Source organism: Pinus tabuliformis, chromosome 7 (genome assembly GCF_031772625.1).
Source record: "Pinus tabuliformis cultivar Carrire ecotype Pingquan chromosome 7, CPIR1, whole genome shotgun sequence".
Classification (NCBI taxonomy): domain Eukaryota; kingdom Viridiplantae; phylum Streptophyta; class Pinopsida; order Pinales; family Pinaceae; genus Pinus; species Pinus tabuliformis.
In genome coordinates, this window is record NC_142293.1 from 1,863,000,693 (window position 1) to 1,863,144,871 (window position 144,179).

Below are 144,179 nucleotides of genomic sequence, written 5' to 3' on the forward strand. Positions count from 1 at the left end.
ATTCTAATCTTAGGCATTCTAGAAACCATCCTCCTTACATGAGGTAAGGCTTTGTAGTGTTGTGAGAAAATATTATGTGCCATAGTTCACACTAAAGATCAGTATCATGGACCAGTGCATGAATGGGCTTACCTTTGAATTTGTAAAACCCTTCACATATTGACCCAAGAGTGAAGGCTTCTCTCATACTTGATTTCAAAGGCCAGGTTAGAACCTTTCCATTAATAAAAGAAACTTTCATGTCTTTATCTTCTAGAGCAGATATGGATATAAGATTCATTTTTAAACTAGGTACATACATAACTTTTTGTAGAAAAATAGGTTTTCCATCATCTAACTGAAATTAAACTGAACCATAACCTTTAACTTGGTGAGTAGAATTATCTCCAAGGATAATATTTAAATTATTCTCCCTCTCAACTAAATTAGAGAGTGTTTCTTTGTAACCAATAAAATGTTTGGAAGCACCACTATCAACAAAAAAACTATCAAATGAATCTTATGAAGAAGAACTTGAAAGAGCATAAACAAGAAATATTCTGATTGAATTTCTACTACATTATTTCTATATCTTAGATTTCTTGTTTTCTTAGGATGCTATTTACTTTGATTTTCAGAAGAGACTTTTCTATAATAAACTTTGTTTTTGAATCTAGGTGCTCTTCTTATTTCTTTACAGTCATGAGCAAAGTGACCATGCTTTTGACAGTTAAAACAAATAACTTTTGACATGTCTAGATTCCCTTTATTGATTTGAAAACATTTTTTTTATTACCTTTATTTCTCTTGTCATAGGTTGTAAAAGCATTAGGGTCTCCTTTATGATGTGAAATTCTCCCTCTGGAGATCGTTCTAGCCTCCTCTTGGATACACTTTCCCAAGAGCTCATCAAATGTGGGAATAATGTTGATGTTGTTGATGGTGGCGATAAAAGTCTCCCAAATAGGAGAAAGGAATCCAAGTGAAATAAACACCATTTGTTTGTCGGGTAAAACTTCACCAACTATTGACAGTTGATTTCTGATTTTAGTTATTCTCAGGAAGTATGCTTGAATAGTCTCTCCTGTATTCATCTTGATGTCCTTCAACTGATTCTTCAAGGCAATAATCTGGTTCAAGTTACTAATTGCAAACATGCCAATTAGTTTGTCATACATTTATTTAGTTTTCTTCAAACCAAAAACATAAGTAATGAGATGATCGCTAAGAGAATCAAGGATAATTTTCCTAGCTTTATTTTCACCCTTTTTATGTTTTGATTTGACAACAACATTTGAATTCTCTGGTGGATCAATTACTGTTCCTTCAACATAGTCCAAAACTTTGTGTTATTCAAAAGTGATATTTAACCTTGCTTTCCATGGACCAAAGTTTGAAGCACCTTTCAACTTCCCCTCTACCTTGAACGAAGTCATCTTGACCAAAAGAAAATTTTGTAGCAAGTGGGGCATCTTTAAGTGATCTTTGGTCTCCTTGGACTTGTCTTCATCAAGGATCTGATACCATGTTAAAATATGAAAGTTCTATGCAGAAATTTAAAAATTCCTTACAGAAACTTGAAAGTTCTATGTAGAAAACTAAATGTACTTGTGGAAAATTGAATGTACTTTGCAGAAAACTGAATGGAACTGAATGTACTTAGCATAAAGATGAATGTAGTTGGCAGAAAGTTGAATAAAATTTACAAAAAAATGAATGTACTTTTCACAAAACTAAATGTGCTTTGCATAAAATTGAATGTTCTATGTTGTTACAATTACTTAGAATGCATATTTTTTTCACAACTTTCAAATTAGCAATTGTAGATAGAACATAAACTTAAGGATCATATGAAGACAAAAAAATATAAATATGAGAGACACTGAGAGTTAGGTCGAATGATCAGGTTAAAACCCACAAGTGGAAAACCCAAAAGATTCTTCTTCTATTAGATTTCTTCAATTGTTCAGCAGAGTACACAAAGAGAGAGAGAGAATGAGAATGAGAATGAATAAAGTCACCAATGTTTGATCAACTTGCAGCTGAAATTCTCTTTCTCTTTGCTTGAATATCTACTTCTTTTCTTGATCAGATCTTGTCCTTCACACTTGGTCAACTCTTCCCTTGCTCTTAATCTTCACTTTCTCTCACATTTCTCTTTCACACACTCAAAACTAACTCTCCTTCACAATGAACATACTACATCAACTCTCACTTTCTCTTGCTTAAAAAGACGAGAAAGAAGAGGAGTTACAAAATCAATGTGCGCCTTAAACCAATAATAGGGGAATCAAATTCCATGAGGGATGAGTTACTTGAGGAAAAATGTAACTAATCCCAAGAATAGAGAGAGAGGCACACATGTCTTGAGGAGTTACAATTCAAATTAAGGAGAGAGATTTACACTTAGACATGAGAGAATATTTGGTGAGAGTTACAAATCAAATTGAAGAAGAGAGTTACAATTGCATTTATTAAGGAGCTACACTTTTTCCATACATTGAATTAGTAAGGCAGGGTTATGTTCTCTTAAGTGTGGAGTTGCTATTTTATTCCAAGAGAGAGGTTCAATTTTCCATGTAAGAGATTCTCAATTTAATTTACTTATTTCATGAGATAATTCAATTTTATTAATCCATTAAAGGTGAATGACTTTAGATTATTTTATAAATAATAGTATAATAATAATAATAATACTAGTAAGGATAAATATATTAGGTATTTACTTGTATAATCATGGTTGATTTGATTTTAAAATGGATTCGATATTGTTGGCTTTGCGGGCCCTAACCCAGGTTTAGTGTTAGTCAACCAAACAAATCCCTACATTACTGGCCCTTTCGGCACCAGCCCGTGGAGCACGGATTGAAGTCTCACTCGAAGAAGTATGGGGGGATGCTAGAACCAAGTTTCCACACCTTGAGATGGTCATGATGTCAATTTATACCCCCTACTCCTGCCTTCACGCAGATCGCTAAGCCTTAGGGCTTATCAATCTACCTTCTATCCCGCCCTTCAGTACCTTCGCGAAGGTGTACGATTGACCTTCACGCAGCCCTAACCAGTGGTTCAGGTATGTTTGCACTCCTATGACGATGTATTGTATACATTCCCAAGTTATCCCAAGTATTTTACTTATTATATCAATCAATTACAGTTATCGTCGCGTAAACTGATATTCTTACTTGTATTCAATTAACAAATATAATCACATACATTCGCGCATCAAATAAACATTGTAATATAAACCTAGATCATAATGCAATATAATCAGATGCATTAACAGAGATTGAATACATAGTAATTGTAGAATATTTCTCTTTATTGATATCTCCAGTTTAATTCAAACTCTATCCACCTTGTGCACACAGCTGCAGGGGTTTGTACACTCAGCTGCAGACTTCTACCCTAGGCCTCTACGCACTCAGCTATAGAGCCTCTACCTACGCTAAGAACTGAAAACACTTAGACTTTTCCACTCTTCTTCGCTACTAACTTAACTACTTAGAGCTTACTTACTTAGCTCCTTTTTATACAATCCCATGGTCCGCAGACCATGGGTAGATCTTTACAACTGACTTGACACTTTACAAAATAAGGGTGGATAACCCTTTATGACTCTTGACACCTTCACACTCCGTGACCATAAAATGCAGAGAATTTACAACTTTATTACAAAATTGTCCCAAAACATGGGCTTTTAGCCCCAAAACTGCTCTTGGGGGAACCCGTTCCCAACAGGTCCCCAACACAAACATGGTGACTCGCCCTCGAGTCACTCTGTGGGTGTGAAGATCTTGGCGCAAAGACCTACCAGCTCGACCTGTATGACTGCCACCTCGGCGATGCACTGTGCAGTCGCCCACTTCACTTCTTTGACCAATTGCTCTATTGCTAGTCCTAAATGGTCATCTTGAAGCTTCTGCTGGGTCACCTGCAAACTAGAAAGCTTAGCTTCAATGGAGGCCGTGACCAAATAGGCCTCGTCCAACCAAGGCTTCAAGCATGCCTTCAACATTGCCTCTTTGTGCTAAGCTACATCTACCTATTCCTTCAGTGTTTTGGCCCCTTGTAGCTTCGCAAGTCATTGTGTGAGGGTGACAGTGTGTGTTGTTCCTTTCACCTCGTCGTAGCACTTTTGCAGTTCTCGTGCCTCTATCTCCAGCCTTTGTACATTAGGATATTCTTGTAGATGGGTCAATACTTCGAACGACTATTCAAACAACCTTGTGTAGTCTGCTACTGTACTATCTACTGCCGCTATCACCTGTATGATAGTGGTTGCACGCTGCTCCTTTACTTCTGATGGAGTTGAAGGCTAGGCCCAACTGCAACTCTGCAATCTGGAGGTTCAACTACAGCTGAACCTTGGCCAACTCTATGTGAGTGTCACGCATCCCCGTAGCAAGTTTGTGGACCTATTCATCTATCTCTGCATCCTCTCGAATGGCCAATTCGGGGATCATTCGGTAGGCTTCCCTCACAGCCTTAATCATGTGTTGATTTGTGTTAGTAAGTTTCATCATGGAAGTGAGGGTGATGTCTCACTGTAGGGCCATCTGCACATTATTGACCTTCTGCTCACTGATCACCTATAAAGCGCGCTATTCACGGGCCCTCAGCTCCGTGATCACCCCATCCTATAGTAGGTGGAGCACCTCACCAGGAAGCATTGCCAAGTTCAACCCTACTCCCTTGAGGGTGCTGACAATGAGCCTGTCAGCTTCGATCTCTGTGGTCAGTGCTCCCTCCCGCAACATTATCGCTCGAGAGTCCTTCATGCACAGCATCCCGTCGCCTTCTGAAGTACCGATGGTGAGGCTGGTGGACACCGCATTGGTTTGTGATGCACAAATTTGTAGCTCATGCAGACCCGTCTGGATGGCCCCCAATACTTGTTGCTGCTGCTGCTCGAACTGCTGTAGTACCTCCATAGTGACATCCTGCACTATATCTCCAATATCATTCAAATCTCCCTCTGTTAAGGTGATTGGGTCCAGCGACATCTTAGTGGCCTTGGATTTCTTCTGCATTTTCATCATCAAATCATGAAAACTGACTTTAACGGTCACTTTCTGGCTAACCTACGCGGTTTTTTCCTGGGTAGTGCAGCTCTTTCTGTACTGTTGTGAACCCTGTGATGTCTCCTCGTTCCACGCAATCCCCCAATCACACAGTTTCCCACCTCAAGCAGTGTAGTTTACAGTCCCACACCTCCTTTCATCTACCTGGAGCACTAAGACTATGTTATCTTCATATAGTCACCTAGCTTGATCACTGGTGTATGGCTTCAGTCGGCTGCCATTCACCTTTCCTGGGAAGGGATCTCCATTCAATTTAACCAATTGAACTGCTCCACCATCAGTAATCTTCTTAATGACATAGGGCCTTAGCTAGTGCATCCTGAATTTATCTAGAAATTTATCAAACCTGCTATCATATAACAAAATTAGATCATTTAGCTTAAAGGTGCACAATTTAATGTGTCGATCATGGCATGCCTTTTCGCACTGTTTTTACACCTGTTGGTGGAATCCAGCCAGAAACCTTTCTTCCTCAAGCTCGGCAAGATGCACGAGCCTCTCTTCCAGGGCTTCGCAATCTATCATACTTGTGAATGCCGCTATGCGCAGACTATGCACAATGTATTCCATTGGCATCACCACTTTAACACCATATACAAGCCTAAAGGGTGTCTGTCCAGTCAACTCTTTTCACGTCGTTCGATAAGCCCATAGTACTGCGGGTATGCGAAAGTTCCAATCATTTCACTGAGCATTGAAAACCTTGGTCAGCGCGTTCTCCAGTACCTTATTGAATGCTTCCACTGTCCCATTAGCCTGCGGGTGATAAGGTGTACTTTTCTGGTGATATACCTAAAATTCCTCCATCAATGCGCTGATCATTTCATTCAGAAAGTGTGTACCATGATCACTCACCAAAATATTTGGACACCCAAATCGCGTCAATACATACTCAACGAGAAACTTCACAGTGGTCGCACCTGTGCAGTCCTTCACAGGCTGTGCCTCTGCCCGTTGAGTCAAATACTCAATCATGGTGATAATGTACCACACACCTGTATTCTTTCGTTGATGCTGAATGGGTCCCACAAAATATATTACTCGTTCCTCGAAAGGTTGTGACATCATCTGTGGGTTCATAGTCAGCTCATCTCTCCGCGATGGCCTGTTGGTCCTTCGACACATGTCGCACGCCCTGTAGTAGGCTTTTGAATCCTTATGGTGGGTTGGCCACCACAACCCTGCACGTAGAATCTTCTACGCGGTCACCCTTCATGTGTAATGCCTTCCCGCAGCACCCCATGAGCATCCACGAGGATACTACTTCTTTCAAACTTCGGTACATATCGTTGCAATACTTCATTAGACCCCATTTTGTACAGATGTCTGGTAATGACAGAAAAGTCTGTCGCGCGCACCACTAACTCCTTTTTCTACTGGGTGGTGTAGCCTTTCGGGGCAGTTCCTGTCATTAGGAAGTGTATGATGTCTTCAAAGTGACCACCGCGATGCACACTGCAAAGAGCTACGCATTAGGCAATCCTTCCTCCAAATTAGTGGGCTCTTCTCCTGTTTTGATGTGCGACAGATGGTCTGGTTCTGGGTTCAATCGTCCAGGCTTCACAGTAACCTAAAAATCATACTCTTGGAACAATATCAACCACCTGTAGATTCTCCCCCCCAACACAGGCTTATTGACCAGGTATTTCAACGCAGAATGATCCTTATACATCTTAAAATGTCCACTCAGCAAATAGTGTCTAAACTTTTGGAGCTGTATACCATGGAAAGTCCTTCGTGCTCGGTGGTAAAACAGTTCTTCTCAGCCTTGGATAACTTCCTGCTTGTGAGTGCTATAGGATGGTCCAATTCTCCTTCGCTAGCCTGTGTCAGTACTGCTCCAAGTGCTATACATGACGCATCTACATGTACATGAAACTCCTTCTCCTAATCCTGGAAGACTAAAATCGGCGCGGTGACCATTTTTCCTTTCGGCACATCCAAGATTTTCTGACAGTCATCATTCCAACAGAACATGACAACCTTTTTCAACAACTTCTCCATAGGCGTGGTGATTTGGGCATAGCCCTTGATAAACTTCCTATAATACCTAGTATGTCCCAAAGTTGCGCGCAGTTGTTTCACACTCCTTGGCACCTCCAGGTTAATCACTGCGATCTTCGTGAGATCTACCATCAATCCATGTTTGCATACCACATGACCCAACAAAGTCCCAAAAGGAACACAAAACAAACATTTCTTTAGATTGAGCGCAATTTGGTACCTTCGACAAGTATCTAGCATTAAGTGAAAACTTGTCACATGGAATTTTACCAAACCAAATAGAGTCCAGTCATCAAAGTACACCTCCACAAACTTATGAATGAAGTCTTTGAATGCAGCAATAATGATGCGTGAAAAAATTGCAGGTGCATTCTTTAATCCGAAAGGCATTATGATGTACTGCAAACATCCACATTCAGTCGCGAAGGTCATCTTTCTTCTATATTCAGGCGCGATTTTGATCTGATGGTACCTAGAGAACCCATAAGTGAAGGAGTACGCTTCCTGGCCACCTACATTATCCAATACCTCATCAGTGAACAAAGTCGAGAAAGGATCATGCACGCAAGCATCATTCAACTTCCTGAGATCTACGCATATTCTTATTTTATCCTTCTCCTTCTTTTCCTGTACCACCATTGGGCTCACCCAATCAAATTCTTCTACGGGCTCAATGATGTTTGCCGCAAGCATCTTATCTAACTCTAAGTGAACCTTCTCCTTATACTTCGGATTGAGACGATAAGATCTTTGCTTAAACGGCTTCGCATCAGGTTTTAACGTGATCTTCATAATGCCCAGGTCTCCTATTATCTTCTTTAACTCCGTAAACTTGGTAGGGAAAAGATCCTGGATTCGCATAGCAACTCAATGATCTTATCTACTGTCGCATCATCCCAGTGATCTCCAATATTCATGAATTTGGGCTCTGCCTCTGTGCCAATATTTATTTGTTTAGTTTTTAGCGGCATGGTTATATCAGGATTCTCGATCTGTGGTCCCTTGACCTTGCGGTGACCCTCAATTTCAGGGATATTAATCTTTCGGGGGTCATCATCTTCTTCTTCAATAGTCACATTATAGCATTCCAACGCATGGCTCAGCTGAGTAGTCCAATCGGGTTGAATCAGATCCAAAGGATCCCGCGGTATCCTAAAGATCACTGCTTTAACTTCTTGTAGCGCTTTGTTAATACAGTCAAACCCATCTTCAAAGTTGAACATAATTATGAACCCTTCGCACAAAATATCCCATTCTTCTGTTGTCTCCAAGTACCAGTTCATCAGGATGACATCTAGGCTGTGACAGAACAAGTGCACCCTTTCAGGTTGGGGCTCTGCTCCATAGGCCTTAGCCCATTTGGCCAAGTGTTCGTGTAAATCATCCTTTCCTTCATACTTGTCCTTCACTCATACATTTGGCTTCCCAAAGCATGTTGTCATCATCCTCCTATACTCGCGTCAGTCATCAAAAATACCCTTGTGCGTACCCCACCATCTCGTGGGTGTAGCGCACAGTGCCTAGAACAAATGATGGAAGCGCTGCTTCTCTAGTACTTCCCTCTCATATGCATCAAAAAACACATCCACATCATTCAAGCCATCATAAGTGGGCAGATTTCTTACCTCTGACGACACACAGCGCAATGAATGGGTCATCATGTTACAGCTCAGTGTAGTTACTTCAAGTAGCTGATTTTGTCAACGCTCTAATTATTCGTTCGAGTTTGAGGTGCAGGAACTCTCGTGATCCCACGTAATTCGTCCATCCACTGTCAGATTCACCCAATCTTGGTCTCACGCTATTATCTTATATATGCAGTCCAAATCATCACTTTCGTAATCGCGACTGGTTCAGTATAGCATGATCCCTTTGCAGGATATAGGGGTACTATTATGCGAAGTGATTTCTTTTCAAATATCATCTTTCACTTCTTTAGGTTGATTACCCCATTCATGTCAGTAGCCCAATCAATGCCAAGGAGCGCAGGGTAGGGGTTGTTGTCATCCACAATTTCTATTACTTCAAAATCAGCCAATGTGCTCGTGCCTTCAATATCTACAGTTACTCCCTGCAACCATCCCATGGGGATGATCTTCTGTTGATTTTCCATCCTTAACTGAATCAGAGACCACTGCAACACGGGTCTCCCCATCCACTCCCAAGTCTGCTTTGGAAAAATGTTTGCATCTGACCCCAGATCCAGAATAACTTGATCCATTTCATATTCTCCTATCTGCACAGTGATTGTCATCTCACATCCTGTCCTTGCCTTATGCTTACCAATATTCCGTACCACGCGCGGTTCACTTGGAGTGTTTCCAGCGCATCTATTTATAAGTTCCTGTAACCCCTTCACTGCCTTGATATCGTGTAACAACTTCATGTAGGTCTCTAAAAAGGTCGTAAGCATAGAAGGGTTCATATCCTGAACAAGTTTATCTCGGCTCCTTGAGGTAGAGGCCTCAGCGAAGCTCTTCTTTGCTTCCATGAACGTTTTGTGTGCATGCTCCAAATCAAATTCAGAATTCTCTAAAGCTTTGCGAACCCATGCGCTGTCTTCAGGTTGTTCCCCTTATTGTCACCAGTTGCAATTCCACTTCGGAGCACTATATTCACATTTGAATCTTCTTCACGAGGCCCAGCGCTCATCATCTACAGGTTATGTGTCGGCTGCGAAGGTAGCATCCCTTTTTTCGCGTATCCTTGCTATCAGTGTAGGACAGTCCTCAGCCTCATGATTAAATTGAGTACAATATTTGCACGATGGGTGCGTTGGGTTAGTGCATTCGCGGGCATAGTGTCTTGGTCCTCCACAATTGTAACAGATCAGCTATCCCCAACCTCTGCCAAGTCCTCCTCTGCCTCGGCCTCGTCTGTACCCCTGAAAGCCTATTTGCATAATCCCAGTGCCATGGTCAGGAGGCCGTGTCTCTACCTGAACTCTATAGGCAGGTGTTCTATCCATCATCAATTCATAACTTCGGCAAGTGCACTCATCATGCCCTACCGACCTGCAGAAGTTGTAGAACAGTTGTTGCGGTGTTTGTACAAATTTTTGCAACAAATGAAAATTATCAGTCGTATGTTTCCCTACTACCTGACATATAGCACACCACAACGTAGGCCCCACGCTCGGCCCTGCTTGGGCTTCCGGCCTCAAAGGCATCAGTCCTCCTCCTGCAATATAGTTCGCAAAGACTGGGCAGTGGTCTTTGTCATGCCCCTGACCTTTACATTTTAGGCACCATATCTCTTCACGTGCCTCTGGTTGAACTGTTTTGTCCTGCTTCAGACTTTGCATTTCGAGGCAAATATTTTGCAACTGTGCATGGATCTGCTAAACCCCCAGACTCGGATCTTGCATCAGTGTTTCATGTAGTCTTATTGCAATCTCCAAGGCCTCTGCCTGAGTCGTAATCTTTTGTTGTGACAATGCAACCCTTAGGTGAGGCAGGAGTGAAGCCACGAACCATTCGTGGTGCTGCCCATCCGTTAAATTCATGTTAGCTTCGCAGATTGTACACTTTAACCTTTGATCCAACTCCCAAGGTGTCTCACCTGGTTTCATCATGATTTCCTTGAACCCCACAATTGAATGTGCCTCAGATTTAGGCCTACTGAACTCTTTATTCAGTGTGGTCTGGATCTCTACCAATGCAACATTTGGGTTATCATTAGAGTACTTGATGTACGAAGTTAGTGAGCGATCCTGCAAAGCACTAACTAATGTTGCCTTCTTCATGTGATCGTCTGTGATGCCTCGAGCTTCCCATGCAACTTTTATGATGAACCAGAACTGGTCCAGGTCCTCATTTCCCAAGACCTTAAACAATGGCAGCTTCACTGAATTCGTTTTATTGATTTGTGGTCGAGGTGGTGGAATGAGTGGACTGGGCGAAGTCACAGGTGACGGTGGTGAAGGTGGAGGTGGTAGTTGCGTGAACCTTGTTTTATCAACTGAACTGCACTTCGCGGATACGCCTGCGCTACTCCCTCGTCGTCACTCAAAGGAGGTGAAATTAGTGGGCTATATTCAAGATCCTTTCTTCCTTTGTTCTTGTAAGTCTTTCCACTTCACGTAGCTCCGAACATCAAGGTAGCTACATAACCTGCTTTTCACATAATAACATCTTAATCCAAGTATTTAAAGACTTCAAGTACTTACCTCGCAGACCTTTGAAAAAGCGCCACTCTGCCTCACTGTAACTGACTAAGGTATTGACCGTGAATTCAGTCACAAACCCTCCTATGATACGATTGATCCAACGATTGACAACGCGGGTGATCTTATCCTCAGAGGCTTCTAGTTTTTGCACTAACTCCAGGGTCCAGACAATAGGACTGTCAGGCCTCCACCTTCCTTGGCTATCTACTAGCTTTGTGATCCATTCGTATAACTCAACTGGAAAGGAAGAAAAAATATCTCGTGGATTTTTGTATACAAGTACCTGTCTAGCCACTGTTCCTTCGTCAGCCGCGGATTTCTGTTCTCCTACGCTGCAAATTCATGGATCTTCCTATCCAACTAGCCTTCGATCTCTTTCTTAGTTGGATTCCAGTGATACGACATCACACATCTCTCATGCAGATTCTGGTCCTAGAAACAGAACCATTTGTTGGCTTTGTGGGCCCTGACCCAAGTTCAACGTTAGTCAGCCGAACAAATCCCTAGACTATTGGCCCTTTCGGCATTAGCCTGCAGAGCGCGGACTGAAGTCTCACCCCAAACAGTATGGGGGGGATGCTAGAACCAACTTTCTATACCCTGAGATGGTCGTGATGTCGGTTTATACCCCCTACTCCTGCCTTCGCGTAGGTCGCTAAGCCTTAGGGATTATCAATCTACCTTCTATCCCGCCCTTTAGTACCTTCGAGAAGATATACAATTGACCTTCGCGCAGCCCTAACCAGTGGTTTAGGTACTTTCACATTCCTATGACGATGTATTGTATAGGTTCCCAAGTTATCCCAAGTATTTTACTTATTCTATCAATCAATTACAGTTATCGTCATGTAAACTGATATTCTTACTTGCGTTCAATTAACAAATATAATCACATACATTCATGCATCAAATAAACATTGTAATATAAACCCATATTGTAACGTAATATAATCAGATGCATTAACAGGGACTCAAATACACAATAATTACATAATATTTCTCTTTATTGATATCTCCAGTTTAATACAGACTCTATCCACCCTGTGCACACAACTGCAGGGGTCCGCATACTAAGCTACAAACTTCTACCTTAGGCCTCTACACACTCAGCTACAAAGCCTCTACCTACACTAAGAACCGAAAAAACTTATACTTTTCCACTCTTCTTTGCTACTAACTTAACTACTTAGATCTTACTTACTTAGCTCCTTTTTATACAATCCCATGGTCCGCGGACCATGGGTAGATCTTTACAGCTGACTTGACACTACAAAATAAGGGTGGACAATCCTTTATGACTCTTGACACCTTCTTGCTCCGTGACCACAAAATCCAGAGACTTTACAACTTTATTACAAAATTGTCCCAAAACATGGGCTTTTAGCCCCAAAACTGCGCTTGTGGGAACCCATTCCCAACACATATATCAAGATCATCCTTGATCATTTAGACACGACTTTCTATTTTTGGAAATTCACTTCCAAATTGAGATGTGATATACTATTTTTGGAAATTCATATTAGAATTGTTAGAAATCAAATTTTATTATAGGTGGTTCAAACAAAGCTGAACAATATGATTTCTTCTAGGAGAAATTTAGGGAGAAATTCATCCCTGATCTTCTGATCAATTCATCAAAAGTTGACAGAACATTGTTATTGTTAATAGTAGTAATGAATACTTCCCAAGCTGCAAGAAGTCCATCAAGGGTTGTGTGTACCAATTCCCTATTAGATAAGGGCTCGTTAGCAGAAAAAATTTGGTCCTTGAGTTCAATAATCCTTATAAAATAAGATTGAATAGATTCTCCTTTATTCAATTTTATATCTTTGATCTGTTTCTTCAGGTCAAGGACGTGATTCAAATTTTGGACTTCAAACATGCCATCAATATTTTCATACATTTCCTTAGATGTCTTCAGTTTTGAGATACAGGTAAGAAGATAGTGTTTCAAAGAATCAAGTATAATTTTGTGGGCTTTGATATGACATTTCTTTTATCTTGCTTTAACAATAGTAGGGGAATTTTCAAGAGGCTGGGGTACACCTCCTCGGACATACACTAGAACATCTTCTTCATCCAAGCTGGTGTCCAGTCTGAGTTTCCAAGCAACATAATTTGAAGCCCCTGTCAATTTCTTGTTGTCCTTGAAGAAGGATGTGGTCATTTGAATTGATCTACTATTGTATTTTGAGCAGAAAATAAGTTATTTCAATAGATAATTGCCTTAATCTTACAACTCTTGAGCTTATCTTCACCACAACCCTGATACCATGTCAAATTTTGCAGATTTAAAAATTAATTTTTGAGATCATAAACCATAGAAGATAGTTAATGAATAGAAAGACACATGATTTAGTCCAAGACCAGGGAAAAAACTCACTATGGGGGAAAACCCTTTTTAAAATGATCTTCTATTAGATCATATTCAAATGTTTAGCACAGATACATAATCAGAGTACAAAACCCATTTTACAAATAACATTTGTAACATCCCTTTTTAATATGATAGCTTCAAAATACCACCACAAGCCTCCAAAGGTTTCCAAAATAAGAGCGGTAGACACAAGTGCGTGAAAAATTTCACAAGTACAAGAGCTAAATACTGAGAGAAATGTTCTCCAAATGCAAGATCATAATTATACTGAAGTGAGGGAAATATACTAACAATCAAACCCTAGTGCGAAAGCAATATCAAGAATAGAATATCTCTGAGCCAGATCAATATAAGAGCTAAATATTTTTGGTGTGAGAGAAATAACAACTGTAATAATACTTCTCTGGAGCGAGAGCATTAATAACAACAAATAACAAAAGAAAAAACCACTAGTGCGGGAGTTGAATGAGATTTATGCGATCTGTGAATAGATCTGCCAAATAATAGGTCTGCTAGATAATAGATTTCCCAAACAATAGATCCTCCAATGAAGATAAGAGATATGCAAATCTACAATAGATCTGCTACTAGTAATAAGAGATCTGCTACTGATAATAAGAGATATGCTACTGATAATAAGAGATCTAACAATGATGATAATAAATCTGGTACTAATAATAAGAGAGATAAATTACTGATGCGATGGCTTGATCATGGATGCGAGAGCTAGATCACTAAAGCGAGAGATAGAGAACTCGATGTGTTGCAAATGAAGGCTTCTCTTCAATATATAGAAATCTTTGAGGTAAAATCCCTTCCCCGAATTAAGTGTTTTGGAAGCTCCTAGAGTGATCCATTCAAATTAGACGACTTAAGTGATTTTATTTTGCAGATGTCTAATTGCTTTATAAAATATTTTTGAAATAAGTTTTTCTCTTATGAAAAATCATTTTCTCTTGAGAAATAATTTGCTTCAAGTGTGAAAGGGGTTAACCACATAAAGTTATTTCTGGGGAAATGTTTCCTTAGTTTCTCAAAATTCAACAAGCTCCACTTGAGTTGGAGAAGAGCCAACTAAAAGAGAGGAAAAGTTATTGGGGTGATAGATGGTAACCTATTAATTTGTTAGCTCAGGAATAAATTCCCTCCTTTGGAAATCCTTCCTCATCAAGAAATACCCATCCTATCCCTTTGAGGAATTTAATTTGGTTAAGGAAAAATATATTTTTAATATGAAAACCCACATGTGCACACAAGGAAAGGTTGACCCTAAAGAGAAATTGGAGATGGCTATAAATACAAGTCAAGTGATCCTCATCTGGACATCATCATCAAGCATATTATTCATCTCTCTTCTTTGGTTTGGCTCACATAGGTCTGAAGTAGTTTGTCCGAAATTGCAGGGTCTGAGCTTGCACATGTGGATTAGGATTTTGGTTTGTAGCCACAATGTTGGAACAAGAAAATTTTGGTTGTAGCCGCTTGCATACAAATTTCTTCGTGCGGTTGGAATGCTTCAATTGCCGACAAGATCTCTCACTTTGTGCAGTTGGGAACTAGGGTTTATATTGACAATTGACCGCAAGCTTGGAACATTAACTCTAATTAGTATTGTCGTTTGGATCATCTCTTGGATATCGTTTGGTTGGTTTTGCTGGATAGTTTTGTAATTGAAGAATTGGAATATTGTATTCTCTCTTTGTTGAATATTTTATGAAAATCTAATAAGAAGTAGAATTTGAAAGAGTTCCCCCCCTTGTGGGGTTTTTCCCTGGTCTTTGACCAAACATGGTGTCTCTTATTTGTATCTTATTGTTCATTACATTTACTATTCTATCTACAATTTCTATTGATCATTGGAAGATTAAATTGTTTTGAAAGATTGTTAATTAAAGAAAAGAATTAGGCTAAAGTGATTGTAACAAATAGAAAAATGGTAAAATTAACATGTTGTCAAAGGTAAGGTGAAGATAAGCCCAAGGAGACAAGGAACAAGAACAATCATTATTGAAATAAGTTGAGGAAGCCTATTTGGCTTGGTCAAGATGTCTACCTCCTACTTCAAGGATACTTATAAGCTTGGTGATTCATCTAACTTTATTGCCTGAAAAATAAGGTTGGAAATCATATTGGATGATAATGATGTTTTGGAATATGTACAAGTAAAGGTACCTAAGCCTCCAATGGATGCTTCTATTGTTATCAAGTCTATGTACTAGAAAGGTGATCTCAAAGATAAGAAGATTATTATTGATGGTTTACAAGATCATTTGCTTGTTTATGTTGGTAACTTAAAGGCATCTAAGGATATGTATGAAAAACTGGTCGGGATGTATGAGGTCAACAACTTGAATCACATCCTCTCTTTGAAGGATCAACTCAAAGAGATAAATATGAACAAAGGAGAATTTGTGCAATCCTATATCATGAGGGTATCCCATTTAAGGGATCAATTGCAAGATGTAGGTGAGTAGGTATATGATAGGGAGTTGGTATTGGTCACTCTTCGAGGTCTTCCTCCTTTTTGGGAAACATTCATTACTACTCTAAGGAACAATAATGTATTCCCGTCATTTGATGAGCTCGTTGGTAAGTGCACTCAAGAGGAGATCAGGATGATTGACAAAGGGAAAATTCAAAAGAATGAAGGAGAACCCTCGACATTTGTTATTCAATATAAGAAAAATAAAGGTAAAGGGATACCATCCAATCAAAGAAAGTCTTCTCCCAAATCGAGGGCCTCAAAGAGAAGATTGAGAAAAGATAGACCTCAAATTGAATGCTACAATTTCCATAAGTATGGTCACTATGCCTGAGACTGTCTGAGAAAGAGAGATGCTCCAAGATCCAACCGAGGCTACTATAATAACAGGTACGATGATAGAAGAATAAATGATGATAAAAGAAGAAGAGACACACCTCATGATCTAGAAGGAAGTTGTAGTCCTCAATAGAGAGCAAGAAATTCTAGGTATGAAAATAATGGAGCTGTTAGTCAATATAAATATATTCTTATTTCCACTCTCTCTAGTTCTTCTCCTCCAAATTCACATGATAGTTGGTTAGTAGATAGTGCGGCTTCTACACACTTCTGTAGATACAAGGTAGTCCTCTCCAATGTGGATGAGAGGGAGACAATTTTAAAGATATTCTTGGGGATAAATCTACATTTCAAGTTAAAGGTTTTGGTTATGTTAAATTTGACTTTTATTTTGGGGAATACATTCTTCTTCATGATGTGATGTATGTTTCAGAACTAAAGAAGAATTCAGTATCCATTTCTACCTTGGAAGAAAAAGGGATGAGAGTAGCTTTCATAAAAGGTAAAGTCCTCACATGGCTTTGTGGAATCTCATATGAGAATTGTATTCACATTGGGATCTAGAGTTGAAGGGCTCTATATAGTTAATGGGAGACCTCTGCTAGAAACGGTCCACGACACCAATCACCAGAGTGAGCTATGGCATTGCAGGTTGTGACATCTACACTATGAAGCCCTACCAAAGTTGAAGAAGCTAGCCTATGGGATACCTAATGTTCAAGAAAGGCATGGTGGAGTATGTCTTGGATGCACCAGTGGAAAGAAAATAAGGGGACCATCCCCCTCTAACAGGAATAAGACATATGATATTCTTCAACTCATTCATTTTGACCTTTGTGGACCTATGCCTATGCATTCTCTTGGTGGCCATATTTATTATATCATATTCATTGATGACTTCTCTAGGAAGACATGGATATAATATTTGAAGCACAAGGACAAGGACTTTGATATGTTTAAGGACTTTAAGGTGCAAATAGAGAATCAACCAGGGTATAAAATCAAGGTCTTTAGGTCTGATAATGACGGTGAGTACATTTCAAATGAATTTATTGACTTTTGCAAGAAGGAAGGTATTAAGAAGGAAACTATTGTACCCTACAATCTCGAGCAAAATGGAGTGGTTGAAAGAAAGAATAGGTCTATTGTGGAGGCTGCCAGAGCTATGCTACATGATCAAAAGTTACCAAAGTTCCTTTGGGGAGAAGCAACAAATACAACGGTCTATGTAAAAAATAGGGTTCCTCATCAAGCCTTGGACAAAAAGACTCCCGAAGAAATGTTCATTGATATGAATCTTGATATTGGTCATCTCAGGATATTTGGTTTCCTTGTATACTTTCATGTGCCGAAGGATAAGAGGAAGCTGGAAGTCACCAGAAAGAAGGGTATGTTTGTTGGGTATTGTGAAAATTATAAAGCATTTAGAATATATATTTTTGGACAAATGAAGATCAAGTTTAGAAGGGATGTGACCTTAGATGTTGATGTTTCCCTTAGGAAATCTAGAGACCTTCCTTCTCCTCCTCCTCCTCAGAAAGATGATGGACATATTAGAAGGTCCTTCTATGCCAGAATCTAAGAAGGATATTTTTTATGATCCCATGGAGCCTATGGACCCCTTGGACCCTCCTCCAAGTGATCCTCCTACCAAGAAAAGACCATTATGGCTTCATGATACTTTACAGGATGCTGAGAGTATGTTCCTTCCAAGAGGACCTTTAGAGAAAGTAAGAAGCCATGCAGGTACCAAGGGTACATTGTAGCTATGAGCACTATGATCCAAGCTGAGCCTTCTACCTTTGAATAAGAAGAGAAAGAACAAGTTTGGAAGGATTCTATGGATGAATAATATGAACCCATTATGAAAAATGTTGTATGGGATATTGTTCTGAGACTGAAAGGAAAGATTGTTGAAACCATGAAATGTTTTTACAGGACTAGACATGGAGCTGATGGAAGCATTGAAAAGTACAAGGCAAGGTTCATTACTAGAGGATTCTCCTAGAAATAGGGAGGATATTATGATGACTTATTTGTGCCATTTTCCTACTATACCACCATTAGATTGATTGTTTCCCTTGCTGCAAATCAAGGATGGACCCTTCACTAGAAGAATGTAAAGATGACATTTATTCATGTGATGTTACATGAAGAAGTATATATTGAGAAACCTTAGGAATTTGAAGCAAAGGACAAGAAAACTCATGTTTTTGGGTTGAAGAAAGCATTATAAGGTTTGAAGAAATCTCCTCGAGCCTGGTATGCCCACATTGACAGTTACCTAGTGAAGCTTGGATTCCCAAGAAGTAGTGCTGACTCCAACCTCTACTTCAAGGTGGTTCAAGGTATTCCTTTGATTTTGGTTTTATATGTTGATGATCTATTCTTGATAGGTAGTGAGCCTTTGATGATCGAGTGTAAGAGGGAGTTGGCCTCTGAGTTCGAAATGAAGGATCTTGACATGATGCATTACTTTTTGGGATTAGAAGTTTGGAAGAGACATGAAGAGATTTTCCTTTCTCAAGGAAAATATGTTGTAAATTTATTGGAGATATTTTGAATGATAGAATGTGAATCCTTGGCAACCTCGATGGAGATGAATTTCAAGAAGTTATGCAGAGATGCTGGACCCGACTTCACTAACCCTTCAGAGTATCATCAATTGTTTGGAGCATTAATGTTTTTTGTGAAAGGACGAACAAACATATGTTTTGCAGTGAAAACCTTGAGTCAATTCATGATTGAGCCACTTCATGCACATTGGGTTGTTGCCAAGCACATTTTGAGATATTTGCATGGGATGATCAATCTTGGTCTAAGATATACTATAGGTGATGTAAAACTACATGGATACACTCATGCTGACTGGGCTAGAAATGTTATTAATAGGAAATGAACATTTGGGTGTTGTTTTAGCTTGGGGTTTGCCATGATATCTTGGATGATCAAGGAACATAAGTCAATGGCTTTGAGTATGGCAGAGGCAGAGTATATTGTTGCTATCACGACTAGCTGTGAAGAAATTTGGTTGAGGCAGCTCTTTGGAGAGCTGTTTGAGCAGATCTTGGATAAGATAGTGATATATTGAAACAACAAGATTGGGATCTATTTGGCAGAAAATCTCGTGTTTCATGACATGTCCAAGCATATTGAGATCATATCTCATTACATATGTGACATGCTGCGGATAGGAGCCATGGGACACTGTCATATCTCGAATGATGTGTAGATTGCTTTGTTGAAAGGGAAGTTATTGGTCTTCAAAGATAAGCTTGGACTGATGGATGTGATCCTCCCAGGTAAGGGTCCCCGCTAAATGAGGACACTGAACTATTCACTTCCACCTTGTCAAAGCTCCTAGGTTGAGGAATTGATCCGAAGAGCTCATGGGGTTAAGGGAACTCATGGAAAATAGGTGTGTCTAATCCTTACCTCACAAAAATTGTGTATCTCCCCTATTCTCATCTTAGGGCGTGTCTAGTCCTTACCTCACGATAAGTGTGTATCTACCCTTACCGAGTATACCCCAATATGCATCCTCCCCACAAGATGGGCTTGTTGGGATTGTTCCTCCCCATCTGGCCAATGTGTTGAGATGATGACTTGTGCATGCCTGATCCTTACTACTATCACCCCAAGAAACTCACCTAGGTTGTATATCAGTGATGCTTGGGAACATTACAAACTCAACAAAATGTTGGAAAAATAGGTGGATGAATGAAAGAAATGCTGCATATTCAAGCCAGATAACCACTTCTACTATGATTGACCCCAGACATGGGTGAACACCCCCAGGCTACAAGGCTTTTAACCACCAATTACTCACAGTTTTAGAGACAATGTGATGATGGAGAACACTGATCACACCAGCAGATGCACAGGACCTTGTGATGGCCAGCTGCAACCAGTTAAAAGGTCTGTAAATCTGTTTCTAATACACAGACAGGATGACAACTCTCTGGCATTAAAACAATAGAAACCTGCAAGAAAATTCAATGATACATGCTAAATCCTAACACAAAGGTGGGATGACAGCCCCTCTAATGCTAAATATTAACAGCACATGAAATAATGCAGAACAGGAACAACCTGGAATAAGGAGAAGTAGTGGAGAGTGAGCAATCAACAACAAAAGAAGCTTGTATTAGCTAGAAATGCAGACTAGAAGTTGCAGGTTACAAAGTAGTTACAATCTCCAGAAGTTGAAGCTTGCAACAGAATGACATTCATCAACCTGATTACATTGTGTTTCTGGGTATATATAGAATCTGTTCACAAAAATCTCTGCTATGCTGTGTGTGAAGGTGTCTTAATGGACCACCAACCGTATTTACAAACTATTATGGGCCTCTGATACATTATGACTGTTCTAATTAACAAATTTGACATTCTCTGGTACTTTGGTGTACTCCTTGAACAGGTGGAATGTTTCCTGCATAAATGTCCATAACTGCTGAATGAATTCAACTGTTGAAGGTGGTACTTTCTCGTCCTTGACCATGCTGTTACTTATCTGTGGTAGCTGAGGACTTCATGCACTGAAGACCGGATCCTCTCTTGTTTTTTTGCCCATACAAATGGGCCAAAACACACAGCAAAATACAGAAAAAATGGACGAAGAGCTGAGGATGAACACTAGCCGTTGGATGGTTCAGGCGGACGGCCGAGATCTAATAGCAGGAGGCGATGGAAGACATGCAGTGCAATGGGGATCAATAGCAGTTGTTGGATTAAACAAACGAGCGGCGAAGATTAACGTATGGAGGCTACCGAGAGACATATGTATGAGAAGAACATGGACCGTCGAATCATGGTTGGGCCGATCCGACGGTTGACAGGGAGCGAAGATGCGAGAAAGTTAGTGGGCAGGGACCGTACTGGATGGCGGTAAATGGTTTCCCTGCACCGATCTTCGAGCAAAGGTGGTATACGTACAAGGCAGCGTGATGCAATAAGATTAAGGCACATGGCAGATGTGATGGCGGGGAAAACCACTTTCCCCGCGAGCTAACAGGTGTGCAAGTTACGGGAGCGGGGGCTGCGTATATCGTCAGATCCTCCGCAAGACGATCAGACGGTCAACAGGTTAATGCTCATGTTTTTTAGCCGATGCGACAGGTACGGGCGGGCCCAGGCTATGGATTATATTATATGTGTGGTGTTATAAGGGTTAAAGCTATAATGCCGGGGTAAAAACAAATAATAAGTTTATATATGGGTTTTAATAGAAATAAAACAAAAACGCCCAAAAGCTGTGAGAAATAGGTTAATGCAGGGCTTTTGTAATGTTTAAAACAAAATGCACGGGCACTTTGGGAAAAGGGTTTAAAGGGGTTTAAACGGGTTTTGTGAAGAGATTAAGGGGTAATGAAGGAGAATAAGGAGGATGAAAGGGAAGAAGAAATCCACTGCTGTGAACCTCTTGAAAGCATAACCAGCACTGCCAAACCTGCTTTTAACCCTTAAACACTGAATCTGTAGCAGAGCTAACACTGGCTCCTTCTGGGGATGAGATCCTCCCTGTGAGGTCTCAAGAACCTGCACATCAATGCCTTTCCAGCTGAAAACAAATTAGCCAAAATTCCTAGTGTTCCATTGGGCATGGAGTCTACTGTGCCTACACAAAACTGATAAAAGCAAAATATTTATAGCCTTTGAGGCCAACAGAGCTTAAACAACATAAACTTTCAAAAACTTCCCATTAACTGGGCCATCAAAAACTGTCTCTCCTCCCATACTTTTCAGTATGAAGGTGTTGTTCCTTTGAACCTGTGAAGGTGTTGTTTCTTTTCCTTTAGTGCATCCCATTTCAAAACCAAGTCACCAACCTGAAAATTATTTGATTTTGCCTTCCTGTCAAAGGCTTCTTTGACCTTTCTCTGATGTGCTGCAGCCTTTTCAACCAGCTGTTCTCTAATTTGATGTACCTCTGCTAGATCAATGATTCTCTTTGCCATGTCTTCTTCCTCATCCTACTCTTTTTTAAGGAATTTTGCCACAGGGAGAGATAGCTGAATTGGAAATACAGAATTAGTGCCATATACCAATTTGAAAGGAGAATACCCTGTGGATTTTTTCATGGTCACTCTGTCAGCCCACAGTGCGTACTTGAGCTTTGAATCCCAATTCTTTTTATTGTCCTCTAACATTTTTTTAATTATCCTGATTAGAATTTTATTAGAGGATTTTGCTAGACCATTTCCCTGAGGATAATATGAGGTGGAATGAACAAGTTTAATGCCCATTGAATCACACATTTCCACCAGCTCTTTTGCCCTGAAGGCTGCTGCATTATCTGTTACTAGTTTGTGTGGACAACCAAGTCCGCTGAAGATACTTTCTATCAAAAACTTGATGACCACATTATGATTAGCGTTCCTTGTAGGGACTGCTTCAATCCACTTAGTGAAATAATCAGTGGCTACTAATATCCACCTGTGCTGGCCACTTTAATGTGGATTAATTTCTCCAATAAAATCCAAGGCCCAATGCTGAAAAGGTCCTTTTGCCTGAATTGGTTTTAGGGGCCAGGATTTCAACTGCTGTCTTCCTTCAAATATTTGGCACCTGTCACAAGATCTAACAAAAGCAAACACATCAGAAAATAAGGTGGGCCAATAGTACCTAGCTCTGAGAACTTTATGGGCTGTAGTTTTCCAATAATGGTGCCATCCACATATGCTGTTATGAAACTGCTGCATAACTTCTTTTGACTGATATTTGTCCAGACACCTTAAAAGCACACCAGATGGATCCCTCCAGTAGAGCAGATTTTCCATAATGCAAAATTTTTCTACTCTAAGCTTTAAAGTTCTAGATTGACTTGGAGTAAATTCTGAAGGGATCTCTAGCTTCAACAAGAAATTAATTATTTCAGCATACCAGTTACACGAAGCTAGATTTTCGGTCACTGACTGTTTACTCTCGGTTTCAGTTGCCTCTTCCTTTTCTTCATTTGTTTGACCATTTTCTGCATTTGCATATAAGAACTCAATGTCTAATGATCTACAATTTTCCTCAGCCAATAGCTTGGCAAGCCCCTGACCTCTGACCAACTTGGTGGGCTTCAGTTCTATATTAAATTCAAGCATTTTAGCAATCCATTTTGCCCTTCTTCCATCAGCATCAGGTTGTGTTAGGACATCTTTTATTGCAGCAGAGGGCACATATGCAATTATTTTTGAATGCAAGATATAGACTCTGAAAGCCTTTAAGGATTTAATAAGAGCATATGCCTATTTTTCTATAATATCATACCTCAGTTCAACATCCCTCAAGTTCTTGCTGAAAAATGCTACTGGATGCTCTGAACCTTCTTCATCTTGCGGCAATAAAAGCGCTGCAATGGTGTCTTCAGAGGCAAAAGAAAATATATGGAACTCCTTGTTGTAATTTGGGCTGCTTAGTGTGGGAGCTTCCATAATAGCCTTTTTGATGGAATCAAATGATTTTCTTGCTGTTTCAGTCCATCTTACCTTTGATCCTTTTTCAACATGGAGGTCACATGCTTAACCAACTCTGCAAGATTTGGAATAAACCTCCTGACAAAATTAATTTTGCCCAAAAAATACTGAATATCCTTCTTTGATCTAGGGATAGTGAAAGACTGTATGGCTTTGACTCTTTCTGGGTCAATCTGAACACTTGCAGCAGATACAATATGTCCTAACAACTTGCCTTCTTCTAAAACAAGTGATTTTTTGGGATTGACTGATATTCCAAACCTCCTGCACTTCAGAAACACCTTTTTCAAATGCTGCAAATGATTTTGATGGTTGCTGGAGTAAACTATTATATCAACAAGGTAGATAAGCACAAATTTGTCCTTCTCTCCCACAAATGCTATGTCCATAGCTCTCTGAAAGGTGGCTCTAGCATTCATCAATCTAAATGGCATTTTGGCATACATAAAAGTGCCCCAAGGAGTGGTAAATGCAGTCTTTTCTTGATCATATGGGTGCACAACAATCTGATTAAAGCCTGAAAATCCATCCAAAAATGACATCACTTTGGCTCCTGAGACCTTTTGCAACAAGTGCTCCATCTTTGGCAGGGGATAGTTGTCTTTCTTGGAGCATTTGTTCAAATTTATGAAATCAACACACAGTCTAATTTCTCCACTCTTCTTCCTCACCACCACTAGATTGGCTACCCATTTTGAATACCTGAGAGGAACTATGATCTTGGCAGCCAACAATTTTTTAATTTATTTTTCAATTAGAGGAAGAAGCATAGGATTTATTGGTCTCAGCTTCTGCTTGCAAGGAACATTGTCTTTCTCCAGAGGGATTTTATGCTGAATTATATTCTTGTCATAAGTTTTTAGATCACTATACTCCCAGGAAAACACATCAGCAAATTGCCTCATTAAATCGCAGTATTCAACACTTTGATCAGCAGACAAATGAGTGGACAAATTTACATATTTAGGCTGACCTGGAATTCCTATATCATGCTTACAGACTGCAGATTGGCTTTCTTTTTGGGCAGCTTTGTAAGGCACATCATTCTGGTCAAACAATCTTTCTAGAGGAATTAGACCCTTTGGAATATGGTTACTAGGAAGTTGGACAATGCTGTCTTTACCAATTTTATTTATAAGCTGGGATTTGGGATTTTCTAACAAGACATCATTTTCTTGGTCAATTTGCATCTCAGAAAATTCACCAATGACTTGAAGGAATCTATTCAACTCATCATCATCTTCAAAAACTTTCCAATGGTGGACATTATCAGGGAAGGAAGGTCTATATTTCATTTGAACTTCATACACTAGTCTGGGAGGCATGGGAGGTATAAACAGACTAGCAGACACAACAAGGGAATCAACAAGTTGATTTTGGGCTCTAGGAATGTATGAAATACAAAAAAAAATCAAAAGAATCTCTAACTCTCCATACCTCATCTCTGTACACTTTCAGCCTTGGGTGCTTTGCCTGAAATGTTTTATTTATTTGCTGAATTATCGGATCAGCATCTCCAAACACCTTCAGATTCTTGATTCCTCTATATTTTGCTACATTAAGGCCTAACAGCAAAGCTTCATATTATTCTATGTTATTTGTGACTTGAAAAACCAGCTTGAAAGACAGCTGAATGCTTTCTTTTTATGGAGAAACTAGCACCACCCCTGCTCCTGCAGTCTCCTTGGAACACGCTCCATCAAAGAATAACTCCCAAATCTGACTTCCTTGCTCTTTCTTGGCCTGAACAATTGGTTTCTTGATCTACATTACGGCCTTATGAGATTCTTCCATTTGGAGAATGCATGCTCCAAAATCAGTGTCCACTGCATATATAGGATGATTTGTAGGGTTCTTCTCATCACTAATGATATATGCCAACTGTGCTTCTCTATATAACCTCTTTCTTTCTCCTCCAAACACTGGGACAGTGGCATACGATAAATCATTCTATAAGGTCCCACCTAATCTCTTAATCCACCCTCTGGACAGCAGCATGCCAAAATTAGGAGGGACATCTGCTACCATAATATCCATCATGATACTCTTCATGGGCAGCTGAGTTAAGGTAATGGCCAAATCTTTAACCAATCCAAGACATTTCACCTTCCTTGAATCAAAAGTGAATAAATCATGATAGGGTCTAGTGATATCAAGGTCTAACTCTTCCATGAAAACTTTAGGCATTAGATTGTGGCTGGCCCTTATGTCTAGTAGGTAGTTGTGGAGGATTTTGTCATGAATGGTCAATGAAACATAAAAAGATGGACAATTATTATCAGCAGGTTCAACCATAGGACTGAGCACAATAGCAGGTTTATCATCTTGCAAATTGATAAAGTCAATGGAGGTTTGTTTGGTTTGTAGCTCAAGGGCTTCAAGAATAGGCTTCCTAAATACTTCACTCTTCACCAACTCAACCAGAGGCACAAATATTTTCAATTTTTGAACCTCTGACTCAAAGCTGAAAGAAGAATGTGACTTATCAGAACATTTTACCTCTTGAACAGGAGCTTTGAGGATGACTGGATCAGCTGCTGGTCTTCTCTGCTTGCTATTCTGTGGTTCTGTTTGGACATCAGTTCTTTGGGAAAAAATTTATTTGACATTCTTTGCATTCGGCCTCAAATTATATCTCTGCTGCTTCTCACCAGTTTGTAGATCAACTCCTCTTTCCCACTCTTGACTATTTTGTTCTTGCAGCAATGACTGTTCATACTCAGCCAATGTCAAAAATGCAGCGCTGCCTTTATCTTCCATACAGTGAATTTGATCCTCATCTTCTTCAAATTGTTCCTCCTCCATGACTACATTTTGGAAAGGAGCTTTAACTTTCTGATCTTCTTTTGAATCTTCACCCCTCTGCATAATTTGTAAGTATTCATTTTCTCTTCTAAATGGAATAGGATTTCTTTGAGCAAATGTGTTCTACTGCCTTGTTCTCCCTGAATTTTGCTCAACCTTTAGCTTAGAAATTTCAGCAGCCAATGACTCTATCATCTTAGTCATTTTGTCTAATTTAGGCTCTAAAGATGATGCAGAAGAAGTAGATGCTTTGTTTCTCTGTTTCCTTCTATCAGCTTGGCTTTTAAGCTTCTCTGCAGCCATTATATTATATTCTACTTCTAAGGCTGCATCCCGCATGTCTGCCAGTCTGGCACATCTCCTTTCTCTCAATAACAGGCAGAAATCAGAGTCAAAAGCATTGGCATAAGTGAGTTTGGCAGAAGTGGGAGTAGGTTTCACCTCAGATGGTATCTTACTATACATTCAATTAAATCTTTTGTTAAAGTCAGGTATTGACTCCCCATTTTCCCTCTTCAGATTACCAAACTCAGTATGATAATACAACAAGTCCTTCTTATCTTCCCATTGTTTCAAAAATGCATCATCTAATGCTTCTATATCTGTTATAGATCTCTGGGGCAATTCTCTAAACCACTTCCTAGCCTCTCCATCAAGGCTCTGGACAAAAACTCTCATCCACACATCATTTTCACTTATATCTAAATGATCAGCATAACTGTAAAAAGCTTCAAGGTGTTATTCTACTGTTACTCCCTCTGTGCCAGTGAATTTAGGCATATATTTCTGATATTCTCCCACAGGCATAGGATTTAAAGGGACAGGCAATACCAACGGTCCATATCTGGCAGCTACAATTCTTTCTATCCTCATAGGTGCTTGCTTTCCAACCATGATTGAAATATTGGGAAGAATACTAGCAGATAGAGTAATAGCGGGTAATGTGATGGATGGTAGAGATAAAGGGATATTTTGGACTGAATAAGATGCTTTCTTTGGACTGAGATTCAAAGGGGAACTAACTGTACAAGGGGCTGAACTAATCTCTGAATATTTTTCCCTATTAGCAGTGCTGTGCTCTAAATCCTCAAACTGTAAATCTTCAACAATAACTTTATCATTTAGAGATGAATGAGACTTCTTAGGCTTACCTAATCCTGATGCCCCTTTCTGTGAAGCTTTCTTCGACTTAACAATCTTCTCAGGCTCAGGCACTGGTTCAGCTGGTAGTTTCTGAGGATTTCTTCGAGTATTTCTCACAAACTGAGCCAGAACTTCAATGTGGAGTCGCCAAAGGTTGGTCTTCCTGCAATGGAGTCGCCAGACAGATGATTACAACCAGAAACTGTGTTCAAACCTTGTCTGTCATCAAAGCTTGAAGCTGTGTCGTTCTCCCAGGGAAGCTGAGCTTCGATTCTTCTTTCCCTGGCAACGGTGCCAATTAATGTTATCACCCCAAGAAACTCACCTAGGTTGTATATCAGTGATGCTCGGGAACATTACAAACTCAACAAAATGTTGGAAAAATAGGTGGATGAATGAAAGAAATGCTGCATATTCAAGCCAGATAACCACTTCTACTATGATTGACCCTAGACATGGGTGAACACCCTCAGGCTACAAGGCTTTTAACCACCAATTACTCACAGTTTTAGAGACAATGTGATGATGGAGAACACTGATCACACCAGCAGATGCACAGGACCCTGTGATGGCCAACTGTAACTAGTTAAAAGGTCTGTAAATCTGTTTCTAATACACAGACAAGATGACAGCTCTCTGGCATTAAAACAATAGAAACATGCAAGCAAATTCAATGATACATGCTAAATCCTAACATAGAGGTCGGATGGCAGCCCCTCTAATGCTAAATATTAACAGCACATGAAATAATGCAGAACAAACACAACCTGGAACAAGGAGAAGTAGTGGAGAGTAAGCAATCAACAACAAAAGAAGCTTGTATTAGTTGGAAACGCAGACCAGAAGCTGTAGGTTACAAAGTAGTTTTAGTCTCCAGAAGTTGAAGCTTGCAACAGAATGACATTCATTAACCTGATTACATTGTGTTTCTGGGTATATATAGAATTTGTTCACAAAATCTCTGCCATGTTGTGCGTGAAGGTGTCTTAATGGACCACCAACTGCATTTACAAACTATTATGGGCCTCTAATACATTCTGACTATTCTAATTAACAAATTTGACATTCTTTGGTACTTTGGTGTACTTCTTGAACAGGTGGAATGTTTCCTACATAAATGTCCATAACTGTTGAATGAATTCAACTGCTGAAGGTGGTAATTTCTCATCTTTGACCGTGCTGTTACTCAATTGTGGTCGCTGAGGAATTCATGCACTGAAGACCAGGTCCTCTCTTGTTTTTTTGCACGCACAAACGGGCCAAAAACACAGCAAAATACATCAAAAATGGACAAAGAGCCGAGGATGAATGCTGGCCGTTGGATGGCTCAAGCGGACGACCAAGATCTAATAACGGGAGGCGATGGAAGACATGCAGCACAATGGGGATCAATAACAGCCGTTGGATTAAACAAACGAGTAGTGGAGATTAACGTATGGAGGCTACCGGGAGACATATGTATGAGAAGAATGTGGACCGTCAGATCATGGTTGGGCCGATCCGATGGTTGACAGGGAGCAGAGATGCGAGAAAGTTAGCGGGCGAGGACCGTATTGGATGGCGGTAAACAGTTTCCCTACACCACTCTTTGGGAAAAGGTGGTATACGTACAAGGAAGCACGATGCAATAAGATTAAGGCATGTGGCAGATGTGATGGAGGGGAAAACCACTTTCCCCGCAAGCTAACGGGTGTGCAAGGTACGGGAGCGGGGGCTGTGTATATCGTTGGATCCTCCAAGGGACGATCGGATGGTCAACAGATTAATGCTCATGTTTGTTAGCCGATGCGACAGGTATGGGCGGGCCCGGGCTATGGATTATATTATATGCGCGGTGTTATAAGGGTTAAAGCTATAATGCCGGGGTAAAACAAATAATAAGTTTATATATGGGTTTTAATAGAAATAAAACAAAAATACCCAAAAGCCGTGAGAAATTAGTTAATGCAGGGATTTTGTAATGTTTAAAACAAAATACACGGGCTGGTGGTTTCTAGTATTGTAGCAATAATGCTGCAACTCCTGGGACTCCCTTCTTCACTTTTATCAACCCGGTAGTTCGTAACAAACTTGGAAGCGACGATGCTATATGCACAAGTACTAGCTCTTGCCGTAGCTGTCACTGGATTAGCTAGCACAAGTTTGCTAGGAGCTTAAGCCAACTTCTATGAGCTCTCATAAGAAGCTTTTAACGGTGATGGATGAAAGCTAACTCAACCAGAGGCTAATCTACTTGCAGAAAGAGGTTGAAAGCTAGAAAGGAACGCAAACCCTAACAAACCCTAGTTTTACTGACTAACCCTACTGGTGCAAGTAAAAGGATGAAGCTACAAGAATGGATGCCATTGAATTTTAGAAAGGTAAAATGCATGTGACTAAGCTACTTCTGAAGAGAAATATGAAGAAAACATCTTTTTTCATTTTTGAGTACTTCGTCAAGATTATTTTGCATATGCTTTAACTGTTTTTGACTGTGCAGAGGTTAACTGGCGAAAGGAAATGGAGTAGGTTCTTGCAAGAGGTTGGGAAGGTTAGAAGAGGGCCTAAGGGGCCCCTAACACCCTTCCAGAGAGTTTCACAGTGATCAGATTCCAAGAAACCACTTTCGTGAGCTTCTACAGGAAGTCTGTAGGGGTTCTACAAGATGTTCTGTGGCTTCTACAAGATGTTCCGAAAGGAGATTTTTGAAGGTTTGATGGTGGAAAAGAGGTGAAGAAGTGGGTATGGAGGTTGATGATGATGTGGAAGGGTCTAGGACCTGGCGAATGAAGCAGGTGAGTGACAAGGACGGTTGGATTTGTTCATGGAGGGGTAGAGCAATGTTGCACAAAAATATGGAAATTAGGTCAAAGTGAGGGTACGTAGCAAATGTGAGGCAAGAATCAGAGTTGGAGGGTGGAGCAGGTGGTATTGATGGAGTAGGGGTAGGCAAAGAGGTTTTATAGGTGCTTTGCAAGTTATTTTCCAAACTATTCAAACAAAGACTCGAAAAACCAAAGACCTAGCTACTTTAACCTAATCTGACCTGAATATCAGCAAAGCAAATGAGAAGAAGTTTATTGCAACGAAATCATGTGAAATAGCTATGCAAACTAAGAAATCATGAACCTAAACATGTAACCTCAAATGGTATCAACTTCTGCAGATGAGAATCTACACTAACAATTGCATGATGAAGCAAAGACAGTGTTTTTGGTAGCGACAAGGACACCTTGGTCTCAGCTCATGGTCCCACAGAGGAAGAGGTGAGATCAAGGGTGCTTGATGGCCTTTTTCTGAAGATCTTCTCTGTTATTAACCTATCAAAACAATCTGAACCTGAAAATCCTTTTTAATCATCAACAATGACCTATATAATCAAGCAAAATTGTAATCTACTTAACAGAAATTATTTGATAAAGACATTCAAAACATATAACAGTATAAGAAGGAGGCCTTGGCACTTGGGTTGGGCCCAACCCCAAGAGCTACAAGCTCCTAATAAAAAGCTCAGGACTAATGCCAAAGGAAACTGCTTTCCATTTTTCAAAAATAACCATGTCACAAGAAAGTTGCACAGCAGAAACTACAAAAATGAGCTTAGAAACTAGCAGCACTATAGTGCAAAATACAATTGCTCAAAAAGTAAACTACAAAGGCTAGAAGCCTTCCTATTTATGCACTACGAGGGTTTCCAACAACCCTCCTTAACTCGAGGGGCTCGGCTGCTCAAACTGCCAGTGATCAGTCACTTTACACAAAACTGCTCAGCTGCCATTGAGAATCCTTTTCGGTGGCCTGCTGAACTCCGAGCTAAGGGTGGAGATTTCGAGGAAGGGGCCATTTAGTGTAGGAGACACCCTTCCCACGAATCCTCACCCTTGTTCCTTCATGCTTGGCTGTCATATGGCTCATAAATGCTTTGCTTTGGTCCAAAATTTGTCCAAAAATTTGCAATAACCATGTGTTAGCCTTCTTGGTCAAGTGACTATCCTCTTTCGTTCAACTAACATAAATATACTCAAAAAAACATGCATAAACTATGAAAAATGGTGGATTGATGAAGAACAGTAGGCAAAATGAGCCCAATAAGTTACCAATTTTTGGGGCTCATCATCACCCCCTTGCTAAATGGGTTGCTCATCCTCTGAGAAACTAATCTCATCATCCTTGATAGCTTTGACTGCCTCTCTCATGTTCTAGGCCTATGCGGTGATGTCTTCTTCCACTTCCTCCCACTGCCTATTTTCCTCTTCTTCCTTAACTCCTTCTAGAAATCCGAAAAGCAAGGGAGCACTGAATTTCATGCCGATCCAATTGGCCTGCAGATTTTGCATTGACTGTTTATAGAGGGGTACCCTTGCCAAGGCCTCCCTCATCCTGGTTGGAGAGTGGTATTCCCTTATCTTCAAATTGTGGGGCAGTGTGTTCCACCTCCTTGTGCAAGCATGGAGGCAGTTATCCCCCAACAGTCTCTCCATGTCCTCAAAGTGGGCAATAGCTTGAGCCTGTCGCTCAATGTGATCTGGTAAATCCTGAGGGCTGTTGGCCAAGTGCTGGTGGGTGCTTATCAATGCTGAGGGATCCTCCAGCTCTACTCTGATCATTAGTGGCTCACTGAGTTCCTTGCTCATAATATTTCGGACCTTTGCTGCTCTTTTTTCTTCAGAATTCATCCAAGAGGCCATGGCCATAAGTTGGACATCTCCTACCACAGTGTTGGGATCCCACGAATTCATATTTGGAAGGGCTAAGTTGTGCAAATAAAACTCTGATAATTTAGCCTTGTCCTCTGATGAGCTACTGTCACATAAAGCCACAAATTGATGATAGTTTTGAAATGGAGTAGTGCCCCTTTGGGCCAAGGTGTTAATCTGGAACTGCAACCATTGATCTTTAAGGTACAAAGCGTATGACTTGGCAGGCTGCCTACATTGTATGGCCTCTATTGCCCAACTGGCCATGCAGGCTAGTTGGGCTTCCTTCTCATGTACCTGTTGCCTTAGAGACTGTATCTCCTCTGCTGCCTGCAACTCCTTCTCCTGTAACTGTTTTGTTAGTGCCTCGATCTCAGCCTGCAACCCATCCTTTCTTTGTTGTTCATCCAAGGTTTCTTTGTCTGTTGGAGGCTTTTCCCATTGCTGCTGTTCTCCTAGAATGGAGGGCCTGTCTTCCTTATGGATTCCCTGTAGCTGTAGCTGCTGTTTCAGCAGCTTGTTCTCTTCCTGTAGTTTGGCACTCTAACAGCTTTCCACATGCTTCACCATAGCCAATTCTTTCCTTGAATCCTTGAGTTGTTCCTCTAGGGGGCCTATGTCTACCATACCCTTGGACTTGGCCATCCTCATCCAAGTATGAGTCCTAATCCTTTCTTCCTCTAGTGCAAAAAATAGTGGCACTGCAAATTTTTGGGGAATTATTTTCCCACCTTCTAACAAGTTATAGTATGTGCCCAAACTGGGCTGAGGACTTGGTTCCAATATTTCCTCTGTCCTTTCTTCTTCCTGTGGTTGTTTGGCCACCTTTTCCTCCAACTTCTTAGTCTCCTTTATGTTAGGATATTCCGACACATAGGAAATAGTTAAGTACAACATGGTCTAGTATAGAGTTAGGTAAAGTGTGTTTCTTTACCTTGTACATTTTGTAACTTACAATCCGACGGTCACGATATGTAGTGATCCGACGGTTCATTCTCTCCTCGGTATTACCGACACTTGATCCGTGGCTTGACACCCGATTGGTCCATGATTTCTATTTAAAGCGCATGGAGGGTCATTTGTAGTGTAATCCGTCTATGAGAGAAGCTTATGTAAATTTTCATTCTTTTATTAATAAATTGCCTGAAGTGGCTGCGTTGGCTCAGGCCGTGGACTGTTTCCCTCTTTGAGGGTTTTAACCACGTCAAAAATACTGGTGTATTGATCTGCGATCTGGTTGTGAGCGGTGTCCTTTGGTGTTCTGTCTGAGGAACTTACCCTGTAAATTCCTACATGGTATCAGAGCTATTTGAGGGCCGCGTCCGTTGGTGATCCAAATCTGAAGCCGGTAGAACTGCATCCGACTTCCGTTTCCTAGATCTACTATTTCTGACTGCTTTCGGGCCGAGAGGACTGCTCTGTTGTGTTGGGAGCATTTGTTCCAGTGAGGAACCCCTTTCGTTTCACGCGAAAAGGTTTCCGGTAGCCCTAGTTGCGTCATTTTTAAGATCTGGAGGTATATAGTGTTTATTTGCAGTTTACAGTTATTTTCTCTTTGTTTATTTCGGTTTCGGTTTTTTTTTAGCCTTTTTTTTATTACCGGATCTATACCCTTCATTTCTGCGTATGCTCTTTGCCCTGCGACTCTGTGCGATCTGGGCAAATCAGAAACAAAAAGGAAGGATTTTTCTCATGCGTATGTTCTTTTCCGTGCGCCTTAGTGTGATCTCGGAAAATCAGAAACATTGAGGAAAATATTTAGTTTCCGGCTAAAGCTAACTTTGAGCCGCAAGGTTCATTTTTGAAAATATTTAGTTTTTCGGCTAAAGCTAACTTCGAGCGGTAAGGTTTGTTTTCTTTGCATGTTCGTGTTGGGTTTTGTGTTTTTTGTTTTGTAGGGAAAAAGAGCTTTCTCAAAGCAAGCACACAACCCAAAACATCACCCCCCTTCTCTCTCTCTCTCTCTCAAATTTTTTGTATAGCTCAATTGGTTCAAAGCTATTTTAAGAGAGTAGAGGTCTTGGGTTCAAATCTCTATTTTTTGGGGGCGGATTTTTTCATTTCCGCACATTCCCGCACTTCGTTGGCGACTTCAACACCTTTTTTTCAAAAAGCCATAACTTCTTCATCCGGAAGCCGTTTTCAGAGCCGTTTTTTTTAAACTAGCCTAATTTTTTGAGATCTATCCATTGGAACACTTAGTTTCAACATCTTTAGCTTTAGTTTCTGTTGAAATGGAAAGTCAATACCAAGTTACCCTTGACAGCACCAACTACTTCCAATGGTTGTCCTACATTGAGGATTTACTTAGAAGTAAAGGTCTCTATAGAATAGCCTTAGGCCAAGAAAAGAAATCGAAAGATGAAGATAAGGCTGCTAAATGGGAAAATAGGCAAGATCAAGCACATGGATTGATAGGGATGTTTATTTCTCCAGATCTTAGATTCCATATTGCAGAACTTGATACTCCTGATGAAGCAATGAAACAAATCAATAAAGTTTTTGGGATTAAAAATGAACTTAGAGCCCATCAACTTGAAAATGAGTTGCTTACATTGGACCCTAATAATTTTTCTTGCATTGAATATTTCTTGTCCAAGTTCAAGACCCTTAGATATCTCTTGGAAGGTGTTAAGGTTAAGAAAGAAGATAGTAACCTTATCTATTCCATTCTTATTAAGTTGGGACCAGCCTACTCTGTGTTTGTTTCCACCTTCCATTCTATAAGAGAAGCCTTCATTTATCAAGGAACAGACTACAAGTCCCCTTCCTTTGACTCTTTTTGTGATTCTTTAATAAGAGAACAAGAAAAACTCTTACACCTTGGTCTTCTTAATCTTGGAAACTCTTCCAAGAAAGCGTTAGCCGCCCAGCAGCAACCAAATTCAAAGAATCCTAAGAAGTCATATCCTAAAAAGAATGGTCCTAAACCAAACAAGGGTCCTAAGCAATCTCAGCCTCAAAATGAAAAATCATTTCAACAAAATGATAAGACAAATAAAAACAAATGGAAGAAGACTGATAGACATTGCAACTTTTGTAATCGAGATGGCCACTTAGAATCCAAATGCTTTAAGAAGATGGAAGCCTTGGAAGCAACGATGAAGAAACATAACATGCATTTGGAGCAATATTCAACTTCAACTTCATCTTCAGGAATGGTACTTTCTGCATGTGGTTGTCAAGCATCTCGGACTGGCTATGCACTAAATGTATCTTCTTCTTCTCATTCTCATGAGTGGCTCATTGATTCTGGAGCTTCTTATCACATGGCCAAAAACAAAGCCATGTTTTCTTCTTTAAATGATTGTAACACCAAAAATATATATGTTGGTGATGATAGATCTCTTAGTGTTGTAGGGACTGGAACTGTTCATCTAGACAATGGTCAATTTAATGATGTATTATGTGTTCCAACCTTATCCTGCAACCTTCTATCTGTATATCAGATAACTCATTCAGGTGAAGGTAAAATCGTTGAATTTTCACCTCATGATGTTGTAATCAAGGACCTAAGAGATCCTAAAAAGATTTTAGCTACTGGCATTGCTGATGATTCTACAAGGTTGTATAAGTTTCACAACTTTGGGTCATCAAATCTTCCCTTAGTATTTGTTGCTCATAACGATGAAGTGAGCAAACTTTGGCATGAGCGATTTGGTCACTTAAACTATCGCTCCCTTCAGCATCTATGTAAAGAAAATATGGTGACAGGTCTTCCTATGGTATCTTGCAGAGATGGTGTTTGTTCTGGATGTGTACTCGGAAAACATCATCGGGACAGTTTTGAAAAACGTGCCTCTTGGCACGCCTCAGCCCCTCAGCCCCTTTACAACTTGTGCATAGTGATTTATGTGGTCCACTTCCTGTTGTTTCATTCTCTGGCTGCAAGTATTTCTTAACTTTCATTTATGATTTCTCCAGACGCACTTGGGTATACTTTTTAAAACTCAAGAGTGAAGTATTTAACACATTTTTGGCCTTCAAGGCCTTTGTTGAAAAACAATCTAGACATCAAATTCTTAAGCTAACATCTGATAATGGCGGAGAATATGTTAAAAACACATTCATCAACTTTTGCACTGAGAATGGAATTCAAATGCAACATACTGTTCCATATACTCCACAACAAAATGGTGTCGCTGAAAGGAAGAATCGCACCTTAAAGGAAATGGCTAATTGTATGCTACAATCTAAAGGGCTTGGTCTTAGTTTTTGGGCAGAAGCAATTAACTGTGCAAATTACATAATAAATCGCACTCCTACTAAGGCTTTAAAGAATATCACTCCAAAAGAAGCATGGAGCTCAATCAAACCAGATGTAAGTCACTTTCGTGTTTTTGGAAGTGAAGCGTGGGCCCATATTCCAGATGAAAAGCATAAAGCTTTAGAACCTAAGAGTGAAAAATGTACTTTTGTTGGATATTCTGAAGATGTCAAAGGCTATAGACTTATTCCATTTAAGTCCAAAAATGTTATCATTAGAAGAGATGTAAAATTTGATGAAAATATATCGGCCTGCAAGCCTAGTCCGACGGATGTGCCACCTCTCCCTATCTCTTATACTTTTGAAAACATTTCTTCTTCAGATGATGAAAGTGAGGATGACAATCCTCCCCCACCATCTCAGGATCCTCCTTCAGCTCCTCAGCTTCCAAAATGGGTTCGTGCTACTCGAGATGCAGCAGGTGATCTTGTCGGTGATCCTACAGATCAGCGACGCACACGTTCTCAGTTTGACAGAGCCTCTTCTTTACTGGCTCAAGCTCCAGTAAATTATGATCCTGACACCTTTGCAGAAGCTTCAGGCCATCCAGATTGGGAAGCAGCTATGAATGAAGAATATCATTCATTATTGGCAAATGATACATGGGATCTTATTCCTCTACCAAAGGGACGAAAACTTGTTAGATGCAAATGGGTTTACAGAACCAAGTATGGACCAGATGGGAAAGTTGATAAACATAAAGCTCGTCTCGTTGCTAAAGGTTTTTCACAGGTTGAAGGCATTGACTACACTGAAACCTTCTTCCCTGTTGCCAAAATGAATTCTATCCGCCTTGTTCTTTCCCTTGCTGCCTCGTTCAAATGGGAAGTCCATCAGATGGATGTTAAATCTGCCTTCTTACATGGGGACTTGCATGAAGAAATCTACATGGAACAACCCATTGGCTTCATAAAAACAGACTCCAGCCTTGTATGTCAACTTAAGAAATCCCTTTATGGTCTCAAGCAAGCTCCTCGAGCTTGGTATGCCAAAATGGATAGCTTTCTTTTAGAATCTGGCTTTTCTAGGTGTCATTCTGACAATATTGTCTACACCAAGAAAGTGGGCAAGTCTCTTATCATTCTTGTTCTTTATGTTGATGATCTTATCCTTACCGGTAGTGATCCCAACCTTATAAACCATGTGAAGTCCAGCCTTAAAAAGAAATTTGAAATGACAGACTTAGGACACTTACATTATTTTCTCGGTCTTCAAGTCTTGCAATCCAAGGAGGGTATTTCCCTTTCCCAGTCCAAGTATTCCTGTGATATTCTACGCCATTTTCACATGGAAGACTGTAAGCCAGCCCCTTCTCCCTTCCAGTCTAGAGTCAAACTTTCAGTCACTTGTACTTCTCCTGAAGTTGATGCTACCTTATACCGTCAACTTGTAGGAAAACTTCTGTATCTAACCCATACTCGACCTGACCTTTCCTTTGCCGTTGGCCTTGTTGCTCTTTTTATGCAAAAACCACGTGAAAGTCATTGGAAAGCAGCTAAAAGAATACTTCGTTATGTTCGAGGTACAGTTCAGTTTGGGATTCATTACAGTGCCAAAGCATTTCCTCTATTGGTTGGTTTCACTGATTCTGATTGCGCTGGTGACCCTGATGATCGGAAGTCTATTGCCGGTTATGTGTTCACTCTTGGTTCAGGACCTATTACATGGGCTTGCAAGAAACAAGGCACCATTTCTCTTTCATCAGCAGAAGCAGAGTATCGTGGTGCCGTAGAAGCTAGTAAGGAAGCCTTGTGGCTTCGTCAATCCTGTCAGAGTTTGGATTTCAGAAGCAGCATCTGACTACACTTTGGTGTGATAATCAAAGTGCCATTCAACTATGCAAAGATCCAGTCCAACATCAGCGCAACAAACACATTGAACTGCACATACACTTCATCAGAAAGCTCATTCACAACCATGTTCTTGAAGTGCAATATTGTTCAACAGATGATCAAGTTGCAGACATCTTCACAAAGGCTCTCACAGAGGCGAAGTTCACTAAACTTCGATTTATGGTTGGAGTTCAAGAAGTTGTCACTAAGGGGGGATAGGCTCTAGTGCCTCCTTCCTTTTGCTATTGTGTCATATTTGTAAATCCTTCAATCCTATCCCATGTTGTTCTTAAGGGGGATGTTAGGATATTCCGACACATAGGAAATAGTTAAGTACAACTTGGTCTAGTATAGAGTTAGGTAAAGTGTGTTTCTTTACCTTGTAAATTTTGTAACTTACAATCCGATGGTCACGATATGTAGTGATCCGACAGTTCATTCTCTCCTCAGTATTATCGACACTTGATCCGTGGCTTGACACCCGATTGGTCCATGATTTCTATTTAAAGCGCATGGAGGGTCATTTGTAGTGTAATCCGTCTATGAGAGAAGCTTATGTAAATTTTCATTCTTTTATTAATAAATTGCCTGAAGTGGCCGCGTTGGCTTAGGTCGTGGACTGTTTCCCTCTTTGAGGGTTTTAACCATGTCAAAAATACTGGTGTATTGATCTGTGATCTGGTTGTGAGCGGTGTCCTTTGGTGTTCTGTCTGAGGAACTTACCCTGTAAATTCCTACACTTTAGCTTAGCCCGAGTTTCCTGTAGAGATTTCTCAACTTCATGTAGAATAGTCTTTGTGTCCATTGTCTTCAGTCTTTCTCTCCAGGTGGAAGTTTTTGGGCTTCCTCACTCATAGGTGACGGAAATCTTTGAGGGAGACCCTTCCTTTGGTTTAGGGGTTGTGTCCTCAATAATAATTGGCTCCTTTGACTGCGGCTGGGGTCTACCAACTTTGATCCGTGTGCTCCTTCTTGCTTTAAAGTACATGGAGGTCTGCCTCTTCCGCTTCCCTTTTTGTTTTGGAGGTGTTTTTAAGGCGGCCAGCACAGCTGCTGCCTCTCTTGCCAATATTTCTGGCGATTTTCCTCTTTGCTGTTCTGTTTCCATGCTTCCTGTAGAAGCCTCTGTGTCAACTGTTTCTGCCTGAATTGTGGACATTTTAGGATCTGTTTTTACTTTTTGTTTTGGTGTGACTTCTGTGGCTGTGCCAGCCTTTACTTGGGATGTTTCTGCCTTCTCTGCTCTCCTCTGCAGTCTCTTTTCCCTTGGTGTTTGTGCTGCTGTTCCTTGCTCTATTTTAGACTCAGTAATTTGGCCCTCCCCCTCTTTCTCTTTTTGTCCTACTTGTGCTTGTTTATCCTGTGTTTCTTTACCACTGGTTTTCTCTCCTGCTTCAGTGTGTTCCCCTTCTTCACTACTGGATGAGGTGAGCTCCTTGGCTAGAATTCTAATATCATCATCTTTGGTCATGTTTCGGAAAATTTCCCAAGAGAGGGGGATAGTGTAGGTGTGGAGGGCATCTTCTACTAAAAGTTTGATGAGCCCATGATGGGCTAACTGATCCGGTGTCCCTTCTTTCAATTTTGTGCCACATTCACTTAATGACTGCAAAAGAAAATAGGGGATGCTCAACTTTTGTTCTGGAGGTAAATCCATTCCATGTCTTAGTTCATTTAGCAACCTGAAGTGATAGCCGTAGACAATGCTGAATCTCCCTTCACAGGTAATGTATTTCATGATTTGGAAGCTGACTTCGCTCCAAAGAGGAGGTAAGCTGGCTCTCCGGACCCCATTTTTGTCTTCTACAGGATGTTCTTCAGGCAGGAAGAATGCTTTCTTGGCTGCCTGGCCCAATGACCTTTCTTCTTTGCTCCATGGGAGTCCTAATGGGAGGCCAATAACACGACTGATGAGCTTAGGGGTAACTTCTAGGGTCAAACCCCTAAAATTCACTGTGGCCTGTGTCTTTGATTCAGGTTTTAGGGACATTAAGAATTCCTCCGTTATTTCATCGTCATGACCCTGAATTTTGTCACAAAAGGACATCCAATTGGCACAGGTGAAGAGGTCTACCACCTCTGGATGCTCACGCAGCTTGCTAGGGTCTAAATGTTCTCTCCTGATAAACCCTCCTGGCATGGTGAGAGTGCCCTGCTTTATGCTCTATCAGAAAAGGGAACGCTGTCTATGGGTTTTTCCCTGGACTCAAGGAAGAATTCTTCGGTTGTTTAATATTAATGAGCAACAATTCTCTGGTTTCAAGCCTGCTGTGACTCAGCTCTCAGTTATCTGGTTATGAAAGGAAGAGTTTTTGCTTCTACAGACAGAGGGCAGAGACCAAGTTTTCTTCTCGGGACACATTCAGATATGCAAATTTTAAAATTTTCATCCACAGGCTGGCTCTCACAGCTGCATATGCTTTCCTTATAAGAGAATTTTAGCAACAGGAAACGTGGAGAAGAATTTCGACGCAGAAAAACTGAGGAATATCATTCAACACACAGGAAAACTGCTATTTCCAACTCACAGGCTGATTTTTCTCGGACTCCCCAATTTAAAACAGTTCAATTCACCACCTTTTCGAAACATACCATGCATGGAAGAGTGTTTTCGAGCCTACCTCTCTCGGAACTCCAAATTCGACGAAGAAAAATCCAGGCTTTCTGCTCCGGAAAGCTGTGCCAGACTTCCTGTAGAGCGGCTTCCTGTAGAACTCTTGCCGGCTTCTGCAGGATGTCACTGCGCTTCTGAACGAGCCCGGTACGCGGGAGATTTTTTTGAACAGGCTGAAAAACTCGGTGGAGGACGACGGGTTAACAGATTTCAGAGGTAGAGGATGGGTACTTTGGTCGAGGACGTTGCAAGTGCAAATGAACAGCGGGTGGTGAGAGTCTTCAGCCAAATATCTTTTAACTACGGCGCAATTCGTGGCGAGGGAATGAGGTGGCCAGACCGAACCGTTGATCCAACGTCACGGCCATCATTTTTCTGTGTGTCTTTGACTGCCATCACCTCCCCTCTGCCATTAACCGCCACCACCACTACCAGTCCCACTGATTTTCCCCAACTGGACACTCCACATGTGTCGGCTGCACGTCTCGGTGGAAAATTTGAATGTAACTAAGCGTGTTCAGATCCAACGAGTCTTTGGAACTGGCTGAGGGTGGCCAGTTTGACTGGCCACCGATCCCGTTCAATCCAAACCATTTTCACAGCCATGCAGTTTTTGAAATATAGTTTATGCAATTGACGAATGAGGTTAGACACTTACCTATGTGGCCGTGGACACGTTATGCAGACCTTGGGTCTTGGAACCACTGCTTCGCTTGCTACTGCCTCGTGCACGGGTGTTAGAACCCATTCCTCCATTCGTTGATGTTGTATGTACGAGTTTTGGAACCCGATCCTTTGGTTGTCATCGCTGCATGCATAGGTTCGGCTTCGTTTCGGCTGTCGAGGATGTTCCCACGTTCAAGAGGAGCCTTCTGCATGTTCCCTTTGTTGATTTCGGCTGTCCCTGTCTTCAGAGTATGTCTTTCCAGAGGGATCAGCTGCTACAGGATTCCTGTAGGATATCCTGTAGCTGCTTCTCCTCCTGGAATGCAGGCTAAACGAGCAGGGCTATATTACGGACGAGGGATTTGTTGATGAAGAGTCCAGACGGAGATTGACAGGTAGGGTGAGCTAGACATCATTGCTTAATTTGTCGCTGAAAAATTCTTGCTGGCAATCTGAGGAAATGGGGTTTCTAGTATGACTGTGCAGGAACATATAACCAAGTGGGTGACGGAGGTGTACAGAGATGGAACAGGGTGCCATATGGTGATGGGTGGAAACAGGGGTGGCTGCAGGCCTAACAAATAGATTCCCACCATCAGATTCCCCTCCAAAATCAATTTTGGCTTGCCCGAAGGTTCTACAGGATGTTTCCTGTAGAAGACATAAACTTCCTGTAGAAGAGGCAGAGCTTCCTGTAGAAGGTGGAATCTGAACCCGAATGCGATCAAATCCTAGGAAAGGCGAGTGGTCAGGGAGGAAGTGTCTGTGAGGGTGTCCTATAGCCTGGTGTGGACCCCTATCCTTGTTTTGTGTGACCTTCTTAACCTACAATATATTCCTTGCAACCTGCAATTATTCCATAGAGATTAGGCTTGTTTTTTCTCTTTTTTTTTTTTTGAGAGACAGCTGGGGTGCCTCCATGAGGTTTTCACCCTCACTGTCTACCCCGCGCGCTTCTAAGAATTTTTCACCTAGGGATCTTTTTATTTCATTTCTTTGTTTTTTTTTTTTTTGATGATCAAGGTGTGGGTGGAGTAGAGACAGGGCTCTGCTCCATTACCAGTACTGATTTGTCCAAAGTTTCAATGAACTCCTACCTCGAAAGGGGTTTCCTGTAGATTTTCAATCGATGCCCATTGACGAGCATGGGGATGGCTTCTTCATCAATGGTCCTGATGAGGATTGAACCATTGTCGTTGCATTTCTCCACTGTATATGGTCATAATCACCTTGTCCTCAGTTTCCCTTTGAAATCCTTGTATCTTGAGTCATACAACAACGCCCAATCTCCTGGCTGGAATTTCTTTTCATTAACGTGCCGGTCATGCCATATCTTCCTCTGGAGTTGAACTACTTCTGAGTGGATGAGGGCCTGCATTTTCTGTTCATCTAATCCATTTAGCTACAATAATCTTTCTCGTTGTGCATGGCTGAGATCTAGGTCCAGCTGAGCTGCCACCCTTAATGTGTTGTACTCGAATTCTATGGACAGTAGAGCGTTCTTCCTGTAGACCAGCTCGTAAGGTGTGAAACCTGCTGTAGTTTTCCAAGTGGTGTTGTAGGCCTAGGTGGCCTCAACCAAGCGATCTGCCCAATCCTTCCTACTGCTGCTCACCACTTTAGTCAAAATCTCTTCCAACGATCTATTAGTAACTTCCACCTACCCATTAACTTTTGGATGATAAGGAGTGGAAGTTCTATGCTTGATCTTGTGATGAGAAAGAAGGTCTTAATCAGGTTAGAGGTGAACTGACTTCCTTGATTGGTGACCAACTCTCTTGGGTAGCCAAATTTGTAGAAGATATTTTCCCTTAAAAACTCAGCCACTTTTTCTTCTGTCACTGCCTTGATTGCCTTGGTTTCTGCCCACTTTGTCAGGTAGTCTATGCACACAATGATGTAAGACCTTTGCTTTGGAGGAGGGTTGATAGGACCCACAAAATCCATGCCCCACTTCTCAAATGGCTTGAAGGTCACTTGAGGTTGGAGGGGCATTTCATCCCTTGGAGTCGGTTTCCCCATCCTTTGACATCGGTCACATTGGTTGATGTATGTTCTGATATCTTGATGAAGAGTGGGCCAATAGTAGCCTGCCTATAGAATTTTGAAGGCAGTTATTTTCACTACAAAGTGACCTCCACAGGGCCCATCGTGACAGGTCAGGGGGATGTCAAAAACGTCCTCCTCCCTAACACAACACCTCAAGATCTAATCTGGGCCAAGTTTAAATAGGTTTCCCCCGATCCAAGTGAATGGGGCACTTTTCCTCACAATTTTGCTCTTCTCTCTTGAGGATAGGTGTGGAGGGAACTGTGTTGAGACCAAGTAATTTGCTATATCAGCAAATCATGGGGAGAGTATTGAAATAGCAAACAGGTGTTCGTCTAGCATTTGGTCATCCACTGTCCCTTCTTCACCTATAGGCAAATCCAATCTAGATAGAAAGTCAGCAACAACATTTTCCTTACCTGGCTTATCCACAATGGTCAAATCAAATTGCTGCAACAAGAGTAACCATCTAATGATACGAGCATTCACATCAGGCTTATTCGTTAAATATCTAATCGCAACATGATTAGTGTGTACGAATGTTTGATAACCAGTGATGTAGTGTCTGAACTTGTTTAGTGAGTGTACTACAACCAGGAACTCTTTTTTAGTTACGGTATTGTTCATCTCTGCCTTGGATAGGTTTTCGCTAACAAAGTATATGGCATATGGGAGTTTCTCCTCAACTTGTCCTAAGGCTACCCCTATGGCTTTGTTCGAGGCATCGGTGTGGATGTGGAAAGGTAGGGCCCAGTTTGGACCTCTCAAGATCGGGGCGGACAACAACTTATCTTTCAACTCATCTAGAGCCCCTTGACAGTTGTTAGTCCACTTAAACTCAACATCTTTCCCTAAGATGCCAAACAATGGCGAGGCTAGCTTACTGAAATCTTTAATGAATCTTTTGTAATATCCTGCTAAGCCTAGAAAACTCCGAACATCTCTTACCTTTTGAGGAGGTGGAACCTTTTGGATGATAGCAATTTTGTTAAGATCCACCTGTAATCCTTGCTGAGAAATGGTATGACCTAACACGGTCCCTTCAGTCATCAGGAATTCACATTTTTCAGGACTGAGGGACAGGTTCATCTCAATACATTTGTTTAAAACTTTTCCCAGGTTAGACAATGCTTCTTGGAAGTTAGACCCATAAGGAGTAAAGTCATCCATATAAATTTCCACTGAATCATGAACCAGCTCAGAAAATATGCTCAACACTACTCTCTGGAAAGTGGCAGGAGCGTTGCATAGCCCAAAGGGAAGGACCCAGTAGGCAAAGGTTCCCCAGGGACAAGTGAAGGTGGTCTTATCTTGGTCTTCCAGGCTGATTTGGATTTGATTATACCCGCTGAACCCATCTAGGAAAGAAAAGAACTTCTTCCCTGCTAGCCCATCTAGCACTTGATCTATGAAAGGCAAAGGGAAATGGTCCTTCTTGGTGGCTTTGTTAAGTTCTCGATAATCTACACAGATTCTCCACTTCCCATTTTTCTTGGGTACAAGCACCAGAGGAGAAACCAATTTGCTGTCCGAGATGGGGTAGATGAATCCTGCGTCCAACAACTTTTGAAATTCTTCTTTAACGATGTCCTTAAGGGCTGGATTCATTCTCCTCTAAGGCTGCCTGACTGGTTTACAATCCTCTTTAATGTAAATGTGATGGGTACAGACCGACGGATGGACTCCTTTCATTTCCTTATAGCTCCAGGCAAAAGCATCCAAATGGTGGCTCAATAAGCTATAGAGCTCCTTCTCCTGAGAGGGAGATAGGGATGAGCTGATCTTTAAGGTTCTTTCAGGGCCAAATTCCACATTTTTAACTCTGGGTGAGGTCGGATAGGCCACACAGAGCTCCACTAAAGCACTGACTTGGGTACATTACACTAAATCGTCTAATGATAGTGCAGTGGAAGGTGGATTTTGAATCAAATTCTCGATCAAGTCATCCTCGGTCAGAGGACCTCCCCTAGTGGCTTCTACTGTGCACAATGGTGCAGAGTAGACTTCACCCTCATTTTCCTCCTCCAACCAGAGCGGTAAGTCATGTTCTAACAGAGGTTGGGCAGGAGGGTATAGGACTAGCTATTTGGACATAGGCCCATTCTTGATGGTCATGCTCCCAGCTCAACAACTGACATAAGCATCCACAGTAGCTAACCAAGGACTTCCCAAAACAAGGGGGTATCCAGTGAGTTTTGCTTTGGTTGAAGGACCAAGAAGTCCACAGGGTACTCCCAAGAATCAATAGAGACCAGGACATCCTCCACAATCCCTTCGGGAGTCACGGTGGAGTAGTCTGCCAACTACAATACTGTCGAGGTCTTTCTTAAGGAACTATGAAGGTTAAGTTTAAGCATAGTGTCCCTGGTCATCACATTAATGGCAACCCCTAGATCAATCAAGGTGTGGGGGATTATGGTGCCATTGATGTGGACATCAACTACAGGACTCCCAGGGTCCAAATATTTTGGACAGATTACTTGTCCCAACATCAGATCGGACAATTGTCCTATGACATTGATAGCTGGGGCATCTCTCTTGCGCCTGCTTGGGTGCCTGAAACACTTCTCCTTGATCAATTTGTTGTAGATTGGTACATCTTTTATGGCTTGGAAAAGTGGAATTTTCACACACAACTGTTTAAGTTCTCCTAGAAGTTTAGTGCTCTAGGTTTGGTTGCGTGGCTATTGTTAGTCTCTCAGGAAAGGGTGGAATGGCTTTGGGTTCACTTTCCTGTTTCTCTTCCTATTCCTATGGGGTAGGAGGCTGGAAATCTGGATGGACCTTTCTAGATTGTAGGTTGATCTCTTGAATCTCCACAACATAGGTAGGGCATGTTGTCTCTCTAGTGTATACCTGCTGGGCCTGTCTATTATCGGGGTTCGGGTTCGGTTGAGAAGGCATCTGGGGTTGTCTTGGAGGAGCAGGAGGTAATGGTTGTGGTTGAGTAGGAGGTGGAGGAAAAATAGCGGGAGGAGATTTGTATTGTGGCCTCCACCCCAGTTGAGGTGCATTCCACTGAGGTTGTGGCTGGACATGAGAGTGAAACGAATGAGAAGCAGGTTGAGTATGGTACTGAGATGGATAAGACCAAGGAGGAGGTGTGGACCAGGAAGGATGAGCAGGGGGTCCCCAAGAAGGCATGTGAGCGGATTGGTTGGGGTTGTAATAAGCTTGCGATGTTCCTTGCATCCCCTGCTGGTAAGGTCTGGACCCATGCAGCCTCCTTTGGTTAAGGAAGTAGAGTGGCTCAGTGGCCCCTTCAGCCCCTTGGTACATGGCTTTAAGTCCAGGTAAGGTTGGGCACTGGTTCGTGGGGTGGTCTTCCTCACAAACGAAACATACCTCCACTGAGTGCAATGGACACTCGTTCTTAGGATGCTTCCTTGTACATCTGGGACAAAAAATGGCCAAAGCCCTCTCAGCTTCCTCTTTCTTCTGTTGGATTCGGAAGGTATCCAGTTGCATAGCAATGGTCTGTCTCATCTCACTTTTGAGGTCTTCCATCTAATTAGAAAACTCATGCTTGGAGAAGGTGGTACTAGCTGAGAGTGGATTCCCCCTACCTCGTTTCCGGGTTGCCCTAGAGTGGTTTCTAAACACAGTCTTTATGTCCTCGTAAGGTAGTTGGTAGATGTCTCCTCCAGCTAGTAGATGGAGGGTATCTAGAAGGTCTTTGAGGACTCCTCAGAGCAGAACCAGCTTCAGAGATTCAGGGTCAAGCATGCACCTGGCCCGTTTATAGCTAAGTTGGAACCTTTCCTCGTAGTCTTCTATAGACTCATTGCTTCCCATGGTCATCCGAAAGATTTCTCCCTTTGTTTCCTTTGACCTATAGTAGTCCCGATATTTGTTGTTAAAGGCTTGCTACATCTGAGCCCAAGTTGTGATACTGTTTCCAGGTAACCCCATGAACCAGCGTAGTGCTACATCCTTGAGGGTAGAGGGAAAGAGTTTCAACTTTTGCTCGTCTTCTGCATAGTCATAAGTTTAACAAAGGGCAACAAACTCAAACATGAAGGTATCAGGGTCTTCAGTGGTCAATCCATGGAAATGAGGTAAGGCTGAGGGACTTATGTTTTTCATCTTCATGTCCCCGTTGGTCTCTAGGATGGGGAAGGCACCTTCTATTCTCTCCTCATCTTCTCTACCATTTCTGTTTTTAGCCATGGTTTCAAGAGGAATGTTTTCTTGCTCTTCTTCTATTATAGGATCTTCGTATATCTCAGGAGGTTCACCTATAGGTTCTTTTGGATCACTGCCACCAAAGAAGAGAGAAGGGTGACTCAGTGATGTGGTGGGGGTGTTGGGAAGGACTTTTCCGGTATTATCTCTGTTCCTACAAGGCATGAAATGAAATATTTTTAGTTGCTTTTGTTTTTTCTCTGCTTGTACCTGCAAAACTGAAATAGATTGAATTGCAACTAACTAAAATCTATCTTGTTGAAATGAAAATGTGGAATTGAAATGAAAGCAGGAAAGAACTAATCTATTTTGCTGAAATGAAATTGCAGGAATGAAATGCTAAGCTACGCTTGCAGAATTGAAATGCCAATCTACGCTTGCAGAATTGAAATGCTAATATATGAAAGCAGGAAATGCTAATCTACTTTTGCAGAAACGAAATTGCAGCATGGAAATGAAACAATTACTCTACTCTTGCTGAAATAAACTACTTAGCAGAAGGTTGTAGTAGAAAATAGAAGAAAAACAACAATCACCAATACTCTGATGCTTCCCTGGCAACAGTGCCAAAAATATGGTGGGTTCCAGTATTGCAGCAATAATGTTGTAACTCCTGGGACTCCCTTCTTCACTTTTATCAACCCGGTAGTTCGTAACAAACTTGGAAGCGACGATGCTATATGCACAAGTACTAGCTCTTGTCGCAACTGTCACTGGATCAACTGGCACAAGTTCGCTAGGAGCTTAAGCCAACTTCTATGAGCTCTCAGAAGAATCTTTTAATAGCGATGGATGAAAGCTAACTCAACTAGAGGCTAATCTACTTGCAGAAAGAGGTTGAAAGCTAGAAAGGAATGCAAACCCTAACAAACCCTAGTTTTACCGACTAACCCTACTGGTGAAAGTAAAAGGATGAAGCTACAAGAATGGATGCCATTGAATTTTAGAAAGGTAAAATGCATGTGACTAAGCTACTTCTGAAGAGAAATATGAAGAAAACATCTTTTTGCATTTTTTAGTACTTCGTCAAGATTATTTTGCATATGCTTTAACTGTTTTTGACTGTGCAGAGGTTAACTGGCGAAAGGAAATGGAGTAGGCGCTTGCAGGAGGTTGGGAAGGTTAGAAGAGGGCCTAAGGGGTCCCTAGCACCCTTCCAGAGAGTTTCACAGTGATCGGATTCCAAGAAACCGCTTTCGTGAGCTTCTACAGGAAGTCTGCAGGGGTTCTACAGGATGTTCTGTGGCTTCTACAGGATGTTTCTACAGGATGTTCCGAAAGGAGATTTTTGAAGGGTTGATGGTGGAAAAGAGGTGAAGAAGTGGGTATGGAGGTTGATGATGATGTGGAATGGTCCAGGACCTGGCGAACGAAGCGGGTGAGTGACAAGGATGGTTGGATTTGTTCAAGGAGGGGTAGAGCAATGTTGCACAAAAATATGGAAATTAGGTCAAAGTGAGGGAACGTAGCAAATGTGAGGCAAGAATCAGAGTTGGAGGGCAGAGCAGGTGGTATTGATGGAGTAGGGGTAGGCAAAGAGGTTTTACAGGTGCTCTGCAAGTTATTTTCCAAACTATTCAAACAAAGACTCGAAAAACCAAAGACCTAGCTACTTTAACCTAATCTGACTTGAATATCAGCAAAGCAAATGAGCAGAAGTTTATTGCAACGAAATCATGTGAAATAGCTATGCAAACTAAGAAATCATGAACCTGAACATGTAACCTCAACTGGTATCAACTTCTGCAGATGAGAATCTACACTAACAATTGCATGATGAAGCAAAGACAATGTTTTTGGTAGCGGCAAGGACACCTTGGTCTCAGCTCATGGTCCCATAGAGGGAGAGGTGAGATTAGGGGTGCTTGATGGCCTTTTTCTGAAGATCTTCTCTGTTATTAACCTATCAAAACAATCTGAACCTGAAAAGCCTTTTTAATCATCAACAATGACCTATATAATCAAGCAAAACTGTAATCTACTTAACAGAAATTATTTGATAAAGACATTCAAAACATATAACAGTACAAGAAGGAGACCTTGGCACTTGGGTTGGGCCCAACCCCAAGAGCTACAGGCTCCTAGGAAAAAGCTAAGGACTGATGCCAAAGGAAACTGCTTTCCATTATTAAAAAATAACCATGTCACAAGAAAGTTGTACAACAAAAACTACAAAAATGAGCTCAGAAACTAGCAGCACTATAGTGCAAAATACAACTTCTCAAAAAGTAAACTACGAAGGCTGGAAACCTTCCTATTTATGCACTATGAGGGTCTCCGATAGCCCTCCTTAACTTGAGGGGCTCGGCTGCTCAAACTGCCAGTGATCAGTCACTTTACACAAAACTGCTCGGCTGCCCTTGGGAATCCTTTTTGGTGGCCTATTGAACTCCGAGCTGAGGATGGAGATTTCGAGGAAGGGGCCATTTAGTGCAAGAGACACCCTTCCTACGAATCCTCACCCTTGTTCCTTCATGCTTGGCTGTCATATGGCTCATAAATGCTTTGCTTTGGTCCAAAATGTGTCCAAAAATCTGCAATAACCACGTGTTAGCCTTCTTGATCAAGTGACTATCCTCATTCGTTCAACTATACTCACAAAAACATGCATAAACTATGAAAAATGGTGGATTGATGAAGAACATTAGGCAAAATGAGCCCAATAAGTTACCCATTTTTGGGGCTCATCACGGGCACTTTAGGAAAAGGGTTTAAAGGGGTTTAAATGAGTTTTGTGAAGAGATTAAGGGGTAATGAAGTAGAATAAGGAGGATGAAAGGGAAGAAGAAATCCACTACTGTGAACATCTTGAAAGCATAAACAACATTTCCAAACCTACTTTTAACCCTTAAACACTGAATCTGTAGCAGAGCTAACACTTACCTTGTAGGGTAAGTGTGTATCTCCCCCAAGTGCCTTGGGTTGTGTCTAATCCCTACCTTGTAGGATAAGTGTGTATCTCCTCCCAAGGTTGTGGATGCAGGTATTCTACCACTTGTATCTTCAGGGTCCTGATGGGATGATCAACAAAAAATAGGATACTTTTGAACCTTACCTTGCAGTAAGTCGTATCTTGGCTATCGTCATCAAATAGTGGGTTGAGTTGTGCTCCCTTATGATGTGGGTTGAGTTGGAACTCCCCGATGATGATTATTCTGGGTGGTAGAAATGGCTCTTGAATAGATTAAGGGTGTATCTTGAGATCCCCTCCAATGTCAAATTATTACTCTTCTAGATTCGGGAGTGTTAAACATATGAGAAAAGATGAAAAAATATGATATTTGAGATGGGACATGTTACTACTCAATTTAGCAGGGGTCCTAGGAGGGGTTCCAAAGGGACTACTACTAGATCAAGTGGCAACAATGGGATAAGGACCCACTGTCACCTTAGTCAATGTCCCTTGCTCTTTACAGACTTTAAGCTTTGGGAGGACTCTCGGTATAGGGAAATCACTAAGAATTATGAGTCAATGATAGAGTAAGTAGTGATTTCTAGAGCCCGTTGTTATACAACAAAATGACCTCCTCATCAACTCAGAGGTGAAAGATATGATGAATGAAGCAAAGACCACAATTGCAGGCCTTGATTCCACACTAACACTGGTTACACACTAAAAACCTACTTTATAAAGCTTGTTACCAAGCCTAAGGGTGCGTTAATGACCCTACTAACTCAAGTTGTTAGACCAGGGGCAACGTTAGTGAAACTAAGGGAAGTTCAATGGGTCAAGCCAACGAATGGACTCACAAATATCTAGATATTTATCCCTAAATTTTCTAAAGAAAAGCAAGCAAACATCCAAAATCAAGATATTTGGAGGATTTCTAATCTAAGAAAAGAAGGAAAATTGGAAAGAGATGAAAAGCAAAGCAAGTTCATTGCTTTTGCCCCATTGAACTCTATGAGGAGCTTGGAAACCCTAACTCGATTGCTATATAAGCAACGCGAGGGTTATTGTGAAAGGGTTTAGAACATTTGAAAGGATAGCCTACTAAGCTGTTGTGAACTATCACATAGTTGAAGAAGTGAGCTAGAAGAGAGAGAGAGAGAGAGAGAAGCAGAAGGGGCAAAGGAAGATTGATACAATAGATGCTTGTAATGAATCTTCTGTTATTAATACATATCTGCAGTTGTGTTCCCTACTCCATGGTGTCGGTAACCTTTGTTCATTAAGTTGTTCATTTGATACTTGTTTAGATGGGTGGTTTAGTTGTATGCAAATAGATGTTCATTGTGCATTCTTATATTAGTTTTCAATATTGTATGTTGTAATTGTGTTTGCCTTTCCTTTGTGCAGGAATTGATTTGGAGCTGGCTTTGAGGGAGTTCTTCTTGGATGTATTGTGATATCCAAACAAATCTAGAAGGAGACTTGAGGTAATCCTCTTTCCATACTTTGTTAACTTATCTTTGATAGATGAACATGTGTATAACTTGGTAGCTTTTGCAGATAATCTTACTGTCTATCAACGGTCCTGGGAAGGCCTTTGAGGGTAGTTTTCATTCTCCATACACTGTGCATTTTACCCCACAACAGAATTGGCAACTCTGCTGGGGACTATACATCTAGTTCCCGATTTACCCAGACTCTTCTCTGTTCTCTCTTTCTTCCAAGAGCTCCCTATTCTTCAACAATCCTTTTTCTGATCCACCAAATATCTTGTTGCATCCTACTAGTATACATTTATCTCAAAAATTGATCTTGGAAACCCTTGTTGTGAAATATTTCCCACACTAACGCAGGTTACCAGGCTACATAGATCTTTATAAAGCACTGTGCCTATGTATAGGGAGCGTTAGTGACCCTACTAACTCTCTGTAACCATTGTTACAGAGCATTAGTCTCCCTTTGCCTTTAATTCCAGTAGTATCCGTGGACCAAAAGGGATGGAAAATCTTCTCATGGGCTGAAATAAGATCTGTAACTGTATAATGTCAGCAAAATTGGTGTCCTAGAAGTTTATTTTAGGAAAAAAATTTGGTTTTTCTCTCTTAAAAACATTTTTTCTAAAAGAAACACTGATGATTTGTATTCATCCTTCTGTTTAAATAATTGTGAGTTGCTTCATTTTGGTTTCAAGTAGTTGTTAGGAAATATTGGAAAAGAATCTTTTGGTTATGCATGTGTTGAAAGACTATAGATGCATAGACGAAACTATGAATATGTGAAAAATATGAATATGTAGAATACAGCTTGTATGCATCAAATTGAAAAAAAAAATCAGAGCATTGTTTTTGCATGATTTATTGAGTCAAGAGTCTCACCATATTTCATACGTCAACACCCCTACCGAAGACAATAATCAAGTACACATAAAATTTACATTAAAATCAATCAGTTACTCTTTTGAGCAAACCAACATTAGCTAGGCTAGGATCTTGGGATAAGCATGTGAGTGAACTGCCCAAGGTCGAAAACCAAACTAGTGTCGTTAATGAGTGAAAAATTCCTTCTGCACTCACACTACCGGGACCAATCTAGTAAAAGCAAGCAAAATACGAGACAACATCGGACTGTAATTGAAGGTAGCCTGCCTTCTCTTACTAATCCTTTGGGCATTCTGTGTATTGGGGGTCCCTTCGGGGATTTCGAAACTGAGTCGGGGACTCAGGTATCCTGCCCACACAATGTTCTATTTATGACTATGTCCCCCCGGTGGTGTCTGTGATCTGAGGTATCTCTAGTGGCCAAACTTATAGGAACTTACACAAGGTGACTGGGACGGGCTATCCTGGTACCTAACACAGATAGATCTACTTTGTCTTCAGTTTTTGGGAGGGTGCTCGTCTTCATGAGATTACTTGGCCCCTAAATCTGAGGTTCGGGTGAAGCTCTAAAGTAACCGCAACTGTACATTTGGCCATTCTTCTCTGTTATTCATTGAGATACCAGGTTTCATCTCCAGTGATCGATGCTTATCAGATGAGGTAATTTCCCTCTATTTGTTGATTGATCCATTTAGTGTATTTTTTATATATATTTTTAGGTACCTGAGTGCTATCATTTTGAGACTTTAAAAGAATATCACAATAAAATTTATTGATAAAAATTAATGGTCACCGTGGCTACATCCAGCCCTCGTCATCACTCTAAATGATTGTTAGGACTTCCTCCACTCATTGTGGAAGATCCGCCGAGTTCCACTGAACCGGATTCCCCATCTTTGGGGGATCAGTCTCCTAGATCTCACACGGGATCTGTTTGGACTACTGACAATTCAAGTTTGCCAGAGGATTTCTTTACCAAAGGATTCCTTCCTTCCTTTAACACTCCGCTCACGAATCCGTTGGAACCTGTCTTGGCTCCCGTGGTACTTGTACTTCCTGCTTCAGTAGTTGGAACATTTCCATCTATCCAGTCGATGACTAACAACTTGTGGAACTTTAGGGACACTTTTGGTCCTTCACCACTCCCCCAGTTGACAGTCATCACAACACCGGTAATGTGGAATCCCGCTATCCCATTTGTCCTAGGTACAACCACTCACCTAACACCCTCTATGAGTGGAACCCAGTAGATGCCAAGTTCCACCCCTACGGTTCCACACCGCATACCTTCGACAAGTGCCACATATAGTGCTCCATATAACACTCAATGCGACACTATGGGCGTTGTTCCCATTTACCAACAACATGGTCAGCCACCAATGTACAGTTCTAACCCCCAGGTTCATATACCTGGGGGGGTTCCCAATATTCACATGCCGGTAGGGAACATAACAGTTCCCCCTTCGTTCTCAGGCATGCATGGTTAGTTGCTAATTGACATGAGCATTCCCTTTGTCAATCAAGGACAAATGGTTAGTTCTGTGTAGGGCGGGAATCCTCAGGGGGTTCCCAACTAGTCCATGGGGGCACCCTACTCACATACTTAAATGAGTAAAGGGGGAACCACTTATACTGGGGGCAATTACATACCCCGATATCAAAATCCTCATGGAAATCCACTCTACAACACCATACCTCAAAACAACTGCTACACCATGCAACCCATGTATAATATGTGGAACCAAATGATGGGAAGAGCGCAAAGCTCCTCAAGTCATCCGTCATCACCATGGTCTGAGTCGGTGGCACCTAACTCTCTGCCTTTCTTGGAAACGTTGGATATACCCGAATTATACAAGTTGAAAGACGACCCCATCTATCACAACTTACAATGGTTGCCGATCCCGCATAAAATACCAACAGACATCCCAAAGTTCGATGGAAAACAAGAGGAGGATCAGGGCACCCATATCACCACCTACCATCTCTGGTGTGTTTCAAACTCTATGGTGGATGATAGTGTCCAGTTACATCTTTTTCCCCACACCCTCATTAGAAACGTAGCGAAATGTTATATTGAGTTACCATGTGCGTCAATAAACACCTTTGACACTTTAGCGATGGAATTCCTAAAGCACTTCCAATTACCTATCCGCTATGAGACTAGGACAGAGCTCCTCACTTCATTTCATCAGGATACCGCCACCCACATCTCCGATCATATACATGAATGGAGACGTAGGCGGAGGTTAGTAAAAGCTCCCATCCCAGAATTTCTCTTAACGAACTGGTTCTACAAGTCCTTACTCCCGCAAATTTCTAGAGATGTCGCTCTAGGTGGTTTGGTCACAAAAGATCAATCCATACATCGTGCCCAACACTTAGATCTGATATATTCACAGTCTGGAACTCTTTACGACATAATCCCCAATGCTCCTGGTAACCCCAATGCTTCTGCCACTCAACACCCCATAGTGCACGTCGATGGAATTGTTGGCACAACCTCTGAGGTTGCTGTAAAACAACTCGGTGGTTCCATTGCCAACCTAGCAGTGGACCCCTCTACCAATACAACTGCTCTTCCTACCACTGCAATAAACTCTGTGCAGTCTACACAAAAACCTGGTGGTAAGAACAAGAAGAATAAGAAAATGACCACTCCTTCTGAAGAGTAGTCAACAAAGCAGCCAAACCTAAAACAGAAGGCCACTGCGCCTACTGACGAAGAAAAGGATAAACCCACCAGATATCCATGCAAACTCTGTGCTGAAGACCACACGACTTGGCGTTGTCTACGACTTCAAGAATGCACTGAATACCTTGCCAAAAAGGATACTCGTAAGGCCCCTGTTGTACTTAGGAATCCTTTTCCCACTCAACAACAGCAAAATCTTATTGCAAACCAACCACAACCCCGCAAGGGGGCAATGATGGTTCGTAACATCCTTCGGCTGGTGAAGGATCTTCTATTGTTTACACATTTGAAATGGTAGAACTCGCCACAAGAGCCAAATCATATGGAGCTCCTGTTGCTCTAGCAGCAGAATCATCCTTAGGTCGAAATCCACCGCCGCCTAATGATTTTCATATCGAAATGCCAGTTGAGGACCTTGTAATTCGACCCCCAAAAGGGGCACTTCAACGCACAACGCACAATACATCTGCACATGCCGCCCAACACTACAACATTTTAAAGGATTTTACGCAAAGGTCATTGGCTATGTCGGCCCTCGAAGTATTACAAACATGCCCAATGCAATAGAAAGTGTTGGTTTCGACCATTGGAGGTATTGACCCAATGGATTCCATGCTTGCTATTTTCGACATGGACAAGTGTAAACCTCCCCTTTCTCACCAGCTTGCATTCTAGGTGCATATCACTTTGAAAGATAAAGGTATACACATAACTGTCATCGACGAAGGTGCTTTTACTTGTGTCATGTCAGCTTCATGTTGGCTCACCCTAGGTTCTCCAACCTTATCCCTACTGTCGAACTCCCTAAAAGCTTTTGAAGGCCACACCTTTATCCCAAAAGGATACCTAGCCAGTTTTCCGGTCACTTTGTATGGGAAAACCGTAACGGTGGACATAGAAGTCGTGGATAGAAAACTCAACTATAATCTCTTGCTGGGTCACAGTTGGACATATGCCATGATGGTCATCGTATCTACTATCTTTCGTATCAGCCAATTTCCATTGGATGGAAAGGTTATTATAGTAGATCAGTTGTCTTTATGCACCCCTGATTATTCACCATTACCAAGTGGCTCTGTACCCATAGTAGGAGGTGGAACTCATAGGTATGTCAGTTTAGGTACCGGTCTACTGAAGGCTTCTTCCCTCATGGGTTGTTTTCCTCTTCAACTACCCAAGGTTCCACAATTGGTCAATGTGCTTTCATCTATTCCTCATGAACTGACCAATCCATGGATCCTGCTAGCTACTTCGGACCTTGACACATTCGGAGACCAGATGCCATTGTCGTCAGCTGAATTGGCCTACCAGGCCATTCAATCTACATCCGAACCTCTAATCATGTCAGTTACTGATGACGGTACCACTGCCCCTTCCATAACCGTGCCTTCTTTTGATCTCCTCGATCAAATCCTCCCTACGGACGAAGCTATTCGAGAAATCATGAGTTTAGAAGAGCGACCTTGGGAGGATTGGCATCATCGTGTTTCGTTATCTGATTCAGACACAATGGCTCTTCAAATCCTGTCTCTTGACATACCAAAAATCGTTTCCTCACCCTATACGACCATCCAAACTTTGTATGTGGAAGGAAACATGGGAAATATTTCAAAGACATTACTCATCGATATTTCTATCAAGACAGGCATCGTGGAGAACATCCAGGTTGGAGCTGATTGCAACCCTAAGGAAATTGCAAGCTTCATCCACCTATTAAGGAATTCCACGATGTATTGGCCTGGTCTTATGAGGAAATTCCCAGCATAGATCCTTCTATTGTCGAGCATGAGGTCAAGATTTACGACAATGTAAAACCTATTCGTCAAAGACTTTGACCGGTCCATCCCTGCAAAATGATAGCCATAAAAACTGAAGTGGAAAAATTGTTACATGCTAGTTTCGTTTATCCCGTTCCTTTAACGGAATGGGTTTCCAATCTGGTTCCTGTAGATAAAAAACGAGGAACCATCTACATATGTGTCGATTATTGAGACTTGAATGTCGTGTGTCCTAAGGATAATTATCTGACACCGTTCATCGACCAAATCACTGATGACTAGACTAGTTGTGAATCATTTTCATTTATGGATGGATTCTCATGTTATAACCAGATCTCTATAAAACCCAACGACCAACATAAAACTACCTTTGTATGCCCCTGGCGTGTCTTTGCCTATAAAAAACTCCCATTCTGTTTAAAGAATGATGGAGTGACTTTTCAAAGAGCCATGGATTATGCGTTTCATGATATCAAGCATATTGTTCAAGCTTACTTGGATGACCTTCCAACCCATTCCAAGTTACAAACGTAGAACCTCAACCATTTAAGAACAATATTTCTAAGGTGTCGGTTTTACAACATCTGCTTGAATCCGTATAAATGTGTTTTCTTCGTCAAGTTTGGATCCTTACTTGGATTAATTGTCTCCAAGTACGAGATTAGGGTTGATCCCAATAAGGTAAAAGAAATTTTTCAATTGCCCAAACCACAATCCATTCTTCAGCTCCAACATTTGCAAGGGAAAGCAAACTTTTTACGATGATTCATTGCAAATTATGTTGAATTGACAAAAGGCTTCATGCGCCTGCTTAAGAAAGGAGTGTTGTATATGTGGGATGAGCAAACTCAACGATCATTTGATGCCTTGAAAAAGGCACTTATATCAGCCCCACTCCTCAGCGCTCCCGACTATAGCTGCGACTTTCTTCTTTACCTAGCAGCCTTGCCATCCTCCCTTGGAATGGTCTTGGTTCAAACACACGATGACCGGAGTGAACATGTGATATATTATTTGTCCAAAGGCTTGGCTAGGCCCAAGCTCAAATATTTGCATGTGGAGAAGCTATCATTGGAAATCATCTTTGTTGTCAACCGATTCTGACACTACATCATGCTGCGACAGACTACTGTCATTGCCTTAGAGAATCCCATGAGACATATTTTGTCTCGTCAAGTAATTAGAGGTAAATATTCAAAATGGATTGTCATCCTCCAACAATTTGATCTGGTTTTCACAGCTACCAAGGCAAAGAACTCCTTAGTCTTCGCCGAACTCTTGTCGGACCTTCCCATCGTTGATCCAAATGAGATAGCCCACGATCCTCTCTCAGATGAAGCTATCTATCTTATCGACACCATCGATCCTTGGTATGGAGACATTCTTGTCTACCTCCAAGCGCAACGGTTCCACCCCGAACTCACGACCGACGACCGTCATCGCATCCATCACCAAGCACAACACTATCTAGTGATTAATGATATGTTATATCAGCGCAGTGTGGATACAGTTCTTCGACGTTGCCTCACTCATGAAGAGGCAGAGCACGTTTTAAATGATTTCCATGCTGGGGCATGTGGCGGTCATCTTTCTGGCATATCCACTGCACAAAAAATCTTGTGCGTAGGCTATTACTGGCTGACCTTGTTCAAAGATTGTGTCAAGGCCGTCTAACAATGCCATCCTTGTCAAATATTCACAAATAAAATGCATGCCCCTCCGGCCCTACTGCACCTGGTAGTCTCCGTTGGCCCTTTTTCCAAATGGGGGATAGACTTCGTCACCTGTAATCTCGTTTCCTCTGCTGGACACAACTATATCATAGTAGCTATGGACTATTTCACGAAATGGGTCGAAGCCCTTCCTACCTACAGCGTCGATGGAGAAACTGCAGCGCTATTCCTATTCAATCAGGTTATCTGTCATTTTGGTGTACCCAGCACAATCGTTACAGACCATGGATCTCACTTCCAGAACCATATGATGTCTAATTTAACATTGCTGCTTGGTTTCTGTCAGGATCAATCATCCTCCTACTACCCCCAAGCTAATGGTCAAGTAGAGGCCGTAAATGGTGTCTTGAAAACCATGATCCGAAGGTTGGTAGGAAACCATAAAACCAATTGGCATTGAATGTTATATTTGGCGTTATGGGCATACCGAACTTCAGTAAAGACTGCCACAAGCTTTACACCTTTTCAACTGGTGTATGACCTAGAAGCAGTTCTACCCATTGAGTGTCAGATCCCTTCCCTGAAACTAGCCGTTGAACTCCTACCCGACACTACTGCCGAAGAAGAATGCTTACTATACCTTGCTCAGCTGGATGAAACCCGTCGAGATGCTAAACTGACACTCGAAGCTCATAAGCGTTGGGTAAAATCCCAATACGACAAAAAAGTTAATCTTCGTTCTTACGAAGAGGGTGGCCTTGTGTTACTCTATGATAAAAAACATGATCTCTTAGGGGCAAGCACACTCCAACCACTATGGCTAGGTCCCCATATCGTCAAGAAAGTCCTCTCAAAAGGGGAATATGAATTACAAGACTGGGAAGGAGTCTCGCTCAAGGAGCCCCAAAATGGGCTCTACCTAAAGAAGTATTATGCCTAGGATTGCACTAGGCATATGCTGTGTAATTTTATGCAATTCTCAATAGAGCACTTTTTGAGATATTTTATTGCTCTTTAAAAAATATAAACATCTCCGAGTTTTTATCATTGAGCTCGTTAAATCTATGCGACGATAGTTAGAGCACTTTTTGAGATATTTTATTGCTCTTTAAAAATATAAACATCTATGAGTTTTTATCGTTGAAATCATTAAATATATGCGACGATAGTTAGAGAACTTTTTGTGATATTTTATTACTCTTTAAAAAATATAAACATCTCCAAGTTTTCATTGTCGAACTCGTTAAAACTATATGACGATGCTCTGAGAAAACTCTTTTTTGATCTTTTTCCAGCTCCTTAAATAGAAAAAGACCAAGGGAGCATTTCTTTTTAGGCACTTTTTTCTCCCTCTTTAAATTGAAAAAATCCCGAGCTTTGGCTTTAGGATCATTAAAATTTATAAAAATGACCCGAGCATTCTTTTAGGTACTTTTTTCAATCGTTAAACTGAAAATCCTGAGTTTTTGTTATCGAGATCGTTAAAGAATATATGGTAGCGGCAAGAGCACTTTCTTTTTTGGGACCATTTCTCGCTCTTAAATAACAAAATCCTCGAGTTTTTCCCCTCCTTCGAGCTCGTAAAACTATGAAGAAGGGTTGAGTCGTTCCTTTCCGTCTTTTTCTCGCTCACTAAACTGAAAAAGATACCCTAAGTTTTATTCATTTGACTCATTAAAAATTTTGATGAAGGTATTGAGTTTGTCGTTGCATGACTCATTAAAAATTCATGACGAAAAACAAGTTTAGTCCATCGCCTCGTACTCGTAACAAAACGAGGTCGAAATCTATTGAAAGTAGGTTTCTCTTTATCCAGGTTCAATAGATTAAATAACGGAAAACTAACCAATCCGGGTATACTATTAACCTTTTGTCGCACCCGGTTAACAACTATGACAGAGGGACCACCATGGAGTTGCACTTTACGATCTTCTCAGAGTCTTTAAATATGAAAAGACCACCGAGTTGTCTAGTCTGGACTCTTTAAATTACACAGACAATATATAGAGTCGTTCTTTTTACAATACTTTTCAGACTCTTAAAACATGAAAAAATCGACAAGTTTGACTGTCTAGACTCATTAAACTAATCAGACAGGGCAAAGAGTCGTTCTTTTTGCTGTCCTTTTCAGACTCTTTAAAAATGAAAAGATCAATGAGTTCACCTGTCTGGACTCATAAAATTAATTAGACGGGGAAAGTGGACAATACAATTGTATTCCATATTTGAAAGCGTGGTTTGGCAGCACTCGTTCCCTTAAACATGGAACTCCCTCAGATAAACCTTCTTTTGATGGCCTCTCAATATGAACCCTACCATCCTATGAGTTTTAGCCTATAGACCTTGATGTAATTACATCTATGTATCCTAACACTCTGCAGCGTTCATGAGTCTAGTGTTGTTTGGTTAAAACCATTGTCGTGCCTTCTATTGTTCAAGGGTTACCCATTTGTTTCCTCCATCAACCGATCAAACATATCCTTTCATCATGCCCTCTGTTGTTTAGACCCAAATGCTCAAAAGATTCCTCAAAAAACAAAATCATTCTTGTCCCGTTTCATGTCGATTGATGTCTATTGATCAGGGGTTCTCATTATTGACTCTTGGTTAAGCGATTCTACGGGTGTTCGGCGACGAGGACATCTTTCACACTCGCTAGTTTGTACTGTGCATCTTGGAGACCATCACCATTATTGGTGGCCTTCCTCACATCTGTTAACGGTTTCCATTATTGACTGGTAATTAGATGATTTCGTGCATGTTCGACATCAATGCATATTTTCACATGTATCGATCTATGCCGTTCGGTGAAGCGGAAATCAAGAGCTTGGGTAGAGGCTTGCATCATTTAGCCTTGTTTCCTCTCCCAAGCTACATATATTGTTTTCTGGAGACAACTGTTTTAGGATAATTGTATTATGACACTGGATCCGCATTGTGCTTATCGTCAGCTAGCCTTGTTATATCTCTTTGGAGAAAATTACTCTAACATAGCTACTGAGCATGGGAATGCCCGACTCAGGACATGATTTTAGTAGTTTTATATATATGTATTGTATCAGGTTTTCCTTGCTGCCCGAAGCTTTTCTCTCTCTCTACATTTTGACAGGAAAAATTACAGTTTTAGTAAAGTATTTCAGCCATCATCTCTGCCTCTGATCTCATACTTTAGGGGGCATCTGTTATACAACAAAATGACCTCCTCATCAACTCAGAGGTGAAAGACATGATGACTGAAGCAAAGACCACAATTGCAGGCCTTGACTCCACACTAACATTGGTTACACACTGAAAACCTGCTTTATAAAGCTTGTTACCAAGCCTAAGGGTGCATTAATGACCCTACTAACTCAAGTTGTTAGACCAGGGGCAACGTTAGTGAAACTAAGGGAAGTTCAATGGGTCAAGAAAATGAATTGACTCACAAATATCTAGATATTTATCCCTAAATTTGCTTAAGAAAAGCAAGGAAACATCCAAAATCAAGATATTTGGAGGATTTCTAATCTAAGAAAAGAAGGCAAATGGGAAAGAGCTGAAAAGCAGAGCAAGTTCATTGCTTTTTCCCTAGTGAACTCTATGAGGAGCTTGGAAACCCTAACTCAATTGCTATATAAGCAAGGTGAGGGTTATTGTGAAAGGGGTCAGAACATTTGAAAGGATAGCCTACTAAGCTGTTGTGAACTATCACATACTTGAACAAGTGAGCTAGAAGTGGGAGAGAGAGAGAGAAGTGGAAGGGGCAAAGGAAGATTGAAACAACAGATGGTTGTAATCACTCTTCCATTATTAATACAGAACTGCAGTTGTGTTCCCTACTCCATGGTGTTGGTAACCTTTGTTCATTAAGTTGTTCATTCGATACTTGTTTAGATGAGTGGTTTAGTTGTATGAAAATAGATGTTCATTGTGCATTCTTATATTAGTTTTCAATATTGTATGTTGTGATTGTGTTTGCCTTTCCTTTGTGCAGGAATTGATTTGGAGCTAGCTTTGAGGGAGTTCTTCTTGGCTGCATTGCGATCTCCAGACAAATCTAGAAGGAGACTTGAGGTAATCCGCTTTCCGTACTTTGTTAACTTATATTTGATAGATGAACATGTGTATAATTTGGTAGCTTCTGTAGATAATATTACATACTGTCAAAGGTCCCGGGAAGGCCTTTGATGGTAGTTTTCATTCTCCATACACCGTGCATTTTACCCCACAACACCCTTTCACAATAGAGACTCAAATAATAGGGCTTTCTTGTTTTAGAAGAAAGATGAAGGGCTCTCTAAGAAAGGTTTGAGGGATGCTAGAACCTATGGATTAGAGGTATTCCTTAATGAAGAATGCCGTAGACCTAATATTCCCTTTAAAAACAATATTCCCAAAGTGGATTTGTGGAATGAGAAAAAGTTATGTTGTGGGTCCACGAAGGGAGCCTTGGGAAAGTCCTAGCTTAGACTAGGGTTTGAATGATTTTTGAGAGGATGTATAGGCTAAGAAAGGATGGAGGAAATTCAAATGGATGGTTAACTTCCTTTGATTTTTGTGTCTAGTAGACTCTCCAAGATGCCACTAACCAAGGACACTTAGGGAAAAAAATGGAATTGGGGCTAGGGATTAGGATATCTCAAGATATAGCCACGATATTTCGTTGAAATTTTGAGGACACCTATAGAAAACCATAACGTAGTAGTGGACCAACTCACACTTGAACAGGAGTTCCCTAATGAAATTAGCACTAGGCCCTAGAGGGTACAAGGGTTAGGGAAAGAAAAGGGAAAGAAAAGGAGGAAATACAGGTTTAATGTGATCAACAAGACAAGGATCAATGCCTAGCCTATTGGGAGAATGGAATCAAGAATGACATTTGAATTTGAGATTTTTGTCTCATCAAGGAGCCTTATTGAAACTTCACTTGTACTAGCGAAGCAAATATAAAGTCTCAACAAGGATTTATACTTCGTTGTGAAAATTAAATGGAGGTTCAAGGTTTAACCACCTAAGTTAACCCCTATGAACATTCACTGTCATTGCCAAATGAATAACGCAACCAATAGATCAAGATTACGAAGTGATTAAATATTTTTGCATAAATTTAGAGCAAGAACAACATCATGTTGTGATATTCCATACATTAGATATATAATCATAAATTACACATGAAAGAGAAACTTAAATGACAATAAGAGTATATCCATCCATCATATTTTGAAGAGAGAAGCTCAGAGATAGAGTAGCAATAATCCAAACATCAAAATGCATTAAAGATCCTCCAATTTTCCCATCAATGGATAGTGTAAAATTATCAAGAAGAGAAATATATAATCCAAGTGATGACGAGGAATGAAATAAACCTCTCATCAATATATGTGATCCTCTAAGGGATTAACCTTGCCTAATTAGGCCTAATGATTCCCCTAATAATAAATTAATGTACAAATAACAATCCTTTGGTGATAGCCCCAAGGGTTAGCCCAACTGGTCGAGTCGTGCCTCGCCAAAACAGGAGGTCACAGGGTCGATTCTACCCGAAGCCCTTGGGGTCAGGTCTATGATGGCCGAGGGGTTTGATCCTAGAGATCAGCCTTAGAATTTACGTGGACGTAGCCTGCACCCCCTGACCACGGATGTTCGTGAACCACCGGGAAAAAAAAAAAAAACAATCCTTTGGTGAAAAACCCACCAAATAGCTCCATAATATGAAAATTGAGCCTCTCAAGAGCACCAAAATGATAGACAAGTAGCTAGGAGGGCCCTTGGGAGGCCAAATGTAGTCCAACATGTGCTAGAATGAATGAAAAAACACAAAAAATATCGATTAAGGGGACGACCCCATGATCTCCAAGAAAATGACCTATGGTGCCCGTAGGTGGCTATGGGGGCATAAAATCATTCTAATAGGTCTCCAACTAAATCAAACAAGCATGTATCCCATCTGCAAGGGATGGAAAAATGATGCAAGCCCTCCTTTTGTCTCCCATAGTGAGACACAACCCCATTTGGGCCTTGGATCAACTTCCAAGTGTGTGGTGCAAATGTGTAGTTGGTTGGGCAAGGTCTTCTAGGTGTAGCATTATCATCAAATAAACAGAACATGAGAAAGTAATGCGTGGTGCTGAAGGATGCCATGGCATGGATATTTGCTCTATGCTATAATGGAGGCCCATGGCTCTCAATTCACACCCTATAAATAATAATAATAATACAACCCTATGGAGGGCTTGGACCCTGTATATGGAGACCAAACCCCAGGATGAAGACCCATCTATAATCCCGCTTAAGATACAATGTGTCTCCTCACCTTCCAGTACAAAAAAAAATTAGTGTAATTGATCAAATGAGCTTACAAGTCAAGGAATCAAATGGGCACTTTATAGTGGCATGCCCTTCCATAATGGGATTTAGAGTGTACACATGTCCCCAAGTTCAAAAAGGAGCTTAATCAAGGACCCTTTTAGGTGGTTTCAACCACTAAGGGGGTGATAGGTCCATGGTACATCCGTCATATGGAAGTTGAAATATGATATGTGACAACCCATCCATGGTTCTCACATAAACTACATTGTAAATATTTTTTCAATAGGTGAAATAAAAAAAAAGTGGTCTAAGTCAAAGGGATACATATTTCAGAATTGTGGAGGAGGATTTGTTGCTTGAGATGTTGTGGTTTCTTGTGCAGAGAAAGAAAACTGGATTGCAGGACAACCATTAAAAACCGGTCGGTGCAGGAATTTAAGGGACTAGTTCTTGAATTAAATGGGTTGCAAGAGAAAGTATGTAGGCCCATATTGATTAAGAAACAACAACAAGAAAATAGGACAAGAAGTCCAATAGAGATATCGTGCATTGCAAGACAACAAGGATGTAACATCAAATGAAAACAAAACAAGGGAAAAAGAGGTAGAAGGGGATTCATTCGAAGAGAGGCTAGAAGCATTCGAGGGCATGCAAGAGGTAGACAGAGAAGAATCAAAATAAATCTATACAGAGAAGAGAAGAGAAGGGGATTGGTTTTTTGGTTCCCTAGAGGGTGTGGCTTGAGCTGCTAGTCTTTGGATCCCTATAATAACTTGGGGTCCTTGGAGGTTGTGGGTTGAGATAGGATCCTCGGAGCTTTTTAACAACTAGGGTTCCTGGAGGCTATGGGTTGAGACATAGGTCTCTGGAGCCCTGTAATAGCTTGGGTCCTTGGAGGCTTTATGATAGGTCCCTATAATACTAGTGATTACCCCATTACTATTGTAGTTGTATCCCTTATTAATATAGTTGTGCCCCTATTGTCCCCATATTTTTATTACTGTGACCCATAGAATCCCTCTATTGTTATTTTTGTGGCTTTATATTATTATTGTTAGGTCGGCTGGGTTATATTGTGACTCCTTAGACTCCTATATATAAAAAGGAGATTTTCTCATTTGAATCATCCAAGAATTGCTCATTTATGTAATGTAAAGCAGGTTTCCCCCTCGAAGAGGCTGAATTCTAAGGCGTTGATCTATCTTTTCTATCTTTTTCTTGAGCTGCTTTCATAACATTTGGTATTAGAGCTTTAGATTCTAGGGTTTCACTGCTCCAAACAGGTCTTCGTGGCATTTTCGCTACAATTTTTTTCTGCGTATTTTCAAAAGCTAAAAAAACCCATTTGAGAAGACATTGCGCTGAATCTCGGATCCAAATTTCAGATCTTTTCGCACTATATTTGCAGAGATATGATCTGAGGAAGTTGGTATTTTTGCAGACTCCTAAAATACATTCCAAACAGGTGACCTGGGGAAAATCGTCATAAATTTCTTGCTGAGCATTGGATTGAAATTTTGTAAGAAGGTACAAAAAGAGGACGGAATTTAGTTTCTTGTGTATATTTTTTAGAGCCAAAAGTCAAAACAATGACTCGTGGCACGTTGTACAATTTCTCTCTACTGAACTAGTCTATAATAAGGTCACTGTGGGAGATTTTGCATAACTCTTTCTTGGAGAATCCAATTTGGATTAGAATGGTGGCATTGGAAAGAGGACGTAGAGGGCTACTGCAGGTCACAATTTTAGAATTGGATGATCTGAAATTACAGAGATACACCAGATTCAATATCAGGCTCCTACAAAGTGAAAAAATGTGTGTAGTTTTTTTAAATTTTTTGCATAAGCTTGGTTTGAAAAATTATTTTGAAGGAATTCAAAGGGCATAGTAAAGCATTATTATCGGTAATTTATTCCCCGAGGAAAGAAAATGCAAACACCTAGTAGGAAACCTGAAAGCTCTAGCATGACTCATGAAGAAGAAGAAGAAATGCAACATGATATATCAAAATTACGAGACCAAGTGCAACAAGTGTCACTTGCACAAAAAGGAACAGAATCTAAGATGGATGGTTTAAAGAAAGATGTAGAAGCTAAGATGGATAGTTTAAAGAAAGGTGTAGAAACTAAGATGGATTGTTTAAAGAAAGGCGTAGAAGCTAAGATGAATGACGTGGAAGCTAAGATGGACGATTTGAAGATAGAATTGAAGACAAACATGGAAGAATTGAAGATAAATATGAATAAGTTGCTAGAAGAAATGGTCACTAATGGTGAAAGGGTAGTAAAGGAAACTCATGATGAGAAAAAAAGAAATGTTAATCATGATTCCATAGACTCTGATGTTGGATTGAAGAGCCACCATATTCCAAAAATCAATATGAGGAAGTTTGATGGCAAGGATCCTGCAACATGGATATTACATATGGAGCAATTTTTCGATCTCAATAATGTGCAAAACACACAAAAGGTATGTATTACAACTTTATATTTGAAACCAAATTAGTTTGTATGGTATCAATGGCTTTTCTCTCATAAAAAAATTATCACTTGGGCAATTTTTACGGAAGAATTGAAAGCACATTATGAGGATACAAAAAGCAACACTTTTTTTAGCCAATTGATAAGTCTCAAACAAAAGGGTTCAATAATGGAGCACATTGAGGAGTTCCAAAAATTGAACATAAGGGTAAAAAATATTCCAGAGGAGCATAGGATTGATGTGTTCATAGGGACTTTAAAGGATAATATCCAACATGATGTTCGCCTTCGGGAACTTGATTCATTAGAGAAGGCATTTAGGTTAGCAAGAAAAATGGAAAGTAAATTATGGCAACCAGGAAGAATATCGGTCACAACTATAAATATGGAAGTGTTGTTACCCCTAGCCTTCCACAACCTATAAGGTTGACACCACAACAATTGGAAGAAAAAAGAGAAAAAGGGCTTTGTTTTAGTTGTGATAGCAAATACACTAAAGGTCATAAGTGTGCTGAGAAGAAATTATTCTACATAGATTGTGAAGAGGAAGAAGAAAAGGAGAAAGAAAGGTCAAAGGAAGATGATATACTCCAAGAACAAAGCCTAGATAAAGAAGAAATGAATCCGACCATATCTTGTAATGCATTGGCTGGAATTACCACTCCTCAAACCATCAAGATAGAAGAACAAATCAAGAAGAAAAAGGTAATAGTGTTGATTGATTCAGGAAGTACCCACAATTTTATTCATTGTAAGGTAGCAAAGGAATTGAATTGCTTCCTATATCCAGCACCAGAGTGTCAAGTGATGATTGCAAATGGAGGAACGATAAATTGCTCCGGAAAGTGCCATAATATCAAGCTATCCATGGGAGAATATGTATTTACTAGCCCAATGCTTTCCATTCCAATGGGAGGTGCTGATGTTGTACTAGGAGTCCAATGGCTACAATCCTTGGGTACAATAACTTTTAATTTTCAAGAACTTTTCATGAAATTTTCTGCGGAAGGAAAGGAAGTTGAATTAAGGGGTATTGCAGGGAAACCGGGAAAGATAATAAGCTCTAACGGTATGACAAAGCTTCTAAAAAAGGAAAAAATAGGTGTAATTGCACAATTATGTTCGCTAGATGTTTCCACATTGGAATCATCTATTTCTCCAGATCTCTAAAAGGTCTTGGACAATCATTCCAAGGTATTTGAGACTCCCAAAGGTCTCCCACCTATTCGTGATCATGATCATGCTATTCATCTGATTCCAGGAAGTGTTCCTCCAAACATCAGGTTGTATAGATATCCCTATGCCCAAAAGAGTGAAATTGAACTTATGGTTGCAGAAATGCTAGAGGCTGGTATAATTCAACCTAGTCAAAGTTCTTTCTCTGCTCCAGTAGTATTGGTGCACAAGAAGGATGGATCATGGCGCATGTGTCCGGATTATAGGGAGCTCAACAAGCTCACTATTAAAGATAAGTTTCCCATTCCTGTCATTGATGAATTATTGGATGAATTGCATGGATCAATTTACTTCACCAAGTTGGATCTTCGTTCAGGATATCATCAAATCAGAATGAAGATTGAAGACATTCCAAATACAACATTTAGAACTCATGAGGGTCATTATGAATTTTTGGTCATGCCTTTTGGCCTTACCCATGCACCTTCTACATTTCAAGGTTTGATGAATTCCATTTTCAAACCCTTCCTTAGAAAATTTGTGTTAGTATTTTTTGATGATATAATAATCTACAACAAGTCTTGGAAGGATCATGTTGAACATGTTGACAGGGTGCTACAACTATGGGGGGAGAAACAATTATATGCAAAGAGATCCAAATGTTTCTTTGGAGTACAAGAGGTGGAATATCTGGGTCATATTGTATCTCCTGAAGGAGTTAAGGTAGACCCTAGCAAAATTAAAGCCATTAAGGAATGGAAAATCCCCATATACATTAAGCATCTGCGAGGATTTCTCGGGTTGACAGGGTATTATCGCAAGTTTGTTAAGAATTATGGGAGAATAACAACACCTCTAACAACATTATTGAAGAAAGATGCATTTTCATGGACTCTAGAAGCAACAAAGGCCTTCGAACATCTTAAAGAGGCAATGTGCCAAGCACCGGTATTAGCTACACCAGACTTCACAAAAACCTTTATTGTGGAATGTGATGCTTCAAGAAATGGAATTGGTGCTGTTTTAATGCAAGATGAAAGACCCATTACTTTTGAAATCCATCCAATCAAGGGAAAGTTTTTACACAAAGCTATTTATGAGAAGGAAATGTTGACAATACTACATGCACTTAAGAAATGGTGACCCTACCTAATGGGAAGACACTTCAAAGGTAAAAACGGATCATGATAGCCTTAAATACTTTTTAGAACAAAGATTATCCTCTGAAGAGCAACAAAAGTGGGTCACAAAGATGTTGGGTTATGACTTTGAAATCATCTACAAAAAAGGGAAGAAAAATGTGGTGGCAGATGCACTCTCAAGAAAGGATGAGGATGTGGAAGCGTTGTTGTGTGCCATTTCTATTATCCAACCAGATTGGATAAATGAAGCAAGGGAGGAGTGGAAGAATGATGAAGAAGTGTGTGTACTTATTCGAAAGTTACAACAAGATTCCAGTACATCTGATACATTTAGCTGGCAAAATGATTCGTTATGGTACAAGGATTGCTTATACCTCTGTAAGAATTCGCAACTCAAAAAAAAGATTCTTATGGAATTGCACACTTCTCCCTTAGGATGGCACTCAGGATTTTTAAAAACTTACCACAGGGTTAAGAAGGAATTTTTTTGGGATGGCCTTAAATCAGATATTCAAAATTTTGTGGTGGAATGTTTGGTTTGCCAACAAAATAAAGTTGAAACAATTAAGACCCCGGGTCTATTACAACCTTTATCCATTCTAAGCCAACGTTGGAAGGAGGTTTCAATGGATTTTATCACAGGTTTACCGAAGTCTGAGGGAAAGAGTGTCATCATGGTGGTAGTTGACAGACTTACCAAGTATGCACACTTTTGTGCATTATCACATCCATTGAAAGCCAGTACAGTTTCTACTGCATTTATGGAAACAATTCAAAAGCTACATGGAAACCCAAAGATTATTGTAAGTGACAGAGATCCCATTTTCACTAGAAATTTTTGGACATAATTATTTTCTTGTCTTGGTACTCAGTTAGCTCATAGCTCATCTTATCATCCTCAATCTGATGGGCAAACTGAGATAGTAAACAAATGTTTGGAAGGATATCTTCATTGCTTTGTATTTGATAAACATACACAATGGGTCAAATGGTTTCCTCTGGTTGAATGGTGGTATAACACTTCCTTCCATACAACAACAAAAATGACCCCATTTATGGCACTTTATGGATATCAGCCACAATCCATCACATCATATTTAAGAGAAAATTCTAAGGTTCAAGCAGTGGAACATCACATTGAACATAAACAACAAGTCCTCCAACTCTTAAAGGATAACCTCGTGTTGGCATAGAATAGAATGAAACAACAGGCAGATCAACATCACAGCGAAAGAAGTTTTGATGTAGGCGATTGGGTATTCCTACACCTACAACCATATAAACAAAATTCCCTCAAGCAAGCTAAGAAGGATAATAAATTATCACCAAAGTATTATGGTCCGTACAAGGTGTTTCAAAAGATTGGTACTATGGCATACAAATTGGAACTTCTTGCAGCGTCTCGAGTGCACCCAGTTTTCCATGTTTCATGTTTAAAGAAGGTTATAGGCGACAAGCTCCCAGTTCAAACAATATTGCCAGAACTTGATGAGGAAGGAAAAATTATATTGGAACCGGAAGTAGTTACAGAAACAAGAACTTGATAGCTACGAAATTGATCAATCTCGGAGTATCTCATCAAGTGGAAGAACTTATCCACTAAAGATTCCACATGGGAGGATGAGAATTTTATACAAAAGCATCCAGAACTACTCAAGCGTAGAGGACAACACTTTTTTTGAAGGAGAGGGGCATGATAGGTCCCTATAATACTAGTGATTACCCCATTACTATTGTAGTTGTATCCCTTATTAATATAGTTGTGCCCTTATTGTCCCCATATTTTTATTATTGTGCCCCATAAAATCCCTCTATTGTTATTTTTGTGGCTTTATATTATTATTGTTAGGTTGGCTGGGTTATATTGTGACTCCTTAGACTCCTATATATAGAAAGAAGGTTTTGTCATTTGAATCATCCAAGAATTGCTCATTTATGTAATGTAAAGGAGGTTGCCCCCTCGAAGAGGCTGAATTCTAAGGCGTTGATCTACCTTTTCTATCTTTTTCTTGAGCTGATTTCATAACACTTTAGGTTGGTATGGAATCTCTAGAGCCTTATAACAACTTGGGTCCCCTGGAGGCTATGGGTTGAGATAGTAGACTCTGGAGCCCTGTAACAGCTTGGGAAGAGGAAATCTTTAAGAAACATCAAAGGAAGACCTGATTGAAGACTTGTGGTTACTGCATTATTATAACATTGGATTTTGGACACCCTAGAAGGGGGTGAATGCTTGTGTGAGAACTTGGGGTGAGGTGGTGTACCTCTAGACTCCCCATGCTATTGAAGGAAGCATTGGTCAGCTGGTGGGATTTAGGAAGGAGGTCCTCTGGAGTCCCAATTTCAGTTTATATCTGGTGTTTTAATCCCTTAAGCAAGCATCCCCTTGTGACTCTGGAATCTGGCTCAGGGGTGATAACTGCAAGTGAGTTTGGCTACAACTATCTATGGTTAGGTGGAGAGTCCTTTTCCTAGACTCAGTTTCCTTGCAAGTTCAAAGATAAGTATCTTCTTATACTTGTCTATCTAATGATGAATGTATGATGCATTTATAATTGTAATGGTTTTGGATTTTTGGCATTGCATTTGTGTTGTTAATGCTTGAACATGTGGTTATCACTCTATGGGAGATGTCACTGATGGACATGTCTAACACATTTGTCTATGTGTCACTTATTTGAAATGAATGAAACTGATGATGAACTAAGTACGCATTAAATTATGAACCTAGAAATAAAATGTTGTGTGATCAAGCTTAATGTTGTTGAACAGAAAACATTTAATGCACAAACTATGTAAAGAACCACATGAGAATACAGACTATGCGATATTACTGAGCTGAGAATTACTCTAAATAAATGATTAAGTATGTTTTAAGCCACACATAAATAAATAACAAACCATGATACAAGCCATAGAAAAATCCATAAGAGCTTGCAGGGAATCTTGAAAATAGTGGGTTCAAAGATCCTTTTATTAATATGAAATAGTTATATGGGAGATCCTCTGCTTAGCAAGGTCTGCATTTACGTATAAAATCTTATCACCTAACTTACAAGCTGCTTTTACACATGACAAACATTGCATTAATGTTGAAATTTTTGTTTCCCTTGGGGCTATTCAAACCCCATATGCTTTACCTAAATGGCCTCTCATTCATGTATCATCAACACTCTGGAAATCTTTCGCTAGAAAAAGGACATAACTAGTTTGGCCCTAGAAGGTTCTACATAGCCATGGAGCTCGACTTGGATTTGGAACTATTGGCATGTGGTAGGCGAGGTGGAAACCACTTAGGATTCCATGCCAAGCTTGTGGTAGGTAATGGTTGATGGAGCGCCTACACCATCATGTGTGGAATTCCCTGTCTGAGAACAAGGAATGCAGACGGGCTAGGAACTTCTTCGAGTTTGATTCATCCAAGATTAGGAGGGTTAGCACCATGGAATTCCTTAATAAACCATTGATGTTGAGGTGAAGCCTTGATGTTGATCTGGTGGCATGTCGGATATCTAAGACAAAGTCATGGTCAATAAGACTAGCTTGGGGAATTTTATGTGGTAGTAAAGATTGTCTTTGGGGAGATCAGGGAGATCTCCTTTTGAAACATCACATAAAGTAGGGTTGAGGTCCCTTAGAAGAGCCATAATAGAGATTGAAGTAAGACTTTTCATAGTGCAGAGGGATTGAACCCTGAACTTATAAGAAAGGATTGGGAAATCTTATCCTTTTGTTGATCATAACCCTAGTTGCGAAGGATTCCCATTGGCATGTCTCTATTTCTCTCTAACATGATTGGTCATGGGGGAACTAACATGGCTTGAATATAGAAGCCATGAGTCTTATTCGAGAACATTTATAAGGGTGTGAGAAAAGGAGAGTCGTGTGAAAGGAAGAGGGATGATCTGACACGATGACGTGTGCACAAAAGTATTGTTATTGGCTAGAAGATTAGCCCAAAAGCACATAGGCTTGGATCCCTAGCCGAAAGCATGGAAACAAAAAAGGTGCAAAGGAAAACATGGAGAAAATACTAATAGGATGATGTAAGGTGGTTATGTGGCTGAGCTCGCACCATTGCAATAATGCTATTGGTCAAATATTGGCCCACTCGCAGATTCAGCGCAACAAAGTTCATCCCAAAAGAGATTAAGATGGTTAGTCAATTGCAAGCGCCAAGATGGAGGCAAGTGGATGACGTGGGCATGGTTGCGGTGGTAGTAGGGAGTTAGTGGTGGCAGACCAATGGGAAAAGATACCATATGGCCACCATCCACGCAAGCCAAGTAATAGAGTCCCGACGAGTGGTAAAGGGTGCACTCTAGAGTGCGCTGGGAGGGACCCAATGGGGTGACGTGGGATGGCTGTGCTGGACATACACGCAAGCTTGGTAGAATTACCATTCGCAGAGGGCAGGACCACAAATAGGTCATCCCGACACTATGAGCCAAAGAGATACAATGGCGTTATGACAAATGATTCCGAGTTAATATGGTTGGGAGAATGTGAGCCGATGGAGACAAATATTGGTAGACAAGCCTTGGGCCAATGATGATACAATAGAGGGGCCCTATTTTCCATATAATCCAGAAGCAGAGAAGCTAGTGGGTAACCAAACATGCAATTTGGGGAATCACTAGGAAAGATTGAATGGGGTGACATGTCTAGTAGGACAAACACAGAAGGCACTTGCTAATGCAGAGAGCAGAAGTTGTTGGGTTTTTAGCGGGCATAACATATACATACATACATATATGGAATTGATAACTCAACGAGGAAAAAAACGAATAGATATATATATATATATAGATATATAGATATATATAGATATACCCCATTCCTCTAATGGTAACCTGAGGGGTTGGGGAAGTTATAGAGTGGTATCAAAGCATCCAAGTTCAACACTTGGACTAGATGGGCTTTGTCACAGGAAAGTGATGATTTTGAAAATTGACTAGTTAACAATTTAGGTGTTAAAAGTCAGTTTGAATTATTGATCACTGCTTTTCTCATAAAATTGTGCTAGTGTGAATTGTTTGGTTGACAACAGCTCGGGAGAGTAGGACCATGGCCATAAAAATGATGTTTATTGTTAATTATCATGATAAATGGATTGAATGATTGATGCATATGATTTGTAAATGTGTTTCACACTAACATGGTTATTTTTACACAACATAAAACCCCATGGCAGAACCATGAATGCAAGCTCATGGTCATGATTACGTGTTTATTTATTATTTTGAAATGTATAACAATGTGTGTGGTTGAAAAAACATCAAAATCATCATAAAATAGAGAATTTAGAATAATGAGGACCAGAATGGTGGAGTAATTTTTGATCAATCATAGCATGGAAGTGCTGCAGTAAAAGCTAATGAAGAAGAGGAATCAGTTGGCCAAGCAGGAGGGAATCACTCCCCAGACTGGATGGACACCCTGAGAAGCCTAAGGGTTGAGGTGAATAGCTTTAAGACTGACAATGAGAGGTTGGTAAGAACCCAAGAAAGGCAAGCGAAGATCAATGAAGTCCTCTTACAAAGTCTCTTGGACTGGCAGAGACAAAGACAACCTGAGTTGAGGGCCAGTCATAGAGATAGGAAAAGCCTTCATGTGTCATAAGAAAACACCAATGGAGTAGATGGTGGCAGGTCCAGAAAGAGGCACAAATAAGGAAGTGAGGACACTATGCCATGAGGTGAGACTTTGATCACTCCGAGTGGAGGAAATAAAATACGTGTGCATTATTCAAGCAAGCCATCTAGTTTTGCTACGTGGAAGCACCACCATTCTCACCATTACCATCATCACCATTCAGGAATCAAAGGAAAGGACCACATGACTAAGGAGTTTAAGAAAGCCAAACCACCCACACTTGATGGAGATATGAAGAAAGAAAAGGATGCAAAAGCTTGGCTGATGGGAATGAAGAAGTTTTTTAGAATACATGACTATTCTAAGAATATGAAAGGTAGAGTCACCACCAATAACTTGAAGGAAAAAGTAGATATATGGTGGGAGGATTTGAAGAATGTTAGAGGTATTGTTGAGAAGGAATTCACCTGGGATGAGTTTGAAAATATCTTTGGAGAGTAATACTTGTTTGATTTCTATTATGATAATAAGGCAAGATAGTTCTATGAAATCAAAATGGGCCAGTTAACCAGTGATGAGTACGTCACCAAGTTTTTAGAACTATTGAAGTATGTGTTGTATCTCAAGGATGAAAAAGCCAAAATTCACAAATTCTTCAGAAGATTTCCTATGGCATTCAGGGATAAAATTGAGTTGCTGGAACCCCAAACCATGAAAGATGTTATCAGGAAGATGTCACATTGCTATGAGCAAGAAAAACACAAACCTGATATTAAAAGTAATTGGTAGGCTAAAAGAAACCTTGAACATAAGAAGAATTGGCCTAAGAAAATCTCAGAAAGGAAAGAATGTAAGCACCTAGCTCATACAATACAGTTCTAGTAGAAATCCAACTTTGTTGATAAGAAAAATTGTAGCAATCAAAAACAGCACAAACCAAGTTTGAAGGCTGAGAGTTGCTTAAATGCTGGACTTGTGGTGGGAATTATAGGAGGAGAGACTGTCCTCATCAACTAGATGTCAGACCAAAGTGTTGGGACGTGGTCCCCTAGTGTTAATTTTGGGGCTAAAAGCCCAAGTTTTGGGGCATAAAGCCCAAGTTTTTGTATGTAAAGTGTAAAGTATTCGCAATTTATGGTCGCGGAGCACGTAGATGTAAAGTTTCTTAAAGGGTTTCCACCCTTCTTGTATGTAAGTTGTGTCGAATTTAGAATATTTACCCATGGTCTACAGACCATGGGATTGTATAAAAAGGAGAGTCTTAGAAGAGTCTAAGGCAGAAGTAGTAATATTGATGATGAATGTAATGGGTCATTAGTGAAAAGCGAAGAGTTTTAGAGTAGAAGAGAGGCTCTGTAGCTATGTGCGTAGAGGCCTAGGGTAAAAGTCCGCAAGTGAGTACGCGGACCCCTGTAGCTGAGTGCACATGGTAGTTAGAGTCTGTAAGAAGATCTGAAGTACTAATAAAAAAGATTACTCTAGAAATACTCGTGTTTGATCTATTTACTTATGTTATGAATAAATGCGGTTATGTTATGCTGAATAATGGGTTTATGATTTAATGCTATATTGAAGTGTGAATCTATATTTTTTCATTGTTATCTAAATGAAAGTAATGATATCTATTTATGCAAAGAACATATTAATGCATATTGAAGTTATCAATTACTTAAGTTGATTTGGGTAAATACGGAAGTAAGAGTAATTACAAAAGTGCGTAAGTGGTTGATTCACTCAGTTAGGGTCCGCCAATGATAGTCATAGACCTTCGCAAAGGTCTAGAGGCCAGTTAAGAGAAGTATATCGATAAGCCCTAAAAGGATTAGTGATCTGCGTGAGGGCATAATTAAGTCATAAAACGATGTCACTGCCATCTTTGGGTGCGGAAACTTGGCTCCAGTATTCCCCCATACTGCATCAGGTGAGACTTTAGTTCGTGCTTTGTGGATTGATGATGAAAGGGCCAATAGTGTAGGGATTTTTTTGGCTAAATTAACGTTGAACCTGGGTCAGGGCCCCCTAAGGCAACAAATGGTTCTATTGCCGGGATCGGGATCTGCATAAAGAGATGTGTGATGTCGCATCATTGGAATCCGACTAAGAAAGAAATTGAATACTGGTTGGATAGAAAGATGCACGAATTCACAGCACAAGAAAATAGAGATCCGCAATTGACAAAAGAACAGTGGTTGCATAGATACCTGTACATAGATATACTCGAAATCTTCTTATGTTCCTTCCCGGTTGAGTTATACGAGTGTATCGCTAAATTGCCAGATGACCAAGGAAGGTGGAGGCTTGACAGTTCGATAGTGTGGACCCCAGAGTTAGTGTGGAGATTGGAAGCCTACGAAGATAAGATCCCACATGTTTTTGGTCATTGACTTGATCGTATCATAGGAGGATTCGTGACAGAGTTCACGGTCGATATGTCAGTCAGTTACAGTGAAGCAGAGTGCTGGTTCTTCAAGGGACCACGAGGTAAGTGTTTAAGGTCTTTAAATACTTGGATTCAGATGCACTTGTGTGAAAGGTGGGTTATGTAGTTACCTTGATGTTTGGAGCTACATGAAGTGGAAATTTCTTTAAGGATAGAGGGAGAATAGGCCTTGAATAAAGACCGTTGATTGAACCTCCTCTGAGTGACGATGAGGAAACAACACAGGCTTCACCATAGAGTGTTGTTCATTTAATAACAAAAAGGATCCCGGGAATACCCCATCCACCCACCCCACCTCTGCATTCACCTCCATAGCATACCCCTTCACCCACACCACCACCATCTCTGCCACCGTTCAATATGGCAAATGTTGTAAAGTTGCTTGTTTTCAAGGGTTCAAGAAATGAGGACGCGGATCAGTTTTGGTTTGTCATGAAGGTCGTATGGGAAGCTTAGGGTATTACGGATGATCAAATGAATAGAGAAATGTTGGTCACTACTTTACAGGAACGGGCACTGACATGGTACATTAAGTATTGCACTGATAACCCGATGGCTTCATTAGCAGATATTCAGACTGCGCTGAGTAAGGAATTAAGTAGACCTAAGTCTGAAGCAAAATCAATTGTGGGATTCAAGGAGATCATGATTAAGCCGGGCAAGACACCCTGGGATCTGGATCAAAGATTGAAGTGCACGATCCGCAAAGCTAACATGAATCTTATAGATGGGCAACAATGCAAATGTTGTGTGGCTTCACTCTTGCCTCATCTCAGGGTTGCTTTATCACAACAAAAGATTGGGACCCAGGTGAAAGCCCTGGAGATTGCGATGAAATGGCATGAGACACAGACAAAAGATGCTAATATGGGAGTTAAACAGATTCACACGCAATTGCAAAACCTTTGCCTAAAGTTTCAAAGTCTGAAGAAGGATAGAGCAGTTCGACCAGAGGTGCGCGAAGAAGTTTGGTGCCTGAAATGCAAAAGTCAGGGGCATGACAAAGATCACTATTTAGTCTTCGTGAATTATGTTTCAACAGGCGGGCCTATACCTCTGATGCTGGAATCTCAAGCAAGGCCAAGTATAGGGCCCTCGCTATGGTGTGCTATCTGTCAGGTAGCTGGAAAACATGTGACAGACAATTGTCACATGCTGCAGAAATTTGTACAGACACCACAACAACTCTTCTACAACTTTTGTCAATCGGTGGGTCATGATGAGCGTAACTGTCATAGCTATGAGCTAATGATGGATAGAACACCCGCATATAGAGTGCAGGAAGAAAATCGGCCTCTGGATCAAGGCGTTGGGGGAGTGCGAGGAGGATATCAGGGATGCAGACGAGGCTGAGGTGGAGAAGGACCTGGTAGAGGTTAGGGACATGTTATTTGCTACAATTGTGAGGGACTAGGACACTACGTGTGAGAATGAACGAACCAAATGTGACACTACACTCAGTTTGACCACATGATAGAAGACTGCCCTGTATTACTAGCTAAGATATGCAAAAAAGGGGCACAACCTCAGCAACCTACCTAGAACCTACAGATGATGAGGGCTAAACCCCGAGAATAATACCCCTATGTGAATATTGTGATGTGAAGTGGAATGAAAACTGGCGAAGGTAAGGGAAAGTGGCATGAAGGGGGTGAATGGGTCCACAAATCTCCAGAGAAGGAGGTTCGATTTGATTTGGAGCGTGAGAAGGAAACTTTCATGGAAGCAAAGAAAAGCTTCGCTAAGGCCTCTACCTCAAGAAGTCAGGATCAACAGTTTGAATAAATGGAGCCATCCTTGCTTACTACCTTTTTGGATACATGTATGAAGCTTCTACATGATATCAAGGCCATAAAAGGATTATAGGAGTTGATCAATAAATGTGCTAGTAATACTCTTGAGGGACTGTGCGTGGTCAGGAAAATTGGTAAGCATAAGACAAGAATAGGGCGTGAGATGAAGCTCACTGTGCAAATAGGAGAATATGAAATGGACCAAGTCATTCTGGATCTAGGGTTCAACGCGAATGTTTTGCCTAAAAAAACATGGGAAAGAATGGGGAGACCGGCACTGCAGTGGTATCCTATTCAATCGAGGATGGTGAATCAGTAAAAGATTATCCCCATGAGAAGATTACAGGGAGTGACAGTCGATATTGAAGGCACGAGTGTGTTGGACAATTTTAAAGTGATAGAGATTGTGGATGAAAACAATCCCTACCCTGTGATCCTTGGGATCGACTGGGCTATCGACATGAATGAGGTGATCAATTTGAAGAAGTGGGCGATGTCATTTGAAAGAAAACCGCTCTGCATCATAGTACCATTGGACCCCGAAGAAGGACCATGCTGCACTGAACTAATCCGTGATTACGAAAGTGACGATGATTTGGACCAAATTTATAAGATAACGACGCAAGATCAAGATTGGGTGAATCCGACAGCTGATGGGTGTATTTCATGGGACCGCGAAAGCTCTTGCACATCAGATTCAAATGAGGAATTGGAACACTAGCAGAATCAATTGCACGAAGTGTCTACGCTACACTATAACATGATGACCAAATCACTGCATTGCATATCATCGGATGTAAGAATTCTACCTTACTATGATGGTTTAACTGACGTGGATAAATTTTTGGATGCATTTAAAAGGGAAGTGCCAGGGAAGCATTTCTTCTAAGCCTCGGACTTGGCGTTGCATGCTACCCCTGTAAGATGGTGGGCTATGCATAAAGACAACTTCGATAGATGGCACGAATATCGAAGAATGATGAACATGCGGTTTGGTTGCCCAAAAGTACGCTTGATAGAGAAATACGATGGAAGGAGTGATTTGCGCGATCACTTAGCCAAATGGACCGATGCTTATGGAGCATAACTGCAACTAGAGTGGGTGCATCTGTTCTGTCACACCTTGGATGTAATACCTATGAATTGGTACTTGGAGACAGAGCTCCGCCATGGCACGAACGAATGGGATATTTTGAGATAGGAATTCTTGATGACATTTAGCTTTGAAGATGGATTTGAATGCATTGATGAAGCACTGTAGGAGGTCAAAGTAGTAATCTTTAGAATACCGCAAGATCCCTTGGATTTAATTCAACTAGATTGGACCACCTAGCTACACAATGTGTTGGAGTGATACAATGTGACTGCTGAAGAGGAATATGAGGATCCGAGGAACATTAACATCCCAGAAATAGAAGGTTGCTGCGAAGTTGAGGGGACGCAAATAGAAAATCTAGATATCACCATGCCGCTGAAAACGAGACAAGTGAACATTGGGATAGAAGTGGAGCTGAAGTTTGTGAAGATAGGGGACTACTGGGATGATGCTGCAGTGGATAAGGTCGTTGAGTTGAACTGTGAATACCAGGACTTGTTCCCTACAACGTTTTCAGATCTGAAAGGGATAATAGGATATTTAGGAGTAATGAGGATAACATTGAAACCAGATGCGAATCTTGTGAAGCAGAGGCCATATCACTTCAATCCTAAGTACAAAGAAAGGGCCCGCTTAGAATTGGACAAAATGTTAGCGGCATGAATCATTGAACCAGTGGAGGAGTCTGACTGGGTAAGTCCTATGGTAGTTCAGGAAAAGAAGCAGAAGGATGAAATAAGGATATGCGTAGATCTTAGGAAGTTGAATGGTAGGTGGGTGCATGATCCTTTTCCAACTCCGTTCACCAATGAAGTGTTGGATAATGTAGGAGGATAGGAAGCATATTCGTTCACTGATGGGTTTTCAGGGTACCATCAAATCAAGATCGCGTCGGAGGATATAAGTAAGATAACCTTCACAACCAAGTGGGGATGCTTTCAGTATACTATAATGCCTTTTGGACTGAAGAACGTGTTGGTGATATTTTCACGCGTAGTCATCACGGCGTTCAAAGACTTCATTCACAAGTTTCTGGAGGTATATTTCGACAATTGGACGGTGTTTGGGATGGTGAAGCTCCATGTAGCTAGCCTACGTTTGATGCTGGATACATGATGGAGGTATCAGATTGCGCTCAATTTGAAGAAATGTTTGTTTTGTGTTCCTTTTAGAATCTTGTTGGGCCATGTGGTATGTAGACAAGGATTAATGGTGGCCCCAGCTAAGATAACATTTATAATTAATTTGGAGGTGCTAAGAAGTGTGAAACAGCTGCGTACAACGCTGGGGCATACGAGATACTATAGAAAGTTCATGAAGAGTTATGCCCAGATTACCGCACCGATGGAGAAGCTGCTAAAGAAAGATGCTACATTCTGTTGGAATGAAGAATGTCAGCGGAGCCTGGATCTGTTAAAGGAAAAGATGGTCACCGCACCAATCCTAGTCTTCTTGGATTGGAAGAAGGAATTTCATGTGCATATGGACGTGTCATGTATTGCACTCAGAGCGGTACTGACACAGGACAGTGAGGGAGAGTTGGATCACCCTATAACATTTGCAAGTAGGAAGTTGTCTAAAGCTGAGAAGAGCTATTTAGTGACATAGTGTGAAGGTTTGGCTATGGTGTGCATGCTCCAGAAGTTCAGACACTACTTGCTAGGTGGACACCTTAAGATGTATATAGACCATTCTGCATTGAAGTACCTGGTAAACAAGCCTGTGTTGGGGGGGAAGATATAAAGATGGTTGTTGTTGTTTCAGGAATATGATTTTGAAGTCATTGTGAAGCTTGAATGATTGAATGCAAGACCAGATCATCTGTTGCACATTGAAACAAGAGAGGAGCCTGCTAATTTGGAGGAAGGACTACCTGACGCGTGGCTCTTTGCGGTGTACGTAGCTGACAATCACTTTGAAGATATCATACACTTCTTGACGACAGGAACGGCTCCAGAAGGGTATACTAGTAAAAAAAATAAGGAATTGGTGGTGCGCGCGGCATACTTTTCTGTCATTGCAGGACATTCATATAAAATGGGCTTTGATGAAATTCTACGCTGTTATGTGCCTGAGTTGCAATGAAGCAGCATCCTAGCCAAAGCTCATGGAGGGGCTGTGGGAGGCCATTATGTAGGCAAGGCAATAACGCAGAATATTTTATGCGTTGGGTTGTGGTGGACAACACTGTATAAGGATTCCAAAGCTTATTGTAAGGCATGTGATGCATGTCAAAGGACTGGTAGGTCATCACAAAGGGATGAGCTGTCTCTAAATCTGTAGATGTTGTTACAGCCATTTGAGAAATGAGCAATTGATTTTGTAGACCCGATTCAGCCTCCAGGAAAGAAGACAAGTGCGTGGTATATCATCACTGCGACAAAGTATTTGGCCAGATGGGCAGAGGCACAACCTGTAAAGGATTGTACAGGGGAGATAACAATGAAGTTCCTCTTTGAATATGTGCTGACTAGGTTTGGTTGCCCAAATATTTTGATGAGCGATCGTGGTACACATTTCCTTAATGAAACGATCAGTGCATTGATGGAGGAATTCCAAGTTTATCATAAAAAGAGTATGCTATATCACCTGTAGGCTAATCGGACAGTTAAAGCATTTAATAAGATATTGGAGAATGCTCTGACAAAGGTTTGCAATGTGCAGAGGAATTATTGGGATGTGCACGTACCTGCGGTGCTAAGTGCTTACAGAACTACTTGTAAGAAGCTCACTGGACAGAAACCCTTTAGGCTAGTCTATGGCGTAGAAGTTGTGATGCCAATGGAGTATATTGTACGTAGTCTATGCATAGCAGTGTTCACAGGAATGGCGGATTGCGGATCCTTAGAAGAGAAGCTTGTGCAATTGACAGAGCTTGAAGAAGATAGATTTTTGGCTGGATTCTATCAGCAAGTTTATAAGGAGTGCGAAAATTCATGGCATGATTGAGACATCAAATTGCGCACCTTCAAGGTAAACGATTTGGTTTTATTATATGACAACAAGTTTGATAAATTTGCAGGAAAATTTTAGATGCATTGGCTGGGGCCATATGTAATCAAAGAGATTACTGATGGAGCAGTTCAACTAGTGAAATGGAATGGGGATCCGTTTCTCGAAAAGGTAAATGGAAGCCGATTGAAGCCATACAATGAGGATCTAGCTAGATGACTATATTATGGAAGCATAGTCTTAGTGCTCCAGGAAATTGAAAGGAGGCACGTGACTCTAAAATACACTGCCCGGGTTGTAGAGTTGTGCAACTAGGGGACTGCGCTAGTTGGAAGAATGTCACAGCATCAGCAAAAGCACGACAGGAGTTGCACTATAGAAGGAGAGACCACACAGGGCAGCCAAAAAGTGACTGTTACTGTCATTGTTCATGATTTGATAGTGAGAAAATGGCTAAGAGGAGCGGGGGTGACATTTAAGGCTGAAATTAAGAGCGAGATCTTTGAAAATCTACCACCAATCTAGCATTTATGAGCGGATTTTGGGGGGAATGGTCGAATTTGAATTCAAATTTTCCTATAAATTACAGATGGTCACCCAACGAAAAACACTTTTCATTTGGAGAGTTGATGTGTCATGTTATTGGTTGCGCATGAATCCTACAGTTTTTGAGGATTTGGTGGCTAGTTCAGTGTTTGACAAGTTACCTAAGGAAACCTAGGAGCTCCTTAATAGCCTCATGTCGGCGCCTATGGAAACTGCAAGTGTTGGAGGATCTATGGCCTCTGAGGGAGCTACCCCTGAGGTTGTAAGTGTGCAGGTGCCTGCAGCAGTGCCAAAATCATCGAGGTCGCTAAGGCCAAAGCCTATGTTGGCAAGAGAGGCTTCCAAGATGAAGAAGGATAAATAGAAGGTGACACGTCTGATGCACAAGTCGCCAAGCAAGCATCAGAGAAAAGAGAAGCCCGCCACGTAGGAGAAAGGAAAGGTGGTAAACCTAGAGGCTGACGAGGGCGCATAGGACATTGATAATGAGGAAGTAGACCCTATCTCAAAGCTACTAGAATACATCCGCCCATGCCAGGGCAAGGTAAAGGTCCCGAAGGACCTTGATGAAGGAAAATTTCTCCTTAACACACCCCTCCTACTATAAAACATAACATTTGAAGGTCCATGCTTGGCGTGTGTCCCACATCTGAAATTAGATAATTGGGACTTGGGGAACACTGGGCGGTTCCCCCACCTGGCTACTAATAATTTCATGTAGAGAGTATTCTACAAGGACTCGGGTGCCACTGCACTGGAGTCGGTGAAGTGGATTTTTCGGGTGGAAAAGGCAAGATTACTAAATCTGCTATGGGTGCCGCATTACCACCGTGCTCCCATAAATTTGATAGTTATCAAATAGTTGCTGTGCCTGGTGCATGACAGGTGCCTGTGGTTGGGAGAGACAATCCTTATAATTGACATGCTGATCCATAGGATCACGCTACTACCCCATTTAGAGCTGAATCCAGCCAAGGATGAAGGAAAAGTTTAAGCTTGTCAAGAAATCATGCGGATATTCAATTTCGAGTATTACGGACCCCGCAGTGAAGGAGGCCACCTAGATCTTAGCTGGGAAGGTAATGAGTAAGTGTCGCATAGTTGAGGTGTCAGCACTAGTTGTTTCATTAGCAACCCAGTGTGCAGAGGGATTACAATTCAATTGGGCATGCTACTTGTGCAGTAAGCTCCTTGCGAATTGTAGGGAGGCATAGGACCACAACAAAACATTCCACTACTCATGGTTGTTGTTATCGATTGTGTTGGTTGCATGGGAATTGCCGGAGGACAACCAGTTTCCTCCGATCAAAAAATATTTGCCAGAAGAAGTGAAGTTTGCTTCGCTATGGGCAATGAAGTACGTTGGATGGGTCCGGGAGAGTAAAATATTTTGGGTGCTAATGGAGTCAAGCATCCGTGCAGCCATCAATCGCAAGCCACGACTGTCACCAACTGTTTTTGAGCAGTTGTTGGGATACATAGAGTTCAAAGTAGACTTCCATTATATCTCCACCCAGGTGCGCAAGGACCTAGAACATAAGTGGTATGATATAACATACCTCACGACAGATGATGCCATAGCAGCGGTCCTCGATTGTTGGTCAGTCGAGGGGCGCACAACATCGAATTTTTCTGTCGGGTCTAGTAAGTCTATTGGAAAGAAGAAGAAGGAAGAGGCCCAGTCAAAAATTCAACAGTTGGCTGAAAAGATAAAGAAGGAGGCTGAGGAGAAGGCACGTGCAGAAGTGGAGCATGCTACCAAGGAATGGGAGGAAGAACGCGACTTTGACAGAAGTTAGAAATCCCCTTCACCACAGATAGAAGAAGAAGAGCGATTAGTGTAGGATGGTGCAGATCTGGAAAGCACTCCCTTCCAAGTGAAGTGGAATCAAGAGCAGGAGAGGCAAGGGTTGTGAAAAAATACCAAGGCCACTAAGTCGTCCCTAGACCCGATCACCTTGACAGAGGGCGACTTAGATGACATTGGGGATAAGGTAAGGGACGTGACAGTGGAGCTATTGTAGCAGTTTGAGCAACAACAGAAGCAAGCTTTGGTTTCCATTCAAATAGGTTCGTGCAAGCTACATATCTAAACCACTCAACTGCAAGCAGGGATAGGGCAGAGCAACGTGACGTCGACTAGTTTAGCATTGGGAATGACTGAAGCCATGGATATGGTTCTCTCTTTGGATCCTTAAGCCATCACGCTGCTTGATGGATCCCTAAGCACAGAGATAGATGCTGACAAGGCTACTTTAAGGAACATTGGTCTCAACTTGGCTATGCTCCCAAGTGAATTCCTTCACACGCTACAAGCAGTTGTGATTGTAGAACTTAGGGCGCAAGAGCAGCGCGATCAGCAAGAAGAAGGTTAATAACGAATAAATGTTTGTTGAAAAAACAACAATGATAGACACCTAGAAGAAGGTCCAGGAGAAGAATGAGTGAACTGCAGCAGTAGTAGCAGAAGCCTGCAGAACCGTTCCGGAACTACACATCCCAGAAGAGGCATCGTTGGAGGCCAAGATTTGGAAGTTGGCTGTAGGTGTGCATGATGCTCGGACCGAGATGGCCAAGGTTCATTTTGAGTTGAACCTAAAGATTACAGAGCTCGAGTTGAGGGCACAACCTTCAACTCCACCAGAGGTCAGAGAATAGTGCGAGGCAACTGTCAAGAATGCATTTGCTGCAGTAGATGCTGCGATGGCAGAATGTAGTACGCTTTTTGAGCAATCGTTCGTTGGAGGTCCTCATGATTCTGTAGAAAGATCCAAACCTGCAGAGGTTGAATACTGAGGCAAGGGAATTACAACAGTAGTATGATGAAGCTAGAGTGACGACACACACCATCGCTATCACACAGAGATTGGACAAGCTACAAGAGGCAAAGGAACTGAAAGAACAGGCGAAAGCAGCATAGCGAAAAGAGGCAGTCCTCAAGGCCAGATTGGGGCCATAGCTAGATACGGCCTATGTGCTCTCTTCCACCACTAGGGAGAAGTTGGCCAGCCAGTAGATAACACAACAAAATATCCAGGCAGATAGCACAGGACCAACAACGAAGCAGCTGATGGAGTAGGTCAAGAAGGCGGCTACGCAATGTATAGTTGAAGTTGCAGTGTTGCAAGTGGTTCTAGGAGGTCTTCACAATAAGATCTCCATGCCAGCAGAGTTACTCAGGGGCGAGTCACCATATTTGTGTTGGGGGCTTGTTGGGATAGGGTCCCCTAAGGTTAATTTTGGGGCTAAAAGCCCAAGTTTTGGGGCAGAAAGCCCAAGTTTTTGTATGTCAAGTGTAAAGTCTCCGAAATTTATGGTCGTGGAGCACGTAGATGTAAAGTTTCATAAATGGTTTCCTCCCTTCTTGTATGTAAGTTGTGTCGGATTGTATAAAAAGGAGGGTCTTAAAAGAGTCTAACACAAAAGTAGTAATATTGATGATGAATGTAATGGGTCATTAGCGAAAAGAGTGAAGAGTTTTAGAGTAGAAGAGAGGCTCTGCAGCTGTGTGCATAGAGGCCTAGGGTAGAAGTCTGCAGCTGAGTGCGTGGACCCCTGCAGTTGAGTGCACAAGGTAGTTAGAGTCTATAAGAAGATCTGAAGTACTAATAAAGAAGATTACTCTGGAAATATTTATGTTTGATCTATTTACTTATGTTATGAATAAATGCGGTTATGTTATGCTGAATAATGGGTTTATGATTTAATGATATATTGATGCGCGAACCTGTATGTTTACATTGTTATCTGAATGCAAGTAACAATATCTGTTTACGCAAAGAACATATTAATGCATATTGAAGTTATCAGATACTTAAGTCAATCTGGGTAAATACGGAAGTAAGAGTAATTATAGAAGCATGTAAGTGGTTCATTTGCTTGGTTAGGGTTCGTGAATGACAGTCATAGACCTTCATGAAGGTCTAGAGGCTGATTAAGAGAAGTATATCAACAAGTCCTAAAAGGCTTATCGATTTGCGCAAGAGCTATGGGGTAAAATGCACGGGATAAAAACTACCCTCAAAGGCCTTCCCGGGACCTTTGACAGACTGTAAGATTATCTGCAAAAGCTACCAGTTACACACATGTTCATCTATCAAACATAAATTGACAGGGTATGGAAAGAGGATCACCTTTGGTTCCTTCTAGATTCACTTGGGGATCTCCATGCGGCAAGAAGAACTCCTTCTAAGTCGGCTCCAAGACAATTCCTGCACAAAGGACAAAGCAAACCAATCACAGCATACACTTCTGAAAACTCATGTCAGAATTCGTAACAAACATGTATTAATGTATAACTTAACTACTCAACTCGACAAGCATCAGAATGAACAAATAAATGAACAATATCACCGACACTTTGGAGTAGGGAACACAACTGCAGTTCTATATTCAGAATGGAAGAGTGATTACAACAATCCGTTGTATCAGCCTTCCTTACCCTTCTTCCTCTCTCTCTCCCCCTCTTTCAGCTAACTTCATCAAGAATATGACAGTTCACAACAGCTCTATGGGCTATCCTTCCAAATGCTCTGACCCCTTTGCAATGGCCCTCTTGCTGCTTATGTAGCAATCAAATTAGTGCTACCAAGCTCCACCAAGAGTTCATTAGGGCAAAAGCCATGAACCTGCCTTGTTTACAAGATTTTTCCCATTTGCCTTCATTCTCAGAATAGAATTTCTCCAAATATCTTGATTTTTGGAGTTTCCTTACTTTTCTTGCACAAATTTAGGGATTCAATATCTAGATATTTATGAGCAAATTCATTGGCATGACCTTCTGAACATCACTTAAGTTCACTAACGCTCCCCCTAGCGCTCCCCCTGGTCTAACAACATGAGTTAGCAGGGTGAATAATGCTCCTTTATGCTTGGTAACAAGCTTTATAAAGTAGGTTGTCATTGTATAGAGAGCGTTAGTGTGGATTCTGGGCTTGCAATTGTGGTCATTACTTCAGTTATCTTGTCTTTCACCTCTGAGTTGATGAGGAGGTCGATTTTTCCTATAACAGATTCCCCCTAAAGTATGAGATCAGAGGTAGAGACGATGGCTAAAATACTTTATGAAAAAACACTGTAATTTGCTATCAAAAATCTTTGTAGAGAGAGAGAAGTTTCGGGCGGCAAGGAAAACCTGACACAACATAGATACATATATGTAAACTGCTAAAATCATGTTCTGAGTCAGGCATCCCCATGCTCAGTAGCTATGTCAGAATAATTTTCTCATTTGAGATATAACGATGCTGGCCGCCAATATGGCATAGGGTAGATCTAGTGTAATAATAGATTATCTTGAAATAGTTGTCTCCAAAGAACAATATCTGCAGCTTGGGAGAGGAAACAAGGCTGAATGATGCAAGCCTCTACCCAAGGTCTTGATTCTCGCTTCACCGAACAAAATGGATCGATGCATGTGATAAAATGTGTTGACATCGAACATGCCCAAAATCATCTGATTACCAACCAATAATGGAGACCGTTAACAGATGCGAGGAAAGCCACCGATAATGGTGATGGTCTCCAAGATGCACAGTGCAAACTAGCGAGTGTGAAAGATTTTTTTGTCGTCAAACACTCGTAGAATCGCTTAACTAGGAGCTAATAATGAAAACCCATGATCAAACACAAGGTAACCTGCCACTAATGTCCGTAAGTACCAAGGCACTGAATGTGTTTTTGGGTTATCTTCCTAGATAGAGTGTTGAAGTCGATAGGAAGAAACTTGTTGAAAGGTAGGCAATGACGTGTCCTACATCAGTCGACACGAAACCGAACAAGAATGATTTTGTTTTTTGAAGAATCTTTTGAGCATTTGGGTCTAAACAACGGAGGGCATGATGAAAGGATATGTAGGATCAGTTGATAGAGGAAACAAGTAGGGACCCTTGAACAATAGAAGGCACGACAACGGTTTTAACCAGACAACACTAGACTCATGAACACTACAGAGTGTTTAAGATATGGAGATGCAATTACATCAGGGTATATAGGCTAAAAACTCATAGGTTGGTAGGGTTCATATTGAGAGGCTATCAAAATGAAGGTTTATCTGAGGGAGTGCCATGTTCAAGGGAACGTTTGTTGCCAAACCACGCTTTCGAATATAGGATACAGTTGTATTGTCCACTTTCCCTGTCTAATTTTTTAATGAGTCCGGACGGGTAAACTCATCGATCTTTTCATGTTTAAAGAGTTTGAAAATGATTGCAAAAAGAATGACTCTTTGCCCTATCTAATTAGTTTAATGAGTCTAGACAGGCAAACTCATCGATTTTTTCATTTTTTAAGAGTCTGAAAAGTATCGTAAAAAGAACGACTCTATATCTTGTCTGTGTAGTTAAAGAGTCCAGACTAGACAACTTGGTGGTATTTTCATATTTAGAGAGTCTAAAAGGATCGTAAAGAGAGACTCCATGGTGGTCCCTTTGTCAAAGTTGTTAAACGGGTGTGACAAAAGGTTAATAGTAAGACCTGGATTGGTTACTTTTCCATATTTTAATCTATTGAACCTGGATAAAGAGAAACCTTTTTCCAATAGATGTCAACCTCATTTTGTTATGAGTACGAGGCGACGAACTAAACTCATGTTTTGTCATGACATTTTAACGAGCTCAGTAACAAAAACTTGGGATTTTTCAGTTTTTAGCAAGCAAGAAAAAGTGCCTAAAAGAATTCTCGGGTCATCTTTAGCATGTTTAATGAGCAGCAAAACATAGCTCAAGATTTTTTCAGTTTAAAGAGTGAGAAAAAGTGCCTAAAAAGGATGCTCTGTTGGTCTTTTTCAGTTTATGAGCTGGAAAAAGATTGAAAAAGAGGTGCTCAAAGCATCATTTGCATATATTTAACGAGTGCAAATGATGAAAAACTCGGATATGTTTATTATTTTTTAAAGAGCAATAAAATATCACAAAAAGTGCTCTGACCATCGTTGCATATATTTAATGAGTGAAAATGATGAAAAATTGGGGATGTTTATATTTTTTAAAGAGTGATAAAATATCCCTAACAGTGCTCTATTGATTGTGGTATATATGTTTAACGAGCCCTACTACAAAAAACTCGGAGATGTTTATATTTTTTAAAGAGCAATAAAATGTCTCCAAAAGTGCTCTATCCATGGTTGGATAGTTTTTAACAAGCTCAACAATGAAAACTCGGAGATGTTTATATTTTTTAAAGAGCAGTAAAATGTCTCCAAAAGTGCTCTATCCATGGTTGGATAGTTTTTAACAAGCTCAACAATGAAAACTCGGAGATGTTTATATTTTTTAAAGAGAAATAAAATATCTCAAAAAGTGCTCTAATGAGAATTGCATGTAGCTTTTACTGCTTTTCATTCCTAAAAGTACTTTCATCAAAAGTGGTAAAAGTATAAAAAAGCAACAATTCCTATTATCTGGGTTCATGCATGATAAAAAATCATGTAGAATGGACTACTTCCACTTTAATGATTTTCAAAAAATCATGTCTCTCAAAGTTATATAAAGAGATGCTTTGAGCTTTCACATGCATCATTTTCACTATTTTGAAGTTTGTGAGAGCTCGCTGGAGCTAAAGAGGAGCAAATTTTCCTCAGACCATTGCAGGAGATCTGGGCAACCATTCGACGTGCCGTCAGTCCCAGGTGAGAGCTAAAACCTTGCTCTATGCTTTATTAAAATTTTTAAAACAGTTTTATAGGTGGAATTTTGCATATCTGAGGTGCCCTAGAGCCATATTTGCGCACTAACGCCCTCCAAATGGCCAGTAGAGAGCTTTAAATTCTTTGTACGAGCTACTGGAGGGCATTAATCCTCCCTGTGCAGCACTGGGGGGGGGGGGCGTTAGGGCTGTAGGGCATAGTTGAAACCCTCATGCATGGATTCCTTAAGTGATTTTGCCCCATTTTAACTGTTTTTAGGGTTATTTTGTGTAGGTTTCAAGCTGAAATGACTCACCTATGGAGAGAATGGGCCCATGATAATGAGGAATTGCTGATGCGAAACGATCTAGCTTGCATACGTGCATTGCGCCATTTTAGTTTGTTGAAGTATGCAAGGCTAGAGCTGATGAAAGGATAGGAGGATTTACTGAGATGGATCATACAGCGCTGGGATGAACACGAGCAAGTGTTCAGGATTGGAGATTAGGAGCTAGTGATTGACCAGGGTGACATTTACTTTTTGATTGGTTTTTCATGCTGTGGGGCACAGGAAAACCTCATCAGTGGTAGGTCAGATCCAATATCTACTTCAGAGCTGGTACAGATTTACGGCATCCCTGGGAGTGGACTAGTCAGCAACAGAGTCCCTATGGAGAGGATTCGATCTCAGTTTATGAGGGAAATTTTATGGTTGATTGTGTGAGTTGCAGGGTCAAAAATTCCCCACGTAGTGACAAAGGCTCAAATGTTTCTTGCCATTGACTGTGTCTAGCCCCAAATGTTCAACTGGTGTGAAGTATTGCTTCACCAGTTGAAGGCAGAATTAATAGCATGCAAGACCTGTACCCAGTACACTTTTGGGTACAGTACTATCATAGTCTCATTTTTCCTTGAGAGGGTACCTATCATGCACCCACGGGTGAGCTTAGGTCCCCTTGATCTAAGGGAGTCAAGGCAGGGTCACTGGTCATCACTTGATCCTCGCACAGGAGGAGGACCACTTCGAAACTTCTTTGACAAAGACTTCTTCCAGTGGCTTTGTAGCCAGATTGTGATTGTTGATGAGTATGCTTATGAAGGCATGGACTTTACCAGCGACACAGACTTGATGCTACCACCCGTGACCAACTGGGGTCCTCAAGGTGAGAATAATTTTGATAGTACTTAAGTATTTTTGCGCTTTTGAATGTATATGTAATGTTTTTTAATGATGAGATAAGAACTGACATGAAAATTTTATGCTTAACACAGATGTGGCGCCAGTACGACCTGCAGGTGAACCTTGCTATGTGCAATGAGGCAGCCAACTACTTGCTGGAGGGGGCGATGCCGACAGTCTTCGCGAGGTTTTGAGGAACCTAGAGGGTTTGACTATGGGTGTCCCCTCCCTTCCTATGAGGGAGATTCCCGCTCATATGTAGCGACACACCATTGGTGTACCTGAGCGGTTTCTGGTTCTTCTTTAGAGGGTAGCTAGAACTGTTTTAGCTTTTCTGGAGCAATAGGCTCTTTTGAGCAGGTTTTCTAGCGTAGCCATATGAGTGTTTGTAGCTAGGCTTTGAGCCATTTTGTACTTAAATCATCCAAGTTCTGGAATATTTTGATGTAAAAAACTAGATTTCGATATATATACCTATATCTATATATCTATATATCTATATATATATATATTTGGTATTTTTGTGGTGTAAATGTGTTTTAAAATGTTTTTTGTGACAAATTTTTAACTTTAGTAAATGTTTTACTTCTCATGCATGCTGCTATAAAAAATGAGACAAATGCCAATCCAATACATAGTTAGCTAACGAATCAACGACTGTATTTAATTCTCGAGGAACATGCTCATATGTGATTATTTCAAATCGACGTTCCAAGAGTCGCACCCTTAGATAGTTACGTAACAAGGTTGGATTACGGATGTGATAATGGTTTGTCAATTGCATAACGACTAGCTGGGAGTCTAACCTGACCACCAGATTGGAGATGCCCCTTGATGACGCTTCCGTGAGAAGCGAAACGATGGACATGTACTCGGCAATATTGTTGGTGGTGGTACCAAGAAAGACCCCCCCGGAGCAAAATAGTTCCGACTTGGGTGTATAGATGACCCAAGCAGCTGATGCAATGTGCCGTGTGTGATGACTAGCACCATCCGTGTATCCTACATATGCTAAGGGCAATGACGACATCTGCATTGCAAGAAGAATGCATGAGACAAGTACTCCACTAAATAACAAAATAATCCAATCACATCAAAAAGGGTAAGAAAAACCTATGAATACATAAAATTACAAAGCACATGCCTAGTGCGATACTAGGCACAATACTTTTTTAGATAGAGCCCTTATGTGGGCTCCTTGAGTGGGATTCTATCCCAGTCCTACAGTTCATATGCCCCCAAGGGGAGGACTTTCGTTATGACACAGGGACCTAGCCAAATGGGTCAAAGCGTGCATGCCTCCAAGAGATTATCTTTTGGATGATAGAGTGATATGAAATCGCCCTCCTGGAAAGAAAAAAACCTAATCTCTTTTGCAAATTGGGTTTGTACCTGCTCCTTGTGAGCTGTGAGTCCCAAATCGGCATCTCGACAGGTTTTATCCAGTTGTTTGAGGTATAGTAGGTGTTATTCTTCGGCAGTGGGGTTGGGCATGGGTTCAACGGCCATTTCGAGGGAAGGAATTGGCCACCCATTTCGTTTTGCCTTGTCGTAAATTTGGATCTCATGTGCAACAAATGACGAGTTAAAGTTAGGCATTTCCTCGTGAGACCAAAAAAATTCATCATGGAATTCCTCATGTGGGTAGGTGGAGCTTGCAATTTCCTTAGGACTATAATATGCTCGCATCTGGGTGTCTTCCACGATGCCTGTCATGATTGAAATATCTATGGGTAATGACCTGGAAGTGTCATCCATATTTTCTTCCACCCCAAAAGTTTGGATACTTGTATAGGGTGGGGAAATGATTTCGTTTGTGTTAGAGGATAGGACTTGAAGAGGCATCATGTTTGAATTAGATGTCGGACCCCAAAGATGCCAATCCTCCCAATTTTTCTCTCCAAAACTCATGATTTCTCGAACGGCTTCATCCGTAGATGGGAGTTGATTGCATGGATCTAAAGGAGGAGCAGTTATGGGAAGGGGGTGGTACCGTCGGTGATAGCCAACATGATCAGAGATGTGGATGCAGATTGAATGCCTTCATAAGCTGATTCAGCTGGTGACAGCAGCATCTGGTCTCCGAATGTGTCAAGGTCTGAAGGCGCCATTGGGATCTAGGGATCGGTTAGTTCATGAGGAATTGATGAAATCATGTTTACCGATTGTGGAACCTGGGACAACTGTAGAGGAAAACAACCCATCAAGGAGGAAGCCTTCAAAAGACCGGTACCTAAACTGACATAGTAGCCAGTTCCACCTCCTACTAGTGTTACAGAGCTACTTGGTAATGGGGAATAATTAGGGGTGCAAAAAGACAACTGATCCACTGTAATGACCTTTCCATTCAATGGAAATTGGATGATTCGAAAGACAGTGGATACGATGTGCGTCATGTCATATGTCCAACTGTGACCCAGCAATAGATTATAGTCGAGTTTCTTGTTCACAATTTCTACATCCATCGTTACTGTTTTCCCAACCAAAGTGATGGGAAAACTGACTAAGTATCCTTTTGGGACAAAGGTGTGGCTGTCGAAAGCTTTAAGGGAGTTCGATGGTGGGGATAGGGTTGGGGAACCCAGGGCGAGCCAACATGAAGCGGACATGATGTAGGTTGAAGCACCTTCATCAATGACAGTTTGGTGTATACCTTTACTTTTCGAAGTGATATGCACCTGAAATGCAAGTTGGTGGAAAAGGGGAGGTTTACACTTGTCCATGTCGAAAATAGCAAGCATGGAATCCGTAGGGTCAATACCCTCGATAGTTGAAAGCAAAGCTTTCCTTTTGCTGGCGCATGTTTGTAATACTTCGAGTGCTGACATAACCGATGGTGCTTTTTCCAAATCCTCTACGATGTTGTAGTGTTGGGCGGCATGTGCAAATGTATTTTGTGTTGTGCATCGAAGTGCCCCCTTGGGGGGTCGAATTACAAAGTCCTCAACTGGCCTTTTGATATGCAGATCATTGGGTGGCGATGGGTTTTGACTTGAGGATGGTTCTGCTGCCGAAGCGACAAGAGCTCCATAAGATTTGGCTCTTGTGGCTAGTTCTACCATTTCAAATGTGTAAATGGTAGAAATTTCTTCACCAGTTGAAGGATGTTGCGAACCGTCGCTGCCCCTTGATGTGGGTTGCGGTTGGTTGGCAACAAGATTTTGCTGCTGTTGAGTAGGAAAAGGATTTCTAAGGACATCAAGTGCCTTACCAGAATCTCTCTTGACAAGGTACTCCATGCATTCTTGAAGACGCAGACAATGATAAGTTACGTGTTCTTCAAGACAGAGTTTGCATGAATAGTTGGTGCCTTTATCCTTTTCTGCATCAGTAGGTGCACCGGACTTCTGTTTCGGGTTGGGCTAGTTAGATGACTACTCCTTAGAAGGAACTGTCTTGTTCTTATTCTTCTTGTTCTTGCCACTGGATTTCTGTGTATACTGCACAGAGTTAACAGTAGTGGCAGTAAGAGCAGTCGCTTTGGTAGAGGGGTCCACTGCCAGCTTGGCAATGGAGACACTGAGTTGTTTTATAGTGACCCCAGAGGTTTCGCCGACAATCCCTTTGGCGTACGTTCCAGGGTGCTGAGTGGTGGGAGGATTGGGGTTACCAGGAGCATAGGGGATAATATCGTAGAGAGTGCCAGACTGTGAATAAATCAAATCTAAGTGCTAGGCATGACGTATGGATTGGTATTCTGTGACCGCACCACCTAGAGTGACATCTCTACCGATTTGTGGGAGTAACGACTTACAGAACCAGTCCGTTAAGAGAAAATCAGGGATGGGAGCTTTGACTAACCTTTGCCTACATCTCCATTCATGGACATGATCAGAGATGTGGGTTGCAGTATCCTGATGAAACGAGGTAAGGAGCTATGTCCCTGTCTCATAGCGGATTGGTAACTAAAAGTGCTTTAGGAACTCCATCGCTAAAGCATCAAAGGTATTCACTAATGAGCATGGTTACTTAATATACCACTTTGCAGAATTTCCAGTGAGGGTGTAGGGAAAAAGACGTAACCGGACACTATCATCCACCATGGAGTTAGAAACACACCAGATATGGTAGGTGGTGACATGAGTGCTCGGGTCCTCCCCTTGTTTTCCGTCGAACTTAGGAATGTCCGTCTGTATTTTATGTGGGATTGGTGGCCATTGTAAGTTGTGGTAGATGGGGTCATTTGTCAACTTGTATAAGTCAGGAATATCCAATGTTGCCAAAAAAAGAAAATTGTTGGGTGCCCCCGACTCGGACCATGGTGATGACGAATGACCTGAGGAGCTCTGTGCTCCTCCCATCGTTTGGTTCCCCATGGTGTACATGGTGTTACACAAAATATTGTCACCATGACATTCTGCAGTCAGTGTGAGTCGATCACCACTCATACTTTCCTCCCATGCAAGTCTTAAAACTCAGCTCTTCATGTCAAGCCTTGAAAAATAAGAGAAAGCCCTTAAAAATCTCTAAAATTCTGGTTCCGCACTTTCTCTTAGCATTACTTGCGGTCCCGCACCCACTGGTCATGTCCCCTGTGTACTTAATCGCTCTGTCTCTGTGTAATGGGTGCAGACCCCTGTAAAAGTAAAAAAGGCGCAAGTACATTCTTAAAAACTCACTTTGGGTTATTTTTGGAAGCTTCTAGAGGGAATCTGAGGTGGCAAGTTCGCTCCTTTGATGTTCATGCATCCCATAATTAAAGGAGCTAACCCCTTGATGTGAGGAGCTTATCCCTTTGAAGGAGGACTCTATCCCTTCATAGGTGGACCTGTAACCTCCTTCCTTTGCACTATAAAATGAGGCATTGGGCTAGTTACTAAGGAGGTTGAAAGCTGAATATTTTTGAGGGTAAATGCTGTTGGAATTTAGACTTCCTAATTGAGCTTGAGAGGAGAGATTACATACCTTTCGATCTCATTGGGAAGAGTGTGAAGCTTGTCAAAGTAGAGGAGATTCTTGCTTGGACCCTGGGAGGAGGTTGTACAACATCAAGGCACCAAAGGTTGTAAAGTTTCTTCTTATTTTCAAAGTTAATACAATCAAGTTTATTTTTCTCAACAAGCTGTCTTGTATGGTTTATTTCATGGATTCCTTGATTACCATGATGAATATGATTTATTATATTAGCTATGCAGGTGTTATTTGATGTGTGCTTGTTTGTGTTTGCAGGTTCTCAAAAGGAAACTTGTTTGGACGGTCGAAGCGTGGTTTCCACAAATTAGCATTGGACTTGAGGTAGGGTCTAAAACACCTCTTGGTTTTTATTAATGAATCATAATATATTTAGAGAAAGATAGATTTACTTGTCTTGCTTGTCGCTAGATATCTGTTGATACTAGGGAGATCGGTCCTGTCCGCAAGAATGATTTATCCGGCCGACACAGAGGCTGCGTGGTGTAGCAGTTGCTTTGCGGTACGGTGTTGTAGAGTGGATTTCCATGAGGATTTTGATACTGGGGTATGAAGTTGCCCTCGATATAAGCGGTGACCCCTTGACTCATATGAGTTTGTGAGTAGGGTGCCCCCATGGATTGGGTGGGAATCCCTTGTGGATTTCCAACTGACACAGAACTAACCATATGGCTTTGATTGACTGAGGGAACACCCATGTCAATAAGCGACTGTCCGTGCATGCCTGAGAATGGCAGGGGAACTATGACATTCCCTACCGGCATGTGCATATTGGGAACTGCCCTAGATATCTGAATCTGGGGGTTGGAACTATACATTGGCAGCTGACCTTGTTGTTCGTAAACTGGAACTGCGCCATAGTGGCACATTGAGTGTTATATGGAGCACTATATGTGGCACTAGTTGAAGGTATGCTTTGTCGCACCATAGGAGTGGAACCTGGCATCTGTTGGGTTCCACTTATAGAGGGTGTTATGTGAGTTGCAGTACCTGGGACGAATGGGATAGTGGGATTCCACATTACCGGTGTTGTGATGACCGTCGACTGGGGAAGTGGTAGAAGACCAACAATGTCTCTATAATTCCATAACCCTTGAGGCATCGAGTGGATAGATGGGAAAGTACCTACTGAAGAAGGAAGTATAGTTACCACGGGAGTAACAATAGGTTCCAACAGATTTGTAAGCAAAGTGTTAAAGTGAGGAATAAATCCTTCCGTGAAGAAATCCTCCGGAAAACTAGAATCATCGGTCGTCCACACAGATCTTGTGTGCAATTTAGGAGACTGATTCCTCGAAGATGAGGAATCCGATTTAGTGGAACTCGGTGGATCCTACACAATGAGTGGAGGAAGTCCTAACAATTGTTTAGATTGACGATGAGGACCGGATGTAGCCACAGTGACTGTTAAGTTTTATCAAATAGATTTTAATGTGATATTCTTTAAAGTCTCGAAAATAATAGCACTCAGGTACCTAAAAAGAAAAAATACACTAAATATGTCAATCAGCAAATAGAGGGAAATTACCTCGTCTAATAAGCACTGATTATTAGAGATGAAACCTAGTCTCTCAATGAATAACAGAGAAGGATGGAAAAATGTATGGTTACGATTACTTTTGAGCTTCACCTGAACCTCAGATTGAGGGGCCAAGTACTCTTGTGAAGATGAGCACCCTCCTAAAAACTGAAGACAAAGTAGATCTATCCATTTTAGGTACCAGGACAACCCGTCCCAGTCACCTCGTGTAAGTACTTAGAAGGTTTGGCCACTAGAGATACCTCAAATCATAGACATTACTAGGGGGGACATAGTCGTAGACAACATGCTGTGTGGGCAGGATACTCGAGTCCTCGACACAGTTCCTAAATCCTCGAAGGGACCCCCAATACACAGAATGCCCAAAAGAGTTGTAAGAGAAGGCAGGCTACCTTCAATTACAGTCTAATATTGTCTCATATTTCACTCTGTTGTTAGTGGAGTGGTCCTGGTAATATGAGTGCAGAAGGATTTTTCACTCGTTAACGACACTAGTTTTGATTTTCAACCTTGGGCAGTTCACTCACATGCTTATCCCAAGGTCCTAATCTAGCTAATGTTGGTTTGCTAAAAAAAGAGTAACTGATTGATTTTAATGTAAATTTTAGTGTACTTGCTTATTTTTCTTCGGTAGGGGTGTTGACGTATGAATATGGTGAGACTCTTGACTCAATAAACCATGTAGAACAATGCTCTGAATTTTTTTTTCAATTTCTTATGCAAACAAGTCTTATTCTACACATGTATCTTTTCACATATTCATGGATTCGTCAGTGCATCTAAAGCCATTCAACACTTGTATAACCGAAAGTTTCTTTTCCCAATATTTTCTAACAACTACTAAAATCCAAAATGAAGCAGCCTACAACTATTTTGACAGAAGGAACAATACAGTTTATCAGCCTTTCTTTCCAAAAAAATTTTATTTTAAGAGAGAAAAACTAAAACATTTTCTTAAAAATATTTTTTCAAGACACCAAATTTGTTAACATGATATTGTTGCAAATCTTACTTTAACCCCTGAGACAAGTTCCCCCCTTTTGGTCCACAGAATCTTTTGGAAAACATGGAAATGGGTAACTAACACTCTGTCTCTTTGTAAACAGAGAGTTAGTTTGGCCACTAATGCTCCCTGTGCACAGTCAAAGAGCTTTCTAAAGCTCTGTGTAGACTAGCAACCTGTGTTAGTGAGGGAAATAGCTCAAACAAAGGGTATTTAGGATTAGAAAAGGATTTGAAGAAGTGGGAAGCTCTTAGAAGAAAGAGAAGATCTGAGAGGAGTCTAGGTTGACCAGGAACTAGATGTATAGTCCCCAGCAGAGTCGGCAATTCTGCTATGTGGTAAAATGCACGGGATGAAAACTACCCTCAAAGGCCTTCTCGGGACCTTCGATAGATTGTAAGATTATCTGCAAAAGCTACCAGTTACACACATGTTCATCTATCAAACATAAATTGACAGGGTATGGAAAGAGGATCACCTTTGGTTCCTTCTAGATTCACTTGGGGATCTCCGTGTGACAATAAGAACTCCTTCTAAGCCAGCTCCAAGACAATTCCTGCACAAAGGAAAAAGCAAACCAATCACAGCATATGCTTCTGAAAACTCATGTAAGAATCCCTAACAAACATGTATTAATGTATAACTTAACTACTCAACTCGACAAGCATCAGAATGAACAAATAAATGAACAATATCACTGACACTTTGCAGTAGGGAACACAACTGCAGTTCTATATTCAGAATGGAAGAGTGATTACAACAATCCGTTGTATCAGCCTTCCTTACCCCTTCTTCCTCTCTCTCTCCCCCTCTTTCAATTAACTTCTTCAAGAATATGATAGTTCATAATAGCTCTATGGGCTATCCTTCCAAATGCTTTCACCCCTTTGCAATGGCCCTCTTGCTGCTTATGTAGCAATCAAATTAGGGCCGCCAAGCTCCACCTAGAGTTCATTAGAGAAAAAGCCATGAACCTGCCCTGTTTACAATCTATTTCCCATTTGCCTTCATTCTCAGAATAGAATTTCTCCAAATATCTTGATTTTTGGAGTTTCCTTGCTTTTCTTGCACAAATTTAGGGATTTAATATCTAGATATTTATGAGCAGATCTGTTGGAATGACCTTTTGAACATCACTTAAGTTCACTAACGCTCCCCTTGGTCTAACAACATGAGTTAGCAGGGTGACTAACGCTCCTTTATGCTTGGTAACAAGCTTTATAAAGCAGGTTGTCAGTGTATAGAGAGCGTTCGTGTGGATTCTGGGCTTGCAATTGTGGTCATTGCTTCAGTCATCTTGACTTTCAACTCTAAGTTGATGAGGAGGTCAATCTGTCCTATAACAACGAGGGAAGAATTAAGGCATAAAACAACACCACTACCATCTCTGGGTGCGGAAAATTGGTTCCAGCATCCCCCCATACTACTTCAGGTGAGACTTCAGTCCGCACTCCATGGATTGATGCTGAAAGGGCCAATAGTGTAGGGATTTGTTTGGCTAAATTAATGTTGAACCTGGGTCAGGGCCCCCTAAGCCAACACAAAGATTAACAATTCTTAGGAGGCGAGTAGGGTGGGTGTAATAGCTCGTAGTATGCCAAGAATTTATGCAGCAGTGGACAATCAAGAAGTAGATCACCAGGCATCCATCATTGAGATGGAAGGTAAGCTACAAGAGCAAGTCATTTCTATTTTAATTGATCTAGGTTCTAATTATAACTATGTCAGCCCAAATCTTGTTGAGAAATGTGGTTTGGGTAAGGAGTTGCATGAAGAACCTTGGTTCATTCAATTGACAACTGGGACAAAAAAAATCATCCACTGGGTAAAGTATTGTGCATTTGAGGTTAGTGGCATGCCCACAAAATCCCCCACTTGAATGTGTTGCTATTGTGTGTGTATGACATATTATTGGGCATGAATCGGTTGTACTTACACTAGACCAAGGTTGATTTCTCTGAAAAAACAATTGAATGCTTGGATGAGAAATGAACAAAAAGAGTGTTGTAGGGTAGTAAAAATCCCATTTTAGTAAGGTTAATCACAACTATGAAAGCCAAACACAACAACAGAAAATGATGCATGTTATTTGCAGTGCAAGTTTCCAAGAATGAGGAAACTAACAAAGAAATAGAAGATGGGGAAACTCAATTACTACAAAGGTACCTTGTTTTGCAACACCGATGATGAGTACGTCTCTAAGTTTTTAGAACTATTGAGGTATGTGTTGTATCTCAAGGATGAAAAAGCAAAAAATCATAGATTCGTCAGCAGATTGCCTATGGCATTCAGGGATAAAATTGAATTGCTGGAACCCCAAACCATGAAAAATGCTATCAGGAAGTTGGCACATTGCTATGAGCAGAAAACACAGACCTAATATTAAAAGTAATTGGTAGGCTAAAAGAAATGTTGGACATAAGAAGAATTGGCCAAAGAAAAGATCAGAAAGGAAAGAATGTAAGCACCCAGCTCATACAAGATAATTCTAGAAGAAATCAAACTTTGTTGATAATAAAAATATGTAGCAACCGACATCAGCACAACCCAAGTTCGAAGGCTGATAGTTGCTCAAGTGCTGGACTTTTGGTAGGAACTATAGGAGGAGAGACTGTCCTCATTAGCCAGATGTTGAACCAAAGATTTGCAATTCTTAGGAGGTGAGCAGGGTGTGTGTAATAGCTCGGAGTATGCCAAGAATTAATGCAACAATGGACAATCACCAAGTAGATCACTAGGCATCCATCATTGAGATGGAAGGTAAGGTAAAAGAGAAAGTCGTTTCTATTTTAATTGATCTAGGTTCTAATTATAGCTATGTGAGCCTAAAGCATGTTGAGAAATGTGGTTTGGGTAAGGAGTTGCATGAAGAACCTTGGTTTATTCAATTGAAAACTGGGACAAAAAAAAAATCATCCATTGGGTAAAATATTGTGCATTTGAGCTCAGTGGAATGCCCACAAAATTCCCCTCTTGAATGTGTTGCCATTGGGTGTGTATGACATATTATTGGACATGAACCGATTGTACTTACACCAGACCAAGGTTGATTTCTATGAAAAAAAATTGAATGCTTGGATGAGCAAGGAACAAAAAGAGAGTTGTAGGGTAGTAAAAAGCCCATTTTAGTGAGGTTAATAACGGATATGCAAGCCAAACACAACAACATAAAATGATGCATGTTATTTGTAGTGCAAGTTTCCAAGAATGAGGAAACTGACAAAGAAATAGAAGATGGGGAACTCAATTACTACAAAGGTACCATATTTTGCAGCAGTATGAAAATGTATTTTCGTTGGAGGTTCCTGAATTACCTCCTCACAAAGAGAGAGATATTTCTCTATTGAGCTGGTACCTAGAGAAGAACCAACATCTAAGGCTCCATATAGGATGAGTGCCCCAGAATTGGTTGAGCTAAAATTGTAGCTAAAGGAAATGCTTGACAAAGGTTACATAAGGCCTAGTGTGTCCCCATGGGGAGCATTAGTATTGTTTGTAAAGAAGAATATGGAATAGTTAAAATATGGATTGATTACAGGAAGCTGAATAACATGATCATCAAGATTAGGTACCCATTACCAAAGATTGATGATCTCTTTGATCAATTGAGGGGAGAAATTTTTTTCTCCAAGATTGAATTGAAGTCAGGATACAATCAAGTAAGAATCAAGGAGGAATACATTCATAAAAAAGCTTTTAGGACAAGATATGGGCAATATGAGTTCGTAGTGGTGCCCTTTGGGATTACGAACGCCCCTTCCATGTTCATGTGCCTGATGAACAATGCGTTATGTCCTTATTTGGACTAGTTTTTAATTGTATTTGTTGATGACATATTGGTGTATTCACAGATAGAATAAGAGCATGCGAAACATCTATCTACGGTGTTACAATTTTTCAGAGATCATAGGCTCTATGAAAAGCTTAGCAAGTGTGACTTCTTCCAGTCACAAATACATTACTTGGGGCATATCATTTCCAAGGAAGGAATCTCAGTTGATCCTAAAAAGATCAAAGCCATAATGGAGTGGCCAACTCCAAAGAATGTGGATGAAATTAGATCATTTATGGGACTAGAAGGATATTACAGGATATTTATCTAAAATTTCTCCAAGATAGGCCATCCCATTACAACCTTGTAGAGAAAAGGAAAAATATTTGAGTGGACTGCACAATGTGTAGAAAGCTTTGAGTAGTTCAAACAATTGCCCATTAATGCACTAGTCCTAAGAATTATAAATGTTGAAAAGGATTTCATGCTGTGTAAAAATTCCTGCAAAGAGGGACTCGATGGAGTCTTAATATAGGAAGGGAAATTCGTATGCTATGAGTCCAAAACGTTGAATGAGCATGAGTTTAATTATGTGACACATGATTTAGAGTTGGCTGCCATCATTCATGCCTTAGAAATGTGGAGGCATTACCTCTTTGGTAAGAAATTTATGCTCATGACAGACCACAGTGGGATCAAATATTTGTTTGGACAACCGAAGTTGAAATCAAGTACATAAAAAGTGAATAAAACAAAGTTGGTGATGCTTTGAGTAGAAGAATTTAGGTAAATCACCTAGCAGTTGTAAGTTCTTATATAATAGATCTGATGGAAAGAGTCGAAGGTGTTGGAATGCAAGATGAGAAATATCAACAAGTGAACGAGAAGATATTACAAAAGGCAGTGATGAAGAATATCACCTCACAGAGGATGGCTTACTCAAGTTTAAGAATAAAATTTATGTGGCTAACAATGATGGAATGAAAAGACTGATAATGAAATAATTCCATGCTAAGCCTTATTCGGGCCATCCCAAGTATCAAAAGACCCTTACAACCCTTAAACAATACTATTACTGGCTAAATTTGAAGAAGGAAGTGGCTAATTCTGTTGCAAGATGCCTGGAATGCCAACAAGTAAAGGTCGAGTGCAAGCATCCAACATGATTGTTGCACCCTATCCCCATTCCAGAATGGAAGTGGGAGGTAATTTCTATGGATCTCATTATAGGATTTCCTAAAACATCCAAGCAAAATGACACAATCATGGTAGTGGTGGATAAATTGATTAAGATAGCGTAGCAGTAAAATCCACTAATTCGGCTAGAGACATAGCACAAATCTCCATAAAGGAGTTTTTGAAGCTGGATGACATCCCAAAGAATATTGTCTCATAAAGAGATGCTAGATTCACTTCCCAGTTTTAGAAGGAACTATTTGCAGAAATGGGAATAAAATTGGCATTTAGAACAACCAATCATCCATAAAATGATGGAAAACAAAGAGGATTAACAAAATTATTGAGGACATATTAAGAATGTATGCGTTGCATTTAATTATGCAAGGAGTTGTTTCTCCATGATCTTGTGTCTAAATCAGATCACCAGACAGAGAAAGCAAGACCATTCAAAAGATAAGAAAGCCCCAATCCCAAATGATCAATCATGCATTAACGAATTGGTTCTAAACTACAAGGAAATAAGAGAACACCTGGCCTCCTTGCAGGTTGGGAAAGGGTTTTGAGTCTAATGTAGATTCTAGTGCTCCACTCGAGTGATCTACCTCATCCACACTTGATCTTGTTGAAGAATCTAGGGAAGTTAAATTAGATAGATTCTTCTATACTCGATAACATTTTGTGAAATGATTTTACTATTTATCTTATCTTGATATTCTTCTTATTATGAGATGGTGTGTTTACTTCATCAAACTGCTACCAAAACAAAGAGACATGAACACAAGAAGTTGGAATTCTTCCAAGGCCAAAACCTCTCCCTCTTGGATAGGAACACTCGCACATAATTCTTCTTATAGAGATTGTAATTGATGAACACCAATACCATTATACTTGATCCTCTATTCCACTCCAAGAACAAGACACCAATCCTCTTCCTTTGTTACTACTGAGATCATCATCATTGTTGCACCATTATCGACGTATTCATCAATGGGATCTTCATAATTTGATATGTATAGGAGAGCTACATGTAGATCCACTGCAATCATGACAGTCTCTTCATAACTGTACCTTCACTGAGATCATAGCCTTTGTGACTATGTCTCCATCAAGAATGAGATCATGACTATGACAGGATCATCAATGCACCTTAATGTATGTCGAGATAAGTGAATCACTGTGAGATCCTTCTATCATACTTATGTCGAGACTGTGTATGCTACTGTGGGATCCCTGAGATCCTTGTCATCATTTGTTATGCCGATATTTTGTGACTGTGTTTTCTTCCTATACCGAGGCTCTCATGATACTGTCTAGCACTTGAGATAGATTCTTATCATTCTACCTATGCTGAGACTGTAACCATTTCAAAAGTACCCATCTAAGATTACTATGAGGTTGTCCATCTGAATTATGATCCTTACTATTACATGAAGAAACTTAGTCTTGTACCCATCCGAGATCACAAAGGAATGCAAGTTCCTGCACCTTCGAAGTTGCAGCGATATCTGAATTTTTCTCACTGAAATTCTGAACTTTACACGCCTATTTATAGTGGTTTGACCATGTATTTGAGTTGAAATGACCAAGTGAACTGTTGTGTCATTTATATGAGCTGACACATCATATTTTAGTCATTTCATTCATTTTTTTAGGTTGACATGATGTTCTCTTCATCGTTTTTCTTGTAGTCTTCTTCGTTGAAGAATGGTGCTTGTCTTGGAGGGATTCTTGACACTAGGTTGACCCATGTACATTACATAAATGCTCATAAAGAGCTCTTTAACATAATCTTGGCTCTTTGACTTTCCTACACCTATGGAATGAGCCAGAAATTCATTCATATAATTTTATAAAATAACATTTCTTTTTATTGACAAGTACAAAGATAAAAATTACATTGACAAATACCGAACCTAGTTACACTTTTCTTCAACACTCCCTCTTAAATAGGGAGGTATCTACAATGGTACTTGGTTATTCTCAATCTAAAGAATGTCTCATAAGAAGAATCAGATTGGTAATCCGATTTGTATAACATCATATCAATCAACATTGTCATAGTGCAAGGCCTTGACTAACAACTCCATCTCTCCACGAGACCATGAGCTACAATGCTGGTGAGACCAATGACTTATAGACACCTTAATCATTGTCTCTTAAGGTACATACCCACTAGGGTGTTCACTAAGTATGACCTTCTAGGACTACTCTTATCTTGGGTTCCCAGCCCTCAAAGAATATCGATCCTCTTGTCTACTCTTATCTTGGATACCCTACACAGCCTCAAAGAGTATTAAATGCCAGACGATTACCCAATCCTCCCATTCTTTCTTCCCAAGTGATGACAATAATTTTGTGTCTATCATGTGTCTACATTTCCATTCATGGACTTCATCTAGACTTGTGGTTGTTAGTACTGGTCTAGTGCATGACACATGACATGGAAAAACACAATTGTCATTCCTTTGTAATCAGGGGTGATCTTAATTCAAACTCCCTCTTGATCAGGGACTTGTTAGAGCTCCCTCTTAGCTAGGGACTATTCTATATATCAATTTTTTTTATTTTTTTATTTTTTATTTTATTTATTTATTTATTTATTTTTTTTGTGGGTCCTTCATTTGCTTGACCAACTTCTCTCCTTGATGTCATGAAATTTAGTTGAGATTCTTCCTTGTAGGGCAACAACCATCGATCACTTTCCTTCTTATTCTGTCATGTCATTAAGTTCTTTATGGAAAGTGGCCTTCTTGCTATATGACTGGAACCTTCTTCATATGGCTACTTCTTCCTCATCATGTTTCTTTCAGGAATTTCCATCCACCACATGAATGCTACTTGTACTTGTACTTACAACTCTTGTGCCAATAGCCCCGCATGAACTCATCCATATATTATTCAAGAAATGAAAGCATAATATTAAATCAAAATGTACCTTTTGAGATGGCTCTTCATCATGACATATTCCTGTAGGTATCAACATCTTGCATACATGTTGACACATCTCCCAAATATATCAATTGTCAAGGGTCTTCATCTTTTTCAGACTTTCATTAGTCTTCATATCTTTCCAGGAGATTTCCTAGTCAAATATTCTTGGTCTTTTGGATGTTGATCACCTTCATCATGGTTGCATATCTCACAATATCTTCCTTCCTAAAAAATTCCATTTCCAGGAGCTTTCAATCAGAGTTTCTTAGTCAACTACCTCATACTTCATATGATGACGTATTATGTTGATTTCATCTAGTGTGACTTATTCCTTCTTGCATTATTTCAGAGGAGAAGATCCTTTTTCTCTTGATCATGCTTCTCAAGATAGAATTAATGATTCATGTTACCTATAACCATATGACATGAAATTATAATATTAAATACAAGCATACATACCTAATTTTACCTTTAGGTCATCTAGGCTTCTTCCAGCAGCTTCCTTATTTGAAAATATCTTCAATCCCTTGATTTGCTTCATGTCATCACACCATCATCTCATGAATTCCATAAGTTGGAGTTCCTGGTGAAACAATTGCTTCCTCTCTAGATTAGTGAACCCTTTGACGAGGATTCCATCAGATAACCTTGAGGATCTTGCGTATCCCCATCTGGCAGATGTTTCATTTTTTCCTTAATGTATGATGAGCCTTGTCCTAGATGGCATCTATCTTTCCTTCAATGTTCAATGAGATTCCCAAGAGATATATCCTCAATGTTTGATTGCCATGGATTTTGTCCATTTTTTCCTTCATGATTCACATGGTGATGTCACGATCTCTTGCTTCTAATGCTTCCATGATGCCATGATGCATCTTTTTATCATAATCACAAGATCTAGGAGCTTATGATAGGACATTTTATGAGGGATATTATCTTACTCATAGGGTAAATTTGTTGCTTCCTCTTTCCTTGGCCATTTTCTTTAGCTTCCTCCATATTTCAGTGATATGAGCTTCCAAAATATTTTTATAGCATTGAATCTTAACTATACTTATTTTGTCTTGCTTGAGGACCAACCTTGCCCTCCTTTTCTGCACATGGCTGAGTTCTTTTTACCTTCTTCATTGTTGCCATCAACTTGTCCTTCTGTATCTTGAATAGAGACTACAAGTTGCTGAATGAGGTAACCTTCTTGTTCATGGATATTTGTTACCTTTCCAGTGCATCAATGATGATTGTCTTCATTCCTAGATCTTATATATAACACCTTGTGAAGATATCCTACATCCTTTGATGCCTTTTTACTTTCATGTAGATCATATTTCATTTTCCCTTATTTATTGCACCTTAAGAGAATGATTTTATCATCTACATCACTTTGATGTCTCCAATTTCGCTATGTGAGGGAATATTTCATAAATATGCCTTTTCATAAATTCATAGGAGACCTTTTGATGACTTCAACTACTTAATGGACTATGTCTTTTCTCCTGCTTCAAGATGATAATCTTTGACTTTGAGTTATATTGCTTTGTAGTCATATTGATAAAGTTATTAGTGACCTTTCTGATGATGACTGTGGAGAAAATATTCTTTGCCGATGTAGACTTGATCCTTTATTCTTGACAAAAGCCTTAACCTTACTTTAATGCCCTTCTTGAGGATTGATCCTTGTATGTGTATTTTGCTGCCCTTTGTTTGACTTCTGCACCTTAGCTCTGATACCATGTTGAAGAATCTAGGGAAATTAGCATTAGATAGATTCTTCTATACTTGATAATAATTTGTGAAATGCTTTTATTATTTATCTTATCTTGATCTTCTTCTTATTATGAGTGTGTGTGTTTACTTCATCAAACTGCTACCAAACCAAAGAGACAAGAACACAAGAAGTTGTCATTCTTCCAAGGGCAAAACCTCTCCCTCTTGGAGAGAAAAACCAACACATAATTCTTCTTATATAGATTCTAATTGGTGAACACCAAGACCATTATACCTGACCCTCTATGCCACTCCAAGACCAAGACACCAATCCTCTTCCTTTTTTACTACTGAGATCATCATCATTGTTGCACCATCACCGAGGCCTTCATCAATGAGATCTTCATAATGTGATATGTATAGGAGAGTTCCATGTAGATCCACTGATATCATGACAGTCTCATCATAACTGTACCTTCACTGAGATCATAACTTTTGTGACTGTGTCTCCATCAAGAATGAGATCATGACTGTGATAGGATCATGACTGCACCTTAATGTATGTTGAGATAAGTGAATCACTGTGAGATCCTTCTATCATACTTATGATGAGACTGTGTATGCTACTATGGGATCCTTGAGATCCTAGTCATCACTGGTTATGCCGAGATTTTGTGATTTTGTTTTCTTCCTATACCGAGGCTTTCATGATAATGTCTAGCATGCTGAGACAGACTCTTATCATTCTACCAATGCCGAGACTATAACCATTTTACTAGCACCCATCCGAGATTACTATGAGGTTGTCCATCTGAAGTTTGATTCTTACTGTTACACAAAGAAACTCAATATTGTACCCCATCCGAGATCACAGAGAATGCAAGTTCCTGCACCTTCGAAGTTGTAGAGATATCCAATTTTTCCTGACTATAATTATGAACTTTACATGTCTATTTATAGTGGTTTAACCCTATATTTGAGCCAACATGAACTGTTGTGTCATTTATATGAGCCAACATGTCATCTTTTAATTATTTAATTTATTTTTGCAGGCCAACGTGATGTTCTCTTCATCGTTTTTCTTGTAGTCTTCTTTGTTGAAGAATGGTGCTTTTCTTGGAGGGATTTTTGACACTAGGTTGACCCATGTACATTACATAAATGCTCATAAAGAGATCTTTAACATAATATTGACTCTTTGACTTTCCTACAACTATGGAATGATAAAGAAACTCATTCATATAATTTTATAAAAATAATATTTCTTTTTCTTGACAAATACCGAACCTAGTTACACTTTTCTTCAACATATCTTAATCCCTACACACAATCACAACCAAAAAAATACAACAAATGACCTTCCTTGGAAGATTGTTAGATAAAAAAGTAATAGAATCAACCATATAGCATGTTGAATACAAATTCATATAGGGAAGGAACATGTGTTTCCATTAATCATGAAAAACATATTACAATGCTTATACCTTCACCTCAAAGCTTCCTTTCCACGATCTGACAGAGTTTCCCCACTATGACAAGGAAATGAGCATGAAGAGAAACACTCAAGTAGAAAAGACCTCACAATCTCTCTCACTAGCAGCAAGATGGCAACATAGACTCAAGATCTCTAGCCCAAAAATTCAGCTCTCCAAAACTTTGTCTCTCCAACTCTCTCTCCTGCTACATCTCTCCAACTAGTCTGACCCTCTCAAATGATCTAGTATAAATAGGCAGAAGAGAGGTCCCAAGAGGATGTATGTGGATGCTCAAGACAACGAGAAGTCATGGAAACTTCTAATTGATAAGTCTTGTCCAGCTTGAATAGGTGACAAATCAAACTAATCTCCTAGGGACTAAGGCACTCTAGAAGTCATCCCCAGTCACTAGCACAAAAAGTAGTGAAAAAGACCCTGGATGCTCCCATAAAGAAGGGTTGGGAGCAACTAGGAGGCTCTAGATGCTCCCATAGGCCTCCATCCATGTGTCCAGGGGTCAAAGCCAGATTCACTCTAATAAAGAGGGGCTAGGAGCGACTGGGAGGCTCCAGACACTCCCATAGGCCTCTATCCCAGTGTTTGGGTGTAAAACTAGAGAACAAGTAGGTCATAGGTCTGGAAAAAGTCAAGCAACCTAGAGTACTAAGGGTTACTAATCCAACAGGGTAAAATAGGTTGATAACACATGCTGCCACCCTTTAAAGGATGTATGTTGGACATACTATCCCCTTTAAAAGTAGAAGCCACCCAATAGGATACTTGGTTAATCCCATTTAGAGCTTAGAGACATTAGCACATGCCAAAGCCCATTATGGAAGGGCATGTCATTATGAAGTGCCCACATGTTTTCCATGGTTTGCAAGCTCTTTTACTCAATTTCCGTTGATGACTTGCTATATTGGAAGGCTAGGGGACACATTGGATTTTATGAAGGATTGCATATGGTCTCCATTTTGGGTTTGGCCTCCCTATACAGTGCCCTAACCCTCCAGAGGGATACATATACACATGTAGGGTGTACGTTGAGATCCATTGGCCTCCACAACAGTGGATAAAACTCCATGGATCCCCAAAGATGTTCAGATATTGATCAAGATTCACCTCTTGGATGTGGAAGGTGCACCTGGTTCACCATGCCCAACTGGCCCCACAGTTGTACCATGCACTTAGTAGATGACCCGATACTCGTATGCTGGTGTGGCATCACTTACACTATCAACTGAGCTCTTAGAGAAGTTCTACATGCATCTTCGACCTACTTGGAGACTCATGAGGTCACTTGTGTTCCATCACACCTATTAGGAGAACCACATGTTTATTATTTGGAGAACAAGGGGCCACCCCCTTGTCCACTACTTTTGGGAGTCCTATTCATCATTGTGGCACTTATGGACGTCATCAGGCTTCTTAGAAGACCAAACTCCATGTATTGTTGATCAATTGACCTCTTGAGAGGCTTATTATTTTGTTTATGAGCTATTTTGGTGGGCTTGTCACCAAAAGTAAGTTATTTTGCACATTATTTTTATTTTAGAGGCTAATGTAAGCCCAAGTAGCTAAATCAAACTCATTAGAAGTGTATAAATAGAAGCGATTAGGATCCATTTTAGCATCATCACTTGGATTTGGAACTAGTATCTCTTTAGATATTTTTGCTATCCTTCTTGGAGGATGAATTTTTGGAGCATGGAATGGATTTTAATGTTTGGATAATTTTCATATGTATTGGAGCTTATTGATGGAATTTTTTGGATGGTTAGATACATTTTTATACATGTAAGTACATTTTAATGTTATTCTTTCTTTCTAATTTTGTCACATACATTTTTGCTGATATATCACTATACTAGGGCTTATTTGCTGCATCTCTTATGCAAAGTTGTGGAAATTTTGTTTCTAGATAGTGAATGATTCATGTATGGGCCATGCATAATGAATGAATGTTCCTAGGGACATTTCGTCACTGAAATTCATCTTGAAAATCCATTTACCTTGCAAAATGAAGTATAAAGTCTTTGAAGTTTCTTCCGTTGCTACCCTAGTGCCAAGCAAAGTTGTCTTTGAGGCCTCTTGTTGGGTAAATTAATTGCTTAATAAAAAAAAACTAACCACCTGAACACTAATTATCAATATGAGGAACAAATTTTTGTTTCAAGGCAATCCAAAAAGTATATGAAAGGAATTACCAATAGCTAACACTGGTTTTACATGATTAGGTTCTACATTATCAAGCTCATTCGATAAGAAATAAAATGTAAGACTTGAAAAACAATAATAAATTTTAAAAACAGAAAGTAAATGACATGAAAATAATTATTCTAATCACATGATTTGAAACAATACTAAATTAGACCACACCTTGTTAAATTAGAAATTTAACCTATTGCATCGAACAAAAATTGAAATTCAAAGAAATAATAACACAGCTAAACTACTTTAGATGTTCAAAGCAACACCTCGTCCAAGGTAGTGGGCCCAACTGCCCAAGAGTCAGTTTTGCCTTGAAAAATAATTTATATCAGATTACGAATAAGAGATGTAGGACTCAATGGATAAATTCTTTCATTAAAATATCTCACAAAAATAATTACACTAGAATGAAGTTCTTAGCTTTGCCTCAAATTCAACAATTTTCCATCCCCCCTCTTTAATATTTGTTTTCATTTAAATACACAAAGAGTAAAGGGAAGTTACAACTACATTGATTAAAAAATTATTTCCCCTTACAATTTTGGATTGATTACAAAATCTCAATAAACAAGATCAAATCTCTCCATAATGATTCAACTAGAACAAGTTGAATCTGGTATTGCAATTTGGAGAATTTGGAAAACATGAACAACAACAAATCTCATAAATTCGCTTTCGAAGAGCCTTGCATTTCTCTCAATCCAGACCGAATTTTGGAAAAATACTCATGGGAAAACTAATTTGGTCCGTTCCGCACAAAACCCGTGTCTTAGATTTTTCCTGAAAAGTCCAATGCAAAACTGTCATTTTTTTGGAATATTTGACTATAAGTTGGAGATCAAATTTTCAATCTAGAAGAGATCTTGGAGGCTAAAATAGTGAGAGATTTTATAAAAAAAATCATTAACAAACCATTATTGGAAAAATTATGCATAATAATCATCAATTTATTAAAAATAAAGGAGAATAAACATCACTAATCCACAAGAGCATGAATAATTATAAAATGGAATTAAATGATAAATTATGATAAATAACGTGATAAAAGAATGGTGGAAATGGATGAAATAGATGTCAAGAAATGGTAATAATAATGACAATTTAGTGGCCCAACATCTCCCCCAAACTGAACATGTTGCATGCCCTCATGCAACCCAATGTCTCTATATTAACCATTAATCAAAATGCTCACCCCAACTCACGATATTGATGGAACATAAGAATTCTTACCAAAGGCTTTTTCAAAACAATGGTTATTCAGTTATAGAAATGTTGGTGAAGTTGTAACAATTTTCACATTAACTTCGAATAATATGTGTATGAAGTTGCAACAAAATATGATACAAGTAACATTAAACTTCATTAACCATTTTATCAAAAACTACAATCTGGATTTTGTTAAAATTTTGCAGACAATTTCTACTATATTTATGCTTTTCCACTTCGAAAATCAGAGCAATCTAATCCACATATTTCAAGATATCAACAAAAAAATTGTAGGTGATAGTGCATGATTTATGTAATTTTACAACCTAGTTTAGCTTGAAATTTTCTGGGTTTGTTCATTTTAATGATACATCGTTGTTTGAAAATCACACGAATCCGGTTGATGGTTTTAAAGATATACATGAATTAATTTTTGCATTGTATAAAAATGAAATTATATGCCTTAAATGAGGAAGAAAGGAGAAAACATCCATCATGCATAACAACTCCTCCCCCAAATTGGAAAATTAGCATGCCCTCATGCTACACTAGAAAACAATTTGAGGTTGTTGCTACAATCGTTGTTGAAATCTCTGCTTGGTGTAAAACAACAAGGAATAAGGGAGGTTTTGAGAATGAATAAGGATATCGATGGATGATAAAGAGTATTGATGACATGGTCATGATAAATAAATTAATGAGAAATACACTCCCCCAAACTGAAAGATTTTGTGTCTTTTAAAAAAAATGGGAAGTGGTGAAGAAGTGGAACTAATGATTTGAAAATATGAGTAAATAATGCTCGGTGGTTTTTCATGACATTCTCCTAAACTTTTAATAAATAAAAAACTTATGCTATTTTACCTCAAGTTTTACCTCCATGAAAGTGTGGAATGGCATGGATGGATTAATATTTGTTGAATCTGATGTAGGCTAAGTTGATGTTGGAAGTGATGCGGAAGGTGGAAGCCATGCAAGCTGAAAGAAAGTAATCATAAAGTGTAGCAAGGTTTCCTTCCCCCAAACTGATTAGTTGTCCTGTCATCAAGATTTCTATAACACATCTCATGAGTAGCCTCAATCAGTAATTCATCACCTCAATTACCTCATTATATATAAAAGTGACATAATCATGTTATGAATGCCATGGGATAATAATGGATAAAAAGGGAATATAAAAGAGGGTAAAAATGATGAGAAAAAGATGCATTCCCTATACCCATCAACTTTGGTTTCTATGGGCACAAAAATGGTGAGAATTAGTTATCTCAGTCTTTGCTTCTCAAGATATAACCAATTACCTGGCATTCACAATTAGAATTAGGCCTCTTTATGTTGAGAAATGACAACGAGAAATTCCAGTTTAATTTGCCCTTGAATTAAATTGCACATTAAATTTGAATTCTATTCTCATAGCAACTTAAAATAGCTAAATTAAGTTTATTAAACTTACTTAACTTAGGAAATTCGAGTTGGAAGTATTTTGCAAGTCATATATATGTTCTCCCTACTTTGTAGGAGTCCAAAGTGAGTTAATTGTGAGTTGTAAAATAGAAGAATCAGTTTCATGAGTCAATTCAGTTAAATTAGTTCTCAAACTGATTGAGAGAACTAATAGTGAGTTAACAGTCAGTGGTGACACTAATGAAATCCACCAGTGTTGCTCTAGTTAATTGAATATTTACTCATCAGAACCTCATGCATGTTGATTATGGAAAGACCCATTTGAGAGTAGAGTGTAGGGAGAGTGTACTATTTGTTTTAGATTTTTTTGAGTTGCATTGATAGTGCATGCAATCAAGAACTGATCCTTAAGGGATTGCGCTATTTTTAGAGGCTTTATTTCCCTTTAAATACAATCTATTCTCCATAGGAATTACACATTGGAATTGTTAACCTTGCTGGCAAAAGGCCCACAGATGGATCCATATAGGCTCTTGAAGTCTCTAGATTTGCTTAGAAACATGCCAATGGATCCATTAATGCACTTGACATTTTCAATTTTTTCTCAAAGATCAGCTAATGATCAAATTCAGTGCAAGAGGAAAGCCCTTGGAAGGGCAGAAATGCACTATCAGGAGGCTCAAAACACTCTAAAAACATGAAAAAGCATTACTGCAGGCTTTAACTGGGAGTTGCACAACTCTCGTTAGATCTATCCAATCAACGATCAAGATCTAAGTGGCAAATTGCATATTGGCCGGGCAGAGGGGACACACTAAAGGCAGGCACATGACATCGCCTATCAGCGATCGCCGATGATCGGATTAGCGCGTCGCATCAACGGGGAACATATGCGGTGATATATATATATATATACATATACATATACATATAGATAAGGCCCAGGCATTGATTGATCAACGATTGTGATGGGGTTGCATCGCTGTATCGCATTGGCACTATACCATAAGGTAGGGCCTATGCATAGGTGTAAGTGTGATGCGATAACCAAACCCGACAACATTATAGTGGGGATTTCATACATTTTGAGATCCATGCCCAGACCATTTTCAATGTATTTGGTATATTTTCATTATATAAACGAAAATATAAAGGGAGCCTTGGCAGTGCCGATGGCGATAAAGCCCGGACCCGAAAGAGTTCGGGAATGATATTATAATATTTGAGGTCAAGGGAAAGCCAAATTTTAATGTTTTTATGTATTTTCATTATTTCAATGAAATACAAAGGAAACCTAGAGGCCTTGCGATTGTGATGAAGCCTGGACCCTGTTGAGGCCTCGAAAATCGCAGCAACAACATTGGGGATAACCACCCGGTCCGGACCTTAGTACAACTCCTTTTCCGTTTGGAATAGTGGCTCCAACTGGGGATAATGGGACCAGTTTCCAAAAAGTGGATAAACGAGATGAATGGATGATTTATAGACTAAGCTAACGGTGAGCGAATAACTAAAACTATTAACAAGAATACATAAACTATGATCTATCCCGGGAACTTATTGAGCTTTAAAGTGCAGCGCTTGATGATCCGTGTCTATAAACAGGCATATAGATGACTCCATTTAAGAGACAGGGACATTATTTCATTCATGGTTACTATGCTTAAATAGTTAAGCAAAGCGATTAAAGCGATATTACCACACTTATCATTTATATCATTGACATATACATGATTAAAAAAGAAAGGCACATCATAAAACATCCAATAGTGGAATGAATATAGATCTGCTGTTACAGCGCATGCATATAATCAATAATAGCAAAAATAATCACATAACAATTCATATGAAAGGAATGAATTCAGACATAGATATAAATACCATATGAGCTGCTTGACACTCCCAATATCAATCGCTACTTGTAATTCTTCCTTCAACGCAGAAACATTCTCAACAAAGACAATAGTGCACAATTGCATAAAAAGCTTCCTTGTCGAATTAAGAACAACTGGTCCAGTTTCATAAAAGAATATTGACTGAAGCACAATAGTGCAAACTTCAGTCTTTAAGTCTGGTACAAAACTTTACGACCCTTTCCAAAACAATGAAAGGGTCTATAAATACTTAACTAATCTACCTATCTATAAAACAGAAATCCTATTAAATTGGTATCAATCAATCTTGATCTGATTTTTTTTAGCGATCTGGCAGTCGGCGACATGATTCATCAGGTAGGCTGCTTGCCTTTATATCTAAGCTGACTTATCGCAAGCATTGGCTCTACTTCAGGAGGTTTGTTGAGGCGCGAGCTGAGCTGGGCGGCATAGGTGGCATCCTGAATATCGGGAATCATATACCCGATTGCATCTGTTAGGCATTTGAGGGCGGATCTCTGTGTATGCGGCTTTACCAGGAAGAACCAATATGCGTCCCAGGTTAAACTGTTAATCCCAGTGATTAATCTCCCCTTTTCCTCTAAATCAGGATAACATGATTGCTCCAATGTGTTCGTTGTTGTCAACTTTCCTGGTGTACATTGGGAAATCATATTTGATAAGTAGAGAGTGTTGTTAACTAGTTCAACTAGATTGCTGGAAGTTGATTTACATCTTGAAGTTGCCCTCTCTGCTTTCATTAACTAGGACTGCCATTCTGTGAAGAGTATGTCTTTGTGCGTTTCTAGGATCCTGGGCAAATTCGTCGCTTTTCCTTGATCAGAATCTTGCCAGTCAAGAAATGCAGCTATGGTTTCTTCGGCTTGATCCAATTCATTTCTGGCCTTCTCTACCTGCTGATTTATGAACGTCGTTAATTCACACAGTGGCTCTGCCTGGGTGATTTGTTGACACAGAAACTTAATTTGGGATATTAATGTAGTGTTTATTTGTAATGCTTCTTCTCTGAATTCAGCCACTTGTGGAACGCCCTTTATTTTTTTGAGCTGTGATGATAATTGAGCAATTTGCTCATCCTTTGTTTTCATCATTTGCTCATTTGCTGCCTTTAATTGTGCCAATGCCTCTGATAATTCCTTCTGTTTCTGGATCGCGCTTTGGTCGATTCTTTGCTTTTCTGCCTGCAATTGTTGAGTTAGTTGACTGTTCACTTGCTGTTGTGTCAACAATTGCTGCTCTGCCTGCTCTGCCTTCTGCTTTGTCTCAGCTAACTCTGCCTGTAATGAGAAAATCTCTTGATCCTTGGTTTTCAGTAGAAGACTTACCTCCGATGCCTTATCAATTGTCGCTGCCGAATAGGCTCCCGCATACTGTGACAGTTTTGTCAGGTCATGAGAGGGGTCAAATTCCTCTTTCCAAACCACATTTCCCGTAACAGTTTGCTCTGGGAAAAGGGAAGGTTGATCAGTCCTTCTTCTTTTCCTTTGTCGTTTAACCACTGCTTTATGCCTTGGGCTATAGAAGACATCCAGGGGAGGAATATCTTCCACCTGCAAAATGATTTGGTCGGAGGGGTCCTTTGGTATTATCTCAACCTCTTTGGAAATGGGTGGGTCGCTGGTTCCACTTAGAACCTGAGGTGAAGTGATGTCCTGTGTATCGGTTGTCTTGGAAGTGTCTGTATCCTTTGAACATTCCAACCCACTGATGATGGAATCAAATTGCTTCCATTCCTGGAGCAATTTAGGGTCAATACGAGTATCTATATTGACATCAATGGTGGTTTGTTTATGCTTTTTGGCTTGGGACTCCTTCCGCACTTTTTCCTATTCTTTCTTCTGCTGTTCCTCTTGTTATTTCTTTTGTCTTTCCTCCTGCTCTTTCTTTTGCTGTTCCTCTTTCTCTTTCCTCTGTTTTTCTTCCTGTGCTCTCTTCTGGCTCTCTTCTTTTTCTTTTTTCTGCTTTTCTTCCTGTTCTCTCCTCTGCTTTTCCTCCTGTTCCTTCTTATGATCTTTTGTTATAATCGGAGGTTCCTTTGACTGTTACCGATCAGGCTCGCTTGATGATGTCGCTGGGGTTGTCGCTAGTAAATCTAGAGGTAGAGTTTGCAACCTCTGTTCTCTAAGTTTATTAAATTCAGTCAACCCTTCATCATTATATTTCACTCTAGCGAATGCTTTAACCTGATTTATTGTCTCAGCTGAAGAGAACAGGTCGTCAAACATATCTTCTTTATGGTCAAATCTTGTCAATTTGGCCTGTTCTAGTGCAGTATAGGCAACTTTGTTTGGATCAAACGGCCTATTTGGGAGAGTCACCAGAGTTAAGGATTGAATCTTTGTAGCTTCCTTTTCTACATGTTTGAGATCATGCAAGGTATATACACCGCATCTCAAAGGAAAAGAGGGCCAGCCTTGCTTCTTATTTTTCTTGAGCGTTTGTGTAACACTCTCAGCAATGATTTGGTAAGAAATTTCCCTCGCCAACAGTTTATCCGGTATGTATAAAGGGAGGACATGAGGTTTGGCTTGGCTACCGAAAACTCTTATGTAGGTAAATCTCTCCTCTCCAAACCATCTACCTATTGCGGTTAAATCAATTCCGGCTTGATAAGAAATCTTGGGAGTAGGTCTATCGAAAATGGAATAATAAATGGGCAACATAAAGCCATTACAGACTTGGTATAGATGATGTTTATAAGAAGATTTCCATAATTTCTGATGATATATATGAATAGGCGTGGGGTCTTGTGCAGTCCACCTCCAGCCGAGTACGGGGAATTCAGAGTTAAAACACAGGGTATCTAGAATATAGGCACTGTAGTAGAATGGGGGAATTACCCTTTCAGAAATACGGGTCTTGCTTCTAAACTCAAGCACAGCTGTTGCTAATTTGTCAGAGAGGATAGTGGCCCAATCCATAATTACACTGTTGCATGCTGCTTCCATTAGGGGAACCATTTCTATGGTAAAATTAGCAGAGTCATGCAATCCCCATAATCTACACATCATTATTCCAGCATAGCAATAAGGAGAAGCCAGAGAATCAACCGAGTACTTACCGGAAGATTCATGTTTGTGCTTGGCCGGATTTTGTCTCCAATCCCGGATGGGTTTGGATTCAACTTCGTTCTCGTTCGAGAATTTTTCCAGGAATGCCTTATTGTATATCTTCTCTGGCTCAGGCAAATGATACATTTGCCTCAAATCATCAGCTTTAAATGACCCGAAAATTCTCCCGTCTCTGGTGCTGAAGGTTCTATCCAGGATTGGGATTTCTTCAATTGCCCACCGCACTACATCTGTGTATGGGAGAATTTGTTCCCTAGTTGCTATCCGGTGAAGGAAAGAGTCAGCTAAATCCTTGAGAGTATTCTCTGATTTCCGAGTAGAATCTGCAGTAGCTTCTATTATTGTCTTTGCTGGTTCTTCGGCTTCAATCAGGTTGTAGGTACCTTGCCAAGTAACTCTGACGAGACCCAAACATGTAGTATCAGATATCAATCCCTTCTTTTTGTCCACGACAACTTGTCCTGCAGCTGGCGCAGCAGAAACGCCTGTGGTCTTCTTGGATTTCTTCCCCATTTTTCTTGAGCTTTCTCCTTTGGATGAATTCTGCACAGAGGCGAAAATAAACGTAACATGGAGATATGCCAATGAAAATCCAATATGGGAAAGATATATTGATCAAAGCGTGCTGAGAGATTAACTCTAAAAAATGGCCGCGGATACAATCTATGGGAAGATCTTTCAATTACATTAAATGGCTGTTTAAAACCTGCCACCCCTTAAATGCACATTATATCATTATTCGGCCGAATGGCCCGCTTAAGCATGCTATGGATATTTTGGCGGTTGAGCGCAGGTGAATGATTGCTTAACAGATCAAGCTTTAAATATGAACGGATCGTAATATTCCTCCACTTAACGGCTTTTTGAAATCTGTGCTTTATCGCAATCGGCGATCGGGGAGAGCTTAACCTCTTGTATTGACACCGTTTAAAATCCCCGATCGCAGATAGCCGATATCGCATCGCGTCGGGAGAATAGGGATTATATATGACATGGACAGCATATCGCCGATTTGCCGATTGCGATATCGCATCGCATCGGGCTGCGTCACCTGGGCGCCTTATTAATGTGCATAGGATATTGCCGATTGCCGATTGCGATATCGCATCGCATCGGGGTGAAAGGCTTGGGGTGCTTTAAGACTGCGTATAGAGTATCGCCGATAGCCGATAGCGATATCGCATCGGCGGAAACCAATATGCCACTTATTTGTGTTTTCTATGTCATTGCGATATGCGATCTTGCGATCGCTTTATCGCAATGATAAAAGATTATTTTATTTGATCAAAATGGGTTTTTCAAAAAGGTTTTTATATAATGTCTTCATTTGGTTATCGGACCTTTTTGAACAATACAATATTGATACCAATTAATTTCTAAAGGGACCCATTTCATATGATAATTTTGTAAATAAAAATGATATGAAATGGGGGGTTGTTGTAGAGCACAACAATTGGCGATTCGCTGGAAGAACCAGTTATCTCTGAAAAGCCTAGAAATACTTAAACTTTTTCAAAATAGAGTTCTAATCAAAAGGGAAAATTCTAATGTAACTAGGTATACATGCATTCCAAGTAAAATGAATGTATTTTTGCTAATTTCCTCTCTTTTTTAAGAAAATAGATACATTCTAAGTTTTAAATAGGCCTCTATTGGTTTATAATGATAAAACAGAAAACCTTTCCAAATCAGCTTTTATAGTGAACTCTTCTGTCATAGGTAGAGCCTCTGTTGCCAGCAAACGTTCATAGTTTCGACAGGGATACCTTTTAACCATGTTATTGTCCATTGTTCCATCCAATTAAGAGTGTGATTAACAGAATGAATTCAAAACATGTTTTCATATTTTGTATTTCATTTCCTTTTTCTGTTATTGATAAGATAAAAAGCCATTGTCCTGGTTTGGTGGCTAGCTATTGACAATGCCATTCACTGGTAGTAATCTAACCGAACAAGCTGGCTCGTGATGAGACCCCTTGTCTTATAATTCTAAGCCATTACCCTGTTATGGTATGCAGTATTGGTAATGTCGGTTAAACTATTTCCCTATGATCATGGTAAGCAGGCTTGTAATAAGACCTCTTATCTTTTGTATCAAATATTTTAGAATTACACTCTGAGTAATCATAAACTTTAGTGAGTGGGATGGACAATTTTCTCTTTTAAGAGTAAATGGATGACAGGGTAAGAGTTGAAGATGCTGAAATTGGATTAGCTTCTATGTTGATATTGATAACCTTTTGAGACCAATTTAAAAGCAGAAAATGATTTACAATACTTCTAAACTTTGAGAGGAGTTCACAAAACTTGAAATGTGGTTTCAGAATACAATGATACCTAATTTCCTAGAAATTAGCCCTTTTGGTTAAGACTTCTATTATTTAAAAGCAAATATTCATACTACTTCTGTGGGATAACTTTTCAAACACAGCAAAAGGTCAATGGAAGATATCCTACAACTCTATTTCCTAATGATCCTACAAACTATAAAATCCTATTAAAATAAAAGGAGAAGGGGCTACCTCCTCAATTGAAGAATTTTTTCAAGATAAGGCCATTAACAGGGAGAGAATCTCTCGAACCTGATAAATCTTGCAATATAAAGGTCGAATGGCCTATCTTTTCACAGATCTGAAATGGTCCAAGCCACATCTTCTGGAACTTGGTGTGTTTACCCTTGTCCTCATGGGCTTTGTCCCATTTCAGAACTAAATCACTGACTTGAAATTGTTTTGAACTGGATGAGACTGAATCAAAAGCTGCTTTGATGATTTGCTGATGTTTGGCATGAGTAACCCTGGCTTTTTCTCTTTCTTCTTCTAGTTTTAGAATTTGATCATGTCTAAGCTGAATAGAAGAAGAAGAGTTTCCTCAATGAACTGTACTAGGGCTAAAGAAGGAAGAACAAGATTTGTGGGCAGTAGTGCTTCTTTTCCATACACAAGATTGAATGGGGAAGATCCTATAGAAGCTTTCTGTGTTATCCTATCAGCCCATAATGCAAACATTAAGGATTTGTGCCAGTTTTTATGATTTTGTTCTATAGTTCGCTTAATGATTTTGATCAGATTCTTATTAGTAGACTCTGCTAAACCATTACCCTGGGGATAGTAATTAGCAGAATGCTTTAATTTAAATCCTCTTTTAATAGCAAAATCAAACATAGCATTGCCTGAGAAATAAGATGCGTTATCAAAAACAAGAGCATTTGGGACACCAAACCTGGTAATGATGAATTGATCTATGAACTCAATGATTGCTTCAGAATTTGCTGTCTTCAAAGGAATTGCCTCCACCCACTTAGTAAAATAATCGGTAGCAGTAAGGATATACTTATGCTGTTTGGAAGATGGTGGAGTAATTTCCCCAATGATGTCCAATCCCCATTGCTCAAATGGTTGTTCAATGTTGACTGGTTGCAGAGGGAAAGCTGATTTACGTTGTCTTCCACTAGAAGTTTGACAATTGAGGCATTTCCTTACATATTCGTGGGCATCTCTAAACAGAGTAGGCCAATAGTATCCATCATGAATAATTTTGTGAGCTGTTGTGTCAGCTCCAAAATGTCCTCCTGCTGGTCCATCATGTAACTCCTGCAAAATCTTTTGTGCTTTAGGTTTCTCAAGGCATCTTAATAAAATAGAATCATAATTCTACTTAAAAAGCACATCATCAATAATTGTGAAATTCCTTGCTTTTAACCTAATGGCCCTTTTGTTCTTGTAAGACAGGTTTGGAGGTGCATAACCATTCTTTAAATAAAAGATTAAATCTGCATATTGAGATTCAGAATCAGTAACACTTATCTGGTTGATTTCTTCAGTTTGATCTGTATCACTTGATTCTGGAATGTTGGATGCTCCTGCCAATATCCTGCAAAAACCTTGGCCCCTAACAATATTTGCTGGTTTAATTTCTAAGTCATATTCTTGAAGCGCTGTGACCCAATTTGCCCTTTTTTCACCCAGTTCTTTTTGGATTAATAGTTGCCTAACTGCAGGGAAAGGAACTATAACTTTTGTGTGGGTTTTCAAAAGGAAGGGTCTATAATGCTTGACTGCTTTAAATACAACAAAGGCTTGTTTTTCTACATCGGAGTAATTTAATTCAGCACCCTGAAGATTTGAGCTAAAAAATGAAATGGGTGCTTCTAGATTGTGATCATTTAGTTGCGTGAGTACTGCAGCATAAGACAAGTTGGATGCGATGGTATACAATGTAAAATGATTAGAAAAATTTGGAGTATTTAAGGCTGGGGCATTGATTATTGATTGCTTGATTAAATCAAAAGCTTCTTTTTCTGCTGGTCCCCACTTAAAGACTGAATTTTTCTTAATCATTGTTTGAAGTGGCAAAATAATTTGAGAAAAATCTGGAACAAATCTTTTAACAAAATTGATCTGGCCTAAAAATGACTGCATTGATTTTTTATTGTGCGGGAAAGGGATTTCAGAGATTTCTTTGATCCGATCAGGATCAATATAAATGCCATCTTTGGACACAATAAAACCCAAGAGCTTTCCTTGATCAAGAGCAAAGAAAGATTTTTTAGGGTTAAGAGAAATACCATATCTTTTGCAACGCTGAAAAATTTGATTTAGATCATGCAAATGATTGTACCTCTCCTTAGAGAATACAGTAATATCGTCTAGGTAGACGACTACTGTTTTATTAATCAACCCTCTAAAAGCTATATCCATAGCTCTTTGGAATGTTGCTCCTGCATTTATAAGTCCGAAAGGCATTTTCTGATATGCATATGTTCCCCATTTTGTTCTGAATGTGGTTTTAAGCTGGTCATCAGGATGAACTAGGACTTGATTATATCCTGAGAAACCATCTAGAAAGGACATCAATTCAGAGCCTGCTACTGATTGAAGTATTTGCTCCATAGTAGGTAATGGGAAATTGTCTTTCAAGCTTGCTTTATTCAAATTTCTGAAATCAATACAAATTCGAATGTCGCCATTTTTCTTTCTGACTGGCACCATATTAGAGACCCAGTTTGAGTGTCGGACAGGAAAAATAATCTTGGCTTTCAAGAGTTTGTTAAGTTCTGATTTAATCTGGCTCTCTAAGTTTGGATGTATTTTCCTTAACTTCTGCTGAATCGGTTTCTGATCGGGAAGCATTGGAATGGTATGCTGGATAATGGATGTATCATATGTCTTCAAATCATCGTACTTCCAAGCAAAGACCTATTTATTTTTCCTTAACAGTCTAATGAATGCCTCCTTCTCTTCCAAGGAAAGTCCTAGTCCTAAGTTAATGTTTTGAGGAGTTTGCTCGGTGCCAAGATTTATCAATTCAAACCTAAGGGTAGAACTTTGGAGCTTTGCATTAGTTACAGGTTTAAACCTGTCTTTGATATCATAAAGATCCTCGAGCTTTACCACTGGCTTAGGGATTGAATTTTCCTGAGGCGTTTCTTTCATTTGTAGATCATGGTCATTTTCCTCAATAATTTGATCGTCATAGGACTTTTCAGAAGTTAGAAATTGTAAAATATCCTCATCATGGTTGAATACTCTCCAATTAGTGACATTGTCAGGAATTGAGGGCCTAAAAAGCAATTCTACGGAAAATCTATCTGGGCTGTAGTCTTCAGAAGGTAGGAGCTTGGAAGCTACATTGGCTAGGAGATCGGCTGCCGAGTTTTGAGACCTAGGGATGGAGGAAATGTTGAACGCGGAAAAGTGCGATGTAAGTTCTTGTACTAGCGATTGATAATGCTTGAGGTGATTTGAAAGACAATGGATTGCATTCCTCACCTGTTTAACAATAATTTCAGAATCGCCGAATACTTTTAGATATTGCACTTTAAGGCCGATTGCTTTATATAGTCCCTGGACTAAGGCTTCATATTCGGCTGTATTGTTAGTGCATTCAAATTCTAGCCTACAGGACAGCATTGTCTTTTCCCCTTGTGGACTAATTAAAATACATCCTGCTCCTGAGCCCTCACTAGACTTGGACCCATCGAAATATAAAGACCAAAATAAAGAAGTATTAACAATTGTATTTACAATTTTCTCAGTATCATTGAAACATCTTGATCGATCTGTTTGTGAGAAATTTTCAATCTGAGATGTAGAATGGTTTACTGAGAACGTAGAGGGTTGGGCAAGGAAGTTGCCAAAGAATGACTCTGATGAATAATTCCCCAAAATGTTGTTGTTGAATGCTACTGGCTGGTTTTCTTGTTCGAATTCTGTAACTGTATGGGTCATATGTTTTTCCCGATCGATCCTTATTTGATTTGGCTTACCTTTGTAGGGAAGCCACATATGTGACCAATCAGTGGAAATATACCCATGCAATTTCTCAGACCAATCCCTACTCAAAATTAAACCGTAAAATTCAGATATATCGTCTATTAGAATATCAATTCTCTGTACTATTCTGGGATCAGCAGATAACCTAATAGTCACGGAATTAATTTCTCCTAAAACCTGTACTTTGGTCCTGTCCAACTGTACAATATGAATAGCAGACTTCTGGGGTTCAATGTTCAGTTTAGAACAAACTGAAGCTGGCATTATGTTAGATGATGCCCCTGAGTCAATTAAACAGTTGTGCAGGTTTCTATTGTAAATCTCATAGGTCAATAGGAAAGGTGGGGTATGAGAATTTGATCTATCGCCAATCAGAACTGAATCGGTAGCTTCAACCATACTGGGAGGGGGTTGGCCTGAATCATTAGCAGCTTTAGCACTGGGAAGAGGTGTAGAAGGAACATCATTCAGTTCTTTGAGAAGCAATTTCTGTTGATGTTTTAATTTGCTAAGCTCAAACATAGTAATGTTTGCTTTAGTTTTCTTCATGTCATCAACAATATTGTACTCCATTGAATCTGATACCACTAATGTTTTAGATATTGAAGGAGCATTAGAAGTCGAAGGCTGGTTTTGAGGGGCTGCTGCAGGTGATTTCTTTGCAGGTATTTTTTCTTTGGTTGTAGCGGCACCAGCACTCCTTTTCTTTGATGTTACCTGAACAGGTTCGGAAGTACTTTTACTCCTAGTAGTGACCGGGAACGCTTCCTCTTCATTATCGGAATCGGAATTGGGGAGTATAAAATCCCACATTCCATGACATTCTACTTCTTCTTCTTCATCGCTAGTTGGTGAGATGGTTTCCTCTTCCTCTTCTTCTTGCTCTGAATCAGCATTGGATATGACATTTGGTGGCTTTGATTCATTTTTCTTATAAGTCCTAAAGGGTCTTTTGGTTGATGTCTCGGCTACCTGTTTCTTTATTTCAACCATTTCATTTGATAAAGTTTTTAGGACTTTTTGCAAACCCTCCATGTCATAGGGGTCTTTTGAGATTTTCTTTCTTGAGTCATCTTTAAAAGAGACTTTTTTGGCTTTTCTGTCTTCCAGGGCAGCTTTCTTTTCTAGAGCATTGATACGTTTCTCCACAGCAAGTGCTTCTCTCATGTTTTTGGCTAAGGTAGGTTTCCCAGCTCTATCTACAAAAATGGCTATATTGGCAGGTAGGGCGGTGATATACCATTCGCTTCGAATTTGTTCACTTGGTTTGGAGGCTGTAGGGATTTTATTCAGGAGTTTATTGAAGCGAGCATTAAATTCCTTAATTGGTTCCCTATGCTCTATTCTCAGATTGGAGAGATCGTTTATTAAAGTAGCCAAAGACCTATCATCTCCATATTTGGTAAGAAACTGCTCTTGGCAAGTGTTCCAACTGGTAATGGAACCAGAGGGTAGAGAAAAATACCAGGATCCTGCTGATCCTTGCAAGGTATAAGGAAAAAGTCTAACAACAACATCTTGTTCTGTTACTCCTTTCAAGTTGACTGCCAACATGAAATTATTGATGTGTTCCTCAGCCTGGGTCCCATCATCTGGATTAAACTTGGGTAGCCATTTTTCAGGAGCATCTGGTAACGGATGCAATGGTGCAGGCATATTGACTGCACCAGGTCTGGTCCATGGATCTGCCATTATAATAGCAGTAGTGCTTGATACTACTGTCGGGACTACAGATGACTGGGAAGGAAATAATGTTGAGGAGTGAGCAGGTTGGGATGCTGAAGCTCCTAATCCCTGGTGAACAACAATATGTAATGGGGGAGTGGATGGTTGACTTTGCAGAGGGGAAGATGCAATGGAGGATGTGGATGAAAGCTCTTCACTGTCAGATCCTTCAGTATATTTCTTCGCCTTTTTCCTTTTGGGTAAAGGGAACTCAGTGGGTTCAATACCGAGCTTTTCGCTCTGAAGTCTGGTGAGAGGATGAGGTAAATTGAACTGCGAAGTCGCACTGCTTTGTGATACCTCAGATTTCTGTGTTGAAATCGAGAAGCTCTGAAGTTTATGGATAAGAGACTGGACTTCAGGTGATTCAAGACTTAATTGTTCTGGAGTATGATGGGTTTGAGCAGTGGTAGTTGATTCCTCCTTCTAGCGCCAAAAATGTTGAGGCCTCGAAAATCGCAGCAACAACATTGGGGATAACCACCCGGTCCGGACCTTAGTACAACTCCTTTTCCGTTTGGAATAGTGGCTCCGACTGGGGATAATGGGACCAGTTTCCCAAAAGTGGATAAACGGGATGAATGGATGATTTATAGACTAAGCTAACGGTGAGCGAATAACTAAAACTATTAACAAGAATACATAAACTATGATCTATCCCGGGAACTTATTGAGATTTAAAGTGCAGCACTTGATGATCCGTGTCTATAAACAGGCATATAGATGACTCCATTTAAGAGACAGGGACATTATTTCATTCATGATTACTATGCTTAAATAGTTAAGAAAAGCGATTAAAGCGATATTACCACACTTATCATTTATATCATTGACATATACATGATTAAAAAAAGAAAGGCACATCATAAAACATCCAATAGTGGAATGAATATAGATCTGCTGTTACAGCGCATGCATATAATCAATAATAGCAAAAATAATCACATAACAATTCATATGAAAGGAATGAATTCAGACATAGATAGAAATACCATATGAGCTGCTTGACACTCCCAATATCAATCGCTACTTGTAATTCTTCCTTCAACGCAGAAACATTCTCAACAAAGACAATAGTGCACAATTGCATAAAAAGCTTCCTTGTCAAATTAAGAACAACTGGTCCAGTTTCATAAAAGAATATTGACTGAAGCACAATAGTGCAAACTTCAGTCTTTAAGTCTGGTACAAAACTTTACGACCCTTTCCAAAACAATGAAAGGGTCTATAAATACTTAACTAATCTACCTATCTATAAAACAGAAATCCTATTAAATTGGTATCAATCAATCTTGATCTGATTTTCTTCAGCGATCTGGCAGTCGGCGGCATGATTCATCAGGTAGGCTGCTTGCCTTTATATCTGAGCTGACTTATCGCAAGCATTGGCTCTACTTCAGGAGGTTTGTTGAGGCGCGAGCTGAGCTGGGCGACATAGGTGGCATCCTGAATATCGGGAATCATATACCCGATTGCATCTGTTAGGCATTTGAGGGCGGCTCTCTGTGTATGCGGCTTTACCAGGAAGAACCAATATGCGTCCCAGGTTAAACTGTTAATCCCAGTGATTAATCTCCCCTTTTCCTCTAAATCAGGATAACATGATTGCTCCAATGTGTTCGTTGTTGTCAACTTTCCTGGTGTACATTGGGAAATCATATTTGATAAGTAGAGAGTGTTGTTAACTAGTTCAACTAGATTGCTGGAAGTTGATTTACATCTTGAAGCTGCCCTCTCTGCTTTCATTAACTGGGACTGCCATTCTGTGAAGAGTATATCTTTATGCGTTTCTAGGATCCTGGGCAAATTCGCCGCTTTTCCTTGATCAGAATCTTGCCAGTCAAGAAATGCAGCTATGGTTTCTTCGGCTTGATCCAATTCATTTCTGGCCTTCTCTACCTGCTGATTTATGAACGCCGTTAATTCACACAGTGGCTCTGCTTGGGTGATTTGTTGACACATAAGCTTAATTTGGGATATTAATGCAGTGTTTATTTGTAATGCTTCTGCTCTAAATTCAGCCACTTGTGGAACGCCCTTTATTTTTTCGAGCTGTGATGATAATTGAGCAATTTTCTCATCCTTTGTTTTCATCATTTGCTCATTTGCTGCCTTTAATTGTGCCAATGCCTCTGATAATTCCTTCTGTTTCTGGATCATGCTTTGGTCGATTCTTTGCTTTTCTGCATGTAATTGTTGAGTTAGTTGACTGTTCACTTGCTGTTGTGTCAACAATTGCTGCTCTGCCTTCTGCTTTGTCTTAGCTAACTCTGTCTGTAATGAGAAAATCTCTTGATCCTTGGTTTTCAGTAGAAGACTTACCCCCGATGCCTTATCAATTGTCGCTGCCGAATAGGCTCCCGCATACTGCGACAGTTTTGTCAGGTCATCGGAGGGGTCAAATTCCTCCTTCTAAACCACATTGCCCGTAACAGTTTGCTCTCGGAAAAGGGAAGGTTGATCAGTCCTTCTTCTTTTCCTTTGTCGTTTAACCACTGCTTTATGCCTTGGGCTATAGAAGACATCGAGGGGAGGAATATCTTCCACCTGCAAAATGATTTGGTCGGAGGGGTCCTTTGGTATTATCTCAACCTCTTTGGAAATGGGTGGGCCGCTGGTTCCACTTAGAACCTGAGGTGAAGTGATGTCCTGTGTATCGGTTGTCTTGGAAGTGTCTGTATCCTTTGAACATTCCAACCCACTGATGATGGAATCAAATTGCTTCCATTCCTGGAGCAATTTAGGGTCAATACGAGTATCTATATTGACATCAATGGTGGTTTGTTTTTGCTTTTCGGCTTGGGACTCCTTCCGCACTTTTTCCTGTTCTTTCTTCTGCTGTTCCTCTTGTTCTTTCTTTTGTCTTTCCTCCTGCTCTTTCTTTTGCTGTTCCTCTTTCTCTTTCCTCTGTTTTTCTTCCTGTGCTCTCTTCTGGCTCTCTTCTTTTTCTTTTCTCTGCTTTTCTTCCTGTTCTCTCCTCTGCTTTTCCTCCTATTCCTTCTTATGATCTTTTGTTATAACCGGAGGTTCCTTTGACTGTTGCCGATTAGGCTCGCTTGATGATGTCGCTGGGGTTGTCGCTAGTAAATCTAGAGGCAGAGTTTGCAACCTCTGTTCTCTAAGTTTATTAAATTCAGTCAACCCTTCATCATTATATTTCACTCTAGCGAATGCTTTAACATGATTTATTGTCTCATCTGAAGAGAACAGGTCGTAAAACATATCTTCTTTATGGTCAAATCTTGTCAATTTGGCCTGTTCTAGTGTAGTATAGGCAACTTTGTTTGGATCAAACGGCCTATTTGGGAGAGTCGCCAGAGTTAAGGATTGAATCTTTGTAGCTTCCTTTTCTGCATGTTTGAGATCATGCAGGGTATATACACTGCATCTCAAAGGAAAAGAGGGCCAGCCTTGCTTCTTATTTTTCTTGAGCGTTTGTGTAACACTCTCAGCAATGATTTGGTAAGAAATTTCCCTCGCCAACAGTTTATCCGGTATGTATAAAGTGAGGACATGAGGTTTGGCTTGGCTACCGAAAACTCTTATGTAGGTAAATCTCCCCTCTCCAAACCATCTACCTATTGCAGTTAAATCAATTCCGGCTTGATAAGAAATCTTGGGAGCAGGTCTATCGAAAATGGAATATTAAATGGGCAACGTAAAGCCATTACAGACTTGGTATAGATGATGTTTATAAGAAGATTTCCATAATTTCTGATGATATATATGAATAGGCGTGGGGTCTTGTGCAGTCCACCTCCAGTCGAGTACGGGGAATTCAGAGTTAAAACACAGGGTATCTAGAATATAGGCACTGTAGTAGAATGGGGGAATTACCCTTTCAGAAATACGGGTCTTGCTTCTAAACTCAAGCACAGCTGTTGCTAATTTTTCAGAGAGGATAGTGGCCCAATCCATAATTACACTGTTGCATGCTGCTTCCATTAGGGGAACCATTTCTATGGTAAAATTAGCAGAGTCATGCAATCCCCATAATCTACACATCATTATTCCAGCATAGCAATAAGGAGAAGCCAGAGAATCAACCGAGTACTTACTGGAAGATTCATGTTTGTGCTTGGCCGGATTTTGTCTCCAATCCCGGATGGGTTCGGATTCAACTTCGTTCTCGTTCGAGAATTGTTCCAGGAATGCCTTATTGTATATCTTCTCTGGCTCAGGAAAATGATACATTTGCCTCAAATCATCAGCTTTAAATGACCCGAAAATTCTCCCGTCTCTGGTGCTGAAGGTTCTATCCAGGATTTGGATTTCTTCAATTGCCCACCGCACTACATCTGTGTATGGGAGAATTTGTTCCCTAGCTGCTATCCGGTGAAGGAAAGAGTCAGCTAAATCCTTGAGAGTATTCTCTGATTTCCGAGTAGAATCTGTAGTAGCTTCTACTATTGTCTTTGCTGGTTCTTCGGCTTCAATCAGGTTGTAGGTACCTTGCCAAGTAACTTTGACGAGACCCGAACATGTAGTATCAGATATCAATCCCTTCTTTTTGTCCACGACAGCTTGTCCTGCAGCTGGCGCAGCAGAAACGCCTGTGGTCTTCTTGGATTTCTTCCCCATTTTGCTTGAGCTTTCTCCTTTGGATGAATTCTGCACAGAGGCGAAAATAAACGTAACACGGAGATATGCCAATGAAAATCCAATATGGGAAAGATATATTGATCAAAGCGTGCTGAGAGATTAACTCTAAAAAATGGCCGCGGATACAATCTATGGGAAGATCTTTCAATTACATTAAATGGCCGTTTAAAACCTGCCACCCCTTAAATGCACATTATATCATTATTCGGCCGAATGGCCCGCTTAAGCGTGCTATGGATATTTTGGCGGTTGAGCGCAGGTGAATGATTGCTTAACAGATCAAGCTTTAAATATGAACGGATCGTAATATTCCTCCACTTAATGGCTTTTTGAAATCTGTGCTTTATCGCAATCGACGATCAGGGAGAGCTTAACCTCTTGTATTGACACCGTTTAAAATCCCCGATCGCCGATAGCCGATATCGCATCGCGTCGGGAGAATAGGGATTATATATGACATGGACAGCATATCGCCGATTTGCCAATTGCGATATCGCATCGCATCGGGCTGCGTCACCTGGGCGCCTTATTAATGTGCATAGGATATTGCCGATTGCCGATTGTGATATCGCATCGCATCGGGGTGAAAGGCTTGGGGTGCTTTAAGACTGCGTATAGAGTATCGCCGATAGCCGATAGCGATATCGCATTGGCGGAAACCAATATGCCACTTATTTGTGTTCTCTATGTCATTGCGATATGCGATCTTGCGATCGCTTTATCGCAATGATAAAAGATTATTTTATTTGATCAAAATGGGTTTTTCAGAAAGGTTTTTATATAATGTCTTCATTTGGTTATCGGACCTTTTTGAACAATACAATATTGATACCAATTAATTTCTAAAGGGACCCATTTCATATGATAATTTTGTAAATAAAAATGATATGAAATGGGGGGTTGTTGTAGAGCACAACAGACCCGAAGGGGTCCGTGAAGTGATATATATAATATTTGAGTTCCGCTAACGGTAATTTTCCCATGTTTTTAGTGTTTTAGGCATATTTTAAAATACAAAGGAAAAGTCAAAACATGCAGGACTTCGGGCGGGTCATGGGCAGTAAGCAGTTTAGGCCGAGCTCCACCTGATGCCATACAACTGCTGCCACATGTCTAAGACAAGGAGAGAGAAAACCACCCTCATCGTGCGGTTAAATCCAGTATAAAAGAGGCACCAAAAATGAATCACAACCATTGGATCTATGACTCCCAGATCAATGGTGGAGATGTGTTATCACTGCAATGGTGGACCTGAGAGGAAAATGAGCCATATCTAATAATTTTTAGGTCCGAAAAAGACAGAGATGGGCGGGATTTTCACAAGACTACTGTGCTTTTCTGCATTTAGCAGAAAACATTCATTCTAAAATATCTAAAGGAAAATAGAGGCCTGATAGCCCTCCCATTGCAACATGGCTCGCCCTAAACAGAAAACAATCATGGAGCATGTGTAGCTAGCTCGAAATAAAATTGATCAGGGAGCATAGACAACATGACACAACCAGAAAAAACAGAAGGATCGTGGAGCATCTATGGCATAAGAGAGCTCCCAGACAACGTAAAAACTGCCAAAAATATTTGAATGTGGTTATTCCTCTGTCAGAAGAGGAAAACCGCCGAGCCATGCTTGCCTAGAGGGTATAAAATCAGTTAAACAATGCATATCAGGCAGAGTAAGACTTCGAGCCTTCTAAAGAGCTCAGGAGCATTGTAAACAGATTATAAATAGCTTTTAGTGAGATGTAATAAGGGTTCAACTTCTAGAGACTATTGCTACTTTGTTCCTTCAAGCTCTTCATCTTTACTCTAGCAATACAAGCTTTTTTTGCCATCATATGTTCAACATCCATTCTCTTTACTGTTCTATGCTTGCACTAGAACAATTTGTTCATGTTTCCTTTATGTCTAAGGCTAGATAACTGATATCTTATCTATGCTTTGATAACTTAGACTTGCAAGCTTCTTTGCTGCCTGTAGCTAACTATTCATATGTGGAAATATATGCATCTACCAATACAATCAGTACCCTCTTTTACTGCCTGTAGCTAGTCATTCATTTATGTTTATGTATGTAATCTACTGATACAGCCAGTATTCTCCATCTATCCTTTAAATCTACAAATTATTGAGCATTAGTGGTTTAAAGCCTTGCGTTGTTGAGGGTGTTCATGCATGCCTTGAGTGGGAATAGAGCGGAAATGGTCATCTGACTTGATCCAAACCATCATCCATTCAAATAGTTCATCGAACAATATTGAAGATTATATGTTACCAGGCATCTTCTATCTACAACCTAGGAGAGTTTCCTGGAGTGCTAACATAATTGGCGCCGTTGCCAGGGAGAGGAAACTGAAGCTCAACTTCCTTGGGAAATGACATAGATCCAGCTTTGATGATAGACAAAGTCTGGGCACTTTTTTGGTTGTAATCATCTATCTGGTGACTCTACTAGAGGTCGAACCTCTTGTCAACTCCACTTCATAGTTCTGGCTCAGTTTGTGAGTCATACTCGGAGAAATCCTCAAAAGCTGCAAGCTGACCCAGTGCTTGACCCTAAAAAAATCATCAAAGAGAGAAAGTATTGCAGAAAGGAGCATCAGTTTCAGGTAAACCTAAACAATCTTCTATATCTCTTCAAGAAAGGCTTGTAATAAAACAAATACATGTTGAGAGTATAGCATCTAATACTAGCAGTGAAGAAAAACTCCCAAAGATTCATAAAGCTCCTTATTCTTTATGTTCTCCTTTTGCTTTAAGCCCTAAGGAAAACTCACCTCCTATCCATCATACTCCTTTAGTCCTATCAGTCACCCCTCAACCCACTACCATTTAGATTGCCAGTACTCTTTTAGCTACCACAACTATGGCAGGTCCACAAGCACCTACCAAAATGGAAAGAATCATAGTCGCTAGGTATAGGTCTCTAATACTGACTACTCCTTTAAATTCCATTCCTACTGGAGAATATTAGAAATATAGGCCTAAATTCACTGGCACTGAAGGTGTTACTGCTGAAGAACATCTTGAGTCATTCTATAGCTATGCTGATAATCTGGACATTAGTGAGGATGATGTGTGGATGAGAGTCTTTGTCCAAAGCCTAGATGAAGAGGCTAGAAAATGGTTCAGAGAACTAACCCCAAGATCTATAGCAGATATTGAAGCTTTAAATGATGCATTTCTAAAGCACTGGGGGGATAAAAAGGACCTCCTCTACTACCACACTGAGTTTGGAAACTTAAAGAGAGAAAATGGTGAGTTGCTGTCTGATTTTAATAAGAGGTTTAACCGTATTTATAGCAAGATACTAGTTGAAGTAAAACCCACTACTACCTCTACTAAACTCACCTATGCCAGTGCTTTTGACTCTGACTTTTTCCTATTGTTGAGAGAGAGGCGATGTGCTACTTTGGCTGACATGCAGGATGCAGCCTTGGAAGTGGAATCAAACATCATGGCTGCAGAGAATCTAAAGGGAAATGTTGATAGAAGAAGACAGAGGGGTGATTCTTCATCATCCTCTGATCCTAAGATAGATAAAATGACCAAAATGATCGAGTCATTAGCCTCCGAAATCTCCAAATTAAAGGTTGAGTAGCACCTAGGGAAAGGAAGAGTTCCTAATACCTTTGCTCCTAGAAATCCAAATCCAAATCCATATAGAAGAGCTAATGAGCAGTTGTAGATTTTGAAAAGAAACAAAGATCCAAATGAAGACCAAAGGGTGAGGGCTCCTTTTCAAAATGTAGTCATGGAAGAAGAGTAGTTTGAACAAGAGGATGAGATCCATTATCTAGAAGACAAAGGCAACACTTCCTTTTTGACCTCAGCTGCATATGAAAAGTCATTATGCAATGACAAGATCAGCCAAGAATGGGATGGTAAAGCTATTCTACAAACTTTAGATCAGCAAAGATATAATTTGAGGTCAAAGATAAATAATGCCAAGGGAAATCCTATTCAAAGAGCTACTGTCCTTGCATTACAACAAGATAATAAGCAAAAATAACCGGTAGTTGATCCCATCGTCCTCCAAGCTCCAGCTCATGAGGTAAGAGGTCTTGAAAAGTCTCCTTGTCCTTTCAATTTTCAATTAGAAATTCAAAAGCTAAAGATACCCATGCCTCTGATTGAACTATTGAAGAATGAGTCCTTCAAAAGATCCATCCTCAAGGCCCTTGAGCCTAAAGCCATCCAAGCCTCCACTGACTGTGTGAATCCGCAAGATGACAAGCCAATTGTTATTATCAGCCCAATGACCTAGCCATCAATTTGTCTCAGCTGCCTATGAAAAGCATGATGATGGATATTGTGGTGGCAGATGTAACCCCAAGTTCGGTATGTTACTTTCCAGAGGTTGGATCAAGAGACTAGGTGGATCATTACAAAATGATTTGTCTTATGCTACTGTCCTAGTTTTCGGAGGTGAGAGCAAGAGATTATACAGAGAGGCGCAGTTGGCTTATATCATCAGCAATGAGAAGAATCCCACTAATCATCCCATTTACACTATTGACACTAATTTTGGAACATGTATTCTTCATATTGAAGAATCTCAGTTGGCCTCCACGCAGCTCAAAAAACTAGTTTGCCAGATCGCAGCTAAAGAAAACCCACAGATCTGGGATATGTTTTTTGATGGGGCTTGCTCTAAAGAAGCTGCAGGGGCAGGTGTAGTCCTTGTGTCCCCAACACAGGAACACATTCATTTATCTTTCAAATTGACCTTTCAAGTCACAAACAACATTGTAGAGTACGAAGCTTTGATTCTGGGCTTAAGCGCTACTAAAGAAATGGGTTTAAAAGGCTTGAAAGTGTTTGGAGACGCAAATATCATTATTTAGCAGGCAAATAAAACTTTCCAAGCTAAGTATCCAAGGATGAAAGCATACAGAGATGATGTATGAAGGCTCAATGATTATTTTAATGATTTTAGCATTTCTTATAGTCCAAGAATGAAGAACCAGCTCGGCGACTCCCTTGTTGTCTCTGCTAGCATGTTAATTCCTCCTTGGCCTCCTAAATTGACATATGAAGTTCAGATAAAATACAGACCATATCTACTTGACAATGTCAAATATTGGAGGATTTTTTAAGACGATGAGGAAATTAATAGGTTTTTGCAAGTCATTAGGGAATTTTCTGAAACGTGCATCGATCAAGAAAATGAAACCATGGAAGAATGCAGCCAGTCCAAGCTGAAAAGTGAAGCATCGTGCAGCTGCCGAGTAATCACATACCAAAAGGAATAGTGCCTCTAGAGAGGCTTTTCAATCATAATGACGTGCCCTATAATGCGGCCAAAACAGAAAATGAGTTTGTTGTCTGTAAACACAATATATGCAACCCATCCTGTCCAAAAAAACATAAATCTATCCACGCATTTATCCTCTACCCAAAATTCCGACTATTGTACCCTCATGAAGCAATTCGCTGACATTTTTGACTGGGAATACAATGATCTTAAAACCTATGATGCAGACGTCATTCAACATAAGATCCCACTGGAAAAGAACACCATCCCTTTTAAGCAAAAATTAAGACCTATCAGCCCTCTCTTATTGCCTTTGATTGAGAAAGAAATGAAGAAGCTGTTGGCTACCAAAATCATAGTTCCCTTAAGGTATTCAAAGTGGATAGCCAACCTTATGGTGGTAAGAAAGAAAAATGGAGAAATCAGGCTTTGTGTCGACTTCAAAAATCTGAACAAGTGCTCTAAAAAAGATAACTATCCCCTGCCCAAGATGGAACACTTGCTGCAAAGAGTTTTAGGGGCCAAAGTTATGTCTTTCTTAGATGGATTTTTAGGTTACAATCAGATAGCTGTACATCTTGAAGATCTAGAAAAGACCGCCTTCACTATTCCTTGGGGCACTTTCATGTACTCCAAGATGCCTTTCGGACTGATGAATGCTAGGGCTACTTTTCAGAGGGCCATGGACATAGATTTTGTGGGAGAGAAGGACAAGTTTGTCCTTATTTATCTTAATGACATAAAAGTCTTCTCCAATAGCCATAAACACCATTTACAACATTTAAGGAAGGTCTTCCTAAAGTGCAGACAGTTTGGAATCTCAGTGAACCCGAAGAAGTCATAGTTTTCTCTAGAAGAAGGAAAACTTCTGGGACATATTGTTTCTACTGAAGGTGTGAAGATTGATCCAGCAAGGGTTCAAGCCATTCAGACATTATCCATCCCAAGGTCAAAAAGGGGCATTCAATCCTTCCTGGGTAAGATTAAATTTGTAAGGAGGTTCATTCCAAACTTTGCAAAGCTAGTTAAGAACATCACTTGCATGTTGAAGAAGGGATCAGAAATAAAATGGACAACTGCTTCAAGAAGCTCTTTTGAGGCCATCAAGCAAGCTATCATGGAAGCTCCCACTCTAATCAACCCAAATTACACTAAGGAGTTTTGAATATTCTCTTTTGTCTCTTATGATACACTTGCAGCAGTTTTGTTGCAGAAAAATAATGAAGGCATAGAGCACCCCACAGCCTTTTTCATCAAAACTCTAAGGGATGCTGAACTGAGGTATGACCTCATCGAAAAAAAAAACTTATGCTCTCATTAAATCTTTAAAAGCATTCAAAATTTATATTTTTCATTCCAAAGTAGTTTCATATATACCTTCGGCCTCAGTAAAAGATATCTTAACTCAGCCAGATATTGATGGAAAGCGAGAAAAATGGATTGCAAAATTCATAGAATTTGACATAGAGGTGAAGCCCACTAAGCTTGTCAAAGGCTAGGGCTTGGCTAAGCTTATGGCTGAAGAAAATTGTAGCTTGTTAGACATAAATTGCATAGGTCTAAATTCAGATGATGAACAAATAGAGGGGGTAGTAGAAGAGCAAAAGAAGAATCAATGTTTGGATGAAAATCTAGTCACATGCGAATGGTATTATAACATAGTTCATTTTTTGCAAAAGCTAGAAGTCCCTCCAGGGATTAGCTCAAGTCAAGCTCGTGCCATTAAACTCATATCAGCCAAATTCTGCATTAATAAAAATATGCTCTATTGGAAAGACCCATCAGGAATCCTCTTGAGATTTCTAGATAAAGAACAATCTATGAAGGTCATACACCAGTTCCATTCTAGCATCTGTGGAGGGCATCATTATTGGAAACCACATCTCACAAAATATTGAGGGCTGGAAATTATTGGCCTACTCTATTCTCTGATGTGTTTTCTTTTGTAAAATCTTGTGACAAGTGTCAGAGGTTTGCAGGGAGAAAGCAGCTAAAATCTCCGCCCTTGAAGCCAGTATATGTCAATGGTCCCTTCCAGCAGTGGGGCTTGGACTTTATAGGTGAGATCAACCCACATTCCAGTGGCACACGAATGGATTTTAGTATCCAATGATTATTTCACCAAGTGGATTGAGGTTATACCCACTAAGAATGACAATCATCAAGTTGTCATAAAGTTCTTGAATGAGCATATTTTCACTAGATTTGGTTGCCCAACCATACTAGTCATTGATAACGCAGTAGCTTTCAAGGAAAAAGAATTGATGGATGTGACTGAATCCATGGGCGTTCAAGTGGTGCATTCTACCTCATATTATTCTCAAGGCAATGGCCTAGCAGAGTCATCTAACAAAAGTCTGGTAAGGGTAATCAAAAAGCTGTTATAGGACAACAAAAACAACTGGGATTCCAAGTTGAAGTTTGCACTATGGGTTGATAGAGTTACCATCAAAAAGTCCATAGGGAATTCTCCATTTAAACTAGTTTTTGGTGTTGATGCTACTTTCCCTATCCAACTCATTCTCCCTATGGCTAAGTTCTTGCAAGAAGAACAAGATGTAGAGAATGATATGGTAAGAAGAATGAATAACCTGGCTGAACTATAGTAGATCAGAGAGTAGTTGGTTGAGAAGTCAAAAGCTCATCAGAAGAAAATCAAAGAAACCTTTAACAGGAAGGCAAAGGCGGACAATTACAAAGTTTGTGATTGGGTGCTTAAATGGAAAGTTTGACTCCTTATGAACAAGTCCTTTTATCATCACTCAAATTTAGCAGAACAATACATTCATTTTACACAGTCTGGAAGGAGGAGATACTTTTGGTAGCCCAGTAAATGGGTGGTTCTTGAAACTTTATTTTGTTTAAGGCTTTAAAGCCTTGTCATTATAAATATGTTTTTCCAGTTTTTATTTAATTACAAAATAGAGTCCATGCCCAATGGAACACTAGAGGGAAGATTTAATTTTTGTTTTATAGGAAAGGCATTGATCTGAGATCCTTCAAACCTCATAGGGAGGATTTCAACCCTAGAAGGAGCAAATGTTAGCCTTGCTGGCAAAAGGCCCACAAATGGATCCATATAGGCTCTTGAAGTCTCCAGATTTTCTTAGAAACATGTCAATGGATCCATTAATGCACTTGAAATTTTCAATTTTGGCTCAAATATCATCTAATGATCAAAATTGGGCAAGAGGAAAGCCCTTGGAAGGGCAGAAATGCACTATCAGGAGGCTCAAAACACTCTAAAAACATCAAAAGGCATTACCTCGGCCTTAAACTAGGCATTGCACAGTTGTCGTTAGATCTAGATGATCAACGGCCTAGATCTAAGGGAAAATTGCATATCGGCCGGGTAGAGGGCATAGACTAAAGGTCGGCACATGACACTGTCGATCAGCGATTGTCGATGATCGGATCAGTGGGTCGCATCGGTGGGGAACATATGCGGTGATATATATACATATATATATATATATATATATATATATATATATATATATATATATATATATATATATATATATATATATATATATATATATATATATATATATAAGGCTCGGGCATTGAGCGATCAACGATTGCGATGGGGTCGCATCGCTATATCGCATCGACACTATACCATAAGGTGGGGCCTATGCACAGGTGTAAGTGTGATGCGATAACCAAACCTGATGACATTATAGTGGGGATTTCATACATTTTGAGATCCGCGCCCAGGCCATTTTCAATGTATTTGGTATATTTTCGTTATATAAATGAAAATACAAAGGGAGCCTTGGTAGCGCCGATAGCGATAAATCCCGGACCTGAAAGGGTTCGGGAATGATATTATAATATTTGAGGTCTGAGGAAAGCCACATTTTAATGTTTTTATGTATTTTCATTATTTCGACGAAATACAAAGGAAACTTGGAGGCCTTGCAATTGCGATGAATCCTAGACCCAAAAAGGTTGGGAAGTGATATATATAATATTTGAGTTCCGCCAAAGACAATTTTCCCATGTTTTTAGTATTTTAGGCATATTTTAAAATACAAAGGAAGAGTTGAAACAGGTAGGATTTCGAGCGGGCCGTGGGCGGTAAGTGGTTTAAACCAAGCTCCACCCGATGCCATACAACTGCTGCCATGTGTCCAAGACAAGGAGAGAGAA

General features: G+C 40.2%; 1 protein-coding gene across 1 annotated transcript; it reads left to right on the plus strand.

The window, feature by feature from the left end:
* The first annotated feature begins 21,046 nt into the window (after positions 1-21,046).
* On the plus strand, positions 21,047-84,513 carry LOC149255892 (uncharacterized). The gene is made up of 2 exons (XM_089455151.1): positions 21,047-21,193; positions 84,229-84,513. The coding sequence occupies exons 1-2, from the start codon at positions 21,047-21,049 to the stop codon at positions 84,511-84,513; spliced, it is 432 nt and encodes a 143-aa protein (XP_089311277.1).
* The last annotated feature ends 59,666 nt before the right edge of the window (positions 84,514-144,179 follow it).

Coding starts and splice junctions, on each gene's coding strand:
- LOC149255892 (XM_089455151.1), top strand. CDS start 21,047: ATGGACGAAGAGCTGAGGATGAACACTAGCCGTTGGATGGTTCAGGCG. Junction 21,194..84,228: donor AACGAGCGGCGAAGATTAAC/GTATGGAGGCTA, acceptor TGCAATGTGCAG/AGGAATTATTGGGATGTGCA.